The 144,179-nt window shown below is 53.6% G+C and overlaps 1 protein-coding gene across 1 annotated transcript; it reads left to right on the forward strand.

Annotated features, from left to right (window-relative positions):
- The first annotated feature begins 46,193 nt into the window (after positions 1 to 46,193).
- On the forward strand, positions 46,194 to 109,062 carry FLRT2 (fibronectin leucine rich transmembrane protein 2). The gene is made up of 2 exons (XM_075331023.1): positions 46,194 to 47,118; positions 106,446 to 109,062. The coding sequence occupies exon 2, from the start codon at positions 106,771 to 106,773 to the stop codon at positions 108,769 to 108,771; it is 2,001 nt and encodes a 666-aa protein (XP_075187138.1). The 5' UTR covers positions 46,194 to 47,118; positions 106,446 to 106,770; the 3' UTR covers positions 108,772 to 109,062.
- The last annotated feature ends 35,117 nt before the right edge of the window (positions 109,063 to 144,179 follow it).

Genomic DNA, 144,179 nt, shown 5'->3' on the forward strand with positions numbered 1-144,179 from the left:
GCAGCACAGAGAGCACTAGGTGGCAGCACAAAGAGCACTAGGTGGCAGCACAAAGAACACTAGGTGGCAGCACAAAGAGCACTGACAGTGACAGCACTAAAAGGCAGCATGGAGAGCATTAGGTGACAGCACTAGGATGCAGCAGGGAGAGCACGATGTGGCAGCACTGACAGCACTAGGAGGCTGCACAGATTACACAGCACTGAGGGGTTACACACAGTACTGGGGGGTACACAGCACTTGGGGCTACACACAGTACTAGGGGGTACACAGCACTGGATGGGGGGGCAGCGATGGGTTGCATACTCACAGTACAAGGGGAGGAGGAGGAGTCACACAGCACAGGTCCGGGAGGCATGTACAGCAGGGAGGCATCAGCTGCACCTCTTCTGCTGTGACTGGAGCACAGCGTGCTGTTTACCCCGCCCTCAAGGTAAACCCTCAGCACTCGAGTACAGTCCCGGGTTCAGTCTAGAATGTATGGGCTGTAGTCGGGTCCCGAAAAGAGCCCGTACATTCTAGTACGGGCTGCAATCAGGATCTGTAAATAGCCCGTACATTCTAGCATCTACCCATAACGCACTGGGATTTTAAAGGGCCGGCGGCTGGCAAAAGCGCAAGTGCCGCTCGAGCACTGGGGTAGCCTGGAATGTGCCCGGGGGCCGCATTAAATGTCATCGCGGGCCGCATACGGCCCGCGGGCCGGAGGTTCCCCACCCCTGACGTAGCGGGTGCTGCCGACACTACGTAGCGGGTGCTGCTGACATTACGCGGTTGTGTGATGACTCGCACTTTATTACCAGATAATTTCGGTTATTACTCAGCAGTCGTGACTCCGGCCCTGATCCGCTCCGGACCCGGACAGAAAGACAAGTTCCTCCTGTTTGAGGATTAATCCACATGAAGAATTTGTCACAATGAAGAGGAAACATGATCACGCTCTGTTTACAGGGCTTGACGATGGTGACTTGTCCTGGAGGGAGGAGGACATAACTTACAAAGATTCTGCAAAGCAACATCAGATCAAACCTATCAATGGTTAATGTAGGATTAGGGTGAAGCTGGGATTGGGGCACAACAATGGTGGGACCTGCACTGCCAAACATTAATCAATAGTGCAAGCAAATATAAGAAGCTCTGTAAAATACTATCACAGAAATCTGCTCCTTTCTCCTCTTATGAGCCTCTTCTTCTGCCCACCCTGAACTCATCATCTACTCTGAATAAATGGCTCAACTCCATCGTGCCGAAGATGGACAGCCGGCTCACTGAGGAGTCAGATTACACCTCCTATTACACTCTATGGAGAGTGAAGGGGCAGGAGGAGCCACAAAACAGTTAGAGGACACAGAGAGACCCTGCTAAACTCTAGATATCTGCTACCTCATCCCAGAGCTGGATTCACAGCTACTCTGCTCAGTACTGCTCTATAATGTCCTCCATTTTGCTGCTGTATAATGTCCTCCATGCTGCTGCTGTATAATGTCCTCCATACTGGTGCTGTATGATGTCCTCCATGCTGCTTCTGTATAATGTCCTCCATACTGCTGCTGTATAATGTCCTCCATGCTGCTGCTGTATAATGTCCTCCATGCTGCTGCTGTATAATGTCCTCCATGCTGCTGCTGTATAATGTCCTCTATGCTGCTCCTGTATAATATCCTCCATGCTGCTGCTGTATAATGTCCTCCATGCTGCTGCTGTATAATGTCCTCCATGCTGCTGCTGTATAATGTCATCCATGCTGCTGCTGTATAATGTCCTCCATGCTGCTCCTGTATAATGTCCTCCATGCTGCTGCTTTATAATGTCCTCCATGCTGCTCCTGTATAATGTCCTCTATACTGCTTCTGTATAATGTCCTCCATGCTGCTGCTGTATAATGTCCTCCATGCTGCTGTATAATGTCCTCCATGCTGCTGCTGTATAATGTCCTTCATGCTGCTGCTGTATAATGTCCTCCATGCTGCTGCTGTATAATGTCCTCCATGCTGCTGCTATATAATGTCCTCCATGCTGCTGCTGTATAATGTCCTCCATGCTGCTGCTGTATAATGTCCTCCTTGCTGCTGTATAATGTCCTCCATGCTGCTCCTGTATAATGTGCTCCATACTGCTGCTGTATAATGTCCTCCATGCTGCTGCTGTATAATGTCCTCCATGCTGCTGCTGTATAATGTCCTCCATGCTGCTGCTGTATAATGTCCTCCATGCTGCTGCTATATAATGTCCTCCATGCTGCTGCTGTATAATGTCCTCCATGCTGCTGCTGTATAATGTCCTCTATGCTGCTCCTGTATAATGTCCTCCATGCTGCTGCTGTATAATGTCCTCCATGCTGCTGCTGTATAATGTCCTCCATGCTGCTGCTGTATAATGACCTCCATGCTGCTGCTGTATAATGTTCTCCATGCTGCTGCTGTATAATGTCCTCCATGCTGCTCCTGTATAATGTCCTCCATGCTGCTGCTGTATAATGTCCTCCATGCTGCTCCTGTATAATGTCCTCCATGCTGCTGCTGTATAATGTCCTCCATGCTGCTCCTGTATAATGTCCTCCATGCTGCTCCTGTATAATGTCCTCCATGCTGCTGCTGTATAATGTCCTCCATGCTGCTCCTGTATAATGTCCTCCATGCTGCTGCTGTATAATGTCCTCCATGCTGCTGCTGTATAATGTCCTCCATGCTGCTGCTGTATAATGTTCTCCATGCTGCTGCTGTATAATGTACTCCATACTGCTGCTGTATAATGTCCTCCATGCTGCTGCTGTATAATGTCCTCCATGCTGCTCCTGTATAATGTCCTCCATGCTGCTGCTGTATAATGTCCTCCATGCTGCTGCTGTATAATGTCCTCCATGCTGCTGCTGTATAATGTCCTCCATGCTGCTGTATAATGTCCTCCATGCTGCTGCTGTATAATGTCCTTCATGCTGCTCCTGTATAATGTCCTCCATGCTGCTGCTGTATAATGTCCTCCATGCTGCTGCTATATAATGTCCTCCATGCTGCTGCTGTATAATGTCCTCCATGCTGCTGCTGTATAATGTCCTCCATGCTGCTCCTGTATAATGTCCTCCATGCTGCTGCTTTATAATGTCCTCCATGCTGCTCCTGTATAATGTCCTCCATACTGCTGCTGTATAATGTCCTCCATGCTGCTGCTGTATAATGTCCTCCATGCTGCTGCTGTATAATGTCCTCCATGCTGCTGCTGTATAATGTCCTCCATGCTGCTGCTATATAATGTCCTCCATGCTGCTGCTGTATAATGTCCTCCATGCTGCTGCTGTATAATGTCCTCTATGCTGCTCCTGTATAATGTCCTCCATGCTGCTGCTGTATAATGTCCTCCATGCTGCTGCTGTATAATGTACTCCATGCTGCTGCTGTATAATGTCCTCCATGCTGCTGCTGTATAATGTCCTCCATGCTGCTGGTGTATAATGACCTCCATGCTGCTGGTGTATAATGACCTCCATGCTGCTGCTGTATAATGTCCTCCATGCTGCTGCTGTATAATGTCCTCCATGCTGCTGCTGTATAATGTCCTCCATGCTGCTGCTGTATAATGTCCTCCATGCTGCTGCTGTATAATGTCCTCCATGCTGCTGCTGTATAATGACCTCCATGCTGCTGCTGTATAATGTTCTCCATGCTGCTGCTGTATAATGTCCTCCATGCTGCTGCTGTATAATGTCCTCCATGCTGCTGCTGTATAACGTCCTCCATGCTGCTCCTGTATAACGTCCTCCATGCTGCTGCTGTATAATGTCCTCCATGCTGCTCCTGTATAATGTCCTCCATGCTGCTCCTGTATAATGTCCTCCATGCTGCTGCTGTATAATGTCCTCCATGCTGCTCCTGTATAATGTCCTCCATGCTGCTGCTGTATAATGTCCTCCATGCTGCTGCTGTATAATGTCCTCCATGCTGCTGCTGTATAATGTCCTCCATGCTGCTGCTGTATAATGTACTCCATGCTGCTGCTGTATAATGTCCTCCATGCTGCTGCTGTATAATGTCCTCCATGCTGCTGCTGTATAATGTCCTCCATGCTGCTGCTGTATAATGTACTCCATGCTGCTGCTGTATAATGTCCTCCATGCTGCTGCTGTATAATGTCCTCCATGCTGCTCCTGTATAATGTCCTCCATGCTGCTGCTGTATAATGTCCTCCATGCTGCTGCTGTATAATGTCCTCCATGCTGCTGCTGTATAATGTCCTCCATGCTGCTGCTGTATAATGTCCTCCATGCTGCTGCTGTATAATGTCCTCCATGCTGCTGCTGTATAATGACCTCCATGCTGCTGCTGTATAATGTTCTCCATGCTGCTGCTGTATAATGTCCTCCATGCTGCTGCTGTATAATGTCCTCCATGCTGCTGCTGTATAACGTCCTCCATGCTGCTCCTGTATAACGTCCTCCATGCTGCTGCTGTATAATGTCCTCCATGCTGCTCCTGCATAATGTCCTCCATGCTGCTCCTGTATAATGTCCTCCATGCTGCTGCTGTATAATGTCCTCCATGCTGCTCCTGTATAATGTCCTCCATGCTGCTGCTGTATAATGTCCTCCATGCTGCTGCTGTATAATGTCCTCCATGCTGCTGCTGTATAATGTCCTCCATGCTGCTGCTGTATAATGTACTCCATGCTGCTGCTGTATAATGTCCTCCATGCTGCTGCTGTATAATGTCCTCCATGCTGCTGCTGTATAATGTCCTCCATGCTGCTGCTGTATAATGTACTCCATGCTGCTGCTGTATAATGTCCTCCATGCTGCTCCTGTATAATGTCCTCCATGCTGCTGCTGTATAATGTCCTCCATGCTGCTGCTGTATAATGTCCTCCATGCTGCTGCTGTATAATGTCCTCCATGCTGCTGCTGTATAATGTCCTCCATGCTGCTCCTGTATAATGTCCTCCATGCTGCTGCTGTATAATGTCCTCCATGCTGCTGGTGTATAATGTCCTCCATGCTGCTGCTGTATAATGACCTCCATGCTGCTGCTGTATAATGTCCTCCATGCTGCTGCTGTATAATGTTCTCCATGCTGCTGCTGTATAATGTCCTCCATGCTGCTGCTGTATAATGTCCTCCATGCTGCTGCTGTATAATGTCCTCCATGCTGCTGCTGTATAATGTCCTCCATGCTGCTGCTGTATAATGTCCTCCATGCTGCTGCTGTATAATGTCCTCCATGCTGCTCCTGTATAATGTCCTCCATGCTGCTGCTGTATAATGTCCTCCATGCTGCTGCTGTATAATGTCCTCCATGCTGCTGGTGTATAATGTCCTCCATGCTGCTGCTGTATAATGTCCTCCATGCTGCTGCTGTATAATGTCCTCCATGCTGCTGCTGTATAATGTCCTCCATGCTGCTGCTGTATAATGTCCTCCATGCTGCTCCTGTATAATGTCCTCCATGCTGCTGCTGTATAATGTCCTCCATGCTGCTGCTGTATAATGTCCTCCATGCTGCTCCTGTATAATGTCCTCCATGCTGCTGCTGTATAATGTCCTCCATGCTGCTGGTGTATAATGTCCTCCATGCTGCTGCTGTATAATGACCTCCATGCTGCTGCTGTATAATGTCCTCCATGCTGCTGCTGTATAATGTTCTCCATGCTGCTGCTGTATAATGTCCTCCATGCTGCTGCTGTATAATGTCCTCCATGCTGCTGCTGTATAATGTCCTCCATGCTGCTGGTGTATAATGTCCTCCATACTGCTGCTGTATAATGTCCTCCATGCTGCTGCTGTATAATGTCCTCCATGCTGCTGCTGTATAATGTCCTCCATGCTGCTGCTGTATAATGTCCTCCATGCTGCTGCTGTATAATGTCCTCCATGCTGCTGCTGTATAATGTCCTCCATGCTGCTGCTGTATAATGTCCTCCATGCTGCTGCTGTATAATGTCCTCCATGTTGCTCCTGTATAATGTCCTCCATGCTGCTGCTGTATAATGTCCTCCATGCTGCTGCTGTATAATGTCCTCCATGCTGCTGGCCAGATGTATTCCTCATGTACACACACATATCACAGCTGGTTTAGATACATTGTACAGCAAAGTATATTTGATATTGTGAATCTCATTTCTGTAGAAAAAAATGTAAAGGGTCATTGCCCCTCCCCCACACCCCTCGAGAACCCAAAAATAATTAGCGAAGAAACAATACAAAAAAAAAAACAAGTTCTCCCCTGTAGATGATTTCTGTGGCTCGGCTCCCTGCACGACTATTTCCCGTAGACAGTGAATGCTGTGGATGTGGAGCGCCCCCTCCACTCAGGACTGGGATCACTGGCGGCCTGACCCCTGGGATCGGTGATCTCCTATGCAGTGGATGTGGAGCGCCCCCTCCACTCAGGACAGCGCTAGTGATCACTGGTGGCCTGACCCCTGGGACCGATGTTCTCCTACGCAGTGGATGTGGAGCACCCCCTCTGCTCAGGACCGGGATCACTGGCGGCCTGACCCCTGGGACTGATGATCTCAGGTGCTGTGGATGTGGAGCACCCCCTCTGCTCAGGACCGAGATCACTGGCGGCCTGACCCCTGGGCCCAATGATCTCCTATGCAGTGGATGTGGAGCGCCCCCTCTGCTCAGGATCGGGATCACTGGCGGCCTGACCCCTGGGCCCAATGATCTCCTATGCAGTGCATGTGGAGCGCCCCCTCTGCTCAGGACCAGGATCACTGGCGGCCTGACCCCTGGGACCGGTGATCTCCTATGTAGTGGATGTGGAGCGCCCCCTCTGCTCAGGACCGGGATCACTGGCGGCCTGACCCCTGGGACCGGTGATCTCCTATGTAGTGGATGTGGAGCGCCCCCTCCGCTCAGGACCAGGATCACTGGCGGCCTGACCCCTGGGACTGATGATCTCCTATGTAGTGGATGTGGAGCGCCCCCTCTGCTCAGGACCGGGATCACTGGCGGCCTGACCCCTGGGACTGATGATCTCAGGTGCTGTGGATGTGGAGCGCCCCCTCTGCTCAGGATCGGGATCACTGGCAGCCTGACCCCTGGGACCGGTGATCTCCTATGTAGTGGATGTGGAGCGCCCCCTCCGCTCAGGACCAGGATCACTGGCGGCCTGACCCCTGGGACTGATGATCTCCTATGTAGTGGATGTGGAGCGCCCCCTCTGCTCAGGACCGGGATCACTGGCGGCCTGACCCCTGGGACTGATGATCTCAGGTGCTGTGGATGTGGAGCGCCCCCTCTGCTCAGGATCGGGATCACTGGCAGCCTGACCCCTGGGCCCAATGATCTCCTATGTAGTGGATGTGGAGCGCCCCCTCCGCTCAGGACCAGGATCACTGGCGGCCTGACCCCTGGGACTGATGATCTCCTATGTAGTGGATGTGGAGCGCCCCCTCTGCTCAGGACCGGGATCACTGGCGGCCTGACCCCTGGGACTGATGATCTCAGGTGCTGTGGATGTGGAGCGCCCCCTCTGCTCAGGATCGGGATCACTGGCAGCCTGACCCCTGGGACCGGTGATCTCCTATGTAGTGGATGTGGAGCGCCCCCTCCGCTCAGGACCAGGATCACTGGCGGCCTGACCCCTGGGACCGGTGATCTCCTATGTAGTGGATGTGGAGCGCCCCCTCTGCTCAGGACCGGGATCACTGGCGGCCTGACCCCTGGGACCGGTGATCTCCTATGTAGTGGATGTGGAGCGCCCCCTCTGCTCAGGACCGGGATCACTGGCGGCCTGACCCCTGGGACCGGTGATCTCCTATGTAGTGGATGTGGAGCGCCCCCTCCGCTCAGGACCAGGATCACTGGCGGCCTGACCCCTGGGACCGGTGATCTCCTATGTAGTGGATGTGGAGCGCCCCCTCCACTCAGGACCGGGATCACTGGCGGCCTGACCCCTGGGCCCAATGATCTCCTATGTAGTGGATGTGAAGCGCCCCCTCTGCTCAGGACCGGGATCACTGGCAGCCTGACCCCTGGGACCGGTGATCTCCTATGTAGTGGATGTGGAGCGCCCCCTCTGCTCAGGATCGGGATCACTGGCGGCCTGACCCCTGGGACTGATGATCTCCTATGTAGTGGATGTGGAGCGCCCCCTCCGCTCAGGACCGGGATTACTGGCGGCCTGACCCCTGGGACTGATGATCTGAGGTGCTGTGGATGTGGAGCGCCGCCTCCGCTCAGGACCGGGATCACTGGCGGCCTGACCCCTGGGACCGGTGATCTCCTATGCAGTGGATGTGGAGCGCCCCCTCCGCTCAGGACCGGGATCACTGGCGGCCTGACCCCTGGGACCGGTGATCTCCTATGCTGTGGATGTGGAGCGCCCCCTCCGCTCAGGACCGGGATCACTGGTGGCCTGACCCCTGGGACTGATGATCTCAGGTGCTGTGGATGTGGAGCGCCCCCTCTGCTCAGGACCGGGATCACTGGCAGCCTGACCCCTGGGACCGGTGATCTCCTATGTAGTGGATGTGGAGCGCCCCCTCCGCTCAGGACCAGGATCACTGGCGGCCTGACCCCTGGGCCCAATGATCTCCTATGTAGTGGATGTGAAGCGCCCCCTCTGCTCAGGACCGGGATCACTGGCGGCCTGACCCCTGGGACTGATGATCTCCTATGTAGTGGATGTGGAGCGCCCCCTCCGCTCAAGACCGGGATCACTGGCGGCCTGACCCCTGGGACTGATGATCTCAGGTGCTGTGGATGTGGAGCGCCCCCTCCGCTCAGGACCGGGATCACTGGCGGCCTGACCCCTGGGACTGATGATCTCAGGTGCTGTGGATGTGGAGCGCCCCCTCCGCTCAGGACCGGGATCACTGGCGGCCTGACCCCTGGGACCGGTGATCTCCTATGTAGTGGATGTGGAGCGCCCCCTCTGCTCAGTACTAGGGTCACTGGCGGCCTGACCCCTGGGCCCAATGATCTCCTATGTAGTGGATGTGGAGCGCCCCCTCTGCTCAGGACCGGGATCACTGGCGGCCTGACCCCTGGGCCCAATGATCTCCTATGTAGTGGATGTGGAGCGCCCCCTCCGCTCAGGACCGGGATCACTGGCGGCCTGACCCCTGGGACCGGTGATCTCCTATGCAGTGGATGTGGAGCGCCCCCTCCGCTCAGGACCGGGATCACTGGCGGCCTGACCCCTGGGACCGGTGATCTCCTATGCAGTGGATGTGGAGCGCCCCCTCCGCTCAGGACCAGGATCACTGGCGGCCTGACCCCTGGGACCGGTGATCTCCTATGTAGTGGATGTGGAACGCCCCTTCCGCTCAGGACCGGGATCACTGGCGGCCTGACCCCTGGGCCCAATGATCTCCTATGTAGTGGATGTGGAGCGCCCCCTCTGCTCAGGACCGGGATCACTGGCGGCCTGACCCCTGGGACCGGTGATCTCCTATGCAGTGGATGTGGAGCGCCCCCTCTGCTCAGGATCGGGATCACTGGCGGCCTGACCCATGGGACCGGTGATCTCCTATGCAGTGGATGTGGAGCACCCCCTCCGCTCAGGACCGGGATCACTGGCGGCCTGACCCCTGGGACCGGTGATCTCCTATGCAGTGGATGTGGAGCGCCCCCTCCGCTCAGGACCAGGATCACTGGCGGCCTGACCCCTGGGACCGGTGATCTCCTATGTAGTGGATGTGGAGCGCCCCCTCCGCTCAGGACCGGGATCACTGGCGGCCTGACCCCTGGGATCTTTGGTGCTGTGGATGGGGAGTAATTTGGCGCTTTTTGGAGGACTAATCCTTTAATCTTGTTACATTGTATAATGATTTGTTCTGAAACTTTTTCATAGATTTAATGTTTCAATTTTGCACTATCTCTAGTTTTCAAAAGTGTAAAATGCACAAATGTGGTATGCACAGGGGGCGTAACGAAATATGGTGTGCACAGGGGGGTGAGGCCATTCATAGACACCGCCCCAAGCCCCCCCCATCCCATCCTACCCCATCCCATCCCATCCCATGTCTGAAGAAAGCTGCAGAGAGCTCTCACGTAGGATGCATCACCTAAGACTGGAATCCTCTTAAGTATGTGCACCCTCACTGACGCAGGTGACTGGACTTTTTACATCTTCAGGTGGTCACGTGGGATATAGCAGGCATGGGTGGATCACTATCACCCCACATACAAGCCCGCACACACATGCCGGGGAGGGGACATGACCGGCCCCCACCCCAATATCCAGTATCTCACATAAGACAGATGATTCTGAAGTTTTCCAGATCACCTGCAAGCTCCCGATATCTAGAGCTGGACATGGACTGTGTTCCCTGACGCCCCCTGCGGGGAGTCATTATTCATTAGGGAGTCTGAACCTGGCAGAGCCCCCTGTGCTGCCTCTAAAGTATGTACTCCCCACTCATCATACAAAGGGCTGGAGCATGGCTGGTCTGAACGACATTGATTGATTGATTGATTGATTGGGGATCAGCCTGGAGGGGGCGCAGCTGGGGGGCTGTTGTCTCTCCTCTTCTCTAATTATTAGGGCTGCTCTGCCCGGTCATTGTCTTCCTCTCTCCATCTTCATCCATCTTTGTAAACATGAATCCTCCAATCACCTCGTCAATCAAGTTGTCGGACATTCTCCTCTGACATTAGCGTTATCTGATTCTGGAAAAGCTGGGTGACCGCCATATTTGTGATTGTGGAGCTTTTCCTGACTTTCAAAGAGTAATTCTACTGAGATATCTAATAATGACGGCAGGAAAGCAACTCATGGGGAAGATATAATCCTAACCACTAAGGGGGTCAAGTCACCCAGCTTTCCTAAATATCAGAAGGGTATGTGTGTACCAACAATGAAGGAGGACTTCAGGACCATGGTGTATATCTCCAGGACTATGTCTGTCTCCAGGACCATGGTGTATATCTCCAGGACTATGAGGACTATGTCTGTCTCCAGGGCTATGCTCTGTATCTCCAGGACTATTCTCTATATCTCCAGGACTATTCTCTGTATCTCAAGGACTATTCTTTGTATCTCCAGGTCTATGCTCTGTATCTCCAGGGCTATGCTGTGTATCTCCAGGGCTATGCTCTGTATCTCCAGGGCTATGTTCTGTATCTCCAGGGCTATGCTGTGTATCTCCAGGGCTATGCTCTGTATCTCCAGGGCTATGTTCTGTATCTCCAGGGCTATGCTCTGTATCTCCAGGACTATGCTCTGCATCACCAGGGCTATGCTCTGTATCTCCAGGGCTATGCTCTGTTACAGCAGGGCTATGCTCTGTATCTCCAGGGCTATGCTCTGTATCTCAGGGGCTATGCTCTGTATCTCCGGGGCTCTGCTCTGTATCTTAAGGACTATGTCTATCTCCGGGGCTATGCTCTGTATCTTCAGGACTATGTCTATCACCAGGGTATGCTCTGTATCTCCAGGGCTGTGCTCCATATCTCCAGGGCTATGCTCTGTATCACTAGGGTATGCTCTGTATCACTAGGGCTATGCTCTGTATCACTAGGTCTATGCTCTGTATCTCCAGGGCTGTGCTCTGTATAACCAGGGCTATGCTCTATATCACCAGGGCTATGCTCTGTATTTACAGGGCTGTGCTCTGTATCGCCAGGGCTATGCTCTGTATCTCCAGGGCTATGCTCTGTATCTCCAGGGCTATGCTCTGTATCACCAGGGCTCTGCTATGTATCACCAGGGCTATGCTCTGTATCTCCAGGGCTATGCTCTGTATCTCCAGGGCTGTGCTCCGTATCTCCAGGGCTATGCTCTGTATCTCCAGGGCTATGCTCTGTATCTCCAGGGCTGTGCTCCGTATCTCCAGGGCTATGCTCTGTATCTCCAGGGCTATGCTCTGTATCACCAGGGCTATGCTCTGTATCTCCAGGGCTATGCTCTGTATCACCAGGGCTATGCTCTGTATCTCCAGGGCTATGCTCTATATCACCAGGGCTATGCTCTGTATCAACAGGGCTGTGCTCTGTATCTCCAGGGCTATGCTCTGTATCTCCAGGGCTATGCTCTGTATCTCCAGGGCTATGCTGTATATCTCCAGAGTTATGCTGTATATCTCCAGGGCTATGCTCTGTATCTCTAGGACTATTCTCTGTATCACCAGGACTATGCTCTGTATCTCCAGGGCTATGCTCTGTATCTTCAGGACTATGTCTATCACCAGGGTATGCTCTATATCTCCAGGGCTATGCTCTGTATCTCCAGGGCTGTGCTCCGTATCTCCAGGGCTATGCTCTGTATCTCCAGGGCTATGCTCTGTATCTCCAGGGCTATGCTCTGTATCTCCAGGGCTATGCTCTGTATCTCCAGGGCTGTGCTCTGTATCTCCAGGGCTATTCTCTGTATTACCAGGGCTATGCTCTGTATCTCCAGGGCTATGCTCTGTATCACCAGGGCTATGCTCTGTATCTCCAGGGCTATGCTCTATATCACCAGGGCTATGCTCTATATCACCAGGGCTATGCTCTGTATCAACAGGGCTGTGCTCTGTATCTCCAGGGCTATGCTCTGTATCTCCAGGGCTATGCTGTATATCTCCAGAGTTATGCTGTATATCTCCAGGGCTATGCTCTGTATCTCTAGGACTATTATCTGTATCACCAGGACTATGCTCTGTATCTCCAGGGCTATGCTCTGTATCTCCAGGGCTGTGCTCAGTATCTCCTCAGCTGTGCTCTGTATCTCCAGGGCTTTGCTCTGTATCACCAGGGCTGTGCTCTGTATCTCCAGGGCTATGCTCTGTATTTCCAGGGCTATGCTGTATATCTCCAGGGTTATGCTGTATATCTCCAGGGCTATGCTCTGTATCTCCAGGGCTATGCTCTGCATCTCCAGGGCTATGCTCTGCATCTCCAGGGCTATGCTCTGCATCTCCAGGGCTATGCTCTGTATCTCCAGGGCTATGCTCTGTATCTCCAGGGCTATGCTGTATATCTCCAGGGCTATGCTGTATATCTCCAGGGCTATGCTGTATATGTCCAGGGCTATGCTCTGTATCTCCAGGGCTATGCTCTGTATCTCCAGGGCTATGCTCTGTATCTCCAGGGTTATAGTCCGTATCTCCAGGGCTATGCTCTCTATCTTTTGGGCTATGGTGTATATCTCCAGGACTATGAGGACTATGTCTGTCTCCAGGACTATGGTATATATCTCCAGGACTATGTGTGTATACAGGACTATGGTGTATATCTCAAGGACTATGAGGACTATATCTGTCTCCAGGGCTATGCTCTGTATCTTCAGGGTTGTGCTCTGTATCTCCAGGGCTATGAAAAGGAGAGGAGGAAAAGAGTGCACCACCGCGGCATACATATATATATTTTATCTTAAAGGGGTGCTGGAATTGCAATGGAACTAAAATTCAATTGCGAAGGGGAAAGACATTGCATATGACCGCACAACCCAATAATAATGTAGAAAACCTTTATTCATTGCACATATACATGTTAAAACCATTTAAAATAACTCCACAACCTGGCACCCACAATTATTGCACTACAATCAATGGATATCCATACAATAAGATATATATAATGCCCAATTACGGGAGGCATGTGTCCCCTAGCCGAACAATACCAGCCACAGTCCCCAATAATTCATGTCATGACCTTATCTAGGTCCTCAAGGGACCAAGAATACATGTGCAAGGTACAATTTGGAATAACAATGCCCAAAATATCCAAGGATTATACAATCAATTAGAACTTTTTCAAGATGGAAAAATATACCTAGAAATCAACCTAAAAAGAAGGTGGGGGGAGGGGGGAGGGACAAGGTTTATCCCCAGGAGAGGGGAAAACAACCAGTACAGCCAATTGGCCACCCCTGCAGAATTGCGAAATAACCGCTCACCCCCACCAACGTAGGCAATAGTGCTGTCTCACCAATAACTCCAATTGAGCTGGCAACAGGACCCATGAATCATGGGGTGAAATAGTAGGACACGAGCCTTAGGAGCAATTGTGGGTGCCCAGGGACCCATTTTGGGGTGAAATAGTAGGACACGAGCCTTAGGAGCAATTGTGGGTGCCCAGGTATATATCTCCAGGACTATGTGTGTATACAGGACTATGGTGTATATCTCAAGGACTATGAGGACTATATCTGTCTCCAGGGCTATGCTCTGTATCTTCAGGGTTGTGCTCTGTATCTCCAGGGCTATGCTCTCTATCTTCTGGGCTATGCTGTATATCTCCAGGGCTATGCTCTGTATCTCCAGGGCTATGTTCTCTATCTTCTGGGCTATGCTGTATATCTCCAGGGCTATGCTTTGTATCTCCAGGGCTATGCTCTGTATCTCCTGGGCTATGCTCTGTATCTCCTGGGCTATGCTCTGTATCTCCAGGGCTATGCTCTGTATCTCCAGGGCTATGCTCTGTATCTCCAGGGCTATGCTCTGTATCTCCAGGGCTATTCTCTGTATCTCCAGGGCTATTCTCTCTATCTCCAGGGCTATGCTCTGTATCTCCAGGGCTATGCTCTGTATCTCCAGGGCTATGCTCTGTATCTCCAGGGCTATGCTCTGTATCTCCAGGGCTATGTTCTGTATCTCCAGGGCTATGCTCTGTATCTCCAGGGCTATTCTCTCTATCTTCTGGGCTATGCTGTGTATCTCCAGGGCTATGCTGTATATCTCCAGGGCTATGCTCTGTATCTCCAGGGCTATGCTCTGTATCTCCAGGGCTATGCTCTCTATCTTCTGGGCTATGCTGTGTATCTCCAGGGCTATGCTGTATATCTCCAGGGCTATGCTCTATCTCCAGGGCTATGCTCTGTATCTCCAGGGCTATTCTCTCTATCTTCTGGGATATGCTGTGTATCTCCAGGGCTATGCTGTGTATCTCCAGGGCTATGCTGTATATCTCCTGGGCTATGCTGTATATCTCCTGGGCTATGCTCTATCTCCAGGGCTATGCTCTCAGTGTTGTGTAATTCTCAGTTGTAGCATTTCCTCCTGATAAATCTTTATACATTGTATCACTTTGCTGTCTCCAGCTCTCCTCCTCCGCAGTCAGTGCTCCCCTTTTCTTCACCAGGGGGGGTCTGTACTTTGCAGCTTCATCATCAGCCCCTGTAGATGTGGATTTGGGGTCAGTGACTGCCCCTCTCCTCCCTGCAGTTTATGAGTCAACAAGAAACTTCCTGAAGATCCAAAGACAAATGATTTTTTTCTGTGCCTCTGACCCCAGATCATCGGCCGAGGCTTTCATGTCTGTGATTTACACAGATGTGCTGGAAAAACTTGGCTATAAATAAGGGTTTGGCAACAAGACCCAAAACACCGAGGTCCCGAACATCTTCAGAAGGGTGAAGGCCGATCTGATAGCAAACAAGTAGATGAAACAGTCCTGACCCCCCCTGCTTCATCCAATGGGGGAGGGGGAGTCAGACTGCTGGGGGCACTGGGACAGGGTGTATCTCATGGGGATATACGGGCTCTCTGCATGGAGTCATACAGGCAAAGCATGCTGGGAGAAAAACATGCAAATCAGCTGCAAATGCAGTCACAGCTGAACTATAGTCATCAACCAGAACCTGACAAACCCCCGAGCTGTTACCCAGGGCACGCACTCGGGTGGCAGATGTGCCATTCAGGGCTCTGGGAAAGTTGAGTGAGTTGCTTACAACAGGTCATCAGCAAAGCGAATCCGAGATATAAAACTAATTGGAGGATTGAAGCCAGGCGCGGACACAGGAGAGCGGGAGAATCCTCCGGGGGGCCCCTCTGCGGGAGAATCCTCCGGGGGGCCCCTCTGCTGGAGAATCCTCTGGGGGGCCCCTCTGCGGGAGAATCCTCTGGGGGGGCCCCTCTGCGGGAGAATCCTCCGGGGGGCCCCTCTGCGGGAGAATCCTCCGGGGGGCTCCTCTGCGGGAGAATCCTCCGGGGGGCCCCTCTGCGGGAGAATCCTCCGGGGGGCCCCTCTGCGGGAGAATCCTCCGGGGGGCCCCTCTGCGGGAGAATCCTCCGGGGGGCCCCTCTGCGGGAGAATCCTCCGGGGGGCCCCTCTGCAGGAGTCACTTACCCCCCAATATATTCTGCAGCTGCACTATACCCTTGCATCACTATACAGAGGTAAAGGAAGCGTCTCATCAGTCATTTTACTACTATCCCGCATATTATTATACAGAGGCGGAGGCGGATCTGTGGATGGAGTATCTGCTTGTAGTGGATCCGTGGCCCCCAGAGTCAGTGTTACTGTGGCCCGTGGCAGCATTCCTCGCTATGACCCAGCTTTCCCAGCACCAGACACTGCGTGTATACCTGTGTCAGGGAGGCGTCAATCATTATCCATTATTGCACTGGATCTCGCGCATTGACTTGTTGCGGCGACCGCAGGATCCGGCCTTCAGTTCTGGAGACGTAATCCTGTAATTCACACTTTCCCAGGTTAAGCCCGCGGCGGAAAGGGAATTGATGAATTAATTTGTAAAACAAGCTCTTAGGCCCGGGCAAGTAAGAACCAGTCCAGCAAATCCTGGGAGGCCCCCCCCCCACACCTTCCCCGGGAGCCCCCCTGTGCGTATGAGCCGGCGCCAGGTTGTGTGTGCAGGTCACAGCAGATACCCCCCATACTAATACAATCTGCACATAATCTGCAGGAGGGCGGCACAATATCTACACAACCGGGCGGTATTCACACTGCACAATAATGGGCAATTGTGTGCAGCAATCATTACACTGCACCATTAAAATGGCAACTTCAGCAAGTAAATTGCAAAACTGACCAACAGCTTTCTGCCCCGAGCGCACCCAGTATGGCCAAACCTGCATGTACAGTGCCGGCCAAAAGTATAATTCTGTCAGAGAATACTCAGTTTCTTCCTGAAAATGATTACAATCACAAATTCTTTGGTATTATTATCTTCATTTAATTTGTCGTCAATTAAAAAAAAAAAAAAATTGTCATAAAGCCAAATTGGATATAATTCCACACCAAACATAAAAAAGGGGGTGGACAAAAGTATTGGCGCTGTGTGAGAAATCCTGTGCTGCTTCTGTAATTTGTGTAATAACAGCGCCTGTAACTTACCTGTGGCACCTAACAGGGGCTGGCAATAATAAATCACACTTGCAGCCGGTGACATGGATTAAAGTTGCCTCCGCCTCTGTCCTGTGTCCTTGTGTGCACCACATTGAGCATGGAGAAAAGAAAGAAGACCAAAGAACTGTCTGAGGACTTGAGAATCCAAATTGTGAGGAAGCATGAGCAATGTCAAGGCTACAAGTCCATCTCCAAAGACCTGAAAGTTCCTGTGTCTACGGTGCGCAGTGTCACCAAGAAGTGTAAGGCCCATGGCACTGTGGTAACCTCCCTAGATGTGGAAGGAAAAGAAAAACTGACGAGAGATTTCAACGCAAGATTGTGCGGATGGTGGATAAAGAACCTCGACTAACATCCAAACAAGTTCAAGCTGCCCTGCTGTCCCAGGGTACAACAGTGTCAACCCGTACTATCCGTCAGCGTCTGAATGAAAAGGGACTGTATGGTAGGATACCCAGGAGGACCCCACTTCTTACCCCGAGACATAAAAAAGCCAGGCTGGAGTTTGCCAAAACTTACCTGAGAAAGCCTAAAACGTTTTGGAAGAATGTTCTGTGGTCAGATGAGACAAAAGTAGAGGTTTTTGGGAAAAGCCATCAACATAGAGTTTACAGGAAAAAAAAAAGGCATTCAAAGAAAAGAACACGGTCCCTACAGTCAAACATGGCGGAGGTTCCCTGATGTTTTGGGGTTGCTTTGCTGCCTCTGGCACTGGAACTGCTTGACCGTGTGCATGGCATTATGAAGTCTGAAGACTACCAACACATTTTGCAGCATAATGTAGGGCCCAGTGTGAGAAAGATGGGTCTCCCTCAGAGGTCATGGGTCCTCCAGCAGGACAATGACCCAAAACACACTTCAAAAAGCACTAGAAAATGGTTTGAGAGAAAGCACTGGAGACTTCTAAAGTGGCCAGCAATGAGTCCAGACCTGAACCCCATAGAAGACCTGTGGAGAGATCTCACAATGGCAGTTTGGAGAAGGCACCTTCAAATCTCAGGGACCTGGAGCAGTTTGCCAAAGAATGGTCTAAAATTCCAGCAGAGCATTGTAAGAAACTCATTGATGGTCACCGGAAGCGGTTGTGCGCAGTTATTTTGGCTAAAGGTTGTGCAACCAAGTATTAGGCTAAGGGTGCCAATGCTTTTGCCTGGCCCATTTTTGGAGTTTTGTGTGAAATGATCAATGATTTGATTTTTGTTTCATTCTCTTTTGTGTTTTTTCATTGCAAACAAAATAAATGAAGATAATACCAAAGAATTTGTGATTGCAATCATTTTCAGGAAGAAACTGAGTATTATCTGACAGAATTTCAGGGGTGCCAATACTTTTGGCCAGCACTGTGTGCGCAATGTGGAGAGAGGGCAGTCACGTCACACTCCTCTGTCCTCATCCAGACTCCTCTGTCCTCATCCAGAGTCATCAATCCTCATCCAGACGCCTCTGTCCTCATCCAGACTCCTCTGTCCTCATCCAGACACCTCTGTCCTCATCCAGACGCCTCTGTCCTCATCCAGACTCCTCTGTCCTCATCCAGACGCCTCTGTCCTCATCCAGACGCCTCTGTCCTCATCCAGACACCTCTGTCCTCATTCAGATGCCTCTGTCCTCATCCAGATGCCTCTGTCCTCAGCCAGAGTCCTCTGTCCTCATTCAGATGCCTCTGTCCTCATCCAGAATTCTCTTTCCTCATCCAGAGTCCTCTGTCCTCATTCAGATGCCTCTGTCCTCATCCAGACTCCTCTGTCCGCATCCAGACACCTCTGTCCTCATCCAGAGACCTCTGTCCTCATCCAGACTCCTCTGTCCTCATCCAGACACCTCTGTCCTCATCCAGACACCTCTGTCCTCATCCAGACTCCTCTGTCCTCATCCAGACACCTCTGTCCTCATCCAGACACCTCTGTCCTCATCCAGACTCCTCTGTCCTCATCCAGACTCCTCTGTCCTCATCCAGACACCTCTGTCCTCATCCAGACTCCTCTGTCCTCATGCAGACTCCTCTGTCCTCATCCAGACTCCTCTGTCCTCATCCAGAGTCCTCTGTCCTCATTCAGATGCCTCTGTCCTCATCAAGACGCCTCTGTCCTCATCAAGACTTCTCTGTCCTCATCCAGACCTCTCTGTCCTTATTCACTGTTCTCTGTCCTCATCCAGACGTCTCCGTCCTCATCAAGACGCCTCTGTCCTCATCAAGACTTCTCTGTCCTCATCAAGACCTCTCTGTTCTGATTCACTGTTCTCTGTCCTCATCCAGACGTCTCTGTCCTCATCTAAAGTCCTCTGTCTTCATCCAGACACTTTTGAAAACAGGGAGAAGTCTGTGTCTATCTCCAGACTCCTTTGTTTTCCCCTTCAAGCTCTGTTCTATCCAGTACCCTTTGTCCTCTTTCAGAATCCTCTGTCCTCTCCAAACTCCTCTCTCTCCTCTATATTCTTAGTTTTCCCCTCCAGACTCCTTTGTCCAATCCTGATATCTGTCTTTCTATGGAACCCTGTGTCCCCTCTAAACTCCCCTTTGCCCCTCTATATCCCTATGTCACCTCCAGACTTCTCTGCCCCCTCTAGAATTGTTTCTCTCCAGACCCATTGGCTTCCTCTGTACCCCTCTGTTCCATCAACAATCGTCTGCCCTCTACACCTCTTTCTTTCTTTCAGTCCCCCTGTCACCATCCAGATTCCTGTGTCCCCTCCAGATCTGGATTCATCAATCCCTGCCAGACCCCTGTGTCCTCCTCCAGACTACTCTCTCCTCTCCAGACACCTCTCTAGCCACTATACCTCTCAGTTTTCCTTTCCTCCAGAACCCTTTGTGCCCTCTACACTCCCCTTTGCCCCTCCAGACCCATCTGTCCCTTACAGACCCGTCTGTCCTCTCTAGACGGTATCTCTCCAGACCCATCTGTCCCTTACAGACCCATCTGTCCTCTCTAGACTGGTATCTCTCCAGACCCATCTGTCCCTTACAGACCTGTCTGTCCTCTCTAGACTGGTATCTCTCCAGACCCATCTGTCCCTTACAGACCTGTCTGTCCCCTCTAGACTGGTATCTCCAGACCCATCTGTCATCCTCTGTACCCTCTATTCCATCCATATTCATCAGTTTCCTCTAGACGCCTCTGTCTCCTCCAGACCCGTCTGTCCTCTCTAGACTGGTATCTCTCCAGATCCATCTGTCCCTTACAGACCTGTCTGTCCTCTCTAGACTGGTATCTCTCCAGACCCATCTGTCCCTTACAGACCTGTCTGTCCTCTCTAGACTGGTATCTCTCCAGACCCATCTGTCCCTTACAGACCTGTCTGTCCCCTCTAGACTGGTATCTCCAGACCCATCTGTCATCCTCTGTACCCTCTATTCCATCCATATTCATCAGTTTCCTCTAGACGCCTCTGTCTCCTCCAGACCCGTCTGTCCTCTCTAGACTGGTATCTCTCCAGATCCATCTGTCCCTTACAGACCTGTCTGTCCTCTCTAGACTGGTATCTCTCCAGACCCATCTGTCCCTTACAGACCTGTCTGTCCTCTCTAGACTGGTATCTCTCCAGATCCATCTGTCCCTTACAGACCTGTCTGTCCTCTCTAGACTGGTATCTCTCCAGATCCATCTGTCCCTTACAGACCTGTCTGTCCTCTCTAGACTGGTATCTCTCCAGATCCATCTGTCCCTTACAGACCTGTCTGTCCTCTCTAGACTGGTATCTCTCCAGACCCATCTGTCGTCCTCTGTACCCTCTGTTCCATCTATATTCATCAGTTTCCTCTAGATGCCTCTGTCTCCTCCAGATCTGTCTGTCCTCTCTAGACCCGTGTCTCTCCAGACCCATCTTTCGTCCTCTGTACCCTTTTTTCCATCCATGTTTATTAGTCCCCTCTAGACCCCTTTGTCCCTTCCAGACCCAGATTATCTCCCTTGAGACCAGAGTGTTAACATCCAACCTCCCCTCCTAATTTCCCCCGGATGAGAGTTGCACCTTCCAGGAATTTCCAGAACTCCTTACTGTAAAGGAAAGATCTCGGCTCAGTCGGCCTAGAAGAGCGAGCGGCCTCCATAGCAGGAATGGGATAGATATAGGTGGTTCAGGATGATCAGTCTCACCCAGGCACTGCTACCTGAGAGGGTCCACTGGGAGAGACCACCATGGCAGCTGTGTGCACCAGGGGAATGGGGAGTGTTGGTACTAATTTTGCATTGTTATGGAGGAGTCCGGGGCTCCCGTCCGCAGTGGATGGTGACACTTTGCTGATATATTCCCTGTTGGTGGTATAGTTTGGCGCCTTGCTCTGACTCTGTTGCTGTCAGTCACTTTCCGTGGCTGCCTCGCTCTGACTCCGTTGCTCAGTCACTTTCCGTGGCTGCCTCGCTCTGACTCCGTTGCTGTCAGTCACTTTTCGTGGCTGCCTTGCTCTGACTCTGTGGCTGTCAGTCACTTTCTGTGGCTGCCTCGCTCTGACTCCATTGCTGTCAGTCACTTTCCATGGCTGCCTCGCTCTGACTCTGTGGCTGTCAGTCACTTTCCGTGGCTGCGTTGTCGGCTCCGGGGGACTCTTTTATCTGTGTGACAGATTGTGTGATTTCCGTGTCGTCTGCAGACATCGTCGCCCCTCCGCTCGCGCTCATGTTTCTGCCGTCTCATGAAGGAGCAATCTTTGGGGGTGCGATGAAGATCGGGCGACGTGTGGGGTCACCCCGGGCAGGCCACCAGATGCCAGCCCTAACCGGGGATCAGCACACTGATGGTGAAGTGCTGCCATCTCTCTGCCCATCGGTCTCTGAGCCGCTCACAAATAGGAAAATGTGTGCAAAATAATGTACAGGGAATAGTTACTAGGCGTAAATGAGGGATTGACGGCTGGGGATAAAGCACGGCTCACCTGTAAGAATAGGGAGCGGGGACATGGAATCCCTATGGTTGCTCTTCCTGGCACCACCTGAAGATGAACCAAGCAGCAAAGATGGCAGTGGCACATGATCCGCCGCTGTCAGTCGGCGTCTGCCTCCATGTTGTCATTTCACTGGAGACGTCTGCTGTGCTGCAACTTCCATCCAACACCTCCGACAAACGCCCCAACAGCCCTGCCCGCGCTCTGCCTGCACCCTGCCTGCTCTCTGCCCGCACCCTGCCTGCTCTCTGCCTGCACCCTGCCCGCACCCTGCCTGCACTCTGCCTGCTCTCTGCCCGCACCCTGCCTGCTCTCTGCCTGCACTCTGCCTGCACCCTGCCTGCACTCTGCCTGCTCTCTGCCCGCACCCTGCCTGCTCTCTGCCCGCACCCTGCCTGCACTCTCCCTGCACCCTGCCCGCACCCTGCCTGCACTCTGCCTGCTCTCTGCCTGTACTCTGCACGCACCCTGCCTACACTCTGCCTGCACTCTGCCTGCAACCTGTCTGTACCCTGCCTGCACCCTGCCTGCACTCTGCCCGCTCTCTGCCTGCTCTCTGCCCGCACCCTGCCTGCACTCTGCCTGCTCTCTGCCCGCACCCTGCCTGCTCTCTGCCCGCACCCTGCCTGCACTCTCCCTGCACCCTGCCCGCACCCTGCCTGCACTCTGCCTGCTCTCTGCCTGTACTCTGCACGCACCCTGCCTACACTCTGCCTGCACTCTGCCTGCAACCTGTCTGCACCCTGCCTGCACCCTGCCTGCACTCTGTCTGCACTCTGCCCGCTCTCTGCCTGCTCTCTGCCCGCACCCTGCCTGCTCTCTGCCTGCACCCTGCCTGCACCCTGCCCGCACCCTGCCTGCACCCTGCCCGCACCCTGCCTGCACACTGGCCGCACCCTACCTGCACTCTGCCCGCAACCTGCCTGCTCTCTGCCCGCACCCTGCCTGCATTCTGCCCGCACCCTGCCTGCTCTCTGCCAATGCTCTGCCCGTACCCTGCCTGCTCTCTGCCTGCTCTCTACCCGCACCCTGCCTGCACTCTGCCCGCACCCTGCCTGCTCTCTGCCTGCACCCTGCCTGCACCCTGCCTGCTCTCTACCCGCACCCTGCCTGCTCTCTGCCTGCTCTCTGCCCGCTCTCTGCCTGCTCTCTGCCAATGCTCTGCCAGCACCCTGTCTGCTCTCTGCCTGCGCTCTGCCTGCTCTCTGCCCGCGCCCTGCCTGCTGTCTGCCCGCACCCTGCCTGCTCTCTGCCCGCACCCTGCCTGCTCTCTGCCCATTCTCTGCCCGCACCCTGCCCGCGCTCTGCCCACTCTATTCCCACTCTCTGCCCGCACCCTGCCCGCTCTCTGCCCACTCTGTGCCCACTCTCTGCCTGCGCTCAGCCCACTCTCTGCCCACACCCTGCCCGCTCTCTGTCCATGCTCTGCCCACTCTATTCCCACTCTCTGCCTGCACCCTGCCTGCTCTCTGTCGTCGCTCTGTCCACTCTATTCCCACTCTCTGCCCGCACCCTCCCCGCTCTCTGTCCGCGCTCTGCCCACTCTATTCCCACTCTCTGCCTGCGCTCAGCCCGCTCTCTGCTCACACTCTGCCCGCACCCTGCACACTCTCTGCCAATGCTCTGCCCACACTCGCCCACTCTCTGCCAATGCTCTGCCCGCTGTCTTCCCACACTCTGCCTCTGCTCTGCCTGCTCTCTCCCCACACTCTGCCCGAATTCTGCATGCTTTCTACCCACTTTCTCCCCGCACTCTGCCCGTGCTTTGCCCATGCTCTTCCCACTCTCTGCCCGCTCTGTGCCCACGCTCTGCCTGCTTTTTGCCTGTGCTCTGCCTGCTCTCTGCCCACTCTCTACCCACTGTCTCCCTGTACTATGCCCGTGCTCTGCCCGCTCTTTGCCTGTGGTCTTCCCACTCTCTGCCTGCGCTCTGCCCGCTCTTTGCCTGTGGTCTTCCCACTCTCTGCCTGCGCTCTGCCTGCTCTTTGCCTGTGGTCTTCCCACTCTCTGCCTGCGCTCTGCCCGCTCTTTACCTGTGGTCTTCCCACTCTCTGCCTGCGCTCTGCCCGCTCTTTGCCTGTGGTCTTCCCACTCTCTGCCTGCGCTCTGCCCGCTCTTTGCCTGTGGTCTTCCCACTCTCTGCCTGCGCTCTGCCCGCTCTTTGCCTGTGGTCTTCCCACTCTCTGCCTGCGCTCTGCCCGCTCTTTGCCTGTGGTCTTCCCACTCTCTGCCTGCGCTCTGCCCGCTCTTTGCCTGTGGTCTTCCCACTCTCTGCCTGCGCTCTGCCCGCTCTTTGCCTGTGGTCTTCCCACTCTCTGCCTGCGCTCTGCCTGCTCTTTGCCTGTGGTCTTCCCACTCTCTGCCTGCGCTCTGCCCGCTCTTTGCCTGTGGTCTTCCCACTCTCTGCCTGCGCTCTGCCCGCTCTTTGCCTGTGGTCTTCCCACTCTCTGCCTGCGCTCTGCCTGCTCTTTGCCTGTGGTCTTCCCACTCTCTGCCTGCGCTCTGCCCGCTCTTTGCCTGTGGTCTTCCCACTCTCTGCCTGCGCTCTGCCCGCTCTTTGCCTGTGGTCTTTCCACTCTCTGCCTGCGCTCTGCCCGCTCTTTGCCTGTGGTCTTCCCACTCTCTGCCCACGCTCTGAGCGGTATTGTTGTAAATATGTCACGACTTTCCATCAGATTTCTGCGGATTTCCCTCTCAAGAACCTGGCAAAGCTGAGTAGCAATCCTCCATAAGACGTAATGGCGCCATATTGGTTGTCACCACCAGAGACCAATGACAAGAAATATCCTCCAGGAGGAAAGCCCACCAGTGGAATATGGCCGCTGAGTGTGAGGCTGAGAAGGGGTTAAAGGCCTGGGGGATTCCACGTCCCAACTTGTAATGAAAATGTCTCACTTTTCTGGAGGAAACGTTCTGACACAAAGTGTAACAAGGAACATTATTGTCAGTGTGTACAATGTGGCGGTATATACAGCAGGTCAGTGTATACAATGTGGCGGTGCATATTATGTCCTACGATATGCAATGTGGAGATGTCTAGGATGTGGAGCAGAAGACGTGACCTGGTCCTATCAGAGCTGAGGTCCCATAGTCCCTGTATGGAACCCGATCAGGAGATGTGTTGGACGAGCCGGTGTGTAGGATGGGCCAGTGTGTAGGTTGTGCCAGTGTGTAGGATGGGCCGTTGTGTAGGTTGTGCCGGTGTGTAGCATGGGCCGGTGTGTAGGATTGGCCGGTGTGTAGGTTGTGCCGGTGTGTAGCATGGGCCGGTGTATAGCATGGGCCGGTGTGTAGGATGGGCCGGTGTGTAGGTTGTGCCGGTGTGTAGGTTGTGCCGGTGTGTCAGACATGCCAGTGTGTAGGTTTTGCCGGTGTGTAGGACATGTCGGTGTGTAGGTTGTGCCGGTGTGTAGGATGCGCCAGTGTGTAGGACGGGCCAGTGTGTAGGATGCGCCAGTGTGTAGGACGGGCCGGTGTGTAGGATGCGCCAGTGTGTAGGACGGGCCGGTGTGTAGGATGCGCCGGTGTGTAGGACGGGCCGGTGTGTAGGATTGGCTGGTGTGTAGGATGCGCCGGTGTGTAGGACAGGCCGGTGTGTAGGTTGTGCCGATGTGTAGGACGGGCCGGTGTGTAGGTTGTGCCGATGTGTAGGATGCGCCGGTGTGTAGGACGGGCCGGTGTGTAGGATGCGCCAGTGTGTAGGACGGGCTGGTGTGTAGGATGCGCCGGTGTGTAGGACAGGCCGGTGTGTAGGTTGTGCCGATGTGTAGGATGCGCCGGTGTGTAGCACGGGCTGGTGTTTAGGACAGGCCGGTGTGTAAGATGTGCCGGTGTGTAGGATGGGCTGGTGTGTAGGACGGGCCGGTGTGTAGGATGCTCCGGTGTGTAGGACGCGCCGGTGTGTAGGACGTGCCGGTGTGTAGGATGTGCCGGTGTGTAGGATGGGCCGGTGTGTAGGATGTGCCGGTGTGTAGGATGGGCCGGTGTGTAGGATTGGCTGGTGTTCAGGATGCGCCGGTGTGTAGGATGCGCCGATGTGTAGGATGAGCCGGTGTGTAGGATGTGCCGGTGTGTAGGATGTGCCGGTGTGTAGAACAGGCCGGTGTGTAGCATGCGCTGGTGTGTAGGACGGGCCAGTGTGTAGGTTGCGCCGGTGTTTAGGATGCGCCGGTGTGTAGGACAGGCCGGTGTGTAGGACAGGCCGGTGTGTAGGATGCGCCAGTGTGTAGGACGGGCCGGTGTGTAGGTTGTGCCGATGTGTAGGTTGTGCCGATGTGTAGGATGCGCCGGTGTGTAGGATGCGCCGGTGTGTAGGATGCGCCGGTGTGTAGGATGCGCCGGTGTGTAGGATGTGCCGGTGTGTAGGACGGGCCGGTGTGTAGGTTGTGCCGATGTGTAGGATGCGCCGGTGTGTAGGACAGGCCGGTGTGTAGGATGCGCCGGTGTGTAGGACGTGCCGGCGTGTAGGATGTGCCGATGTGTAGGATGCGCCGGTGTGTAGCACGGGCCGGTGTGTAGGACAGGCCGGTGTGTAGGATGTGCCGGTGTGTAGGACGAGCTGGTGTGTAGGACGGGCCGGTGTGTAGGATGCGCCGGTGTGTAGGACGCGCCGGTGTGTAGGACGCGCCGGTGTGTAGGACGTGCCGGTGTGTAGGACGTGCCGGTGTGTAGGATGGGCCGGTGTGTAGGATGGGCCGGTGTGTAGGATGGGCCGGTGTGTAGGATGTGCCCGTGTGTAGGACGTGCCGGTGTGTAGGACGTGCCGGTGTGTAGGACGTGCCGGTGTGTAGGACGGGCCAGTGTGTAGGATGCGCCAGTGTGTAGGACGCGCCAGTGTGTAGGACGCACCGGTGTGTAGGACGGGCCGGTGTGTAGGATGAGCCGGTGTGTAGGATACGCCGGTGTGTAGCACGGGCCGGTGTGGAGGACAGGCCGGTGTGTAGGATGTGCCGGTGTGTAGGATGTGCCGGTGTGTAGGACGAGCCGGTGTGTAGGACGGGCCGGTGTGTAGGACGAGCCGGTGTGTAGGATGCGCCGGTGTGTAGGATGAGCCGGTGTGTAGGATGAGCCGGTGTGTAGGACGCGCCGGTGTGTAGGACGCGCCGGTGTGTAGGATGCGCCGATGTGTAGGATGCGCCGGTGTGTAGCACGGGCCGGTGTGGAGGACAGGCCGGTGTGTAGGACGCGCCGGTGTGTAGGATGAGCCGGTGTGTAGGATGCGCCGGTGTGTAGCACGGGCCGGTGTGGAGGACAGGCCGGTGTGTAGGACGCGCCGGTGTGTAGGATGAGCCGGTGTGTAGGACGCGCCGGTGTGTAGGACGTGCCGGTGTGTAGGACGTGCCGGTGTGTAGGACGTGCCGGTGTGTAGGACAGGCCGGTGTGTAGGATGTGCCGGTGTGTAGGATGTGCCGGTGTGTAGGACGAGCCGGTGTGTAGGACGGGCCGGTGTGTAGGACGAGCCGGTGTGTAGGATGCGCTGGTGTGTAGGATGAGCCGGTGTGTAGGACGCGCCGGTGTGTAGGACGCGCCGGTGTGTAGGATGAGCCGGTGTGTAGCACGGGCCGGTGTGGAGGACAGGCCGGTGTGTAGGACGCGCCGGTGTGTAGGATGAGCCGGTGTGTAGGATGCGCCGGTGTGTAGCACGGGCCGGTGTGGAGGACAGGCCGGTGTGTAGGATGCGCCGGTGTGTAGGATGCGCCGGTGTGGTCACTGTTCTAGAACCGAAGCCTTCAGAACTTAAAAGCCATAATATTAAGCAGGATTAATTCTATGAAGGTTTCATGTGAGATGAGAACGAATCCTAACATGAAATGTGATCCCGGCCCGGACATCTGGCGTCTATTAGCGGCTGCTAGTCCTCGGTTATCTTAGAGCTGCAATCACTATTCATGAGAGATATGCCAAAAACTGGAGGTTCCTGGGATCCGAGTCCACCCGGAGCACTGACATGAATCAACACCACAAAGCCTGGTGAGGGGTCCTCATATTGTCTTCTGCCTGGTCCTGAGACCCTATAGTCCCTGTATTGACCCCGGTCAGGAGAAGATCTGACCTGTTCCTATTAGAGCTGGGGTCCCATAGTCCCTGTATGGACCCCGGTCAGGAGAAGGTGTGACCTGGTCCCATCAGAGCTAAGGTCCCATAGTTCCTGTATGGACCCCGGTCAGGAGAAGGTGTGACCTGGTCCTATCAGAGCTGAGGTCCCATAGTACCTCTATGGACCCCGGTCAGGAGAAACCTGGTCCTTACAGAGCTGAGGTCCCATAGTCCCTGTATGGATCCCGGTCAGGAGAGGTGTGACCTCGTCCTATCAGTGCTGAGGTCCCATAGTTCCTGTATGGACCCCGGTCAGGAGAAGGTCTGACCTTGTCCTATCAGAGCTAAGGTCCCATAGTTCCTGCATGGACCCTGGTCAGGAGAAGGTGTGACCTGGTCCTATCAGTGCTGAGGTCCCATAGTCCCTGTATGGATCCCGGTCAGGAGAGGTGTGACCTCGTCCTATCAGTGCTGAGGTCCCATAGTTCCTGTATGGACCCCGGTCAGGAGAAGGTCTGACCTTGTCCTATCAGAGCTAAGGTCCCATAGTTCCTGCATGGACCCCGGTCAGGAGAAGGTGTGACCTGGTCCTATCAGTGCTGAGGTCCCATAGTCCCTGTATGGACCCCGGTCAGGAGAGGTGTGACCTCGTCCTATCAGTGCTGAGGTCCCATAGTTCCTGTATGGACCCTGGTCAGGAGAAGGTGTGACCTGGTCCTATCAGTGCTGAGGTCCCATAGTTCCTGTATGGACCCCGGTCAGGAGAAGGTGTGACCTCGTCCTATCAGTGCTGAGATCCCATAGTTCCTGTATGGACCCCGGTCAGGAGAGGTGTGACCTGGTCCTATCAGTGCTGAGATCCCATAGTTCCTGTATGGACCCCGGTCAGGAGAAGGTGTGACCTCGTCCTATCAGTGCTGAGATCCCATAGTTCCTGTATGGACCCCGGTCAGGAGAGGTGTGACCTGGTCCTATCAGAGCTGAGGTCCCATAGTTCCTGTATGGACCCCGGTCAGGAGAAGGTGGGGTCCGGCTCTGGATAGTGTCTCCTGCTCATCTGACGGCTCCATCGTCCTCCCCGCGGCCTCATCATATGAACCTCATTAAAATTACTCTTCACTTACAGCACAAATCAGGTTCACATGAAGGCGATTATCGGGGTGAAGCGCTGGTGGTCAATGGGTCAATTTCTAGAAGATGGCGCGCTGACAACATCTGTGGCATCTTGTGAGTTGGATGAGCGCGATGGAGACCCAACATGAGCGCCCTGGGGTTCTGATATAATGGCCTAAACCAGCCTAAAATGCAGAGGACATGAGCTGCCCCCACTATGGATGGTTCCCATTCACTGACAGCAAGCAGAAAACTAGAAAATTATTCAATTCATTACGCAACTGACCCAAGTTTTCTGATGTACAAAGTTAACGTGCCGTTTTTGTGCTGTTTTTGTGCCTTTTGTTACCGTTTTTGATCCATTTTTGTGCCCTTTTTGAGCCGTTTTTTGGCCTCTTCATCTCACGCCGAGCTTTCATTTTACTTTTTACGGATGAGTAAAAATGCTCCAAATATTAAAAAGAAAATGTTGCATTTTACAAAGCGCGGCCGAGTGTCAGAACCGCCAGTCTTAATAAATTCCCCCCAAGTCTATTACAAGCCGCAGCAGGTTTCATTATACAGTGATTAAGTTTTATTACCGGAAGATTGGACGCCGGCCCTTTAAGTCCCTGGTGTGCGCGGTGAGATGAGCCTCATTTACATAAATATATAGAATCCCGGGGGCGAGCGAGTCATTGTAACACATTGTCCTATAATTTACACCACAAACACTCGCCAGGAGCGCGGAGCCGGGAAACGACATTGTCAATTTGTGTCCAGGCGAGGTCACGACCTTCGGGGAGCGCTGCCGACATCGGAATGTGCAGAGCCAATATTCAGGGGTCAGTACTGCTCCGTCTTATGGCATCATCCGGGGCCGGAACTGCGCAGTGTCAGGACGGGAATGATGGGGTCCATTCCTCCGACACCGCCGTCTTCTGACTACAAGAGAAGTCAATGTCGCACTCCGCGGCTTTCGATGTCGGACTCCGCGGCTTTCGATGTCGGACTCCGCGGCTTTCGATGTCGTACTCCGCGGCTTTCAATGTCGGACTCCGCGGCTTTCTATGTCACACTCCGCGGCTTTCGATGTCGCACTCCGTGGCTTTCGATGTCGTACTCCGCGGCTTTCGATGTCGCACTCCGCGGCTTTCTATGTCACACTTCGTAGTTTTCGATGTCGCACTCCGCTGATACTCCAGCCTGCAGTCTGGGGGTCCTCACTATGAGCTGATACCCTTGTCTGCAGTCTGGGGGTCTCCTAATGACCTCAAACTCCAGCCTGCAGTCTGGGGGTCCTCCCCATGACCTGATAGTCTAGCCTGCAGCCTGGGGGTCTTCCCCATGACCTGATAGTCTAGCCTGCAGCCTGGGGGTCCTCCCCATGACCTGATAGTCCAGCCTGCAGTCTGGGGGTCCTCCCCATGACCTGATAGTCCAGCCTGCAGTCTGGGGGTCCTCCCCATGACCTGATAGTCCAGCCTGCAGCCTGGGGGTCCTCCCCATGACCTGATAGTCCAGCCTGCAGTCTGGGGGTCCTCCCCATGACCTGATAGTCCAGCCTGCAGTCTGGGGGTCCTCCCCATGACCTGATACCCCAGTCTGCAGTCTTAGGGTCCTCCCTATCACCTGATACCCCAGCCTGCAGTCTGGGGGTCTCTCCATGACTTGATACCCCAGCCTGCAGTCTGGGGGTCCTCCCCATGACCTGATAGTCTAGCCTGCAGCCTGGGGGTCTTCCCCATGACCTGATAGTCTAGCCTGCAGCCTGGGGGTCCTCCCCATGACCTGATAGTCCAGCCTGCAGTCTGGGGGTCCTCCCCATGACCTGATAGTCCAGCCTGCAGTCTGGGGGTCCTCCCCATGACCTGATAGTCCAGCCTGCAGCCTGGGGGTCCTCCCCATGACCTGATAGTCCAGCCTGCAGTCTGGGGGTCCTCCCCATGACCTGATAGTCCAGCCTGCAGCCTGGGGGTCCTCCCCATGACCTGATAGTCCAGTTTGCAGTCTGGGGGTCCTCCCCATGACCTGATAGTCCAGCCTGCAGTCTGGGGGTCCTCCCCATGACCTGATACCCCAGTCTGCAGTCTTAGGGTCCTCCCTATCACCTGATACCCCAGCCTGCAGTCTGGGGGTCTCTCCATGACTTGATACCCCAGCCTGCAGTCTGGGGGTCCTCCCCATGACCTGATAGTCTAGCCTGCAGCCTGGGGGTCTTCCCCATGACCTGATAGTCTAGCCTGCAGCCTGGGGGTCCTCCCCATGACCTGATAGTCCAGCCTGCAGTCTGGGGGTCCTCCCCATGACCTGATAGTCCAGCCTGCAGTCTGGGGGTCCTCCCCATGACCTGATAGTCCAGCCTGCAGCCTGGGGGTCCTCCCCATGACCTGATAGTCCAGCCTGCAGTCTGGGGGTCCTCCCCATGACCTGATAGTCCAGCCTGCAGCCTGGGGGTCCTCCCCATGACCTGATAGTCCAGCCTGCAGTCTGGGGGTCCTCCCCATGACCTGATAGTCCAGCCTGCAGTCTGGGGGTCCTCCCCATGACCTGATACCCCAGTCTGCAGTCTTAGGGTCCTCCCTATCACCTGATACCCCAGCCTGCAGTCTGGGGGTCTCTCCATGACTTGATACCCCAGCCTGCAGTCTGGGGGTCCTCCCCATGACCTGATAGTCTAGCCTGCAGCCTGGGGGTCTTCCCCATGACCTGATAGTCTAGCCTGCAGCCTGGGGGTCCTCCCCATGACCTGATAGTCCAGCCTGCAGTCTGGGGGTCCTCCCCATGACCTGATAGTCCAGCCTGCAGTCTGGGGGTCCTCCCCATGACCTGATAGTCCAGCCTGCAGCCTGGGGGTCCTCCCCATGACCTGATAGTCCAGCCTGCAGTCTGGGGGTCCTCCCCATGACCTGATAGTCCAGCCTGCAGCCTGGGGGTCCTCCCCATGACCTGATAGTCCAGCCTGCAGTCTGGGGGTCCTCCCCATGACCTGATAGTCCAGCCTGCAGTCTGGGGGTCCTCCCCATGACCTGATACCCCAGTCTGCAGTCTTAGGGTCCTCCCTATCACCTGATACCCCAGCCTGCAGTCTGGGGGTCTCTCCATGACTTGATACCCCAGCCTGCAGTCTGGGGGTCTCTCCGTGACTTGATACCCCAGCCTGCAGTCTGAGGGTCTCTCCATGACTTGATACTCCAGCCTGCAGTCTGGGGGTCTCTCCATGACTTGATACCCCAGCCTGCAGTCTGGGGGTCTCTCCATGACTTGATACTCCAGCCTGCAGTCTGGGGGTCTCTCCATGACTTGATACCCCAGCCTGCAGTCTGGGGGTCTCTCCATGACTTGATACCCCAGCCTGCAGTCTGGGGGTTCTCCCCAAGGACCACTACATAGAAGACGCTGCGGCCGTCTGAAGGAATACTATTCCTCAGTGTTTATACAGCAGACGTTCTTCGCAGGGAGACAATAGTAGAATTCACCGAAGACGTAATTGTAGGAATTTTGGTTTATTTTTATTTTTGATGCCTCAGGAAATCAGAGGGGTTTTTATTTTTGGCTTTTTGAGTAAAGTAAAAATAGAGCGAAAGAAGAATGGTGGTCACTAAGAATAGAACGCACGTGACGGCAGGAAAGCGTCCACCCCGCCGCACAAGGGGAGAGCGAGTCACTGAGCGAGCGGCGGATAACGCCTTCCAGGTGACGAGTCCAGCGGAAAAGCCCTCAAATCTGATCAGGAAAAGTCACTGACAACTGAGTGACGGGAACAAAAATGCCAAATCTCCATCCAAAATGAACAGTCTTACAAATATAGAGTCTACTATTACATAGTTTCAGTTTTTCTCCTTTCTTAGGATTTGTGCTTGCTACTAGTAAAAACCTAAGAGAAGACCGACCCCATAATCAAGCACAGATCTTAAGAGAAGACCGACCCCATAATCAAGCACAGATCTTAAGAGAAGACCGACACCCGTAATCAAGCACAGAGGCTGGGGGCTGTTACAATGTATCCAGTGGGGCAATCCTCTGTGAGCTCAGCTGATCGTGGAGCCCAGGCTCACAGAGCGTTGTCCACACTGGATGTGACTCATTGCTCTCACAGCAGAGCAGCTTCTTCCCTTTTGCGCCTCTTGATCTCGGGTGATCACATGAGATGATGACGAGGAATATGCAGAGAATGTATCATCTACGTGATATCTGGGATTCGCCGCTGATAATCCTCCGCTGATTCATTCCTGCAGCTGATTCTCCAGTTTCACAACTTGAAGCAGAGATATGAGGAAGTGACTCAGCGGGGGCAGAGACCGTAAATGAGGCGGCGGGCCGTATACTCTGTCACTTCTGTTTATTACTAGCATTGCTCACATACATTGTGCCTGGTGCATATTTTACCATAGAATTACAATGTATCAAATTTTGAAAAGAGAATATAATGCCAGAAATCCAGTGAAGACTGACACAGAAGCAGAGTCGTGACAACCTGTGCGGGCACTATAATGGCAGGCGGTTACATTGAGACCATGAGAAGAAATGGCGCAGTAGACTCCACATATGAGGGTGACCTCCTAATTTAGGATCATTTTAGGGGATAATCTCCTATAAACCCCCCCCCCCGCAGTGACCGCCATTGCCCCTGTTGATTGGCGATCAATAGACGGACTCTACACGAGCTTATGATGAGACGATTGTGACACAGGAGTTACATTGTGATTTTTGTTATTACTTCCATAAATGTTGTTATTGTGTCCCGTATTCGTGTCCTTCACCGCACAATCCGCACCGCGGGGATCCCGGCCGCAGAATATTTCACCAGTGAAGATAATCTGTTCTTTCTGTTGTGGTGTGAATCTGAGGCCGGCGCTTCCCTCCCAGGGAAGAATCACGCTCAGAAGACGTAGATATCAAACCCACAGACCACTTGTAAGATCGATGCCGAGGCAATGACAACATCTGAACAGATTAACTCCTGAGAGTCTGGAGAGGAAGGAGGCACTTGCATTATTTTGGGAGACGTCAGACATGTTGTTGGAAACTCTTGATCTCTGGTGTAAATGCTGCACCTGGACATAAACCGATGACATCGCTTGGGATATAGGTGATGACATCCGCTGTCCATACACATCATAACAGCCTTGTACAATCAGACAGATCCTCTGCTGTCATGACATCAGTGCACAGCTATGATCATATGTCACGTATAATGTGTCCTCTAGTGCTGTAGTGGGGTCTGCATGAGCCCCAGGTGGCAGGGCTTAGTGCAAACCCCATTGCTGTACCTTGTATAGGTATTATTCAGGATCAGAAAAGATTCAAAGCTACAAAATCCTAGTAAATCAATAATAATATTGTTATTATATTATTATAACATTCTAGTAAATCAATTATCTGGACAAATTATTGCGAGAAAAAGCAGAGCTGCAGCATTTCCATTCCCTTACATTACCTCCAGCTCTTCTGCATCAGTTGGGTGTCAGGTCTTTGGGGACAGGACATCGGCAATGCTTCTTGTACTGTGTTCCTCGCTGTCCAGCTAGGGGCCCCACAGCTATCACTGACCTCATGAGGCAGGGGTCTGTGCTCGTTCCTTTACCAGGACCCCTAATCGTCACATTCCTACCTGGACAGTCATTTGTCTCCTTCAGCCTGCAATGCACTGGCCAACACGAATATTGCTAATATCAGGACATTTAAGTCCCAGCCCCTGGAACACTCTGAAAAGGGACAGAAATGCCAATTTTTGAGATGAGTTTATGTAGCCCATGCCTCTTTTAGGTCGGGGCATGCCAGAATCTGCAGAATTTGGGGCAGTAGCAGTATATTCTGGACAGGTATTCCCACCCAAGGTATATACGTCATAGCCACAACACCCACCTTTCAGCTCTTAAGGGGTCCTGTAACCTTACTTGTCTTTTCCGCACCTCAATGGACACATCTACATTGAAGTTTATGGGAATTGTGAAAGATGTCTCAAATTATAAAAGCTGTTTAACGGTTTCTTGGGGTTTAATGTTCCCAACTATTACATTCCTGCCCACCATACCTGTAATATAATAGCGGGGTCCCACAGGCGGTGGGGGATGCGGGCACCTTACTCTGAAGCCTCAGACAACATCTGTTGATAAACACTCCATGTTATTTGTTCTACAATGTATCCACAATCAGAGCCATTACACCTGATGGCAGTGCGAGGAGTTGTGTCTTCACACAGTAGACTGTTGTCTTTGCAGAGTGGATATGTTCTTAAGATAATAAGCTCCTTTTGTGGCCACATCATTGACACAAGTGTTTTCGCCCTCTGTTCCCCAGCTGTGAGCTCCTGGAGGCTGAACAAGAGCCATTGTGTATGGAGGACCCGAACCCTCAGAGCTGAGATCACTGCGAAAAGGGAGAAAATAAAGATTGTTCACGATGGAAAGTGATGGTGGAGGGCGATGATGATGAGGAGGCAGCATTACTGCCCTCAGAGCTGCACTCCCGACCATATAACGCTGCATCATTGCAGCAGGTGATGATGAGGAGGCAGCATTACTGCCCTCAGAGCTGCACTCCCGACCCACCTGCTGCATATAACACTGCATCATTGCAGTATGAAGAATTCTGCTACTTTCTCTTAGACACCTATAAAATGTCTGCTTGTCGTCAATGAATGGATATAGGGATTTAGCCATAGGCATGGACAGGTAGCTGTTGTAAAGGAGCCCTGTGTGAAGTATACTGCACTGAGGGTAGAAGTAGCAGATGTACCGGGGGTATTACCTAAAAGAAGACCCCATGATTATACATTGTGATGGTAGGTGAGGAGCTGGAATAGATATTTTGAATCCGGCCCAGGAATATTTATTGTTTCTGTCCAAAGAAAGAAAGTCTGCAGGGAGCGAAGAGTTAATTCAGGCAAGCAAATATTCACCCACAGACCACGCACAGACGGCCACAGACCCACTATAGCCGGCGACAAATGTATGGAGCGGACCCCCTATAGCCGGCAACAAATGTATGGAGTGGACCCCCTATAGCCAGCGACAAATGTATGGAGCGGACCCCCTATAGCCAGCGACAAATGTATGGAGCGGACCCCCTATAGCCAGCGACAAATGTATGGAGTGGACCCCCTATAGCCAGCGACAAATGTATGGAGCAGACCCCCTATAGCCAGCGACAAATGTATGGAGAGGACCCCCTATAGCCAGCGACAAATGTATGGAGCGGACCCCCTATAGCCAGCGACAAATGTATGGAGCGGACCCCCTATAGCCAGCGACAAATGTATGGAGCAGACCCCCTATAGCCAGCGACAAATGTATGGAGCGGACCCCCTATAGCCAGCGACAAATGTATGGAGCGGACCCCCTATAGCCAGCGACAAATGTATGGAGCGGACCCCCTATAGAGAGCGACAAATGTATGGAGTGGACCCCCTATAGCCAGCGACAAATGTATGGATCGGACCCCCTATAGCCAGCGACAAATGTATGAAGTGTACCCCCTATAGCCAGCGACAAATGTATGGAGCGGAACAATGGTTCATATGGAAAAATTACTGCATGCACATTTCAGGGTAAGATTATGGCCCTAAATAATGCATGCAATGTAGGACGAGCCCACCCACGCCCTGCGGACCCCATACAGCCTAATACTGGGGCAGCACAGAGCTCTCCTGATAGTTCGCTATAATGTATCATCTGGACTCATTCCACTGGATACATTTGTACCAAACCCTCAGCTGTGAGGCGTCGCGGCCTGTCTGGGTTTTCTTCTTCAGGATGTAAACACGAATGCTTTATTTGCAGATTCATTGTTACATTTGCACTTTGCGTCTTTTTCTTCTCATTTCCATCTTTTCTATCTTTTCGCCTGCTTTTTGTTAATGGTCATTATCGTGCGCTGCGTTTGGGGTTTTCAGATGTGTTCGGCTGATTCATCTATTGCAACTTTTTATAAAGTCAGAGAGATTTTACACAAATGTGTTCCAGCCCCCGACGTGATTTTATATACGCCGATAATTGCTTTCGGCAAATGTTGCAACATCTGAGCAGAACAAGTGACCTTTTTACTCTAAAAGGCACAAATAAAGGAAAAAGACAAAAATGAACTGCCTTTTTGATTTTGTGCAAAATTCATGAACTACGAGCTCCAAGTAGAAGAGAGTGGTGTAAAAACAGTCAACAAACAACACAGCATAAAAAGGGACTAAATAACCCGCTAAGGACAAATTGGTCTATTAAAAAGTTGTAGAACTTTTCATTCTGTAATATTGGACCTTCATATAAAGGAGAGAAACGATCTTCAGCTGTAACCATTCCTGCACAGGTGTAGCAGAGCCTCCCAGTACAGGTACAGGTGTAGCAGAGCCTCTTAATACAGGTACAGGTGTAGCAGAGCCTCCCAGTACAGGTACAGGTGTAACAGAGCCTCCCAGTACAGGTACAGGTGTAACAGAGGCTCTCAGAACAGGTACAGGTGTAGCACAGCCTCCCAGTACAGGTACAGGTGTAGCAGAGCCTCTTAATACAGGTACAGGTGTAGCAGAGCCTCCCAGTACAGGTACAGGTGTAACAGAGCCTCCCAGTACAGGTACAGGTGTAACAGAGGCTCTCAGAACAGGTACAGGTGTAGCACAGCCTCCCAGTACAGGTACAGGTGTAACAGAGGCTCTCAGAACAGGTACAGGTGTAGCAGAGCCTCCCAGTACAGGTACAGGTGTAGCAGAGCCTCTTAATACAGGTACAGGTGTAGCAGAGCCTCCCAGTACAGGTACAGGTGTAACAGAGCCTCCCAGTACAGGTACAGGTGTAACAGAGGCTCTCAGAACAGGTACAGGTGTAGCACAGCCTCCCAGTACAGGTACAGGTGTAACAGAGGCTCTCAGAACAGGTACAGGTGTAGCAGAGCCTCCCAGTACAGGTACAGGTGTAGCAGAGCCTCCCAGTACAGGTACAGGTGTAGCAGAGCCTTCCAGTACAGGTACAGGTGTAACAGGGCCTCCCAGTACAGGTACAGGTGTAACAGAGCCTCTCAGAACAGGTACAGGTGTAGCACAGCCTCCCAGTACAGGTACAGGTGTAGCAGAGCCTCTCAGAACAGGTACAGGTGTAGCAGAGCCTCCCAGTACAGGTACAGGTGTAGCAGAGCCTCCCAGTACAGGTACAGGTGTAGCAGAGAAGGAAAAAGAGAGGTATTCAGCTCACCCAAATAGTGTCCTCCAGTCTGCGGTGAATGCACGTAGTCCCTCGGACAGGCAGGTCCGTGTTCCAGGAAGGTAGCAAAGAAAAGTAAGTGGGACTCAGCACCAATGCGAATAGATAAAAATCTTCATGCTTTATTTGAAAAAAGTTAAAATTAATGAAGGGTCACAGATCTTTCCAAAAACGCCATGCGGCTTGACGCATTTCGGACACAAAAAGGGGAATTTAAAAGCAGTCCTTAATCATAAACTTATGATTAAGGACTGCTTTTAAATTCCCCTTTTTGTGTCTGAAACGCGTCAAGCCGCATGGCGTTTTTGGAAAGATCTGTGACCCTTCATTAATTTTAACTTTTTTCAAATAAAGCATGAAGATTTTTATCTATTCGCATTGGTGCTGAGTCCCACTTACTTTTCTTTGCTACCTTACAGGTGTAGCAGAGCCTCCCAGTACAGGTGCAGGTGTAGCGGAGCCTCCCAGTACAGGTACAGGTGTAGCAGAGCCTCCCAGAACAGGTACAGGTGTAGCAGAGCCTCCCAGTTCAGGTACAGGTGTAGCGGAGCCTCCCAGTACAGGTACAGGTGTAGCAGAGCCTCTTAATACATGTACAGGTGTAGCAGGGCCTTCCAGTACAGGTACAGGTGTAACAGGGCCTCCCAGTACAGGTACAGGTGTAGCAGAGCCTCCCAGAACAGGTACAGGTGTAGCGGGGCTTCCCAGTACAGGTACAGGTGTAGCACAACCTTCAAGGTGTAGCCTAACCTTACGGTACAGGTACTGGTGTAGCGTTGCCTCACAGTACAGGTACAGGTGTAGCAGAGCCTCACAGGACAGGTAGAGGTGTAGCGGGGCCTCACAATACAGGCACAAATGCAGCAAGGCCTCCCCATACAGATACATGTGTAGTGGAGCCTCCTATTACAGGTACAGGTGTAGCAGGGACTCACAGTACAGGTACAGGTGTAGCGGGGCCTCACAGTACAGGTACAGGTGTAGCGGGGCCTCACAGTACACTGACAGGTGTAGCAGAGCCTCACAGTACAGGTAAAGGTGTAGCGGAACCTCCCATTACAGGTGTAGTGGGGCCTCATAGTACAAGTACAGGTGTAGCAGAGCCTCACACTACAGGTACAGGTGTAGCAGAGCCTCCCAGTACAGGTGTAGCAGAGCCTCCCAGTACAAGTGTAGCAGGGCCTCCCAGTACAGGTGTTGCGGGGCCTCTCAGTACAGGTGTAGCAGAGCTTCCCAGTACAGGTGTAGTGGGGCCTCCCAGTACAGGTGCTGCGGGGCCTCTCAGTACAGGTGTTGCGGGGCCTCAGTACAGGTGGTGCGGGGCCTCCCAGTACAGGTGTAGCAGAGGCTCCCAGTACAGGTGTTGTGAGGCCTGCCAGTACAGGTGTTGCGGGGCCTCCCAGTACAGTTGTTGCAGAACCTCTCAGTACAGGTGTTGCGGGGCCTCTCAGTACAGGTATTGCGGGGTCTCCCAGTACAGGTGTTGCGGAGCCTCCCAGTACAGGTGTTGCGGGGTCTACCAGTACAGGTGTTGCGGAGCCTCCCAGTACAGGTGTTGCGGGGTCTCCCAGTACAGGTGTTTTGAGGCCTGCCAGTACAGGTGTTGCGGGGCCTCCCAGTACAGGTGTTGCAGAACCTACCAGTACAGGTGTTGCGGGGTCTCCCAGTACAGGTGTTGCGGGACCTCCCAGTACAGGTGTAGTGGGGCCTCCCAGTACAGGTGTTGCGGGGTCTCCCAGTACAGGTGTTGCGGGACCTCCCAGTACAGGTGTAGTGGGGCCTCCCAGTACAGGTGTAGTGGGGCCTCCCAGTATAGGTGTTGCGGGGCCTCCCAGTACAGGTGTTGCGGGGTCTCCCAGTACAGGTGTTGCGGAGCCTCCCAGTACAGGTGTTGCGGGGTCTCCCAGTACAGGTGTTGCGGGGCTTCCCAGTACAGGTGTTGCGGGGCCTCCCAGTACAGGTGTTGCGGGGTCTCCCAGTACAGGTGTTGCGGGGCCTCCCAGTACAGGTGTTGCGGGGTCTCCCAGTACACGTGTTGCGGGGCCTCCTAGTACAGGTGTTGCGGGGCCTCCCAGTACAGGTGTTGCGGGGCCTCCCAGTACAGGTGTTGCGGGGTCTCCCAGTACAGGTGTTGCGGGGTCTCCCAGTACAGGTGTTGCGGGGTCTCCCAGTACAGGTGTTGCGGGGTCTCCCAGTACAGGTGTTGCGGGGCCTCCCAGTACAGGTGTTGCGGGGCCTCCCAGTACAGGTGTTGCGGGGTCTCCCAGTACAGGTGTTGCGGGGCCTCCCAGTACAGGTGTTGCGGGGCCTCCCAGTACAGGTGTTGCGGGGCCTCCCAGTACAGGTGTTGCGGGGCCTCCCAGTACAGGTGTTGCGGGGCCTCCCATTACTGGTATAGCCCCCTGGGGTCCATACGGCTGTCTCTACCCCTGTGGCTCTGGAGTGTGTAGGGACTGGTGTGATCTGCATCCTACATACACTGGGGTAAACGCTTCGCTCCAGCCGAGGCCGCCTGACAGGGAGGAATAACTGAAGATGAAATCCATGTAATGTTCCTCCACTTCCCATTGATTTATTGTTTGTACAGATTGTGTCTGTGTTTTACAGCCCGGAGAGGGGACTGTCTGCAAGCAATCACTGCTTAATTCATCCATGAGATCCTACTGTATATACAGCCCCAGACGCTCCCTACAGCTGCGACCCTCCCTGCATGACCAGCAGATTGTTAGCTCTTTGGGTCATTAACTGGATTCCAAATATTCTGCACTCTAATAATCTGGTACAAAGCCCCCAGACAAGTATACTGGCCACTGGGGGCCACATGTGTTTTCTAGGGACACCAAGCGGTTAACACATAGAAATATTAGAACCAGACAGACCTGAAATCAATTATCTGAACACTGAGGAGGGAAGTAGCTACAAAGAGCTGAAGAATTCCCATCCTACACAGAACTCTCCCTGTACTAGAGCGCCACCTGTGCTAAGGCAGAGGAACTGCACCCTGCCGGCCCGGTACATGCACCCATCATTACTGAGGAGCATGTGGAGAATATTGTGTGCAATGCAGTGATTGGACTGATGCAGTCTGCAGGAAAGCAGCATTTAGTGCAGCATCTGCAGGTAGAAAGGGAAGCAGGGATTGTAGGTAAATGAGAAGCTCCAGGAGACAGAAGAGGGATCAGTAACAGACCCCTGTGTATGGGACATGGCATTTCCAAATATCACCTGCAGCACGTGATGTGGAAGCCGCTGCTCATGGGATGTATGCAGATTATTATTATTATTATTATTATTATTATTATCATTATTCAGGAGATGTGTATTATTATTATTCAGATTTATATTATATTATTATTCAGGAGATGTGTATGATTATTATTATTACTATTATTATTATTATTAGCATTATTATTGATAAATAATTCACCAAAAGCAGATCTAGAAGCTTCACATTCCAAATAATAATAATAATAATAATAATAATAATAATAGTCTCTATACATTGACTCCTGCCTTGTCTGCTGACATTTGCTCTTCTGCAGGGTCCTGTCCCTGATGTGACCAGTTGGTAATTGACCCGACATTACACTTTGAGATTTTTTTCTGGGGGCTGTGGTCTGTACTCAAGACCCCCAGGTGAGGGAACTGCCCCTGATGTGGAGGTGTCCAGTTGGTAATTGAGCTGACATTGCATTTCTCTTCCCCCCATTGTCCCTGGGGCTGTGGTCTGTATTCAGGATCCCCAGGTGAGGCTGCTGCCCCTGATGTGGAGGTGACCAGTACATTGTCCCTGGGGGCTGTGGTCTGCAGTCAGGACCCCCAGGTGAGGCTGCTGCCCCTGATGTGGAGGTGACCAGTACATTGTCCCTGGGGGCTGTGGTCTGTACTCAGGACCCCCAGGTGAGGCTGCTGCCCCTGATGTGGAGGTGACCAGTACATTGTCCCTGGGGGCTGTGGTCTGCAGTCAGGACCCCCAGGTGAGGCTGCTGCCCCTGATGTGGAGGTGACCAGTACATTGTCCCTGGGGGCTGTGGTCTGCAGTCAGGACCCCCAGGTGAGGCTGCTGCCCCTGATGTGGAGGTGACCAGTAGATTGTCCCTGGGGGCTGTGGTCTGCAGTCAGGACCCCCAGGTGAGGCTGCTGCCCCTGATGTGGAGGTGACCAGTACTTGTCCCTGGGGGCTGTGGTCTGCAGTCAGGACCCCCAGGTGAGGCTGCTGCCCCTGATTCCTGCTCGGTGCCTTACCTGCATGGAGCTGAGCTCTAATACAGCGTAGTGCTCGGCTTTCTGGGCTTCCCATCTATTAGGGCAGACATTCTTGGCTCCGCAGATATTTGTGTCCTCCCCTGTCAGGGGCTTGTGGGCTCCGGCTGCAGGCTGTCACCCCTGAGTGATTCATTACAGCTGATAAGATCATTCACTTTCCTGTAATCTGGAGAAAGGGCTTTTAAAGACACATTCTCTGCCTGTCCAGGACATCAATCCTCTGCCACTGAGAGGAGATGTGAGGCCCATTCACACTGGACATCACCTGCCGCCTGCCCAGGGCCCAGAGGAGGAGGCAGTCAGGGTGATTGATGGCCTGCAGCGGGGTCCTGAGGCTGAGGGGAGGTGGGGGGGCTGTGAGCAGGACGTGGCTGTATCAGAATGGTCTCTATTGTGGGGTCGTGAGGAGATGTGGGGGGCTGGTCAGATGTGGGGGGCTGTGAGCAGGGCGTGATTGTATTAAAATGGTCCCTATTTTAGGGTCCTGGGGAGATGTGGGGGGTTGTGAGCAGGACGCAGTTGTATCCGAATACCCCTTATTGTGGGGTCCTGGGGAGACGAGGGATCCTGGGGAGAATTGGTGATCTGGACAGTTCTGGGGTCTTGGGGAGATGTGGGGTCCAGGGTTGACGTGGGATTATGGAGAGTTATGGGGTCCTAAAGAGATGTGGGGTACTGGGGAGATGTGGGGACCTGGACAGTTCTGCGGTCCTGGAGAGATGTGGAGTCTGGCAGAGATGTGGGGTGATGGAGAGTTGTGGGTACTTGAGAGATGTGGGGTGATGGAGAGTTGTGGGGTCCTGGGCAGATTAGGCAGATATAGGATCCTGGAGAGATTTGGGGGGCTGGGGAGTTGTAGGGTCCTGCGGAGATGTAGGGTCCTGGAGAGATGTGAGTGGCTGAGATGTGGGGTCCTGGGGAGATGTGTCCTATGCAGATGTGGGGTCCTGGAGAGATGTGGTGTCCTGAGGAGATGTGGAGTCCTGAGGAGATGTAGGGTCCTGAAGAGTTATGGGGGCTGTGATATGGGGTCCTGGAGAGATGTGGGGTCCTAGAAAGATGTAGGGTCCTGGAGAAATATGGGGGGCTGAGTTGTTGGGTCCTGGGAAGATGTGGGATCTGGGAGAGATGTGGGGGTCTGGGGAGCTGGGGAGATGTGGGGTCCTGGACAGTTCTGGGGTCCTGGAGAGATGTGGGATTCTGGAGAGTTGTGGGGTCCTAGAGAAATGTGGGGTGATGGAGAGTTGTGGGATCCTGGGGAAATGTGGGGTCCTGAGGAGATATAGGATCCTGGAGAGATATGGGGCGGCTGGGGAGTTGTAGGGTCCTGAGGAGATGTGGAGTCCTGGAGACATGTAGGGTACTGGACAGATGTGTGGGCTGGGGAGATGGGGGGTCCTGCAGAGATGTGGAGTCCTGGCGCAATGTGGGGTTGTGAGGAGATGTGGGGGGCTGTGATATGTGGTCCTAGGGAGTTGTGGGGTCCTGTGGAGAAGAAGGGGGCTGTGATGTGGGCTCCTGGACAGATTTAGGGTCCTGGAGCGATGTGGGGTCCTGGAGAGATGTAGGGTCCTGGGGAGAAGGGGGCTGAGATGTGGGGTCCAGGACAGATGTGGGGTCCTGGGGAGATGTACGGGGCTTCCAGCAGGACGCGATTGTATCGGAATCTTTTCTGTTTTGAGTCTTTTTATGAAACAAAGACTTTTATAAATAAACAACTTTGTATCGTTCTGAGCCCGGGACAGATCTGCTACAAAGTAACCGGAGGCAGTGACGAGGGACCTGATGCGGATCCTCTCCAAAACCCCTAATTACCAAATTACTGCTCCCTCATTAGAAGCTCATTAAAAGTCTCCCTGCCCCGAGCAGCCAGTACAGTATGGGGGGATCCTGTGCAGCCCACTCCTGACCTGCCCCTTATTTGCCCCGAGCAGTCAGTACAGTATGGGGGTCCTGAGCAGCCCACCCCTGACCTGCCCCTTATCTGCCCCGAGCAGCCAGTACAGTATGGGGGGATCCTGTGCAGCCCACTCCTGACCTGCCCCTTATTTGCCCCGAGCAGTCAGTACAGTATGGGGGTCCTGAGCAGCCCACCCCTGACCTGCCCCTTATCTGCCCCGAGCAGTCAGTACAGTATGGGGGGATCCTGTGCAGCCCACTCCTGACCTGCCCCTTATTTGCCCCGAGCAGTCAGTACAGTATGGGGGTCCTGAGCAGCCCACCCCTGACCTGCCCCTTATCTGCCCCGAGCAGTCAGTACAGTATGGGGGTCCTGAGCAGCCCACCCCTGACCTGCCCCTTATCTGCCCCGAGCAGTCAGTACAGTATGGGGGTCCTGAGCAGCCCACCCCTGACCTGCCCCTTATCTGCCCCGAGCAGTCAGTACAGTATGGGGGTCCTGAGCAGCCCACCCCTGACCTGCCCCTTATCTGCCCCGAGCAGTCAGTACAGTATGGGGGTCCTGAGCAGCCCACCTCTCACCTGCCCCTTATCTGCCCCGAGCAGCCAGTACAGTATGGGGGTCCTGAGCAGCCCACCCCTGACCTGCCCCTTATTTGCCCCGAGCAGTCAGTACAGTATGGGGGTCCTGAGCAGCCCACCCCTGATCTGCCCCTTATCTGCCCCGAGCAGTCAGTACAGTATGGGGGTCCTGAGCAGCCCACCTCTCACCTGCCCCTTATCTGCCCCGAGCAGTCAGTACAGTATGGGGGTCCTGAGCAGCCCACCTCTCACCTGCCCCTTATCTGCCCCGAGCAGTCAGTACAGTATGGGGGTCCTGAGCAGCTCACCTCTCACCTGCCCCTTATCTGCCCCGAGCAGTTAGTACAGTATGGGGGTCCTGAGCAGCCCACCCCTGACCTGCCCCTTATCTGCCCCGAGCAGTCAGTACAGTATGGGGGTCCTGAGCACCCCACCTCTCACCTGCCCCGAGCAGTTAGTACAGTATGGGGGTCCTGTGCAGCCCACCTCTCACCTGCCCCTGCTCCGCTGACATATTCTGTCCTATGCATTTCTCCTACACCTGGAGTATTAGTCGCCCCTCATCTGTTCCCCTCCATTACCCTCCTGATACCCGCTGCCTCCCCCTACATGATGCTACTTACCCAGTCCAGATCCCAGCAGGGCAGTCAGTACCACAGGTCCCCCCGGTCCCAATATATGCGCCGCTATTTAATTTGGGGCTAATATTTGGCATTTGATCCCTCTGGGAATAATGTAGGGACAGCAGAGGAAGGGTTAAGTGACTGACAGCTCCATGGACGGAGGGGCAGCAGCTGCTCGGACCTGGGCAGACCCCACCACGGTTTCTGTCTGGAGAGAATCTGGAGGTCCAGTGATCGGGATCAGATGTCACCAGCACATACCCAGCGCTGTACAGATCCCTCCTCCAGGTCACAGCCGGGGCCACTGCTCCCCAATCCCAGGGAGTCTGATCCCGGGGTCCTGGTGCTGCGCCCCCTTCCCTCCTGGAATCTGCTTAATCCCTGTTCTGCTGGTTGGATTGTTATCTTTAAGATTCAGCGATAATCTTCATGCAGATGTGAAGGGGTTAAGGTTCCTCATACCCCGCTGCTGCAGAGTCGGGTGCTGCATTCAGGCCGGCATGCCATGGGTTAATCGGCGGTGGTGGAAGCTGCACTTGTAGCTCAGTCTGCTGCCGAAAAATGGGGGTGGTGACTGGAGGAGGAGAGAGAAGAAGAACACCGGGACCGGGGACAGCTGCCGGCCATGTGCAGCGCCGATCACACTGCTGCCGCCGATCACACTGCTGCCGCCGATCACACTGCCTGCACAGGGGACCAGACCCCAACCAAACCGGGCCTGGGCTCATTAGCATGGCTCCTCCCAGGATCTTTTAATGTCTGCAGTGCTGGGAGCAGGAGGCAGGATCAGGAGCTGGAGGCAGGATCAGGAGCTGGAGGCAGAGCTGAGCTGCGATCACACTGAGGACAGGCGGCTGCTGCGCTCACATCCCCTGTGCGGAGCTCTGCACAGCGGCGGCCGGCGCAGAGGAGTCCTGCCGGCACAGAGGAGTCCTGCCGGCACAGAGGAGTCCTGCCGGCACAGAGGAGTCCTGCCGGCACAGAGGAGTCCTACCGGCACAGAGGAGTCCTACCGGCACAGAGGAGTCCTGCCGGCACAGAGGAGTCCTGCCGGCACAGAGGAGTCGCATTTGGGTGCAGAGGAGTCGCATCTGGCCGGCGCAGAGGAGTCCTCCAGGAGCGGAGGAGTTCTTCAGAGGCAGAGGAGTCGCATCTGGGCGCACAGGACGCCGGGGAGCAGCAACATTTGGGATTACTGTGATATTGGGGAGCAGGATCCCTCCGAGGAGCAGGACCCCGGGATGTGCTGTTCAGGCACCAGGCGCAGGGTGGAAGATGCTTCACTCTCCTGAGGGGGATCGGATAGCGCTGGAGACCCCCCGGGGGCGGCTGCAGGAGTCTGCCGGGCACCGGGCACTCACCCCCCGCTGCTGGCCCGGCACTGAACCCCGATATATTGGATTGAGCCCGTGAGCGGCTGCAGGAGCCGGAACCAAACCCAAAGTTTCCTTGGATTTCTAGATTATTTTGGATGCAGAAAGCAAAGATCCAAAGAGGCTTCATGATGAGAAGTCGGAGAAGAGAACGAGACCCCGCCAGGTAAGAGGCTCGGGGGCTACTGTCATCTATAGGGGCCACTGAGTGTATATAGGGGCCACTCTGTGTATATAGGGGCCACTCTGTGTATATAGGGGCCACTCTGTGTATATAGGGGCCACTCTGTGTATATAGGGGCCGCTGTGTGTATATAGGGGCCACTCTGTGTATATAGGGGCCGCTGTGTGTATATAGGGGCCACTCTGTCATCTATAGGGGCCACTCTGTGTATATAGGGGCCGCTGTGTGTATATAGGGGCCGCTGTGTGTATATAGGGGCCACTCTGTGTATATAGGGGCCGCTGTGTGTATATAGGGGCCGCTGTGTGTATATAGGGGCCGCTGTGTGTATATAGGGGCCACTCTGTGTATATAGGGGCCACTATGTGTATATAGGGGCCTCTGTGTGTATATAGTGGCTGCTGTGTATCTAGGAGCCACTGTGTGTATAGGGGCCACTGAGTATATATAGGGACCGCTGAGTGTATATAGGGGCCACTGAGTGTATATAGTGGCTGCTATGTATGGGTGCCACTGTGTATATAGGGGCCACTGAGTGTATATAGGGGCCGCTGTGTGTATATAGTGGCTGCTGTGTATCTAGGAGCCACTGTGTGTATAGGGGCCACTGAGTGTATATAGGGGCCATGGAGTGTATATAGGGGCCATGGAGTGTATATAGGGGCCACTGAGTGTATATAGGGTCCACTGAGTGTATATAGGGGCCGCTATGTATGGGTGCCACTGTGTAGATAGGGGCCACTGAGTGTATATAGGGGCCGCTGTGTCTATATAGTGGCTGCTGTGTATCTAGGAGCCACTGAGTGTATATAGGGGCCATGGAGTGTATATAGGGGCCACTGAGTGTATATAGGGTCCACTGAGTGTATATAGGGGCCACTATGTATGGGTGCCACTGTGTATATAGGGGCCACTGAGTGTATATAGTGGCCGCTATGTATGGGTGCCACTGTCTGGCTGTCACTAGCTGTCATTATCTGTGCCTGTCAGTCAGCCTGTCTATAGGCAGCTCTTGTCCCCGGCTGACAGCAGCTATAGGTGACAGGATCAGATCTATCTCAGGTGTCAGTGGCTCCACAGCTGCTGATCTGGGGTCGTCCCATGGAGGTCTGGGTCTTTCTGTTGGATGTCGGAGAATGAATTGTCGGCGATCAGATCTGTGAACATGGAGCAGTTTGGGGAAAGCTGCGGAGCTCGTATTTAGGTTGAAAAAAATCCAGAGAATCAGAAATCTGTGGCCAAATCCATGTAATCATGTGATCGGGGATCCGCTGTATACGGGGACATATATGGGAATGCTTCTATGTGATCGATCTTGGCTCAGTGATCTATAGATTACAGCGATTGGGGAGAAAATACACAGGATCTGGTGGTCGGGGCTCCAGGGAAAGGATAATAAACATATATAGCGCCAACATATTCCGCAGCGCTTTACAATTGAGAGGATAGGAAAGGACACGGCTTTATGGATGGACTCGGGATCGGGCGGAGGGGTCGTCACCGGGGCGTGTGGGGTCCGCATGTGTCGTCCTCATTCCTGCGCTGGGTAACCCTCAATCTCGGTGGGAAATCGATTATTATCACAGGAAGGATTTAGTTATTATTGGTCTGAGAGACCCCGGCTGTCACCTCCGGCCTCTATGGGGGTCTCTAATAGTCTATCCCCTAAAAAGAGGCCACCAGATTCTACAGGACGGACGGTAAGAAATGCACCCTGGGGTTACACAGAACCAGTATAACTAGTATGATGAAAGGAGTGGGCACAGGGACCCCCAAACCCACACCTCACCGGCATCACAGGTACAGGGTAAAGTTGGATGTCTGCCCCTCCAGATTATCCCCCTGATAGCTGCCCCCCCAGATTATCCCTCTGCTGGATGCCCCCCCCACCCCCATTATCTTTAGCTGCCCCCCCCCCAGATTATCCCTCTGATCACTGCCCCACAAATGATCCCCCTGATGGCTGCCTCCTCAGATTATCCCCTGATAGTTGCCCCCCAGATTATCCCTCTGGTGGCAGCCCCCCAGATTATTCCTCTGATGGCTGCCCCCCAGATTATCCCTCCTCTGATGGCTGCCCACCCCCCAGATTATCCCTCTGATGGCTGTCCCCCCCCAGATTATCCCCATGATGACTGCCCCCAAATGATCCCTCTGATGGCTACCCCCGAGATTAACCCTCTGATGGCTGCCCCCCCCAGATGACTGCCCCACAAATGATCCCCCTGATGGCTGCCTCCTCAGATTATCCCCTGATAGTTGCCCCCCAGATTATCCCTCTGATGGCTGCCCCCCCCCCAGATTATCCATCTGATGGCAGCCCCTCAGATTATCCCCCTGATGACTCCCCCCCCAAATGATCCCTCTGATGGCTGCCCCCAAATTAACCCTCTGTTGACTGCCCCAGATTATCCTCCTGATGGCTGCCCCCAGATTATCCCTCTGATGGCTGCCCCCCAGATTATTCCTCTGACGCCTGCCCTCCTAGATTATCCCTCTGACGGATGTCTCCCCAGGTTATCCCTCTAATGGATTTACCCCCAGATTATCCCTCTGACGGCTGCCCCTCCAAATTATCCGTGTAATGGCTGCCCCCCCCCCCAGATTATCTCTCTGGCGGCGGTTGCCCCCTCAATTATCCCTCTGATGGCAATTGTCCCCCCAATTATCCCTCTGATAGTGGCTGCCCTTAGATTGTCCCTCCGATGGCAGCTGCCCCCCCCCCCCCAGATTATCCCCCTGATGACTGTCTCCCACATTATGCTCCTGATGGCTACCCCGCACCCCGGATTAAGTCTCTGGTGGCTTCCCCCCAGATTATTCCCCTGGTGGCTGCCGCCCCTGTTGGTGTCTTTCTCTGGTGACATGTCCGGGTTATGGGGTGAGTGGTCAGCCAGATCCAATATAACATGGCGACCCCCTGCCCATGTGGTGCAGGGAGCAGTCCTCAGCTGCCGGTTATTGCCGTGATGCCACCCTGCCTGTCTGGGCTCACATGCTGCCAACATGGCCGTGTGGTGCCGGGTCCCTCCGATCCGTGCTTTGTTACTGTGGCAGGATTGGGGCATCACAGTCCGTGCCAAAGCATTTCCAGAATGGAGCAGCATATGGGTCTTTATACTCGGTGACAGCAGGCTCATTAACTGATGGGGTTGAAGGCAATTCTTCCATTATGGTTAAGTGGTACAAATTGACTAGATGAGGCTATTATGGGTTATGAGGCTCAGGGCAGAGCAGCCTCCATCTCCAGGCAAACGTGTAATCCATATTAGCTAGTATAAGCCTGGATTCCTGGAGCTGATCCCTGAGCTCACAGGTGAGGGGGCACCAAGGGGTTAACAGGTCACCCTAACCGAGGCAAGAGAACATGGCTGAGGTGTAGATTGGGGGGGTCCATGGTCAATAAATCCTGCAGGAGGGGCCGCAGGTGAACGAGAGCAAATCTGAGCAGGAATGACCTGCTCCTGACTTCTGATAACTACTCAGCACAAATCCTGCTGGGAGTTGTATTCCATGAATAACTGTGAATGCAGCAATATAGTGATGAAGTGTAACCGTGAAATCCAGCGCTGATCCCGACAGAGGATGCGTCTGACAAGCGGCAGAGATGGTGGCTGATGTCTGCACGGATCATCCTCTATCAAGGGCAGCTTAGTTACTGAGACTCGGGGTAACTGATGTCTGGGGTCGTGTCAGGAGGACTTCATCTAGCAGTGACCACCCCCTGTGCAGAGAAGGATGGTGATGGCCTCTGCTCCTCCACCTGATGGCACCCTACATGGCACCACTGTGTGCCCCCCAGCCCGGCACACTACATGGCACCGCTGTGTGCCCCCCCAGCCCGACACCCTACATGGCACCGCTGTGTGCCCCCCAGCCCGGCACACTACATGGCACCGCTGTGTGCCCCCCAGCCCGACACCCTACATGGCACCGCTGTGTGCCCCCCAGCCCGACACCCTACATGGCACCGCTGTGTGCCCCCCAGCCCGGCACACTACATGGCACCGCTGTGTGCCCCCCAGCCCGACACCCTACATGGCACCGCTGTGTGCCCCCCAGCCCGGCACACTACATGGCACCGCTGTGTGCCCCCCAGCCCGACACCCTACATGGCACCGCTGTGTGCCCCCCAGCCCGGCACCCTACATGGCACCGCTGTGTGCCCCCTCAGCCCGACACCCTACATGGCACCGCTGTGTGCCCCCCAGCCCGGCACCCTACATGGCACCGCTGTGTGCCCCCCAGCCCGGCACCCTACATGGCACCGCTGTGTGCCCCCTCAGCCCGACACCCTACATGGCACCGCTGTGTGCCCCCCAGCCCGACACCCTACATGGCACCGCTGTGTGCCCCCCAGCCCGACACCCTACATGGCACCGCTGTGTGCCCCCTCAGCCCGACACCCTACATGGCACCGCTGTGTGCCCCCCAGCCCGGCACACTACATGGCACCGCTGTGTGCCCCCCAGCCCAGCACCTTACATGGCACCGCTGTGTGCCCCCTCAGCCCGACACCCTACATGGCACCGCTGTGTGCCCCCCAGCCCGACACCCTACATGGCACCGCTGTGTGCCCCCCAGCCCGACACCCTACATGGCACCGCTGTGTGCCCCCCAGCCCGACACCCTACATGGCACCGCTGTGTGCCCCCCAGCCCGACACCCTACATGGCACCGCTGTGTGCCCCCCAGCCCGACACCCTACATGGCACCGCTGTGTGCCCCCCAGCCCGACACCCTACATGGCACCGCTGTGTGCCCCCCAGCCCGACACCCTACATGGCACCGCTGTGTGCCCCCTCAGCCCGACACCCTACATGGCACCACTGTGTGCACCCCAGCCCGACACCCTACATGGCACCACTGTGTGCCCCCCAGCCCGGCACCCTACATGGCACCCTTGGGTGCCCCCCCAGCCCGGCACCTTCCATCCTGGCCCCCAGTGACTGAGCAGTTTGTGCTGAGTTGATTCACATTCAGTTCATTGCTGACCTCTATCTGTAAGAACTGTGCAGCCATTGTTTGTGTGGAGCGCGGCTCCGCTCCCAGCTCAGGGGGAAGCAGGATTTATTTCCTCTATAAACCTGGACAAATTGCACATTATAAATGGAGAATATAATGGCAGGCACCGGCTTCATATAATCTGCCGCTTCTGTGGAGGCAGGAAGGGAGAAAACGGCGAATTTATTCTACAAAATGTAAGAATTTAAAACTTGCATTATTGTATCGCTGCAAGAAAATGTGGAGGGTGATGGGATTGTGTCCGCAGACGGAGACGGAGATTAACATGTCATGTGCCGCAGGAAGAGAAAATACCAGATTAATCCTAATCTGCTTCATCACCACTCTCACCACCTCCTGCTGGGTCTTGTAGTCTCCTGGAGCTATTATGGGCTGTCATATCCAGACTGCGGTGTCACATTGTGTCGCACGGAGCCGGTGCAGCTGCCGGGATCCGGGGCTCCTCCACCCGCGAATCGCTGCACTCTGCTCACCATCAATTATAGGGTTAATACCGAGGAAAATAACAGAATTGTCACAAAGTAAAAGTCACAATTACAACTTTAAAAATTGAAAAAATAAATGTCTAAAAATCCTATAAAAGCTATTAAACGTTCAATGATATAATTTTACATTTGTATCAGCCCGTGCAGATTGTTCCCTCTGTAACGACGGCCGGATATTTCCTCCGTGGCTTTAGTCGTGGATTTTCCAGACAGTGAATCCGCCGCGTATAATTACGGGACAGAACTGTCAATGAAAAGGGGGAAACGTGCGCAAATCCGCAGACTTTCCGCAATGGAATCCGCAGGAGAATGTACGGGGGATTCTCTGCTGCGGAGATTTCACAATGTATCCGAAGCCCATCAGTAACAGATGTCCGCGATATAACCTGTCATGGCTGCAACGTGAGGCCGGAGCGGTGTACAAGAAAGGGGCAGAGTGGGGGCAAAAGCCATGAAGAGGGGGGCAGCCGGCGCCACTGGGGCCGCAGCTTCACAGGGGAGATATAAGGGTGAGGATGAATTACACAACTGATATATTGGGGGTTTCGGGGGACACATATTATAGTGATCGGGGGCTCTGCTGTCAGTGCAGCCACAAAATACAGCATGTAAATGTAGTGATATCTAATGAAATCTTATTAGAATGTCTGATGTCCCGTGATACAATAATATATAGTAGAAAATATCAATTATATGGTGTGTGATACAGTAACATAAACATCCCCTGATATAATGTAGGACATGGCGGTATAAATATTACAAATATAATGTAACATTGCTGTGCGGGGTGTGACTGTGGCGTCTGGCGTTGCCTCGTCCTCTGCCGCCAGCTCCTCGTCCTCTGCCGCCAGCTCCTCGTCCTCTGCCGCCAGCTTCTCGTCCTCTGCCGCCAGCTCCTCGTCCTCTGCCGCCAGCTCCTCGTCCTCTGCCGCCAGCTTCTCGTCCTCTGCCGCCAGCTCCTCGTCCTCTGCCGCCAGCTCCTCGTCCTCTGCCGCCAGCTCCTCGTCCTCTGCCGCCAGCTCCTCGTCCTCTGCCGCCAGCTTCTCGTCTTCTGCCGCCAGCTCCTCGTCCTCTGCCGCCAGCTCCTCGTCCTCTGCCGCCAGCTCCTCGTCCTCTGCCGCCAGCTCCTCGTCCTCTGCCGCCAGCTCCTCGTCCTCTGCCGCCGACTCCTCTGCCGCCTCGTACTCCTCTCTTCACCGCATACATTTGTTTTACAGGAATTTGTAAAATGTAGGCGTTTTTTTCTGGTAAAGAGTAGGGGGGTAACTCTAATTATTCTAAATTTCTGCAGTTTACAAGTTTTCTATTTGCCGTCAACTTAAAAAATCATAAAGTTTATTCTTCACCTAATTTATAAATCTACAAGCAAAAGTTATTATTTGTTATTATTATTATTATTATTATTAATAATAATAATAAAAAAGTCTTACATTATATAGTTACCCTGTGCCTCGATGATGTCGCCCTGTGCCTCAGTGATGTCGCACTGTGCCGCGGAGACATTGCCCTGTGCCTCGTGCCACGATGACGTCACCTTGTGTCTCAGATGTCGCTTCATGCCTCAGTGATATCGCCCTGTGCCTCGGTGATGTCAGCTTGTGCCTCATGCCTTGGTGATGTCGCCCTGTGCCTTGAGCTTCAGAGACGTTGCCCTTGCCCTCGCCCTGTGCCTCTGTGATGTCACCCTGTGCCTCAGAGACCTCGCCTTGTGCTTTATGCGTTGGTGATCTTGCCCTGTGCCTCAATTATGTCACCCAGTGCCTCGGAGACGTCGCCCTGTGCTTTATGCCTTGGTGATGTTGCCCTGTGCCTCAGAGACGTTACCCTTGGCCTCGTGCCTCGGTGATGTTGCCCTGTGCCTCAGAGATGTTGCCCTGTGCCTCAGAGATGTTGCCCTGTGCCTCGGAGACTTTGCCCTGTGCCTCAGAGACATCGCCCTGTGCCTCGGAGACGTTGCCCTGTGCCTCATACCTCGGTGATGTTGCCCTGTGCCTCATACCTCGGTGACGTTGCCCTGTGCCTCGGAGACATCGCCCTGTGTCTCATACCTCGGTGACGTTGCCCTGTGCCTCATACCTCAGTGATGCTGCCCTGTGCCTCGGTGACGTTGCCCTGTGCCTCATACCTCGGTGACGTTGCCCTGTGCCTCATACCTCGGTGACATTGCCCTGTGCCTCATACCTCGGTGACATTGCCCTGTGCCTCATACCTCGGTGACGTTGCCCTGTGCCTCATACCTCGGTGACGTTGCCCTGTGCCTCATACCTCGGTGACGTTGCCCTGTTCCTCATACCTCGGTGACGTTGCCCTGTGCCTCATACCTCGGTGACGTTGCCCTGTTCCTCATACCTCGGTGACGTTGCCCTGTGCCTCATACCTCGGTGACGTTGCCCTGTGCCTCATACCTCGGTGACGTTGCCCTGTGCCTCATACCTCGGTGACGTTGCCCTGTGCCTCATACCTCGGTGACGTTGCCCTGTGCCTCATACCTCGGTGACGTTGCCCTGTGCCTCATACCTCGGTGACGTTGCCCTGTGCCTCATACCTCGGTGACGTTGCCCTGTGCCTCATACCTCGGTGACGTTGCCCTGTGCCTCATACCTCGGTGACGTCGCCCTGTGCCTCATACCTCGGTGACGTCGCCCTGTGCCTCATACCTCGGTGACGTCGCCCTGTGCGTCATACCTCGGTGACGTCGCCCTGTGCCTCATACCTCGGAGACGTCGCCCTGTGCCTCATACCTCGGAGACGTCGCCCTGTGCCTCATACCTCGGAGACGTCGCCCTGTGCCTCATACCTCGGAGACGTCGCCCTGTGCCTCATACCTCGGTGACGTCGCCCTGTGCCTCATACCTCGGAGACGTCGCCCTGTGCCTCATACCTCGGAGACGTCGCCCTGTGCCTCATACCTCGGAGACGTCGCCCTGTGCCTCATACCTCGGAGACGTCGCCCTGTGCCTCATACCTCGGAGACGTCGCCCTGTGCCTCATACCTCGGAGACGTCGCCCTGTGCCTCGGAGACATCGCCCTGTGCCTCATACCTCAGTGACGTTGCCCTGTGCCTCGGAGACATCGCCCTGTGCCTCATACCTCAGTGACGTTGCCCTGTGCCTCGGAGACATCGCCCTGTGCCTCATACCTCAGTGACGTTGCCCTGTGCCTCGGAGACATCGCCCTGTGCCTCATACCTCAGTGACGTTGCCCTGTGCCTCGGAGACATCGCCCTGTGCCTCATACCTCAGTGACGTTGCCCTGTGCCTCGGAGACATCGCCCTGTGCCTCATACCTCAGTGACGTTGCCCTGTGCCTCAGAGACATCACCCTGTGCCTCGGTGACGTTGCCCTGTGCCTCATACCTCGGTGACGTTGCCCTGTGCCTCTGGGTGTCGTGCTTCTCCAGTGCAGGCCGCATTGTCGTGGCCATCATTTCCCCCCATATCTGCCCCTCCGCTCGCTCTGCCGCTGACTCCTCCACTTTATTAAAGTCATAACTCTGCGGCTCGGTGGTTTCTCCTCTGTGACGTGTCGCCGCTTTGATACAGTCGCACGCGGCCTCATTACCTCCATAAACGTAACATTAGATATTATATCCACCGGAGATCCAGAGCCAAGACTCCGGGCCGAGCCGCCATAAATAATCTATGAGGCCTGGTGAATGGATGTGAGGTCTCTGATCAATCGTCCGTCTACGTTCTATCCATTATATAAACAGTCGGGCCGCGCCGCCCTCACACACACACCCTCCATTATTAATAACCCTGGATAGAAAACATGGCCCTGTGCACCCACCCGGCGAGACGCCCCCCGAGGACCACAACCCCTGCCCATCAGCTGCAGCGCCTCCACAGGAGAGACGCAGAATTACGCACATCCCACTATAGCCAATGGGCTGCCGGTGTAAAGGATGGACGTGCCGGCTCCTCCAGGGAGGAAGACCCCCCCCCCCCCTTTAGCTGCTCTAATAGATAAGGGGCTACAGTTACTAACGATTTCTAGTAGAGTCTTGGAAAATGTCACGAGCTCCCAGCACAAAGCGAATGTAGAAATGTTACAAAATAACATGCCGACGAGGCGAGCGACCCGAGCACAAGAGCTGACGATCTGCCAATGTAACGGGACCGTAAATAAAGGACGATTATATCCCGTGTTTCCGGATTATTTCTTTTATCCTCAAAATTGTTAAAACTAAAGAAAAGGAAAAGAAAGTGAAAGTTTTGTGGATAAATCGATACATTGTTTACACAAAGCAGAAACGGCAACGGTAACCGTCAGAGTACGAAAAGCCACACGTGACGTTGCATCAGAGTTGATCCCTTCCCTGGTGAAGCCCGGTTGATCCCTTGTGATGTGATCGGTGATTACTGACGGCTCGGGGCGGCCTCAGGAGCTGACGCAGGGCTTTACCCCGGATCTGGCTATTTTTTAGTGACTTTTCTGACTGTGGACGGGTGGTCCCGGCCCCGGCCTCCGGTCGTTACACGGCACTGACCCATGGTCTCATTGTCGGCCTATAGCAGCTCCGCTCACCGGCTCCCCCTCTTGGTCACATTGATCTGTTCCGTGGCAGACGCCGTCTGTACGGTGCAGTCAGTTCTTCTATACGATATTTATTTTCCTCACTTCAGGGCCGGCTCCAGGGTTTTGTAGGCTCCGGGTGAAAGAGTCTCATGGGGCCTCATCCACGCATAGACATGCACAGATACATACACATACAGCCATATGTACACATATATATTTAAAGGGAAATTCACAAAAACCCATATAAACATACATAAATCTAGACAGTCATATACACTGACACACATAGATACACATCATACATGCATATACACACACATTAGAGAGATTTCTAATATTGGGAAGCCGGCAACAGCCTCATTCACCCCCCCGCTTGTCTCCATCCAGCTCCTCCTGGGCATGTGGCTGTGCCACGCTGATTAGTGGCCGTCACTGACAGACATGGCCGCACATAGAGCACACTGACACTGCTGTATATACATCACAAGAGAGGCTGGGGATATACACATTACTGGGGAGCATACATATTACTGAGGAAAGGGGTATACAGCAATGGGGGGCGTACAGCTCTAGAGGGGGGCAGTGGCTCTGAGGTGGTGGGACAAACAGCTCTGAGGTGGGGGAGTTACATGCAGCTCTGGGGGTATACAGCTCTGGGATGGGGGGGACATACAATTCTGGGGGTATACAGCACCGGGGGGGCGGGGACATACAATTCTGGGGGTACAGTAATATGCAGCCCCCATATTCCTCCATATAGTGATGTGAAGCCCCCATAGTCCTCCATATAGTATTATTTAGCAGCCATGTAGCATTATGCACCCCCATATTGCACTATGTAGCCCCCATATGGCATTATGCAGCCCCCATATGGCATTATGCAGCCCCCATATGGCATTATGCAGCCCCCATATGGCACTCTGCAGCCCCCATATGGCACTCTGCAGCCCCCATATGGCACTCTGCAACCCCCATATGGCACTCTGCAACCCCCATATAACATTAAGCAGTCCCCATATCGCACAATGCAAACCCATATAGCATTAGGCACCCTCATGTAGTATACAGCCCCCATATAGCACAATGCAGACCCATATAATATTAGGCACCCTCATGGAGTATACAGCCCCATATAGCACAATGCAGACTAATATACGGTAGCATTAGGCACCCTCATGTAGTATACAACCCGAATATAGCACAGTGCAGACCCAGATAGCATTAGGCACCTTCATGTAGTACACAGCCCCTATATAGCACAGTGCAGACCCAGATAGCATTAGGCACCCTCATGTAGTATACAGCACGTATATAGCATAGTGCAGAGCCATATAGCATTAAACACCCTCATGTAGTATACAGCCCCATATAGCACAGTGCAGAGCCAGATAGCATTAGGCACCTTCATGTAGTATACAGCCCCATATAGCACAGTGCAGACCCAGATAGCATTAGGCACCTTCATGTAGTATACAGCCCCATATAGCACAGTACAGACCCAGATAGCATTAGGCACCTTCATGTAGTATACAGCCCCTATATAGCACAATGCAGCCCCATGGTCGTCTGGCCACAGTGATGAAATACATACTTGTCCTCGTTCTCCTGCTGCTCCGGTCTCCTTGGCGCGTCCACTGCTGTCGATCTGACCTCACTGCAGGCGCGCAGTGATGACGTCACCACGCTCCGCTGCAGAGCTGTCAGCGCCAACAGTTACAACGGGGGGAATGATGAGAGGCTGCGCGCCGCTCCCTCTCTCATCATTGCTTTCAATTGTATCAGCAACTGCAATGCCGATACAATTGAAAGCGCGATCCTCGGCGGGGGAGAGGCCGGTAACAGCGTGGCACCGGGCCCCCCCTGAGTAGCGGTACGCCACTTCTGCCACCGCGAGTGGGCCCCCCCGGCAGCCCAGGGCCCCGGCATTTGATTGGGTTTGCCGGATGCTGACCCCGGCCCTGCCTCACTTATATAGCGCGGTTATTTCTTCAGACATGATCATCACTGTCCCCATCGGGGCTCACAATCCACATTCCCTGTCAGTCTTTGGAATCCAATAATCCAGAATAATTGCTGAATGGGTGATTCTCACATCCCAGTAGGTGAATTCTAGTTATTAGAGCAATCCCCCACACTCCTCATGGACGGGGGGGGGTCCGGTAGTGTCCTGGGGCAGACATCATATGTGTAACCTACGCAGCTCCCCAGGAGCCCAAAGGGCACGAAGCACCATTGTCACCTACTAGCAGCTGCGACTGGTGATGCTGGGCCGGCGTCATCTGTACTGGGATATCCGGCCGAGTCGCTGTAATGAGCTGCAGATTTCCGATGTCATCTCTGGGTGACATGGAAAGACACGGATAATATTGTCGGTTTAGCGCGCTCCTTCAGGCTCCTGAATTATTTACCAATAATTTATCTTCAGCCGCCGCAGTAAGAAGAACAAACCGTTAATGCAGACCAAACAAAGAGACTCCCCGCAGAAACGCCGGAGGCGCGAGGCGATGAAACGCACAGAAAGGAGCCGAAAACAGCAAGGAAGGGAAAGCAGCCGCACACAAGACAACCCCAAGATCTCCACCCCCAAAACTGCAACCCCATCATCTCCCCAAACATCTATATACCAACCAACACCATCTCTGCCCTCCATACCACACCTCACAGCCACATAGCAATCACAGGGAGCTCCCCCTAGTGGTGGCTGTAGACAGGGTCTTATCATGTATCTCTGTATACAGGGAGCTCCCCCTAGTGGTGGCTGCAGACAGGGTCTTATCATGTATGTCTGTATACAGGGGGCTCCCCCTAGTGGTGGCTGCAGACAGGATCTTATCATGTATCTCTGTATACAGGGAGCTCCCCTAGTGGAGGCTGCAGACAGGATCTTATCATGTATCTCTGTATACAGGAGCTCCCCCCTAGTGGTGGCTGCAGACAGGATCTTATCATGTATCTCTGTATACAGGGAGCTCCCCCTAGTGGTGGCTGCAGACAGGATCTTATCATGTATCTCTGTATACAGGGAGCTTCCCCCTAGTGGTGGCTGCAGACAGGATCTTATCATGTATCTCTGTATACAGGGAGCTTCCCCTAGTGGAGGCTGCAGACAGGATCTTATCATGTATCTCTGTATACAGGGAGCTCCCCCTAGTGGTGACTGCAGACAGGATCTTATCATGTGTCTCTGTATACAGGGAGCTCCCCCTAGTGGTGGCTGCAGACAGGATCTTATCATGTATCTCTGTATACAGGGAGCTCCCCCTAGTGGTGGCTGCAGACAGGATCTTATCATGTATCTCTGTATACAGGGAGCTCCCCCCTAGTGGTGGCTGCAGACAGGATCTTATCATGTATCTCTGTATACAGGGAGCTTCCCCTAGTGGAGGCTGCAGACAGGATCTTATCATGTATCTCTGTATACAGGGAGCTCCCCCTAGTGGTGACTGCAGACAGGATCTTATCATGTATCTCTGTATACAGGGAGCTTCCCCTAGTGGAGGCTGCAGACAGGATCTTATCATGTGTCTCTGTATACAGGGAGCTCCCCCTAGTGGTGGCTGCAGACAGGATCTTATCATGTATCTCTGTATACAGGACGCTCCCCCTAGTGGTGGCTGCAGACAAGATCTTATTATGTATCTCTGTATACAGGGAGCTCCCCCTAGTGGTGGCTGCAGACAGGATCTTATCATGTATCTCTGTATACAGGGAGCTTCCCCTAGTGGAGGCTGCAGACAGGATCTTATCATGTATCTCTGTATACAGGGAGCTTCCCTAGTGGAGGCTGCAGACAGGATCTTATCATGTATCTCTGTATACAGGGAGCTCCCCCTAGTGGTGGGCTGCAGACAGGATCTTATCATGTATCTCTGTATACAGGGAGCTCCCCCTAGTGGTGGCTGCAGACAGGATCTTATCATGTATGTCTGTATACAGGGAGCTCCCCCTAGTGGTGGCTGCAGACAGGATCTTATCATGTATGTCTGTATACAGGGAGCTCCCCCTAGTGGTGACTGCAGGCAGGAGCTTATCATGTATCTCTGTATACAGGGAGCTCCCCCTAGTGGTGTCTGCAGACAGGATCTTATCCATTTATCTGTGTATACAGGAAGCTCCCCCTAGTGGTGACTGCAGACAGGATGTTATCATGCGTCTCTGTATACAGGGAGCTCCCCCTAGTGGTGGCTGCAGACAGGATGTTATCATGTATCTCTGTATACAGGGAGCTCCCCCTAGTGGTGGCTGCAGACAGGATCTTATCATGTATCTCTGTATATAGGGAGCTCCCCCTAGTGGTGGCTGCAGACAGGATCTTATCATGTATCTCTGTATACAGGGAGCTCCCCCTAGTGGTGGCTGCAGACAGGATCTTATCATGTATCTCTGTATACAGGAGCTCCCCCTAGTGGTGGCTGCAGACAGGATCTTATCATGTATCTCTGTATACAGGGAGCTCCTCCTAGTGGTGGCTGCAGACAGGATCTTATCATGTATCTCTGTATACAGGGAGCTCCCCCTAGTGGTGGCTGCAGACAGGATCTTATCATGTATCTCTGTATATCCCTAATTTTACCCCCAATACCCCCAATTTTCCCACAATTGTCATCTATAGAAGCCTGTGCACTTTAAGCTGCTCACTGGAGTCATGTTATGAGCTGTGGTTGAGTTTTGATGCTATTGTGGGGGTAAGAGGGGCAGAAATTGGTTTTGTGACCACTGGGAGCTCTGCAGCTATTGCTGTCTGTTGCTATCTCTGTGACTGGCTGTTACTGGTTGTACTGGTTACAATGTTGCATTAAAGGAAGATTTTATAAGCAAGAAAACAATACAGTATTTACATTCATCGGGAAAGCTTGTGATTGGCTGCTGAGGATCATCTACTGTTCCGTGACCCCTGTGATTTATAGCACAAGGGGGTGAGTTGTCCTATTATATACAGAGTATGGGGGGATCGTCCTATTATATACAGAGTATGGGGGGGGTCATCCTATTATATACAGAGTATGGGGGGGGTCATCCTATTATATACAGAGTATGGGGGGGGGTCATCCTATTATATACAGAGCATGGGGGGGGTCATCCTATTATATACAGAGCATGGGGGGATCATCCTATTATATACAGAGTATGGGGGGATCATCCTATTATATACACAGTATGGGGGGAACGTCCTATTATATACAGAGTATGGGGGGGGGTCATCCTATTATATACAGAGTATGGGGGGGGGGGTCATCCTATTATATACAGAGTATGGGGGGGTCATCCTATTATATACAGAGTATGGGGGGGTCATCCTATTATATACAGAGTATGGGGGGATCATCCTATTATATACAGAGTATGGGGGGATCATCCTATTATATACACAGTATGGGAGGAACGTCCTATTATATACAGAGTATGGGGGGGTCATCCTATTATATACAGAGTATGGGGGGGGGTCATCCTATTATATACAGAGTATGGGGGGATCATCCTATTATATACAGAGTATGGGGGGATCATCCTATTATATACACAGTATGGGAGGAACGTCCTATTATATACAGAGTATGGGGGGGTCATCCTATTATATACACAGTATGGGGGGAACGTCCTATTATATACAGAGTATGGGGGGGTCATCCTATTATATACAGAGTATGGGGGGAACGTCCTATTATATACAGAGTATGGGGGGGGTCATCCTATTATATACAGAGTATGGGGGGGTCATCCTATTATATACAGAGTATGGGGGGGGTCATCCTATTATATACAGAGTATGGGGGGGTCATCCTATTATATACAGAGTATGGGGGGAACGTCCTATTATATACAGAGTATGGGGGGGTCATCCTATTATATACACAGTATGGGGGGTCATCCTATTATATACAGAGTATGGGGGGGTCATCCTATTATATACACAGTATGGGGGGAACGTCCTATTATATACAGAGTATGGGGTGGGGTCATCCTATTATATACAGAGTATGGGGGGGTCATCCTATTATATACACAGTATGGGGGGAACGTCCTATTATATACAGAGTATGGGGTGGGGTCATCCTATTATATACAGAGTATGGGGGGATCATCCTATTATATACAGAGTATGGGGGGTCATCCTATTATATACACAGTATGGGGGGTCATCCTATTATATACACAGTATGGGGGGGACGTCCTATTATATACAGAGTATGGGGGGGTCATCCTATTATATACACAGTATGGGGGGAACGTCCTATTATATACAGAGTATGGGGGGGAACGTCCTATTATATACAGAGTATGGGGGGGTCATCCTATTATATACAGAGTATGGGGGGGATCATCCTATTATATACAGAGTATGGGGGGGAACGTCCTATTATATACAGAGTATGGGGGGGAACGTCCTATTATATACAGAGTATGGGGGGGAACGTCCTATTATATACAGAGTATGGGGGGGTCATCCTATTATATACAGAGTATGGGGGGGATCATCCTATTATATACAGAGTATGGGGGTCATCCTATTATATACACAGTATGGGGGGGGTCATCCTATTATATACAGAGTATGGGGGGGTCATCCTATTATATACAGAGTATGGGGGGGTCATCCTATTATATACAGAGTATGGGGGGATCATCCTATTATATACAGAGTATGGGGGGGGGTCATCCTATTATATACAGAGTATGGGGGGTCATCCTATTATATACAGAGTATGGGGGGACGTCCTTTTTTGGGGGAGACTTGTCCTGTGATGGCCCCTGGCATTGACCCCTGACTCCCCCAGTAACAGATCGGCAGCGGTGCAGATTATTCGGGAGACACACAGTGACATTGTGGCGTCCTGTGAATGGGTGAGGAGAGCGCCACTTACTGCCGGCGCCTCCATCATCACCCGCTCATTTCTCCGCTGACAGACGGCCATTACCCGCAGCAGATACAGAACATCTCTGTGTCCGGCTGTCACCGGCACATCACGGCTCCTCTGATAAAGGCGTCACCGTCTGAGAATTCAGCAGCTTCACCTTCACTGAGAAAAGCTGCAGGTACCATACCCCCGATGGTGAGCGGAATCGGGGTCCAAAATGTCTTGTAGCATTCTTTGGATGCAGAGAAACCAGCAAGTCCCGTGTCTCTCATACACCTCCCCAGTCCGGTCCGTGTCACTCATCCCCCCCCCCCCAAGTCCGGTCCGTGTCGCTCATACCGCCATTCTTCCCCGGTCCGGCTCGTGCCACTCATCCCTCAGGTCTGGCTCATGTCGTTCATCCCTCCAGTTCTGCTTGTGTAACTCTTCCCTCCGGTCCGGCCTGTGTCACTCGTCCCTCCGGTCCGGCCTGTGTCACTTGTCCCGCCGGTCCGGCCTATTTCGCTTGTCCCTCCGGTCCGGCCTGTGTCGCTCATCCCTCGGATCTGGCCCTTGTCACTCATCCTCCCCGGTCCGGCCAATGTCACTCATCCTCCCCTGTCCAGCCTGTGTCACTCGTCCCTCCGGTCCGGCCTCTTTCACTCGTCCCTCCGGTCCGGCCTGTTTCGCTTGTCCCTCCGGTCCGGCCTGTTTCGCTTGTCCCTCCAGTCTTTCCTGTTTCGCTTGTCCCTCCAGTCTTTCCTGTTTCGCTTGTCCCTCCGGTCTGGCCTGTTTCGCTTGTCCCTCCGGTCCGGCCTGTTTCACTCGTCCCTCCGGTCCGGCCTGTTTCACTCGTCCCTCCGGTCCGGCCTGTTTCGCTTGTCCCTCCGGTCTGGCCTGTTTCGCTTGTCCCTCCGGTCTGGCCTGTTTCGCTTGTCCCTCCGGTCTGGCCTGTTTCGCTTGTCCCTCCGGTCTGGCCTGTTTCGCTTGTCCCTCCGGTCTGGCCTGTTTCGCTTGTCCCTCCGGTCTGGCCTGTTTCGCTTGTCCCTCCGGTCTGGCCTGTTTCGCTTGTCCCTCCGGTCTGGCCTGTTTCGCTTGTCCCTCCGGTCTGGCCTGTTTCGCTTGTCCCTCCGGTCTGGCCTGTTTCGCTTGTCCCTCCGGTCTGGCCTGTTTCACTCGTCCCTCCGGTCCGGTCTGTTTCACTCGTCCCTCCGGTCCGGTCTGTTTCACTCGTCCCTCCGGTCCGGTCTGTTTCACTCGTCCCTCCGGTCCGGTCTGTTTCACTCGTCCCTCCGGTCCGGCCTGTTTCACTCGTCCCTCCGGTCCGGCCTGTTTCACTCGTCCCTCCGGTCCGGTCTGTTTCACTCGTCCCTCCGGTCCGGCCTGTGTCACTTGTCCCGCCGGTCCGGCCTGTGTCACTTGTCCCGCCGGTCCGGCCTGTGTCACTTGTCCCGCCGGTCCGGCCTGTGTCACTTGTCCCTCCGGTCCGGCCTGTGTCACTTGTCCCTCGGATCTGGCCCTTGTCACTCATCCTCCCCGGTCCGGCCTGTGTCGTGCTCATCCTTCTGGTCTGGCACGTGTCGCTCATCCCTCGCCCCCGATCTTGCCCATGTCTCTCATCCCTCCGGTCCGGCCCGTGTCGCTCATCCCTTCAGCCCGGCCCGTATCCCTGTAACTCAGGTCCAGCCCGTATCCCCGTACCTCAGGTCCAGCCCGTATCCCCGTACCTCAGGTCCAGCCCGTATCCCCGTACGTCAGGTCTGGCCCATGTCCCCGTCCCTCTCAGCACATGGTGTGATGGTTTTGTGGAGTTTGGTATTTTTGTGCCGGGGCCGTGTCGCCGATGTCTCGGGAAGTTTCAGCGTTACATATCATTTCATGCTTTATGTGGATTTGCGGTGAATCCTCGCGGTCTCTGCTGTATGAGATCAGTTTCACGTTAGGACTTGTCACATTACCCTCTGCACAGTCCGTGTTTTGTTGTTTGTTTTTTTGCATTTTTAGTGCAGATTTGTCACAAAACTGGAAGCAAATCCTCGTACAAAAAAGTGAATGTGAATCCTGACGGTTTGTGCGCGTTGATTATTTTTCCTTGCAGATTTACTGCAGAAAATAATCTGCAGCGTCAGGTGTTCCAGCATTTTCTACTGAAAGCAATGAAAAAAGCATAAATAACGCCGGTTGCTGTTGCTGCGTTTTTCCTGCCAAGAGACGCAGAAATAGCGCAGAAATTGCTGCAACCAAATACTCAACATGTGCACATGTATAGCCAAAAACGTCCTGAAATGCAGAAGTTCTGCCTCCGACTGATCCTGTGAACTCTGCGCCAAAGGGCACCAGGCTTCTCCGACTAGAAGCCCCCAGTGCCCCCTCCCCATAGAGGCAGACAGACTGTCCTCCAGCCCTCAGTGCTCCTCCCCATAGAGGCAGACGGACTGTCCTCCAGCCCTCAGTCCCCCCTCCCCATAGAGGCAGACGGACTGTCCTCCAGCCCTCAGTGCTCCTCCCCATAGAGGCAGACGGACTGTCCTCCAGCCCTCAGTCCCCCCTCCCCATAGAGGCAGACGGACTGTCCTCCAGCCCTCAGTGCCCCCTCCCCATAGAGGCAGACGGACTGTCCTCCAGCCCTCAGTGCCCCCTCCCCATAGAGGCAGACGGACTGTCCTCCAGCCCTCAGTGCCCCCTCCCCATAGAGGCAGACGGACTGTCCTCCAGCCCTCAGTGCCCCCCACCCCCCCCCATAGAGGCAGACGGACTGTCCTCCAGCCCTCAGTGCCCCCTCCCCATAGAGGCAGACTGACTGTCCTCCAGTCCCCAGTGCCCCCTCCCCATTGAGGCAGACGGACTGTCCTCCAGCCCTCAGTGCCCCCTCCCCATAGAGGCAGACTGACTCTCCTCCAGCCCTCAGTGCCCCTCCCCATAGAGGCAGACTAACTGTCCTCCAGCCCTCAGTGCCCTCTCCCCATAGAGGCAGACGGACTGTCCTCCAGCCCTCAGTGCCCCCCCCCATAGATGGCAGACTGACTGTCCTCCAGCCCTCAGTGCCCCCTCCCCATAGATGCAGACTGACTGTCCTCCAGCCCCCAGTGACCCCTCGCCATAGAGGCAGACTGACTGTCCTCTAGCGCCCAGTACCCCCTCCCCGTAGAGGCAGACTGACTGTCCTCCAGCGCCCAGTACCCCCTCCCCATAGAGGCAGACTGACTGTCCTCCAGCGCCCAGTACCCCCTCCCCATAGAGGCAGACTGACTGTCCTTCAGCGCCCAGTACCCCCTCCCCATAGAAGCAGACTGACTGTCCTCCAGCGCCCAGTACCCCCTCCCCATAGAAGCAGACTGACTGTCCTCCAGCGCCCAGTACCCCCTCCCCATAGAGGCAGACTGACTGTCCTCCAGCCCCCGGTGCACCCTCCCCATAGAGGCAGACTGACTGTCCTCCAGTCCCAGTGCCCCCATTGGACACCAGCCCCCTCCGGTCACATGATGATATAGGACACCAGCCCCCTCTGGTCACATGATGATATAGGACACCAGCCCCTCCGGTCACATGATGATATAGGACACCAGCCCCCCTCTGGTCCTATCATGATATAGGACACCAGCCCCCTCTGGTCCTATGATGATATAGGACACCAGCCCCTCCGGTCACATGATGATATAGGACACCAGCCCCTCCGGTCACATGATGATATAGGACACCAGCCCCCTCCGGTCACATGATGCTATAGGACACCAGCCCCCTCCGGTCACATGATGCTATAGGACACCAGCCCCCTCCGGTCCTATGATGATATAGGACACCAGCCCCCTCCGGTCCTATGATGATATAGGACACCAGCCCCCTCCGGTCCTATGATGATATAGGACACCAGCCCCCTCCGGTCCTATGATAATATAGGACACCAGCCCCCTCCGGTCACATGATGATATAGGACACCAGCCCCCTCTGGTCACATGATGATATAGGACACCAGCCCCCTCCGGTCACATGATGATATAGGACACCAGCCCCCTCCGGTCACATGATGATATAGGACACTAGCCCTCTTTGGTCATATAATGATATAGGACACCAGCCCCCTCTGGTCCTATGATGATATAGGACACCAGCCCCCTCTGGTCCTATCATGATATAGGACACCAGCCCCCTCTGGTCCTATCATGATATAGGACACCAGCCCCCTCTGGTCCTATGATGATATAGGACACCAGCCCCCTCCGTTCACATGATGATATAGGACACCAGCCCCCTCTGGTCCTTGAATGATATAGGACACCAGCCCCCTCTGGTCCTATGATGATATAGGACACCAGCCCCTCCGGTCACATGATGATATAGGACACCAGCCCCCTCCGGTCACATGATGATATAGGACACCAGCCCCCTCTGGTCACATGATGATTTAGGACACCAGCCCCCTCCGGTCACATGATGCTATAGGACACCAGCCCCCTCCGGTCACATGATGCTATAGGACACCAGCCCCCTCCGGTCCTATGATGATATAGGACACCAGCCCCCTCCGGTCCTATGATGATATAGGACACCAGCCCCCTCCGGTCCTATGATGATATAGGACACCAGCCCCCTCCGGTCCTATGATGATATAGGACACCAGCCCCCTCTGGTCCTATGATGATATAGGACACCAGCCCCCTCCGGTCCTATGATGATATAGGACACCAGCCCCCTCCGGTCCTATGATGATATAGGACACCAGCCCCCTCCGGTCCTATGATGATATAGGACACCAGCCCCCTCTGGTCCTATGATGATATAGGACACCAGCCCCCCTCCGGTCCTATGGTAACATAGCACATTGACTCCTATGTTGTCGGGCACCAGCTGTATGTTGGTCTCCCGGGTGCGAGGCCGCTATCTGGAGATTGGGGAATATCTGGACTTTGTCTATCAGTACGTTTTCTATACTTGGTTTCTGTAACCCAGAGATCCCCTTTAAGTCATCGATCATGTAAATGTGAGATTACCGGCTGTAATTCGCAGTAAACGTGTCTGTGATATGGATTGCAGCTCTGAGGCCGTGCACTTTCCACCTACATCTGCTCTCTCCAATTACCGGCTCCTCTGGGGCCGGCGCCGCTCGCTCCACTCTCACATGGAGATTAGGAGAATAATTTCACTGCTGCTAAAATTAAAGAACAATCAGAAGTTCCCAGCGCTCGGCTGTAATGGGGAGATAAATAATTCAGCGCCGCTCGCTATTGGCGGGTGATGTCACTGTGTGTCCTCCATTAACCCTTTACTATCCGCTACAGGGAGCCCCCCATATCTCCACCCTAATGGCTGACATGGGCGGTGGATCTCCAGGTGCCTTCCCTGGTGGACCGCACACCTGGTGGGACGTGGAGTCAGCGGTCCTGTGTGCTCTGCGGCCCCCTAGCTTCAGGCTACCCCCTCTCCTGATTCTGTGTAGCCCCCACATCCTCTGGCTGCCCCTACCCGAGTCCTGTGCACCCCCAACCTCAGGCTACATCCCCACCCGAGTCCTGTGCGCCCACCAGCCTCAGGCTAAATCCCCCTCCAGGTCCTGTGTAACCCTCCCCAGCTTTAGGCTACTCTACCTCCTGGTCCTGTGTAACCCTCCCCAGCTTTAGGCTTCTCCACCTCCTGGTCCTGTGTAACCCTCCCCAGCTTTAGGCTACTCCACCTCCTGGTCCTGTGTAACCCTCCCTTGCTTTAGGCCACTCCACCTCCTGGTCCTGTGTAACCCTCCCCAGCTTTAGGCTACTCCACCTCCTGGTCCTGTGTAACCCTCCCCTGCTTTAGGCTACTCCACCTCCTGGTCCTGTGCAACCCTCCCCAGCTTTAGGCTACTCCACCTCCTGGTCCTGTGTAACCCTCCCAAGCTTTAGGCTACTCCACCTCCTGGTCCTGTGTAACCATCCCCAGCTTTAGGCTACTCCACCTCCTGGTCCTGTGCAACCCTCCCCAGCTTTAGGCTACTCCACCTCCTGGTCCTGTGTAACCCTCCCCAGCTTTAGGCTACTCCACCTCCTGGTCCTGTGTAACCCTCCCCAGCTTTAGGCTACTCCACCTCCTGGTCCTGTGTAACCCTCCCCAGCTTTAGGCTACTCCACCTCCTGGTCCTGTGTAGCCCTCCCCAGCTTTAAGCTACTCCACCTCCTGATCCTGTGTAACCCTCCCCAGCTTTAGGCTACTCCACCTCCTGGTCCTGTGTAGCCCCTACATCCTCTGGCTACCCCTTACCCGAGTCTTGGGTGCCCTCCCAGCCTCAGGCTACCGCCCCCTCTTGGTACTGTGTGGCCCCCCAGCCTAGGGCTATTCTCCCCTCGGGTCCTGTGCAGACCCCCAGCCTTGTCCTAACTCCCGCCTCCGGGTCCAGTGCAGGCTGCCTCGGTCTAACCCCCTGATCCTGAGGCCACTATCACAAGTGAGACAATTAGGGGCAGAGTGTACGGCAGCTCCAGGCGCCTCTGTCCTCCTCCATCCTCCTCCTCCCTCTTCTCTGCTTTCTGCTTCTTCTTATATTTTATCCTCATCGTCTTTTTCTTTCTCCATTGTAATCACCCTTTTGCTTTCTTCTTTATCATCCTTCTCTTTCCTCTTCTTCTTTTTCTCCGTTTTCTCCTCTTCTCCGTCACGCTCCTGATTCTTCGCTGACGGCCATTTTATCATCTTTTTTTTTTTTTTTTATCTTCATCTTCTTTTTGCGTTTTTCACCTCTTCTTCTTCTCCTTTGATTTCTTTCCTTATTCCTCTTTGTTCTTTCATTTCTAATATTGATCTTCTTTTTATTCCTTTGTTCGTTTTGTATTTTTTCTTCTGTCCCTTGTTTCTTTCCTCCCTTGTTTCTTTCCTCCCTTGTTTCTTTCCTCCCTTGTTTCTTTCCTCCCTTGTTTCTTTCCTCCCTTGTTTCTTTCCGCCCTTGTTTCTTTCCGCCCTTGTTTTCTTCTTTTTCTCTTTTTCTTTTATGTTCTTTCTCGCATTCATTTCTTAGTCTCACTTTCCTCATGCGTTTTTTTCCTTTGCTTTTCTATCTTTCCTTTCTCCTTCCTTCTCTGCTTTCCTGTTGTCGTTCCTCTATTTATTTTTCCATCTTTCTTTTGTTCCTTTCTTTTTTCTCTTTTCTTATTGTTTCCATTCTATCTCCGTTTTTCTTCTTTATTTTGCTTGTCCTTCCACCTTTTCTTCTTTGTCACTTATTTTATTTCTTCAGTTTTCTTATTCCTTCTTCCAGCTTTCATTTTCTTCCTTCTTCTTTTATCCCTTCTTCTTTTCTTCTTCTATCTTTGCCTTCCTCTCTTCCTTCTTCTCTTTGCTCCTTCTGTCCCTCTCTCGCTGCTGATCGCACTCACTGTAATTCCTCACAGATGTGGAGCGATAATTCTTAGTTTTCTTCATCTCGTGGAGCAGATAATGTCTTCCTTTCTTTCTGCCCCCGAATTCCAGACTTTTGTTTTCTTTCTAAATTCTTTATAAATGATGGCGGAGTTTGTTTAGCAAATCTCTTGCAACATAATAAAAGTTTATGAGGACGGCGCCTCCAAAGGGCACTCATCACTAGTTACCAGTACTGAGCACCCGAGCATGGCAGTGCCCGCTCATCACTAGTTACCAGTACTGAGCACCCGAGCATGGTAGTGCCCACTCATCACTAGTTACCAGTACTGAGCACCCGAGCATGGTAGTGCCCGCTCATCACTAGTTACCAGTACTGAGCACCCGAGCATGGCAGTGCCCGCTCATCACTAGTTACCAGTACTGAGCACCCGAGCATGGTAGTGCCCACTCATCACTAGTTACCAGTACTGAGCACCCGAGCATGGTAGTGCCCGCTCATCACTAGTTACCAGTACTGAGCACCCGAGCATGGTAGTGCCCTCTCATCACTAGTTACCAGTACTGAGCACCCGAGCATGGTAGTGTCCGCTCATCACTAGTTACCAGTACTGAGCACCCGAGCATGGTAGTGCCCGCTCATCACTAGTTACCAGTACTGAGCACCCGAGCATGGTAGTGCCCGCTCATCACTAGTTACCAGTACTGAGCACCCGAGCATGGTAGTGCCCGCTCATCACTAGTTACCAGTACTGAGCACCCGAGCATGGTAGTGCCCCGCTCATCACTAGTTACCAGTACTGAGCCCCCGAGCGTGGTAGTGTCCACTCATCACTAGTTACCAGTACTGAACACCCGAGCATGGTAGTGCCCGCTCATCACTAGTTACCAGTACTGAGCCCCCAAGCGTGGTAGTGTCCACTCATCACTAGTTACCAGTACTGAGCACCCGAGCATGCTAGTGCCCACTCATCACTAGTTACCAGTACTGAGCACCCGAGCATGGTAGTGCCCGCTCATCACTAGTTACCAGTACTGAGCACCCGAGCATGGTAGTGTCCGCTCATCACTAGTTACCAGTACTGAGCACCCGAGCATGGTAGTGCCCGCTCATCACTAGTTACCAGTACTGAGCACCCGAGCATGGTAGTGTCCGCTCATCACTAGTTACCAGTACTGAGCACCCGAGCATGGTAGTGCCCGCTCATCACTAGTTACCAGTACTGAGCACCCGAGCATGGTAGTGCCCGCTCATCACTAGTTACCAGTACTGAGCACCCGAGCATGGTAGTGTCCGCTCATCACTAGTTACCAGTACTGAGCACCCGAGCATGGTAGCGTCCGCTCATCACTAGTTACCAGTACTGAGCACCCGAGCATGGCAGTGTCCGCTCATCACTAGTTACCAGTACTGAGCACCCGAGCATGGTAGCGTCCGCTCATCACTAGTTACCAGTACTGAGCACCCGAGCATGGCAGTGTCCGCTCATCACTAGTTACCAGTACTGAGCACCCGAGCATGGTAGTGCCCGCTCATCACTAGTTACCAGTACTGAGCACCCGAGCATGGTAGTGCCCCGCTCATCACTAGTTACCAGTACTGAGCACCCGAGCATGGTAGTGCCCGCTCATCACTAGTTACCAGTACTGAGCACCCGAGCATGGTAGTGCCCGCTCATCACTAGTTACCAGTACTGAGCACCCGAGCATGGTAGTGTCCGCTCATCACTAGTTACCAGTACTGAGCACCCGAGCATGGTAGTGCCCGCTCATCACTAGTTACCAGTACTGAGCACCCGAGCATGGTAGTGCCCGCTCATCACTAGTTACCAGTACTGAGCACCCGAGCATGGTAGTGCCCGCTCATCACTAGTTACCAGTACTGAGCACCTGAGCATGGTAGTGCCCGCTCATCACTAGTTACCAGTACAGAGCGCCTGAGCATGGTAGTGCCCGCTCATCACTAGTTACCAGTACCCAGCACCCGAGCATGGTAGTGCCCGCTCATCACTAGTTACCAGTACTGAGCACCTGAGCATGGTAGTGCCCGCTCATCACTAGTTACCAGTACAGAGCGCCCGAGCATGGTAGTGCCCGCTCATCACTAGTTACCAGTACTGAGCACCCGAGCATGGTAGTGCCCGCTCATCACTAGTTACCAGTACTGAGCACCCGAGCATGGTAGTGCCCGCTCATCACTAGTTACCAGTACTGAGGACCCGAGCATTGTAGTGCCCGCTCATTACTAGTTACCAGTACTGAGCATGGTAGTGCCCACTCATCACTAGTTACCAGTACTGAGCACCCGAGCATGGTAGTGCCCGCTCATCACGTTACCAGTACTGAGCACCCGAGCATGGTAGTGCCCGCTCATCACTAGTTACCAGTACTGAGCACCTGAGCATGGTAGTGCCCGCTCATCACTAGTTACCAGTACTGAGCACCCGAGCATGGTAGTGCCCGCTCATCACTAGTTACCAGTACTGAGCACCCGAGCATGGTAGTGCCCGCTCATCACGAGTTACCAGTACTGAGCACGCGAGCATGGTAGTGCCCGCTCATCACTAGTTACCAGTACTGAGCACCCGAGCATGGTAGTGCCCGCTCATCACTAGTTACCAGTACTGAGGACCCGAGCATTGTAGTGCCCGCTCATTACTAGTTACCAGTACTGAGCATGGTAGTGCCCACTCATCACTAGTTACCAGTACTGAGCACCCGAGCATGGTAGTGCCCGCTCATCACTAGTTACCAGTACTGAGCACCCGAGCATGGTAGTGCCCGCTCATCACTAGTTACCAGTACTGAGCACCTGAGCATGGTAGTGCCCGCTCATCACTAGTTACCAGTACTGAGCACCCGAGCATGGTAGTGCCCGCTCATCACTAGTTACCAGTACTGAGCACCCGAGCATGGTAGTGCCCGCTCATCACGAGTTACCAGTACTGAGCACCCGAGCATGGTAGTGCCCGCTCATCACTAGTTACCAGTACTGAGCACCCGAGCATGGTAGCGTCCACTCATCACTAGTTACCAGTACTGAGCACCCAAGCATGGTAGTGCCCACTCATCACTAGTTACCAGTACTGAGCACCCGAGCATGGTAGTGCTCGCTCATCACTAGTTACCAGTACTGAGCACCCGAGCATGGTAGTGCCCACTCATCACTAGTTACCAGTACTGAGCACCCGAGCATGGTAGTGCTCGCTCATCACTAGTTACCAGTACTGAGCACCCGAGCATGGTAGTGCCCGCTCATCACTAGTTACCAGTACCGAGCACGTGAGCATGGTAGTGCCCGCTCATCACTAGTTACCAGTACTGAGCACCCGAGCATGGTAGTGCCCGCTCATCACTAGTTACCAGTACTGAGCACCAAAGCATGGTAGTGCCCGCTCATCACTAGTTACCAGTACTGAGCACCCGAGCATGGTAGTGCCCGCTCATCACTAGTTACCAGTACTGAGCACCCGAGCATGGTAGTGCCCGCTCATCACTAGTTACCAGTACCGAGCACGTGAGCATGGTAGTGCCCGCTCATCACTAGTTACCAGTACTGAGCACCCGAGCATGGTAGTGCCCGCTCATCACTAGTTACCAGTACTGAGCACCAAAGCATGGTAGTGCCCGCTCATCACTAGTTACCAGTACTGAGCACCCGAGCATGGTAGTGCCCGCTCATCACTAGTTACCAGTACTGAGCACCCGAGCATGGTAGTGCCCGCTCATCACGAGTTACCAGTACTGAGCACCCGAGCATGGTAGTGCCCGCTCATCACTAGTTACCAGTACTGAGCACCCGAGCATGGTAGCGTCCACTCATCACTAGTTACCAGTACTGAGCACCCGAGCATGGTAGTGCCCACTCATCACTAGTTACCAGTACTGAGCACCCGAGCATGGTAGTGCTCGCTCATCACTAGTTACCAGTACTGAGCACCCGAGCATGGTAGTGCCCGCTCATCACTAGTTACCAGTACCGAGCACGTGAGCATGGTAGTGCCCGCTCATCACTAGTTACCAGTACTGAGCACCCGAGCATGGTAGTGCCCGCTCATCACTAGTTACCAGTACTGAGCACCAAAGCATGGTAGTGCCCGCTCATCACTAGTTACCAGTACTGAGCACCCGAGCATGGTAGTGCCCGCTCATCACTAGTTACCAGTACTGAGCACCCGAGCATGGTAGTGCCCGCTCATCACGAGTTACCAGTACTGAGCACCCGAGCATGGTAGTGCCCGCTCATCACTAGTTACCAGTACTGAGCACCTGAGCATGGTAGTGCCCGCTCATCACTAGTTACCAGTACTGAGCACCCGAGCATGGTAGTGCTCGCTCATCACTAGTTACCAGTACTGAGCACCCGAGCATGGTAGTGCCCGCTCATCACTAGTTACCAGTACCGAGCACGTGAGCATGGTAGTGCCCGCTCATCACTAGTTACCAGTACTGAGCACCAAAGCATGGTAGTGCCCGCTCATCACTAGTTACCAGTACTGAGCACCCGAGCATGGTAGTGCCCGCTCATCACTAGTTACCAGTACTGAGCACCCGAGCATGGTAGTGTCCGCTCATCACTAGTTACCAGTACTGAGCACCCGAGCATGGTAGTGCCCGCTCATCACTAGTTACCAGTACTGAGCACCCGAGCATGGTAGTGCCCGCTCATCACTAGTCTTGTGTCCTCCGACCTGCGAGGACCGTATCATCTTCTGTATGGAGGGATAATGTTTCCGCCGCCTCCCAGTGATACATGGGGCTGAGCTCTTCTCCAGATCCCCCTCCAGCTGTGTGAAAAGCGCTTTTCTAATTCTCCATCTCTCCTCATAAAAGATGCCGTCTTCTCATTGTGCAAATAATTCATAGCAAAAGAGCAATTTGGTAACTGCAGATCCTCATCGTCAGCTCCATTGAGAGACTGAATATAAGACACAATACAAGCGGCAGCAGAAGCGACTATTGTACGGAAGATTACTGCAAACCCCTCCGCGCTGTCGCCAGCCACCGCCTCCTGCTTCAGCCTTCTCCTCCTGGCTCCTCATCCAGCTTCACTTCCTTCTGCTTCTTTCTCATTCAGCCTCTTACTCCTCACACCTCCTCCTCTAGATGCTTTCTTCAGCCTCTTCCTTTTTCTGCTTCCTCCTCCTCCTCCCTCTTCCTCCTCGTTTGGCTTTCGGTGCCTACCTCTTCCTCCTCTCCCTGCTTCCTCCACTTCCGCTTCCACCTCCTTTTGCTTCCTCTACCTCCCACTTGTTATTCCTCCCTCTTCCTCCTCTTTCTACTTCCTCCTCCCTCAACCTCATGCATCCACCTCCGATTGCTTCTTCTTCCTCCCGATTTCTCTTTCTACTTCCTTCTTCAGATTCCTCCGCCTCCCTCTACCACCTCCTTTTTGCTTCCTCTACCTCCCACTTGTTCCTTATCACTCTTCGTCCTCCTCCCACTTTCTCCTTCCACTTCCTCATCCTCCTGCTTCCTCTGCCACCTCCGCTTCCTCCTTCTTCCTCTTCCTCCCGCCTCCACCTTCTTTTGCTTCTTCTATCTCCAGCTTCCTACTCCTTCCTCTGCCTCCTACTTCCTCCTCCTACTTCCTCTGCCTCCTCCCACTTCTTCTTTTGCTTTCTGACCCCCCTGATCTTCTCTGACTTACTGCAGAGCTTCTGTATCTACACAGTAGCCAATCTGAAGAAGCAGAGTTGCAGTGTAAAGCATGGGAGCCACAGTAGTCATATGACCCTGTAATGAGTCTGAGGATGAATCTCAGAGTTTAATAGTCAGTGCAGTTAAGTAGGAGTAACTAATCACAACAAAGTCCTAATGGAGCAGAGCTGCAGTGTAAAGCATGGGAGACAGAGCTACATTCTAAGTGTCTGATGGAACAAAAAGTGACTTTGTATAAATGTCCATTTTATAAACTGTTTTGCTGACTTTTTGAACAGGTATTAAAAGTTGGATTTCTACAGGTCACTTGTACCCTCGTCAGTGATGTCACCGACCTGTGTGATGACGTCATTAGATGGGGGGACCTGATGAGCGTCTTACGGTGTTAGTGGTGGATACTTGGGTTTAGGCAGAGGTCTCCTCCTCGTGCTGTGTAACGTGCACAGATGACCGTGTTGGGTGCACGCACTTAATGTTTGGTTGGGGGTCATAATGGCAGCAGCGATGGCCGTGGTCCGATGAGAGATATTGGGGTCTGTGCCTCGGTCACCGTAACTAAAGAAAGAAAGTGATTTCCCCCCTCCTCCTCCGAAGGATAAATACAAGGGTTCAGCTGTTGTGGAGGGACAGCTGGGGCGGCTCCTATGTCCCAGCACTGACGTGTGAGCGAGAAGATATATATATACCGTGTGTGAGGAGAGATATATAAAGGCATGCAAAAGTTTGGGCACCCCTGGTCAAAGTTACTGTTATTGGGAACATTTAAGCAAGTTGAAGATGAACTGATCTCTACAAGGCAGAAAGTTACAGGTGACGCATTTCCTGTGTATTTTAGGCAAAGAAAAAAAAATCTTTTACATTTTAAAAATTACAAAAAGGAAAATGGGCCGATGCAAAAGTTTGTGCACCCTTAGAGATTTGTGTGCTCTGATAACTGTGACCAAGTTGTCATACCTCCATTAGCCTGTTGGGGTTATGTCTTATTCTCTATTATCAGGGGATGCAAATGTCACAGCTTTATAAACACCCGGCCTCCTCTAACCTTGTGCCAAATACCAGCAGCCATGGCTTCTTCTAAGCTGCTGCCTAGCACTCTGAAAATGGAAGTGGTGGAGGCCACAAAGCAGGAGAAGGCTATAAGAAGATAGCAAAGTATTTTCAAATTGCCATTTCCTCAGTTGAAAATGTAATTAAGAAATGTCCATTACCAGGAACAGTGAAGGTCAAGATAAGGTCTTGAAGACCAAGCAAGATTTCTGTGAGAGCTGCTGGTAGGATTGCTAGAAGCAAAACAGAGCCCCTGCGTGACTGCAAAGACCTCCAGGAAGATTCAGCAGACTCTGGAGTTGTGGTACATTGTTTTACTGTTGAGCGACACCAGCACAAGTATGGCCTTCATGGAAATCTGTTAGTGATCCGTTTTCCTTTGCCAGGATAATCCATTCACCTTACAGTTGCGGCTGATTAGACAGCATGATTATTGAACAGGTGCGCCTTAGGCTGGTCACAGTAAAAGGCCACTCTAGATTTTTGTTCAGTGTATATATATATATATATATATATATATATATATATATATATATATATATATATATATATATATATATATATATATATATATATATATACACATATATATATATATATTGTGTATAGACTTTATTTGTGGGAAGGAAGGAGAGGGCGTTATGGAATATGTGGCACGTTGCTCGTCTCATTCACAGCAGGATGATGTTACCTCTGACAGCGACACCGTCAGTTTAATTTATCGCTCTGGACATGCTGCCTGATCACAAGTGACTGAGATAATTTTTGCCTTTTCTTTTTGTTGGTTACTGCTGGTTTCCTTCCATTCTCATGTTGAGGTCACGTGGATATTACTAAGGTTGTGTTTTATGTGAAAAAACTTGAAAGGGGAAGGATTCGGTCCCGGAGGCCTGAGAGTGTCACACGTCTTTTTAGTTTTTCAAAATTGTGACTAGCAGGGAATCAGTTCTCTGTAAATCAAATGTTTGGTAAAAATTCCCAGAACCTGGTGAATTAAAATTTAAAAATATTCAGTCACCTTCAGTCATTACTGATGTGTGCCGCTGTCGGTTGTGGTCGGTTTCTGATGGTTGTGGTCAGATGTCGTCAATTGTGGTCAGATGTTGGTTGTGTTTAGTTGCCATCAATTGCGGTTGGTTGTGGTTCATTGCAGTTTGGTTGCGGTCAGTTTTGGTTTGTTGCAGTTGGTTGTGGCCGGTTGCAGTCAGTTGCTATTGGTTGCTGTCAGTTGTAGTTAGTTGTGGTCAGATGTTGTCGGTTGCAGTTGGTTGTGGTCGGTTGGAGTTGGTTATGGTCGGTTTCTGTAGGTTGTGGTCAGATGTCGTAGATTGTGGTCAGATATCGTCGGTTGTGTTTAGTTGCCGTCAATTGCGGTCAGTTGTGGTTCATTGCAGTTTGGTTGCGGTCGGTTGTGGTTTTTTACAGTTGGTTGTGGCCGGTTGCAGTCAGTTGCGATTGCCTGCTGTCAATTGTGGGTGGTTGTGATCGGTTGTAGTTGGTTGTAGTCAGATGTCGTCGCTTGCAGTTGGTTGTGGTCAGTTATGGTCGGTTGTAGTTGGTTGTGGTTGGTTGCGGTCAGATGTCGTCGGTTGCAGTCAGTTATGGTAGTTTGCGGTCAGTTTTAGTTGGTTGTGGGGGGTTGCAGTTTGTTGTGGTTTGTTGTGGTTGTGGTTTGTTGTTGGTTGTGGTGGGTTGTGGTTTGTTGTGGTTGGTTGTGGTGGGTTGTGGTTTGTTGTGGTTGGTTGTGTTGGGTTGTGGTTGGTTGTGGTGGGTTGGGGTTGTTGCGGTTCGTTGTGGTTTGTTGTTGTGGTGGGTTGCGGTTCGTTGTGGTTGGTTGTGGTTTGTTCTATTTGGTTGTGGTTGGTTGCTGTCAGTTATGGTGGGTTGTGGTTTTTTGTGGTTGGTTGCGGTCAGTTTTAGTTGGTTGTGGTGGGTTGCGGTCCATTGTGGTTGGTTGTGGTTTGTTGTGGTTGGTTGCGGTCAGATGTCGTCGGTCGCAGTCGGTTGCGGTTCGTTGTGGTCGCTTGCGGTCAGTTATAGTGGGTTGTGGTTTGTTGTGGTTGGTTGTGGTTCGTTGTGGTGGGTTGCGTTTCGTTGTGGTGGGTTGCGTTTTGTTGTGGTGGGTTGCGGTTCATTCTGGTTGGTTATGGTCGGTTGCTGTTTGTTGTGGTCAGATGTCGTCAGTTGCAGTTGGTTGTGGTCGGTTGCAGTCAGTTATGGTAGTTTGCGGTCAGTTTTAGTTGGTTGTGGTGGGTTGTGGTTTGTTGTGGTTGGTTGTGGTGGGTTGTGGTTTGTTGTGGTTGGTTGTGTTGGGTTGTGGTTGGTTGTGGTGGGTTGGGGTTGTTGCGGTTCGTTGTGGTTTGTTGTTGTGGTGGGTTGCGGTTCGTTGTGGTTGGTTGTGGTTTGTTCTATTTGGTTGTGGTTGGTTGCTGTCAGTTATGGTGGGTTGTGGTTTTTTGTGGTTGGTTGCGGTCAGTTTTAGTTGGTTGTGGTGGGTTGCGGTCCATTGTGGTTGGTTGTGGTTTGTTGTGGTTGGTTGCGGTCAGATGTCGTCGGTCGCAGTCGGTTGCGGTTCGTTGTGGTCGCTTGCGGTCAGTTATAGTGGGTTGTGGTTTGTTGTGGTTGGTTGTGGTTCGTTGTGGTGGGTTGCGTTTCGTTGTGGTGGGTTGCGTTTTGTTGTGGTGGGTTGCGGTTCATTCTGGTTGGTTATGGTCGGTTGCTGTTTGTTGTGGTCAGATGTCGTCAGTTGCAGTTGGTTGTGGTCGGTTGCTGTCAGTTATGGTGGGTTGCGGTTTGTTGCGGTTGGTTAAGGTCGATTGTGGTCAGTTATGGTGGGTTGTGGTTTGTTGTGGTGGGTCGCGGTTGGTTGTAGTTGGTTGTGGTTTGTTGTGGTTGGTTGTGGTCGGTTACTGTCAGTTATGGTTGGTTGTGGTGGGTTGCGGTTGGTTGTGGTTGGTTACTGTCAGTTATGGTGGGTTGCGGTTGGTTGCGGTTGGTCGTGGTGGGTCGCAGTCCCGGGGTCTCTGCTCGGATTTCTAGACGTTCTATAAGCAGTCGTATTGTCCTTGGTGCTGTAATGAGGCGGAGGATATGAATGCTGCTGAGAGATCGCCGGTGAGGACAGGCGAGCGCCGAGTGGTTACGTGCCTATCACTTATATCTGATGTGCAGATACTGACAGTGGCGGCCCTGTGAGTCCTGAGAACCTCCAGCTCCGATTGTCCCTGTAATCCTGCTAAGTCCTCCTCAGACAGACGCTGTCAGCTCCCATTGTCAGCCGCTGCGGGTCATAGCCGGCGGCCATATCTGCTAATTAATGAAGGTGTGGCCGGTGCTGCCGCCTCACATTCCAGCCATAGACGCAGCACATGCGCTGCCCATGGACAGCGCTCACTATAGGCGCGCTGTCACTTTAAATACCCCAGGCTCATCTATCTGTCCGCGTGATGACATTTGTAACTGATGAGAATATTTTGGATAATTCTATCGAATCACAGACAATATCATGGCCGCCATAATGCGGTGGTGTCCGGGGTCCGCTCGCCCGGGGTCCGCTCGCCCGGGGTCCGCTCGCCCGGGGTCCGCTCGCCCGGGGTCCGCTCGCCCCCGGGGTCCGCTCGCCCCCGGGGTCCGCTCGCCCGGGGTCCGCTCGCCCGGGGTCCCCTCGCCCGGGGTCCCCTCGCCCGGGGTCCGCTCGCCCGGGGTCCGCTCGTCCGGGGTCCGCTCGTCCGGGGTCCGCTGTCCTTGGTACGCCGTCCGGTGCAGCCGGTGAAGCATCTGCGCTTGTTCTATAGGAATGTGCAGAGATTCTGCCGGTGACAGAAGATTCCGGGGACAAGATGCAGAACAGGTTTAAGAACAGGTTCATCTGTCCCAGGACCAAACCCCAGCGAGTGCTGGAAGCGCTACTGACACCAGCTGGTCACAGGGGGAAGTACAGCTGCCAAGTGCCAGCTCCTAGGATTTACAATGCGGCAGCGAGAGCGCCCTCTACTGTGCCCACATGTCTACATTATAGGGGAGCCCCGCAGAGACATCGGTGACACCCGGCCGCTCTGTGCCCACATGTCTACATTATAGGGGAGCCCCGCAGGGACATTGGTGACACCCGGCCGCTCTGTGCCCACATGTCTACATTATAGGGGAGCCCCGCAGGGACATCGGTGACACCCGGCCGCTCTGTTATCACATGTCTACATTATAGGGGAGCCCCGCAGGGACATCGGTGACACCCGGCCGCTCTGTGCCCACATGTCTACATTATAGGGGAGCCCCGCAGGGACATCGGTGACACCCGGCCACTCTGTTATCACATGTCTACATTATAGGGGAGCCCCGCAGGGACATCGGTGACACCCGGCCGCTCTGTGCCCACATGTCTACATTATAGGGGAGCCCCGCAGGGACATCGGTGACACCCGGCCACTCTGTTATCACATGTATACATTATAGAGGAGCCCCGCAGGGACATCGGTGACACCCGGCCACTCTGTTATCACATGTATACATTATAGGGGAGCCCCGCAGGGACATCGGTGACACCCGGCCACTCTGTGCTCACATGTCTACATTATAGGGGAGCCCCGCAGGGACATCGGTGACACCCGGCCGCTCTGTGCTCACATGTATACATTATAGGGGAGCCCCGCAGGGACATCGGTGACACCCGGCCACTCTGCTCACATGTCTACATTATAGGGGAGCCCCGCAGGGACATCGGTGACACCCGGCCGCTCTGTGCTCACATGTCTACATTATAGGGGAGCCCCGCAGGGACATCGGTGACACCCGGCCGCTCTGTGCTCACATGTCTACATTATAGGGGAGCCCCGCAGGGACATCGGTGACACCCGGCCGCTCTGTGATCACATGTATACATTATAGGGGAGCCCCGCAGGGACATCGGTGACACCCGGCCGCTCTGTGCCCACATGTCTACATTATAGGGGAGCCCCGCAGGGACATCGGTGACACCCGGCCGCTCTGTGCCCACATGTCTACATTATAGGGGAGCCCCGCAGGGACATCGGTGACACCCGGCCGCTCTGTTATCACATGTATACATTATAGGGGAGCCCCGCAGGGACGATCCATGAGACCCGGCCGCTCTGTGCTCACATGTATACATTATAGGGGAGCCCCGCAGGGACATCGGTGACACCCGGCCGCTCTGTGCTCACATGTATACATTATAGGGGAGCCCCGCAGGGACATCGGTGACACCCGGCCGCTCTGTGCCCACATGTCTACATTATAGGGGAGCCCCGCAGGGACATCGGTGACACCCGGCCGCTCTGTGCCCACATGTCTACATTATAGGGGGGCCCCGCAGGGACATCGGTGACACCCGGCCGCTCTGTTATCACATGTCTACATTATAGGGGAGCCCCGCAGGGACATCGGTGACGCCCATCGGTGACGCCCCGCAGGGACATCGGTGACACCCGGCCGCTCTGTGCCCACATGTCTACATTATAGGGGAGCCCCGCAGGGACATCGGTGACACCCGGCCGCTCTGTTATCACATGTCTACATTATAGGGGAGCCCCGCAGGGACATCGGTGACACCCATCGGTGACGCCCCGCAGGGACATCGGTGACACCCGGCCGCTCTGTGCCCACATGTCTACATTATAGGGGAGCCCCGCAGGGACATTGGTGACACCCGGCCGCTCTGTTATCACATGTCTACATTATAGGGGAGCCCCGCAGGGACATCGGTGACACCCGGCCGCTCTGTTATCACATGTCTACATTATAGGGGAGCCCCGCAGGGACATCGGTGACACCCGGCCGCTCTGTGCTCACATGTCTACATTATAGGGGAGCCCCGCAGGGACATCGGTGACACCCGGCCACTCTGTGCTCACATGTCTACATTATAGGGGACCCCGCAGGGACATCGGTGACACCCGGCCGCTCTGTGCTCACATGTCTACATTATAGGGGAGCCCCGCAGGGACGATCCATGAGACCCGGCCACTCTGTGCTCACATGTCTACATTATAGGGGAGCCCCGCAGGGACATCGGTGACACCCGGCTGCTCTGTGCTCACATGTCTACATTATAGGGGAGCCCCGCAGGGACATCGGTGACACCCGGCCACTCTGTGCTCACATGTCTACATTATAGGGGAGCCCCGCAGGGACATCGGTGACACCCGGCCGCTCTGTGCCCACATGTCTACATTATAGGGGGGCCCCGCAGGGACATCGGTGACACCCGGCCGCTCTGTTATCACATGTCTACATTATAGGGGAGCCCCGCAGGGACATCGGTGACACCCGGCCGCTCTGTTATCACATGTATACATTATAGGGGAGCCCCGCAGGGACGATCCATGAGACCCGGCCGCTCTGTGCTCACATGTCTACATTATAGGGGAGCCCCGCAGGGACATCGGTGACACCCGGCCACTCTGTGCTCACATGTCTACATTATAGGGGACCCCGCAGGGACATCGGTGACACCCGGCCGCTCTGTGCTCACATGTCTACATTATAGGGGAGCCCCGCAGGGACGATCCATGAGACCCGGCCACTCTGTGCTCACATGTCTACATTATAGGGGAGCCCCGCAGGGACATCGGTGACACCCGGCTGCTCTGTGCTCACATGTCTACATTATAGGGGAGCCCCGCAGGGACATCGGTGACACCCGGCTGCTCTGTGCTCACATGTCTACATTATAGGGGAGCCCCGCAGGGACGATCCATGAGACCCGGCCACTCTGTGCTCACATGTCTACATTATAGGGGAGCCCCGCAGGGACATCGGTGACACCCGGCCACTCTGTGCTCACATGTATACATTATAGGGGAGCCCCGCAGGGACATCGGTGACACCCGGCCACTCTGTGCTCACATGTATACATTATAGGGGAGCCCCGCAGGGACATCGGTGACACCCGGCCACTCTGTGCTCACATGTCTACATTATAGGGGAGCCCCGCAGGGACATCGGTGACACCCGGCCACTCTGTGCTCACATGTCTACATTATAGGGGAGCCCCGCAGGGACATCGGTGACACCCGGCCACTCTGTGCTCACATGTCTACATTATAGGGGAGCCCCGCAGGGACGATCCATGAGACCCGGCCGCTCTGTGCTGGCTCCTCCACATTCTTACAATACTTTCCTCTACCAACCCCGAACACTATCATAGCAAGTACACCAGTCACATCCAGAGCAGCAATCACAATTCTGCTGGTTTCCTGTTATCGTAGAGCAGGGCATTGTGGGAGATCAGAGGACAGTTACAGGCTACACTGTGGAGCGTAGACTCCAGCAGGGATAGGGTTAACCCCGTGTGTAACTGTCGCTGCGGCCAGAGATTCCACAGGGATACAGTTTCATCCTAAATATTCCACCTTGGTCAGATATGAGTGTATATATCACCCCGAGGAGAAGCCGAGCCATGGATACACGTGTATCCGATCCTGCTGTATCTATAGACACCCGTATACAATATACTGTATAGAATCCTACACGAGCACCCCCGGCTGCGCTCAGGTTCCTTAAAGGGACAGAACGAAACCTTCAGTGCGGCTGCAAAACTGAGCAGGTGACACCTCGGAGTGCAGGGATCTACATATATAGGATATATCCAGGACGGTGTGAAAGATACAGGGTACAGGCAGGTGTGGACACAAGACTGCAAGATATGCACAGGTGTGACAACAAGACTGCAAGATATACACAGGTGTGACAACAAGACTGCAAGATATGCACAGGTGTGACAACAAGACTGCAAGATATACACAGGTGTGACAACAAGACTGCAAGATATGCACAGGTGTGACAACAAGACTGCAAGATATGCACAGGTGTGACAACAAGACTGCAAGATATGCACAGGTGTGACAACAAGACTGCAAGATATGCACAGGTGTGACAACAAGACTGCAAGATATACACAGGTGTGACAACAAGACTGCAAGATATGCACAGGTGTGACAACAAGACTGCAAGATATACACAGGTGTGACAACAAGACTGCAAGATATGCACAGGTGTGACAACAAGACTGCAAGATATGCACAGGTGTGACAACAAGACTGCAAGATATGCACAGGTGTGACAACAAGACTGCAAGATATACACAGGTGTGACAACAAGACTGCAAGATATGCACAGGTGTGACAACAAGACTGCAAGATATACACAGGTGTGACAACAAGACTGCAAGATATGCACAGGTGTGACAACAAGACTGCAAGATATGCACAGGTGTGACAACAAGACTGCAAGATATGCACAGGTGTGACAACAAGACTGCAAGATATGCACAGGTGTGACAACAAGACTGCAAGATATGCACAGGTGTGACAACAAGACTGCAAGATATACACAGGTGTGACAACAAGACTGCAAGATATGCACAGGTGTGACAACAAGACTGCAAGATATACACAGGTGTGACAACAAGACTGCAAGATATGCACAGGTGTGACAACAAGACTGCAAGATATGCACAGGTGTGACAACAAGACTGCAAGATATGCACAGGTGTGACAACAAGACTGCAAGATATGCACAGGTGTGGAAACAAGACTGCAAGATATGCACAGGTGTGGACACAAGACTGCAAGATATGCACAGGTGTGGACACAAGACTGCAAGATATGCACAGGTGTGGACACAAGACTGCAAGATATGCACAGGTGTGACAACAAGACTGCAAGATATACACAGGTGTGACAACAAGACTGCAAGATATGCACAGGTGTGGACACAAGACTGCAAGATATGCTCAGGTGTGGACACAAGACTGCAAGATATGCTCAGGTGTGGACACAAGACTGCAAGATATGCACAGGTGTGGAAACAAGACTGCAAGATATGCACAGGTGTGACAACAAGACTGCAAGATATGCACAGGTGTGACAACAAGACTGCAAGATATGCACAGGTGTGACAACAAGACTGCAAGATATGCACAGGTGTGACAACAAGACTGCAAGATATGCACAGGTGTGGACACAAGACTGCAAGATATGCACAGGTGTGGACACAAGACTGCAAGATATGCACAGGTGTGGACACAAGACTGCAAGATATGCACAGGTGTGGAAACAAGACTGCAAGATATGCACAGGTGTGGAAACAAGACTGCAAGATATGCACAGCTGTGGACACAAGACTGCAAGATATGCGCAGGTGTGGACACAAGACTGCAAGATATGCACAGGTGTGGACACAAGACTGCAAGATATGCACAGGTGTGACAACAAGACTGCAAGATATGCACAGGTGTGGACACAAGACTGCAAGATATGCACAGGTGTGGACACAAGACTGCAAGATATGCACAGGTGTGGAAACAAGACTGCAAGATATGCACAGGTGTGGAAACAAGACTGCAAGATATACACAGGTGTGACAACAAGACTGCAGAGTCAGGAGCTTCATACGTGAAAGGGTTAAACGTTTATTATCAATTAAAATGCAAAGTGAAGAAAAGAGAGATGGAAATCCCCTCAGTATTCAGTGACCGCCCGTCTCCTCCGTCCTAAGTATTCAGTGACCGCTCGTCTCCTCCGTCCTCAGTATTCAGTGACCGCCCGTCTCCTCCGTCCTCAGTATTCAGTGACCGCCCGTCTCCTCCGTCCTCAGTATTCAGTGACCGCCCGTCTCCTCCGTCCTAAGTACTCAGTGACCGCTCGTCTCCTCCGTCCTCAGTATTCAGTGACCGCCCGTCTCCTCCGTCCTCAGTATTCAGTGACCGCCCGTCTCCTCCGTCCTAAGTATTCAGTGACCGCTCGTCTCCTCCGTCCTCAGTATTCAGTGACCGCTCGTCTCCTCCGTCCTCAGTATTCAGTGACCGCCCGTCTCCTCCGTCCTCAGTATTCAGTGACCGCCCGTCTCCTCCGTCCTAAGTATTCAGTGACCGCTCGTCTCCTCCGTCCTCAGTATTCAGTGACCGCCTGTCTCCTCCGTCCTCAGTATTCAGTGACAGCCCGTCTCCTCCGTCCTAAGTATTCAGTGACCGCTCGTCTCCTCCGTCCTCAGTATTCAGTGACCGCTTGTCTCCTCCGTCCTCAGTATTCAGTGACCGCTCGTCTCCTCCGTCCTCAGTATTCAGTGACCGCCCGTCTCCTCCGTCCTCAGTATTCAGTGACTGCCCGTCTCCTCCGTCCTCAGTATTCAGTGACCACCAGTCTCCTCCGTCCTCAGTATTCAGTGACCGCCCGTCTCCTCCGTCCTCAGTATTCAGTGACCGCCCGTCTCCTCCGTCCTCAGTATTCAGTGACCGCCAGTCTCCTCCGTCCTCAGTATTCAGTGACCGCCCGTCTCCTCCGTCCTCAGTATTCAGTGACCGCTCGTCTCCTCCGTCCTCAGTATTCAGTGATCGCCCGTCTCCTCGTCCTCAGTATTCAGTGATCGCTCATCTCCTCCGTCCTCAGTATTCGGTGACCGCCTGTCTCCTCCGTCCTCAGTATTCGGTGACCGCCTGTCTCCTCCGTCCTCAGTATTCAGTGACCGCCCGTCTCCTCCGTCCTCAGTATTCAGTGACCGCCCGTCTCCTCCGTCCTCAGTATTCAGTGACCGCCCGTCTCCTCCGTCCTAAGTATTCAGTGACCGCTCGTCTCCTCCGTCCTCAGTATTCAGTGACCGCTCGTCTCCTCCGTCCTCAGTATTCAGTGACCGCTCGTCTCCTCCGTCCTCAGTATTCAGTGACCGCCCGTCTCCTCCGTCCTCAGTATTCAGTGACTGCCCGTCTCCTCCGTCCTCAGTATTCAGTGACCGCCCGTCTCCTCCATCCTCAGTATTCAGTGACCGCCCGTCTCCTTTGTCCTCAGTATTCAGTGACCGCCAGTCTCCTCCGTCCTCAGTATTCAGTGACCGCCCGTCTCCTCCGTCCTCAGTATTCAGTGACCGCTCGTCTCCTCCGTCCTCAGTATTCAGTGACCGCTCGTCTCCTCCGTCCTCAGTATTCAGTGATCGCCCGTCTCCTCGTCCTCAGTATTCAGTGATCGCTCGTCTCCTCCGTCCTCAGTATTCGGTGACCGCCTGTCTCCTCCGTCCTCAGTATTCGGTGACCGCCCGTCTCCTCCGTCCTCAGTATTCAGTGACCGCCCGTCTCCTCCGTTCTCAGTATTCAGTGACCGCCCGTCTCCTCCGTCCTCAGTATTCGGTGACCGCCCGTCTCCTCCGTCCTCAGTATTCAGTGACCGCCCGTCTCCTCCGTCCTCAGTATTCGGTGACCGCCTGTCTCCTCCGTCCTCAGTATTCAGTGACCGCCCGTCTCCTCCGTCCTCAGTATTCGGTGACCGCCCGTCTTCTCCGTCCTCAGTATTCAGTGACCGCCCGTCTCCTCCGTCCTAAGTATTCAGTGACCGCTCGTCTCCTCCGTCCTCAGTATTCAGTGACCGCCCGTCTCCTCCGTCCTCAGTATTCGGTGACCGCCCGTCTCCTCCGTCCTCAGTATTCAGTGACCGCCCGTCTCCTCCGTCCTCAGTATTCGGTGACCGCCCGTCTCCTCCGTCCTCAGTATTCGGTGACCGCCCGTCTCCTCCGTCCTCAGTATTCAGTGACCGCTCGTCTCCTCCGTCCTCAGTATTCAGTGACCGCCCGTCTCCTCCGTCCTCAGTATTCGGTGACCGCCCGTCTCCTCCGTCCTCAGTATTCAGTGACCGCCCGTCTCCTCCGTCCTCAGTATTCGGTGACCGCCCGTCTCCTCCGTCCTCAGTATTCGGTGACCGTGTTATCTTTTATTTCTTTTAATACTGGAGGGTTTTTATTCTGCAGCTTTTGTTTCCTGCCTAACGTTTTGCACAGTTCTGTATATCCGGACAGATATGAGGCACAGATATTATGGGATACATATATCAGGGCACAGATATTATGGGATAGATGTATGAGGCACAGATATTATGGGATAGATGTATGAGGCACAGATATTATGGTATACATATATGAGGCACAGATATTATGGGATAGATGTATGAGGCACAGATATTATGGGATAGATGTATGAGGCACAGATATTATGGGATAGATGTATGAGGCACAGATATTATGGGATGGATGTATGAGGCACAGATATTATGGGATGGATGTATGAGGCACAGATATTATGGGATGGATGTATGAGGCACAGATATTATGGGATAGATGTATGAGGCACAGATATTATGGGATGGATGTATGAGGCACAGATATTATGGGATAGATGTATGAGGCACAGATATTATGGTATACATATATGAGGCACAGATATTATGGGATGGATGTATGAGGCACAGATATTATGGGATAGATGTATGAGGCACAGATATTATGGTATACATATATGAGGCACAGATATTATGGGATAGATGTATGAGGCACAGATATTATGGGATAGATGTATGAGGCACAGATATTATGGGATGGATGTATGAGGCACAGATATTATGGGATGGATGTATGAGGCACAGATATGGGATAGATGTATGAGGCACAGATATTATGGGATGGATGTATGAGGCACAGATATTATGGGATAGATGTATGAGGCACAGATATTATGGGATGGATGTATGAGGCACAGATATTATGGGATAGATGTATGAGGCACAGATATTATGGGATGGATGTATGAGGCACAGATATTATGGGATGGATGTATGAGGCACAGATATTATGGGATGGATGTATGAGGCACAGATATTATGGGATAGATGTATGAGGCACAGATATTATGGGATGGATGTATGAGGCACAGATATTATGGGATAGATGTATGAGGCACAGATATTATGGGATGGATGTATGAGGCACAGATATTATGGGATAGATGTATGAGGCACAGATATTATGGGATGGATGTATGAGGCACAGATATTATGGGATAGATGTATGAGGCACAGATATTATGGTATACATATATGAGGCACAGATATTATGGGATAGATGTATGAGGCACAGATATTATGGGATGGATGTATGAGGCACAGATATTATGGGATGGATGTATGAGGCACAGATATTATGGGATAGATGTATGAGGCACAGATATTATGGGATAGATGTATGAGGCACAGATATTATGGGATAGATGTATGAGGCACAGATATTATGGGATGGATGTATGAGGCACAGATATTATGGGATAGATGTATGAGGCACAGATATTATGGGATAGATGTATGAGGCACAGATATTATGGGATGGATGTATGAGGCACAGATATTATGGGATAGATGTATGAGGCACAGATATTATGGGATAGATGTATGAGGCACAGATATTATGGGATAGATGTATGAGGCACAGATATTATGGGATAGATGTATGAGGCACAGATATTATGGGATGGATGTATGAGGCACAGATATTATGGGATGGATGTATGAGGCACAGATATTATGGGATGGATGTATGAGGCACAGATATTATGGGATGGATATATGAGGCACAGATATTATGGGATGGATGTATGAGGCACAGATATTATGGGATAGATGTATGAGGCACAGATATTATGGGATGGATGTATGAGGCACAGATATTATGGGATGGATGTATGAGGCACAGATATTATGGGATACATATATGAGGCACAGATATTATGGGATGGATGTATGAGGCACAGATATTATGGGATAGATGTATGAGGCACAGATATTATGGGATAGATGTATGAGGCACAGATATTATGGGATAGATGTATGAGGCACAGATATTATGGGATGGATGTATGAGGCACAGATATTATGGGATAGATGTATGAGGCACAGATATTATGGGATAGATGTATGAGGCACAGATATTATGGTATACATACATGAGGCACAGATATTATGGGATGGATGTATGAGGCACAGATATTATGGGATGGATGTATCAGGGCACAGATATTATGGGATGGATGTATGAGGCACAGATATTATGGGATGGATGTATGAGGCACAGATATTATGGGATGGATGTATGAGGCACAGATATTATGGGATGGATGTATGAGGCACAGATATTATGGGATGGATGTATGAGGCACAGATATTATGGGATAGATGTATGAGGCACAGATGTTATGGGATAGATGTATGAGGCACAGATGTTATGGGATGGATGTATGAGGCACAGATATTATGGGATGGATGTATGAGGCACAGATATTATGGGATGGATGTATCGGGGCAGGTTTCGCCCCCTCCGCCGGTGCAATGTCAGGCAGCCCTTGTGATGTGGGAATTGGCATTCCGCGTTCCGCTCCGGAGCCAGCTTCTTGCATTATCGGTGCAGTTGTCGGCGGTGCTTACAGACAATTCTGATTTTCTAAGCTCCGCTCTTAATGACCTCTGTTTATTAAGCGGGGATGGAATTTGCTTCCAAATGTAGATTGGGAGGAGACGAGCGGCTTTATGAGCGTGTAAGCAAAACCGCAAGCGCTCGCCTATAGGCCTCCGCCATTCACCTTCCCGGGTGGAAGCGCTACGGTTACCCGCGGTGTGGGCACCGAACCTGACACCGGCTGTACGGAAGCCGCTCGTCAGCACATTCCCAACGTATGGAGGGTGTTAAAGGGACCGCACAGGCCGGAGACACCGCCACATTGTATATTCCATTCCTGTGGATCTGTCCCTGCAGGATCCGGGGTCACACGTAGAAGACGCAGCCGCTGTAAACACCGCACAAGGGGAAAATAGGAAAAACCGCTACATATGTGTTACAATGTGTGGACTTCACATCGCCCAGCAACGCGTATCTGCACTGGTGTGCGGATATCATGGGGTCAGTGCTACAATCACTGGGGAGCAGAGGTGGCACCTGGACTGGGGGTCTCTAATCACACAAGGACCATACAGGGGCCCTCTAATCACACAAGGACCATACAGGGGCCCTCTAATCCCAGCAGAACCATACAGGGGCCCTCTAATCACAGCAGGACCATACAGGGGCCCCTTAGTCACAGCAGGACCATACAGGGGCCCTCTAGTCACAGCAGGACCATACAGGGGCCCCTTAGTCACAGCAGGACCATACAGGGGCCCTCTAGTCACAGCAGGACCATACCGGGGCCCTCTAATCACAGCAGAACCATACAGGAGCCCTCTAATCACACAAGGACCATACAGGGGCCCTCTAGTCACAGCAGGACCATACAGGGGCCCTCTAGTCACAGCAGGACCATACAGGGGCCCTCTAGTCACAGCAGGACCATACAGGGGCCCTCTAGTCACAGCAGGACCATACAGGGGCCCTCTAATCACAGCAGGACCATACAGGGGCCCTCTAATCACACAAGGACCATACAGGGGCCCTCTAGTCACAGCAGGACCATACAGGGGCCCTCTAATCACAGCAGAACCATACAGGGGCCCTCTAGTCACAGCAGGACCATACAGGGGCCCTCTAGTCACAGCAGGACCATACCGGGGCCCTCTAATCACAGCAGAACCATACAGGAGCCCTCTAATCACACAAGGACCATACAGGGGCCCTCTAGTCACAGCAGGACCATACAGGGGCCCTCTAATCACAGCAGAACCATACAGGAGCCCTCTAATCACACAAGGACCATACAGGGGCCCTCTAGTCACAGCAGGACCATACAGGGGCCCTCTAGTCACAGCAGGACCATACAGGGGCCCTCTAATCCCAGCAGAACCATACAGGGGCCCTCTAGTCACAGCAGGACCATACAGGGGCCCTCTAATCACAGCAGGACCATACAGGGGCCCTCTAATCCCAGCAGAACCATACAGGGGCCCTCTAGTCACAGCAGGACCATACAGGGGCCCTCTAGTCACAGCAGGACCATACAGGGGCCCTCTAGTCACAGCAGGACCATACAGGGGCCCTCTAGTCAGAGCAGGACCATACAGGGGCCCTCTAATCACACAAGGACCATACAGGGGCCCTCTAATCACAGCAGGACCATACAGGGGCCCTCTAGTCACAGCAGGACCATACAGGGGCCCTCTAATCACAGCAGAACCATACAGGGGCCCTTAAGTCACAGCAGGACCATACAGGGGCCCTCTAATCACAGCAGGACCATACAGGGGCCCTCTAGTCACAGCAGGACCATACAGGGGCCCTCTAATCACAGCAGGACCATACAGGGGGTCTCTAATCACAGCAGGTCCATACAGGGGCCCTCTAATCACAGCAGGACCATACAGGGGCCCTCTAATCACAGCAGGACCATACAGGGGGTCTCTAATCACAGCAGGTCCATACAGGGGCCCTCTAATCACAGCAGGACCATACAGGGGGTCTCTAATCACAGCAGGTCCATACAGGGGCCCTCTAATCACAGCAGGACCATACAGGGGCCCTCTAATCACAGCAGGACCATACAGGGGCCCTCTAATCACAGCAGGACCATACAGGGGCCCTCTAGTCACAGCAGGACCATACAGGGGCCCTCTAATCACAGCAGGACCATACAGGGGCCCTCTAGTCACAGCAGGACCATACAGGGGCCCTCTAGTCACAGCAGGACCATACAGGGGCCCTCTAGTCACAGCAGGACCATACCGGGGCCCTCTAATCACAGCAGGACCATACCGGGGCCCTCTAGTCACAGCAGGACCATACAGGGGCCCTCTAGTCACAGCAGGACCATACAGGGGCCCTCTAGTCACAGCAGGACCATACAGGGGCCCTCTAGTCACAGCAGGACCATACAGGGGCCCTCTAGTCACAGCAGGACCATACAGGGGCCCTCTAGTCACAGCAGGACCATACAGGGGCCCTCTAGTCACAGCAGGACCATACAGGGGCCCTCTAGTCACAGCAGGACCATACAGGGGCCCTCTAGTCACAGCAGGACCATACAGGGGCCCTCTAATCACAGCAGGACCATACAGGGGCCCTCTAGTCACAGCAGGACCATACAGGGGCCCTCTAATCACAGCAGGACCATACAGGGGCCCTCTAGTCACAGCAGGACCATACAGGGGCCCTCTAGTCACAGCAGGACCATACAGGGGCCCTCTAGTCACAGCAGGACCATACAGGGGCCCTCTAGTCACAGCAGGACCATACAGGGGCCCTCTAGTCACAGCAGGACCATACAGGGGCCCTCTAGTCACAGCAGGACCATACAGGGGCCCTCTAGTCACAGCAGGACCATACAGGGGCCCTCTAGTCACAGCAGGACCATACAGGGGCCCTCTAGTCACAGCAGGACCATACAGGGGCCCGATCCTGGTTTTCTATTTGCCCTCGTGTATGGGATTCCTCAGCCGCCCGAGGATCAGCCTGGATCTTGCTGTGCTGGTCCCGAGGTGTCGGTAAATCTGGATTTGCCGCCTGAGCTCCCTGCCCCCACCCCGGCTATTATGGGCTTTGGTGGGGTGTAGTCCGCCTCGCACGCTTTATCTGCCTCTGGATTATGTGTTCTTCAGACTGATGATGGAGGTGTCGTCTGTGTCGTCGCACTGTATCCAGGCGCTAGTGGGGCGCGTTCAATATCCAATGCCCCGAATTGAGACATTCTCATTAAATCCTTTAGTTCTTTTCTTCTGCTTAAAAATTGTGGCATCCAATAAAACCGCCATATTGTGTAGAGTCACCGAGGCCAATATTCACTCCGACCACTCACCTCCAACAGATTAATAAAATGACTTGTAGCCGGACGTTCAATGATTCCGTCCTAATGGCCGAATCTTCTCCGAATTCTTGATGCATTCGTTTTATGTGGACACTAGGAAATCACACTGGAAATATTGAGGGGGTGCAATAAGTGACCGCAGGAGCCCAGCCCGGCCCACCCGAGCGATACCACCCGAGCGATACCACCCGAGCGATACACCTCTGGTCACACTCGGCGTCGTTCCATGTCTTCAATATCTTTTACTCTGAAAATTGCTAAAATCCATCTTGATCAAAAGAAGAGAGAATACCAGCTTCCTGAGGGGTCAGATTACAGCAGCCATAGCTTCCTGAGGGGTCAGATTACAGCTGCCATAGCTTCCTGAGGGGTCAGATTACAGCAGCCATAGCTTCCTGAGGGGTCAGATTACAGCTGCCATAGCTTCCTGAGGGGTCAGAGGGTCAGATTACAGTTGCCATAGCTTCCTGAGGGGTTAGATGACAGCTGCCATAGCTTCCTGAGGGGTCAGATTACAGCTGCCATAGCTTCCTGAGGGGTCAGATTACAGCAGATATAGCTTCCTGAGGGGTCAGATTACAGCAGCCATAGCTTCCTGAGGGGTCAGATTACAGCTGCCATAGCTTCCTGAGGGGTCAGATTACAGCTGCCATAGCTTGCTGAGGGGTCAGATTACAGCTGCCACAGTTTCCTGAGGGGTCAGATTACAGCAGCCATAGCTTCCTGAGGGGTCAGATTACAGCTGCCATAGCTTCCTGAGGGGTCAGATTACAGCTGCCATAGCTTCCTGAGGGGTCAGATTACAGCTGCCACAGCTTCCTGAGATGTCAGATTACAGCTGCCACAGCTTCCTGAGGGGTCAGATTACAGCTGCCATAGCTTCTTGAGGGGTCAGATTACAGCAGCCATAGCTTCCTGAGGGGTCAGGTTACAGCAGACATAGCTTCCTGAGGGGTCAGATTACAGCTGCCACAGTTTCCTGAGGGGTCAGATTACAGCAGCCATAGCTTCCTGAGGGGTCAGATTACAGCAGCCATAGCTTCCTGAGGGGTCAGATTACAGCTGCCACAGCTTCCTGAGGGGTCAGATTACAGCTGCCACAGTTTCCTGAGGGGTCAGATTACAGCAGCCATAGCTTCCTGAGGGGTCAGATTACAGCTGCCATAGCTTCCTGAGGGGTCAGATTACAGCTGCCATAGCTTCCTGAGGGGTCAGATTACAGCTGCCATAGCTTCCTGAGGGGTCAGATTACAGCTGCCATAGCTTCCTGAGGGGTCAGATTACAGCTGCCACAGCTTTCTGAGGGGTCAGATTACAGCTGCCACAGCTTCCTGAGGGGTCAGATTACAGCTGCCATAGTGTCTTGAGGGGTTAGATTACAGCAGCCATATCTTCCTGAGGGGTCAGGTTACAGCAGCCATAGCTTCCTGAGGGGTCAGATTACAGCTGCCACAGTTTCCTGAGGGGTCAGATTACAGCAGCCATAGCTTCCTGAGGGGTCAGATTACAGCAGCCATAGCTTCCTGAGGGGTCAGATTACAGCTGCCACAGCTTCCTGAGGGGTCAGATTACAGCTGCCACAGCTTCCTGAGGGGTCAGATTACAGCTGCCACAGCTTCCTGAGGGGTCAGATTACAGCTGCCACAGCTTCCTGAGGGGTCAGATTACAGCTGCCACAGCTTCCTGAGGGGTCAGATTACAGCTGCCACAGCTTCTTGAGGGGTCAGATTACAGCTGCTATAGCTTCCTGAGGGGTCAGATTACAGCAGCCATAGCTTCCTGAGGGGTCAGATTACAGCAGCCATAGCTTCCTGAGGGGTCAGATTACAGCAGCCATAGCTTCCTGAGGGGTCAGATTACAGCTGCCTTAGCTTCCTGAGTGGTCAGATTACAGCTGCCTTAGCTTCCTGAGTGGTCAGATTACAACTGCCACATTTTACTGTCAGTCTCTCTCTGTCGGTCTCAGTCTCTCTTTGTCGGTCTCAGTCTCTGTCGGTTTTGGTCTCTCTCTGTCGGTTTTGGTCTCTCTCTGTCGGTCTTGGTCTCTGTCAGTGTCTCTCTCTGTCGGTCTCTCTCTGTCAGTGTCTCTCTGTCGGTCTCTCTCTCTGTCGGTCTCTCTCTCTGTCGGTCTCTCTCTGTTACGGTCTCGGTCTTTCTCTCTATCGGTCTCGGTCTCTCTCTTTCTTTCTCTCTGACGGTCTCGGTCTCTCTCTGTCGGTCTCTCTCTGTCGGTCTCTCTCTGTCGGTCTCTCTCTGTCAGTGTCTCTCTCTGTCGGTCTCTCTCTGTCAGTGTCTCTCTCTGTCGGTCTCTCTCTGTCGGTGTCTCTCTCTGTCGGTCTCTCTCTGTTACTGTCTCGGTCTTTCTTTCTATCGGTCTCGGTCTCTCTCTGTCGGTCTCTCTGTCGGTCTCTCTCTGTCGGTCTCTCTCTGTCGGTCTCTCTCTGTCGGTCTCTCTCTGTCGGTCTCTCTCTTTCTTTCTCTCTGACGGTCTCGGTCTCTCTCTGTCGGTCTCTCTCTGTCGGTCTCTCTCTGTCGGTCTCTCTCTGTCGGTGTCTCTCTCTGTCGGTCTCTCTCTGTCGGTGTCTCTCTCTGTCGGTCTCTCTCTGTCGGTCTCTCTCTGTCGGTCTCTCTCTGTTACGGTCTCGGTCTTTCTCTCTATCGGTCTCGGTCTCTCTCTGTCGGTCTCGGTCTCTCTCTGTCAGTGTCTCTCTCTGTCGGTCTCTCTCTGTCGGTCTCTCTCTGTCGGTCTCTCTCTGTCGGTCTCTCTCTGTCGGTGTCTCTCTCTGTCGGTCTCTCTCTGTCGGTGTCTCTCTCTGTCGGTCTCTCTCTGTCGGTCTCTCTCTGTTACGGTCTCGGTCTTTCTCTCTATCAGTCTCGGTCTCTCTCTGTCGGTCTCGGTCTCTCTCTCTGTCGGTCTCTCTCTGTCGGTCTCTCTCTGTCGGTCTCTCTCTGTCGGTCTCTCTCTCTGTCGGTCTCTCTCTCTGTCGGTCTCTCTCTCTGTCGGTCTCTCTCTCTGTCGGTCTCTCGCTCTGTCGGTCTCTCGCTCTGTCGGTCTCTCGCTCTGTCGGTCTCTCTCTGTTACGGTCTCGGTCTTTCTCTCTATCAGTCTCGGTCTCTCTCTGTCGGTCTCGGTCTCTCTCTGTCAGTGTCTCTCTCTATCGGTCTCGGTCTCTCTCTCTGTCGGTCTCTCTCTGTCGGTCTCTCTCTGTTACGGTCTCGGTCTTTCTCTCTATCGGTCTCGGTCTCTCTCTGTCGGTCTCGGTCTCTCTCTGTCGGTCTCTCTGTCTGTCTCTCCTTCTCTCCCTCCTTCATACTCACCGATCACCAGCGCGGCTGTCACACTTCTCCTTCAGCTTCTCCTGCTTCTGAAAAATGCCGTCCGCTGATTAGGCTCATCTCATATTCACTGCTTCCCCCGCCCACCGGTGACTGATTGGTTGCAGTCAGACTCACCCCCACGCTGAGTTACAGCTGTCTCACTGCAACCAATCACAGCCGCCGGTGGGCGGGTCTATATCATGCAGTACAATAAATAAATAAATAATTTAAAAAACCGGCATGCGGTCCCCACCAGATTTTGATACCTGCCAAGATAAAGCCACACAGCTGAAGGCTGGTATTCCCAGACTGGGGAGACCCACGTTATTGGGATCCCCCAGCCTCAAAATATCAGCCAGCAGCCTCCTGGAATTGCTACATCCATTAGATGCGACGGTCATGGGACTTTACCCGGCTCATCCTGAATGTCCTGGTGCGGTGACAATCGGGATAATAAGGAGTTAATGGCAGCCCATAGCTGCCACTAAGTCCTAGGTCAATCCTGGCAGGCGTCTATGAGACATCCCCCCATGATAAATTTGTAAGTGAAAGTAAATAAACACACACACACAAAAAATCTTTTATTTGGAATAAAAGACAAAAAAACACCCTCTTTCACCACTTTATTAACCACAAACCCCCCACCAGGTCCGACGTAATCCACACAAGGTCCAAGAACGCTTCCAGCTCTGCTACATAAAGCTGACAGGAGCGGCCACAGACCACGACCGCTAGCTGTGAGCTCCATGCAGCAACTGTAGTGAGTCGCGCAGTCAGCGGTGACGTCACTCAGGTTACCCGCGGCCACCGCTGGAGCCTCCACCTGTGACAGCAAATCACGCGAGTGACCGAAGTGAGCCACGTGATCAGCGGTGCCGTCACTCAGGTGATTTGTGGTCACAGGTGAGTCCTTCACTCGTGACCGCAAATCAGGCTGCGACACAGAGACAGAGCCGCGCTCACAGGGGCCGTTTTCTCTGGGATTTTGGATATTTTTGTTTCTTTTTTATTCTTTTTGTAGATAAAGTGGAGCGGGGACATTTGTGTGCGGTCACCGCCGCGCTCCGCCGCATGATTGGCTGCTGTAAGATGTATTAACATGTTGCTGCAGACAATCGTTATTAACTTGTCAAGCGCTGCAACAATCCAGCGTCTTTACTAAATGATGACAATGGAGGCAGCTGCGCCATTCTCTCTCCGTCCACCGCCCCCCATCCTGCGCCCAGTGCTGAAATGGTTAAGCCACAGCCCCCCGGACCCCATTGAGATTCAATTCACATGACAAGGAGAAGATTCGAAAACAAGACGGTGCGATCAGACACGAAGCGCAGCGCGATCAGACACGAAGCGCGGCGCGTGAAGAGGGATAAACGGCCGCTGTCACAATTGAGTTAGGACCATAATCCAGTTACAGGATCTTTTTATGCAGACGCACGTCATCCGCAGTAATTGGAGCCAAGCTGTCCTCTCACAGCCAGCGCCACGTGACGCGCACAGCAGAGCCGAGCGCGTCACATGCAGCAGAGCCGAGCGCGTCACATGCAGCAGAGCCGAGCGCGTCACATGCAGCAGAGCCGAGCGCGTCACATGCAGCAGAGCCGAGCTCGTCACATGCAGCAGAGCCGAGCGCGTCACATGCAGCAGAGCCGAGCGCGCCACCTGCAGCAGAGCCGAGCGCGCCACCTGCAGCAGAGCCGAGCGCGCCACCTGCAGCAGAGCCGAGCGCGTCACATGCAGCAGAGCCGAGCGCGTCACATGCAGCAGAGCCGAGCGCGTCACATGCAGCAGAGCCGAGCGCGTCACATGCAGCAGAGCTGAGCGCGCCACATGCAGCAGAGCCGAGCACGTCACCTGCAGCAGAGCCGAGCGCGTCACCAGCAGCAGAACCGAGCGCGTCACCTGCAGCAGAGCCGCGCATACTATATGTAGCAGAGCCGAGCGCGTCACATGCAGCAGAGCTGAGCGCGTCACATGCAGCAGAGCCGAGCGCGCCACCTGCAGCAGAGCCGAGCGCGCCACCTGCAGCAGAGCCGAGCACGTCACCTGCAGCAGAGCCGAGCGCGTCACCTGCAGCAGAGCCGAGCGCGTCACATGCAGCAGAGCTGGCCAGACATGCAGTCATTTTATCAGATGCAGCAGAGCTGAGCATACTATATATAGTAGAGCTGAATATGTCAGATGCAGCAGAGCTGAGTATCTTATATATAGCAGAGCTGAATATGTCGTGCAGCAGAGGTTCATTACCAGACAGAGCTGTGATTGTCGCTGTTTCTGAGTTTCTCATTGGCTGATCTCACTCCTTTCCTGCGTTCCTTGTGGTTTTGCACAGGACTGCGCGCTCGGACAGCCTTTCAGCTCTGCTACATGAGTGCTGTGCCAGGCCGCCGCCGTGTGATTGGGTGATAATGGCAGTGAAAATGAATGGCTCTGGGATTGATCCGCTCCCGGTGTAATGCAGCAATTTGCAGATTAGAGATTGAAGACGTGGAATGTGGCGGATGTTGGGGGATGATCCTACGACCAGACACACAGTATAGAGGGGCTCGTTATCACGTATAGTGGCGGCGTGGTCCCGGGGTCTCGCTCCAGCCGCGACATCCACCAGCTCCGGGAGGTCGTCATGGAGGATGAAGAGGATCCAGCAGCTCCTGTGAAGATCTAGTGACCTCCAGACACAAGAGAGGGAAGGCCGTGCTGGGAAATAATGGTGACCACATCAAATATACACACCAAGGGCACAATGTGGCCATTCTCACTTAGGGGTGAACTCACTTTTGTTGCCAGCGGTTTAGACATTAATGGCTGTGTGATGAGTTATTTACACTGTTATACAAGCTGCGCACTGACACTGCACATTGTATACCAGCTGTGCACTGACACTGCACATTGTATCCAAGCTGCGCACTGACACTGCACATTGTATCCAAGCTGCGCACTGACACTGCACATTGTATACAAGCTGCGCACTGACGCTGCACATTGTATACAAGCTGCGCACTGACACTGCACATTGTATACAAGTTGCACACTGACACTGCACATTGTATACAAGTTGCACACTGACACTGCACATTGTATACAAGTTGCACACTGACACTGCACATTGTATACAAGCTGTACACTGACACTGCACATTGTATGACAGGGTCAGATATGCTACGCTGTCCCAGGAGAAGATGTAGTAAAATATTTACACAAATAAGAGGGGTGTACTCACTTTTGTGATATACTGTATATGTGGGGTATGCTATACATCCAGGCCCTGCAATGTGAAGCAGAGAGCTGGTAGAGTCCAGAGAGGAAAAGGAAATGGCGCCATCTACTGACATCAATGGTAGTAAAAATGTCAGGTTCCTATTTCTGGCTCTTGATATTTTTGATGCCCCCTATCTGCAGGATTGGTAATTGATATAAGGCCTCAGCTCTCCGCGCCTCACTGACAACTGATATTTGATTTTGCAACATTTTTCTTTTGATTTGTGCAGTACCCAGTGACCTATGGATGACCCTCCTCTCTGGGACTCTGTATCCCCTTCTCCTCCTCCTCTCTGGGACTCTGTATCCCCTTCTCCTCCTCCTCTCTGGGACTTTATACTCTTCTCCTCCTCCTCTTCTCTGGGACTCTGTATCCCCTTCTCCTCCTCCTCTCTGGGACCCTGTATCCCCTTCTCCTCCTCCTCCTCTCTGGGACCCTGTATCCCCTTCTCCTCCTCCTCTCTGGGACTCTGTATCCCCTTCTCCTCCTCCTCTCTGGGACTCTGTATTCCCTTCTCCTCCTCCTCTCTGGGACTCTGTATCCCCTTCTCCTCCTCCTCCTCTCTGGGACTCTGTATCCCCTTCTCCTCCTCCTCTCTGGGACTCTGTATCCCCTTCTCCTCCTCCTCTCTGGGACTCTGTATTCCCTTCTCCTCCTCCTCTCTGGGACTCTGTATCCCCTTCTCCTCCTCCTCTCTGACTCTGTATCCCCTTCTCCTCCTCCTCTCTGGGACTCTGTATTCCCTTCTCCTCCTCCTCTCTGGGACCCTGTATCCCCTTCTCCTCCTCCTCCTCTCTGGGACTCTGTATCCCCTTCTCCTCCTCCTCTCTGGGACTCTGTATCCCCTTCTTCTCCTCCTCTCTGGGACTCTGTATCCCCTTCTCCTCCTCCTCTCTGGCTCTTTATCCCCTTCTTCTCCTCCTCTCTGGGACTCTTCACCCTTTGTTGTCAGCTGTTTCGTCTTCACATGAGTAATAATCTGGCTGTGTGGATCGGTGTGCCGCGCGCCGCTCATCTTTTCGGTGGAAATGTGGGTTACTCGTGTCCCCCGCCGGCATTCTCTGAAATCTGGGAAATGTGGCTGAATTATTTATTAGTGCAGATTTTGTGTGAGTGCGGATCTGTCACAGCTGCGCTGGATGCCCGGAGCGCCCCGTGCTGCAGACTCCGCGCTCTCTGGGCTAGGAGGACGTCGTTTACACGGGAACATAAATCACATAGAAAAAGGGCAGGACCACGAGCAAATGCAGGGCGGCGTTCTAAGAGGGGGCGCAGCATTATAAAAAGGGCCGCAGCGTTACAAGAGGGGGTGCAGCATTGTAAAGGGGGTGTAGCATTATAAGAGGGGTGCAGCATTCTAAGAGGGTGGCGCAGCATTCTAAGAGGGGGTGCAGCATTCTAAGAGGGTGGCGCAGCATTCTAAGAGGGGGTGCAGCATTCTAAGAGGGGGTGCAGCATTCTAAGAGGGGGTGCAGCATTCTAAGAGGGGGTGCAGCATTCTAAGAGGGTGGTGCAGCATTCTAAGAGGGAGCGCAGCCTTCTAAGAGAGGGCGCAGCATTCTAAGAGGGGGGTGCAGCATTCTAAGAGGGGGGTGCAGCATTCTAAGAGGGGGGTGCAGCATTCTAAGAGGGGGTGCAGCATTCTAAGAGGGGGTGCAGCATTCTAAGAGGGTGGTGCAGCATTCTAAGAGGGAGCGCAGCCTTCTAAGAGAGGGCGCAGCATTCTAAGAGGGGGGTGCAGCATTCTAAGAGGGGGGTGCAGCATTCTAAGAGGGGGGTGCAGCATTCTAAGAGGGGGGTGCAGCATTCTAAGAGGGGGGTGCAGCATTCTAAGAGGGGGGTGCAGCATTCTAAGAGGGGGGTGCAGTATTCTAAGAAGGGGCGTGCAGCATTCTAAGAGGGGGGTGCAGCATTCTAAGAGGGAGCGCAGCCTTCTAAGAGGGAGCGCAGCCTTCTAAGAGAGGGTGCAGCATTCTAAGAAGGGGCGCAGCATTCTAAGAGGGGGGCGCAGCATTCTAAGAGGGGGGTGCAGCATTCTAAGAGGGGGGTGCAGCATTCTAAGAGGGGGGTGCAGCATTCTAAGAGGGGGGTGCAGCATTCTAAGAGGGGGTGCAGCATTCTAAGAGGGGGGTGCAGCATTCTAAGAGGGGGGTGCAGCATTCTAAGAGGGGGGTGCAGCATTCTAAGAGGGGGTGCAGCATTCTAAGAAGGGGCGTGCAGCATTCTAAGAGGGGGGTGCAGCATTCTAAGAGGGAGCGCAGCCTTCTAAGAGGGAGCGCAGCCTTCTAAGAGAGGGTGCAGCATTCTAAGAAGGGGCGCAGCATTCTAAGAGGGGGGCGCAGCATTCTAAGAGGGGGGTGCAGCATTCTAAGAGGGGGGTGCAGCATTCTAAGAGGGGGGTGCAGCATTCTAAGAGGGGGGTGCAGCATTCTAAGAGGGGGGTGCAGCATTCTAAGAGGGGGGTGCAGCATTCTAAGAGGGGGGTGCAGCATTCTAAGAGGGGGCGCAGCATTCTAAGAGGGGGGTGCAGCCTTCTAAGAGGGAGCGCAGCCTTCTAAGAGGGAGCGCAGCCTTCTAAGAGGGAGCGCAGCCTTCTAAGAGAGGGCGCAGCATTGTAAGAGGGGGCGCAGCATTCTAAGAGGGGGGTGCAGCATTCTAAGAGGGGGCGCAGTGTTCTAAGAGGAGGGGGTGCAGCGTTCTAAGAGGAGGGGATGCAGTGTTCTAAAAGGAGGGGTCGCAGCGTTCTAAGAGAGGGTGCAGCGTGGTAAGAGGAGGCTCAACCATGGGGCTGATATCAGTCACATATGTAATGTCTGGGGTTATATCAGTACTGGAGCATTATAATAGGGGCTGATATCAGTCACATATGTAATGTCTGGAGGTTATATCAGCACTGGAGCATTATAAGAGGGCCTGATATGAGTCACATATGTAATGTCTGGGGTTATATCATTACTAGAGCATTATAAGAGGGGATGATATCAGTCACATATGTAATGTCTGGGGTTATATCATTACTAGAGCATTATAAGAGGGGCTGATATCAGTCACATATGTAATGTCTGAGGTTATATCAGTACTGGAGCATTATAAGAGGAGCTGATATCAGTCACATATGTAATGTCTGGAGGTTATATCAGCACTGGAGGGTTATAAGAGGGGCTGATATCAGTCACATATGTAATGTCTGGGGTTATATCAGCACTGGAGTGTTATAAGAGGGGCTGATATCAGTCACATATGTAATGTCTGGGGTTATATCAGCACTGGAGCATTATAAGAGGAGCTGATATCAGTCACATATGTAATGTCTGGGGTTATATCAACACTGGAGCATTATAAGAGGGGCTGATATCCGTCACATATGTAATGTCTGGGGTTATATCAGCACTGGAGGGTTATAAGAGGGGCTGATATCAGTCACATATGTAATGTCTGGGGTTATATCAGCACTGGAGCATTATAAGAGGAGCTGATATCAGTCACATATGTAATGTCTGGGGTTATATCAGCACTGGAGCGTTATAAGAGGAGCTGATATCAGTCACATATGTAATGTCTGGAGGTTATATCAGTATTGGAGCGTTATAAGAGGGGCTGATATCAGTCACATATGTAATGTCTGGGGTTATATCAGCACTGGAGGGTTATAAGAGGGGCTGATATCAGTCACATATGTAATGTCTGGAGGTTATATCAGCACTGGAGCGTTATAAGAGGGGCTGATATCAGTCACATATGTAATGTCTGGGGTTATATCAGCACTGGAGCGTTATAAGAGGGGCTGATATCAGTCACATATGTAATGTCTGGGGTTATATCAGCACTGGAGCGTTATAAGAGGGGCTGATATTAGTCACATATGTAATATCATGGGTTATACCAGTACTGGAGCGTTATTAGCCCCTCTTATATCAGTCACATGTGTAATATCATGGGTTATATCAGCACTGGAGCATTATAAGAGGGGCTGATATCAGTCACATGTGTAATATCATGGGTTATACCAGTGCTGGAGCGTTATCAGCCCCTCTTATAACCCTCCAGTGCTGATATAACCCCAGACATTACATATGTGACGGATATCAGCCCCTCTTATAATGCTCCAGTGTTGATATAACCCCAGACATTACATATGTGACGGATATCAGCCCCTCTTATATCAGTCACATGTGTAATATCATGGGTTATACCAGTGCTGGAGGTCCCAGTTGCGGGTTCTCTGCACAGTGATGAGTGTATGATGCGGGTCTGATGCTTTCTGGTCACTGACGTTTGTCTCTTTCCGCAGGTCCGGCTGTTGGAGATTGGAGCAGATCTTCCATAGAGCGAGGAGTCTCCACTGAGAAGAGGCCGAGGTCGCCCTTCAGGACAAGCACTGTGCCACAATCCTGCCCAGAGTCACCAGCGTCCTCCTCGGAAGGAAAGGCCGTTCCCCGGTGGTCCCTGCGTGCAGTCTCGATGGCCGGGGGCTGTGGAGGACGGCTGCACCTCTAGCCGCGTGGCACGCTCTTCTTGCCCGGCGGCTGGACACAAGCACATTAAATGCTGAGATTTGCACTCCTTTTTTGCTTTTGCACCTCTAGTTTTAGCCTTTTCTTTTCTCGGAACCAGAGATGGGCCTGCGGACAGTACTCTGGCCCGTGGACTGGGTGCCGTTTTTGAAGTCGTGGATTGTGTTTGCACTTGGGCTTTCCATGCAGATCGCCGTGTCCAGGTCCTGCCCCACTGTGTGCCGCTGCGACCGCAACTTTGTGTACTGCAACGAGCGGAGTTTGACCTCAGTGCCTCTAGGGATTCCGGAGGGCGTCACAGTTCTCTACCTCCACAATAACCAAATTAATAATGCTGGATTCCCTGCAGAACTGCACAATGTCCAGTCCGTGCACACAGTGTATCTGTACGGCAACCAACTGGACGAGTTCCCCATGAACCTTCCCAAGAATGTCAAAGTGCTCCACCTCCAGGAGAACAACATCCAGACCATCTCCAGGGTGGCGCTCGCCCAACTGCTAAAACTGGAAGAGCTGCATCTAGATGATAACTCCATCTCCACAGTTGGGGTGGAGGATGGAGCCTTCCGGGAAGCAATCAGCCTAAAACTGCTCTTCCTCTCCAAGAACCACCTGAGCAGCGTGCCCGTTGGACTTCCATTCGATCTCCAAGAGTTAAGGTTGGACGAGAACCGCATTGCCCGCATCTCTGAACAAGCCTTCCAGAACCTTACCAGCTTGGAACGACTGATACTAGATGGCAATCTCCTCACCAACAAGGGCATTGCCGATGGCACCTTCAGCTATTTACCCAAGCTGAAAGAGTTCTCCATGGTACGTAATTCCCTCACCAGTCCACCCACCGATCTCCAGGGCACCTACTTGGTAAAGTTGAACCTGCAGGACAACCAAATCAACCACATCCCCGTGTCAGCATTTGCCAAACTGCACAAGCTCGAGAGATTGGATATATCCAACAACCGGCTCCAATTATTGGTCAGGGGCGTCTTCGATAACTTGACAAATTTGAAACAGTTGACTGCGAGGAACAATCCCTGGTATTGTGATTGCAGTATCCGATGGGTGACCGAGTGGCTCAAGTCTCTTCCAGCTGCTATTAATGTTCGAGCGTTCATGTGCCAGGGGCCGGAGCATTTCCGGGGGATGGCGGTGAGGGAGCTCAATGTCAATCTGCTCTCTTGCCCGACCACCACTCCCGGATTACTTCCGGTTACCCAACCTCCTCCAACTGTGGCTCTGACCACCGTTCCCACAACTGTCTTCTTCATCCCTATGCCCACCACAACACCTACAGTCCCCACACCAACCCCTACGCCAGAAGCCACGACTGTGCCTGAGCCGGAGATAGTGGTGATCGAGAAGGTGACACCGCCCCTCCGAGAACGTCTCCTGCTCTCTATCCGTTTTATAAATGACACGAGCGTGCAGGTCAGCTGGTTGTCCTTCGTCAGCGTGGTGTCCTACAAGCTGACGTGGGTCAAAATGGGGCACAGCCTAGTGGAGGGGGTTGTGCATGAGCGCATAGTCAGCGGGGAGAAGCAACACTTGAGTTTATTGAACCTAGAGCCCAAGTCCACTTACCGGATTTGCCTGGTTCCCCTGGACGCCTTTAATAACTACCGTGCAAGTGACGAGACCGTCTGCACCGAGGCCACCACCAAAGCTTCCCTGCTGAAAAACGGCAGCAACAGCCCCTCCAGCCACGAGCAGACGACTACCCAGAGCATAGGCTCCCCGTTTCTGCTGGCCGGGCTCATTGGGGGGGCGGTTATTATTGTACTTGTAGTTCTCCTCAGCATCTTCTGCTGGCATATGCACAAAAAGGGTCGCTACACATCTCAGAAATGGAAATACAACCGTGGGCGCCGGAAAGACGACTACTGCGAGGCGGGAACCAAGAAGGACAACTCAATCCTGGAGATGACGGAAACCAGCTTCCAGATCGTCTCCTTAAACAATGACCAGCTCCTTAAAGGAGGTTTCAGACTGCAGCCCATTTACGCCCCAAATGGGGGCATCACCTATACAGACTGCCACATCCCCAACAACCTGCGGTACTGCAACAACAGCAGCGTTCCAGATCTGGAGCATTGCCACACGTGATGGCGTGACGGCCCCGGGGCTCCGCACGCAGCGGACTGAGCGGACTCGCAGCGCGGAGCCGAGCGCCGGCCCCAAGTCCCATTTACATTTGATAAATGTTAGCGAGATGCGTTTGTGCATCGCGGCTCTGTAATTTATACGGTGTACTATATAATGGAATCTAAAACAAAGAAGTGCTACTTTTCTATTTCCAGGTCCTGCAAACAGTTTTGTAACTCTTTGCTTTTTAAATCTTTAAAATTGCTGAAGTACTGTACAGGGTTGTACAATAAGAACCCGTTTGCCATGATACCGCCGCCTGAGTCTGCTTCTGTTACCGCGGCCGCAGCGCAGCACGTCTGAGCTCAGATAGTGTGCTCCAGTCACATCCAGAGCTGCACTCACAATTCATCCAGGATCTTGTATCTCCCTGTCCTGCTGTGATGTATTCTGAGATTTGTAGTTCTGCAATTCCCACAATACACCAACACAGCGATCATTTACTACGGTAGCACAATACGGACAGGTCCAACTGCTACTACACAGCATAATGTAAGAGCAGAATTAAGACTGCAGCTCTGGATATGACAGAAGAATAAAATATAGCAGAATTTAGTTTCTGATGGAATAAAGGAATAGTGAGTGCAGCTCTGGAGGATAATACAGGAGGTAACTCAGGATCAGTAATGTAATGTATGTACACAGTGACTGCACCAGCAGAATAGTGAGTGCAGCTCTGGAGTATAATACAGGGTGTAACTCAGGATCAGTAATGTAATGTATGTACACAGTGACTGCACCAGCAGAATAGTGAGTGCAGCTCTGGAGTATAATAAACGAAAATCACATTACCTCACACAGAAGCTTCTTATAGTAAGAATGTCCTTTGTTGCCTATAGCAACCACTCACAGCTCCTATTAATAATAGAAGCAGAGCTGTGATTGGTTGCTATAGGCCACCTGATAAATATCCAGGGTAACTGTCAAAACAGACAATATATTACCTCACATGTCCAAACAGTAAGTGCGCTTTTTTTTTTTTCTGGAGAGTAACTGTAAAACGCGGGGTTAAAATTTCCCCTGAAACATGGTCTATGATGTTCCCTGAGTCACATGGGGCAGCTGTGCAAAATGTTGTGATTGTAAATGTATACACACACACATACATAAATACATCCAGCCAGCCCTGAGAGAGGGTCACGAGCCACATTCAGCCCTGAGAGAGGGTCACGAGCCACATTCAGTCCTGAGAGAGGGTCACGACGAGCCACATCCAGCCCTGAGAGAGGGTCACGACGAGCCACATCCAGCCCTGAGAGAGGATCACGACGAGCCACATACAGCCCTGAGAGAGGGTCACGAGCCACATCCAGCCCTGACAGAGGGTCACGAGCCACATCCAGCCCTGACAGAGGGTCACGAGCCACATCCAGCCCTGACAGAGGGTCACGAGCCACATCCAGCCCTGACAGAGGGTCACGAGCCACATCCAGCCCTGACAGAGGGTCACGAGCCACATCCAGCTCTGAGAGAGGGTCACGAGCCACATCCAGCTCTGAGAGAGGGTCACGAGCCACATCCAGCCCTGAGAGAGGGTCACGAGCTACATCCAGCCCTGAGAGAGTGTCACGAGCCACATCCAGCCCTGAGAGAGGGTCACGAGCCACATCCAGCCCTGACAGAGGGTCACGAGCCACATCCAGCCCTGACAGAGGGTCACGAGCCACATCCAGCTCTGAGAGAGGGTCACGAGCCACATCCAGCTCTGAGAGAGGGTCACGAGCCACATCCAGCTCTGAGAGAGGGTCACGAGCTACATCCAGCCCTGAGAGAGTGTCACGAGCCACATCCAGCCCTGAGAGAGGGTCACGAGCGACATCCAGACCTGAGAGAGGGTCACAACAAGCCACATCCAGCCCTGAGAGATAGTCACGAGCCACATTCAGCCCTGAGAGAGGGTCACGACGAGCCACATCCAGCCCCGAGAGAGGGTCACGACGAGCCACATCCAGCCCTGAGAGAGGGTCACGACGAGCCACATCCAGCCCGGAGAGAGGGTCACGAGCCACATCCAGCCCCGAGAGAGGGTCACGAGCCACATCCAGCCCCGAGAGAGGGTCACGAGCCACATCCAGCCCCGAGAGAGGGTCACGAGCCACATCCAGCCCCGAGAGAGGGTCACGAGCCACATCCAGCCCCGAGAGAGGGTCAGGAGCCACATCCAGCCCCGAGAGAGGGTCACGAGCCACATCCAGCCCCGAGAGAGGATCACGAGCCACATCCATCCCCGAGAGAGGGTCACGAGCCACATCCAGCTCCGAAAGAGGGTCACGAGCCACATCCAGCCCCGAGAGAGGGTCACGAGCCACATCCAGCCCCGAGAGAGGGTCACGAGCCACATCCAGCCCCGAGAGAGGGTCACGAGCCACATCCAGCCCTGACAGAGGGTCACGAGCCACATCCAGCTCTGACAGAGGGTCACGAGCCACATCCAGCTCTGAGAGAGGGTCACGAGCCACATCCAGCTCTGAGAGAGGGTCACGAGCCACATCCAGCCCTCAGAGAGGGTCAGGAGCCACATCCAGCCCCGAGAGAGGGTCACGAGCCACATCCAGCCCCGAGAGAGGGTCACGAGCCACATCCAGCCCCGAGAGAGGGTCACGAGCCACATCCAGCCCCGAGAGAGGGTCACGAGCCACATCCAGCCCCGAGAGAGGGTCACGAGCCACATCCAGCCCTGACAGAGGGTCACGAGCCACATCCAGCCCTGACAGAGGGTCACGAGCCACATCCAGCCCTGACAGAGGGTCACGAGCCACATCCAGCCCTGACAGAGGGTCACGAGCCACATCCAGCTCTGAGAGAGGGTCACAAGCCACATCCAGCTCTGATATAGGGTCACGAGCCACATCCAGCCCTCACAGAGGGTCAGGAGCCACATTCAGCTCTGACAGAGGGTCAAGAGCCACATCCAGCCCTGAGAGAGGGTCACGAGCCACATCCAGCCCTGTGAGAGGGTCACGAGCCACATCCAGCCCTGTGAGAGGGTCAGGAGCCACAACAAGCCCTGAAAGAGGGTCAAGAGCCACATCCAGCCCTGAGAGAGGGTCAGGAGCCACATCCAGCCCCGAGAGAGAGTCACGAGCCACATCAAGCCCCGAGAGAGGGTCACGAGCCACATCCAGCCCCGAGAGAGGGTCACGAGCCACATCAAGCCCCGAGAGAGGGTCACGAGCCACATCCAGCCCCGAGAGAGGGTCAGGAGCCACAACAAGCCCTGAAAGAGGGTCAGGAGCCACATCCAGCCCTGAGAGAGGGTCAGGAGCCACATCCAGCCCCGAGAGAGGGTCAGGAGCCACAACAAGCCCCGAAAGAGGGTCAGGAGCCACATCCAGCCCTGAGAGAGGGTCAGGAGCCACATCCAGCCCCGAGAGAGAGTCACGAGCCACATCAAGCCCCGAGAGAGGGTCACGAGCCACATCCAGCCCCGAGAGAGGGTCACGAGCCACATCAAGCCCCGAGAGAGGGTCACGAGCCACATCCAGCCCCGAGAGAGGGTCAGGAGCCACAACAAGCCCTGAAAGAGGGTCAGGAGCCACATCCAGCCCTGAGAGAGGGTCAGGAGCCACATCCAGCCCCGAGAGAGGGTCAGGAGCCACAACAAGCCCCGAAAGAGGGTCAGGAGCCACATCCAGCCCTGAGAGAGGGTCAGGAGCCACAACAAGCCCCGAAAGAGGGTCAGGAGCCACATCCAGCCCTGAGAGAGGGTCAGGAGCCACATCCAGCCCTGAGAGAGGGTCAGGAGCCACATCCAGCCCCGAGAGAGGGTCAGGAGCCACATCCAGCCCCGAGAGAGAGTCACGAGCCACATCAAGCCCCGAGAGAGGGTCACGAGCCACATCCAGCCCCGAGAGAGGGTCACGAGCCACTTCCAGCCTTGAGAGAGGGTCACGAGCCATATCCAGCCCCGAGAGAGGGTCACGAGCCACATCCAGCCCCGAGAGAGGGTCACGAGCCACATCCAGCCCCGAGAGAGGGTCACGAGCCACATCCAGCCCTGAGAAAGGATCAGGAGCCACATTGAGCTCTGACAGAGGGTCACGAGCCACATCCAGCTCTGATAGAGGGTCACAAGCCACATCCAGCCCTCAGAGAGGGTCAGGAGCCACATCCAGCTCCGAGAGAGGGTCACGAACCACATCCAGCCCCGAGAGAGGGTCACGAGCCACATCCAGCCCCGAGAGAGGGTCACGAGCCACATCCAGCCCTGACAGAGGGTCACGAGCCACATCCAGCTCTGACAGAGGGTCACGAGTCACATCCAGCTCTGAGAGAGGGTCACGAGCCACATCCAGCTCTGATATAGGGTCACGAGCCACATCCAGCCCTCAGAGAGGGTCACGAGCCACATCCAGCTCTGACAGAGGGTCACGAGCCACATCCAGCTCTGAGAGAGGGTCACGAGCCACATCCAGCTCTGAGAGAGGGTCACGAGCCACATCCAGCCCTGAGAGAGGGTCACGAGCCACATCCAGCCCGGAGAGAGGGTCAGGAGCCACAACAAGCCCTGAAAGAGGGTCAGAAGCCACATCCAGCCCTGAGAGAGAGTCACGAGCCACATCAAGCCCTGAGAGAGGGTCACGAGCCACATCCAGCCCTGAGAGAGGGTCACGAGCCACATCAAGCCCCGAGAGAGGGTCACGAGCCACATCCAGCCCTGAGAGAGGGTCAGGAGCCACAACAAGCCCTGAAAGAGGGTCAGGAGCCACATCCAGCCCCGAAAGATGGTCACGAGCCACATCAAGCCCCGAGAGAGGGTCAGGAGCCACAACAAGCCCCGAAAGAGGGTCAGGAGCCACATCCAGCCCTGAGAGAGGGTCAGGAGCCACATCCAGCCCCGAGAGAGAGTCACGAGCCACATCAAGCCCTGAGAGAGGGTCACGAGCCACATCCAGCCCCGAGAGAGGGTCTCGAGCCACTTCCAGCCCCGAGAGAGGGTCATGAGCCATATCCAGCCCCGAGAGAGGGTCACGAGCCACATCCAGCCCCGAGAGAGGGTCACGAGCCACATCCAGCCCCGAGAGAGGGTCACGAGCCACATCCAGCCCCGAGAGAGGGTCACGAGCCACATCCAGCCCTGAGAAAGGATCAGGAGCCACATCGAGCTCTGACAGAGGGTCACGAGCCACATCCAGCTCTGATAGAGGGTCACAAGCCACATCCAGCTCTGAGAGGGTCACAAGCCACATCCAGCTCTGAGAGAGGGTCAGGAGCCACATCCAGCCCTCAGAGAGGGTCACGAGCCATATCCAGCCCTGAGAGAGAGTCACGAGCCACATCCAGCCCTGAGAGAGAGTCACGAGCCACATCCAGCCCTGAGAGAGAGTCACGAGCCACATCCAGCCCTGAGAGAGGGTCACGAGCCACATTCAGCCCTGAGAGAGGATCACACGAGCCACATGCAGCCCTGAGAGAGGGTCACGAGCCACATCCAGCCCTGACAGTGGGTCACGAGCCACATCCAGCCCTGACAGAGGGTCACGAGCTACATCCAGCTCTGAGAGAGGGTCACGAGCCACATCCAGCCCCGAGAGAGTGTCACGAGCCACATCCAGCCCTGAGAGAGGGTCACGAGCCACATCCAGCCCTGAGAGAGGGTCACGAGCCACATCCAGCCCTGAGAGAGGGTCACGAGCCACATCCAGCCCTGAGAGAAGGTCACGAGCCACATCCAGCCCTGAGAGAGGGTCAGGAGCCACAACAAGCCCTGAAAGAGGGTCAGGAGCCACATCCAGCCCCGAGAGATGGTCACGAGCCACATCAAGCCCCGAGAGAGGGTCAGGAGCCACAACAAGCCCTGAAAGAGGGTCAGGAGCCACATCCAGCCCTGAGAGAGGGTCAGGAGCCACATCCAGCACCGAGAGAGAGTCACGAGCCACATCAAGCCCTGAGAGAGGGTCACGAGCCACATCCAGCCCCGAGAGAGGGTCTCGAGCCACTTCCAGCCCCGAGAGAGGGTCACGAGCCATATCCAGCCCCGAGAGAGGGTCACGAGCCACATCCAGCCCCGAGAGAGGGTCACGAGCCACATCCAGCCCCGAGAGAGGGTCACGAGCCACATCCAGCCCTGAGAAAGGATCAGGAGCCACATCGAGCTCTGACAGAGGGTCACGAGCCACATCCAGCTCTGATAGAGGGTCACAAGCCACATCCAGCTCTGAGAGGGTCACAAGCCACATCCAGCTCTGAGAGAGGGTCAGGAGCCACATCCAGCCCTCAGAGAGGGTCACGAGCCATATCCAGCCCTGAGAGAGAGTCACGAGCCACATCCAGCCCTGAGAGAGAGTCACGAGCCACATCCAGCCCTGAGAGAGGGTCACGAGCCACATTCAGCCCTGAGAGAGGATCACACGAGCCACATCCAGCCCTGAGAGAGGGTCACGAGCCACATCCAGCCCTGACAGTGGGTCACGAGCCACATCAAGCCCTGACAGAGGGTCACGAGCTACATCCAGCTCTGAGAGAGGGTCACGAGCCACATCCAGCCCCGAGAGAGTGTCACGAGCCACATCCAGCCCTGAGAGAGGGTCACGAGCCACATCCAGCCCTGAGAGAGGGTCACGAGCCACATCCAGCCCTGAGAGAGGGTCACGAGCCACATCCAGCCCTGAGAGAAGGTCACGAGCCACATCCAGCCCTGAGAGAGGGTCAGGAGCCACACCCAGCCCCGAGAGAGGGTAACGAGCCACACCCAGCCCCGAGAGAGGGTCACAAGCCACATCCAGCACTGAGAGAGGGTCACAACGAGCCACATCCAGCCCTGAGAGAGAGTCACGAGCCACATCCAGCCCTGAGAGAGGGTCACGAGCCACATTCAGCCCTGAGAGAGGATCACACGAGCCACATCCAGCCCTGAGAGAGGGTCACGAGCCACATCCAGCCCTGACAGTGGGTCACGAGCCACATCCAGCCCTGACAGAGGGTCACGAGCTACATCCAGCTCTGAGAGAGGGTCACGAGCCACATCCAGCCCCGAGAGAGTGTCACGAGCCACATCCAGCCCTGAGAGAGGGTCACGAGCCACATCCAGCCCTGAGAGAGGGTCACGAGCCACATCCAGCCCTGAGAGAGGGTCAGGAGCCACACCCAGCCCCGAGAAAGGGTAACGAGCCACACCCAGCCCCGAGAGAGGGTCACAAGCCACATCCAGCCCTGAGAGAGGGTCACGAGCCACATCCAGCCCTGAGAAAGGATCAGGAGCCACATCCAGCCCTGAGAGAGGGTCACGAGCCACATCCAGCCCAGAGAGAGGGTCACGACGAGCCACATCCAGCCCTGAAAGAGGGTCACATTTAATATCCATCCATTCTGTAAATTTTTCGTTTTGGATCATTTTTTTTTTCTAGAATGCTCTCCGGTCTCCGCCGTGGTCTCGCTCTCCATTGTGGTCTCACTCTCCGGTCTCTGCCGTGGTCTCGCTCTCTGGTCTCCACAGTGGTTTTGCTCTCTGGTTTCTGCCGTAGTCTCGCTCTCTCTGGTTTCCGCCGTGGTCTCGCTCTCCAGTCTCTGCCATGGTCTAGCTCTCTGGTTTCCGCCGTGGTCTCGCTCTCTGTTCTCCACCGTGGTCTCGCTCTCTGGTTTCCGCTGTGGTCTTGCTCTCTGGTCTCTGTTGTGGTCTCGCTCTCTGGTCTCTGTTGTGGTCTCGCTCTCTGGTCTCCATTGTGGTCTCGCTCTCTGATCTCCACCGCGGTCTTGCTCTCTGGTTTTCGTTGTGGTCTCGCTCTCCGGTCTCTGCCGTGGTCTTGCTCTCTGGTTTCCGCTGTGGTCTCACTCTCCGGTCTCTGCCGTGGTCTTGCTCTCTGGTTTCCGCCGTGGTCTCACTCTCCGGTCTCTGTTGTGGTCTCGCTCTCTGGTTTCCGCCGTGGTCTCACTCTCCGGTCTCTGCCATGGTCTTGCTCTCTGGTTTCCGCTGTGGTCTCACTCTCCAGTCTCTGCTGTGGTCTTGCTCTCTGGTTTCCGCCGTGGTCTCACTCTCCGGTCTCTGTTGTGGTCTTGCTCTCTGGTCTCCGCCGTGGTCTTGCTCTCTGGTTTCCGCCATGGTCTCACTCTCCGGTCTCTGTTGTGGACTCGCTCTCTGGTCTCTGTTGTGGTCTCACTCTCCGGTCTCTGTTGTGGTCTTGCTCTCTGGTGTCCGCCGTAGTCTCACTCTCCGTTCTCTGTCGTGGTCTCCCTCTCTGGTCTCCGCCGAGGTCTCGCTCTCTGGTTTCTGCCGTGGTTTCACTCTCCGGTCTCTGTTGTGGTCTTGCTCTCTGGTCTCCGCCGTGGTCTTGCTCTTTGGTTTCCGCCGTGGTCTCACTCTCCGGTCTCTGTTGTGGTCTCGCTCTCTGGTCTCTGTTGTGGTCTCACTCTCCGGTCTCTGTTGTGGTCTTGCTCTCCGGTCTCTGCCGTGGTCTTGCTCTCTGGTTTCCGCCGTGGTCTCACTCTCTGGTCTCTGTTGTGGTCTTGCTCTCTGGTTTCCGCCGTGGTCTCACTCTCCAGTCTCTGCCGTGGTCTCGCTCTCCGGTCTCTGCCGTGGTCTCACTCTCTGGTCTCTGTTGTGGTCTTGCTCTCTGGTTTCCGCCGTGGTCTCACTCTCCAGTCTCTGCCGTGGTCTCACTCTCCGGTCTCTGTCGTGGTCTCGCTCTCTGGTCTCCGCCGAGGTCTCGCTCTCTGGTTTCCGCCGTGGTTTCACTCTCCGGTCTCTGTTGTGGTCTTGCTCTCTGGTCTCCGCTGTGGTCTTGCTCTCTGGTTTCCGCCGTGGTCTCACTCTCCGGTCTCTGTTGTGGTCTCGCTCTCTGGTCTCTGTTGTGGTCTCACTCTCCGGTTTCTGTTGTGGTCTTGCTCTCCGGTCTCTGCCGAGGTCTCGCTCTCTGGTTTCCGCCGTGGTTTCACTCTCCGGTCTCTGTCGTGGTCTCACTCTCTGGTCTCTGTTGTGGTCTTGCTCTCTGGTTTCCGCCGTGGTTTCACTCTCCGGTCTCTGTCGTGGTCTCACTCTCTGGTCTCTGTTGTGGTCTTGCTCTCTGGTTTCCGCCGTGGTCTCACTCTCCAGCCTCTGCCGTGGTCTCGCTCTCCGGTCTCTGCCGTGGTCTTGCTCTCTGTTTTCCGCCGTGGTCTCGCTCTCTGGTCTCCGCCGTGGTCTCGCTCTCTGGTTTCTGCCGTGGTCTCGCTCTCTGGTTTCCACTGTGGTCTTGCTTTCCGGTCTATGCCATGGTCTTGTCGTCTGGTTTCCACCGTGGTCTCACTCTCCGGTCTCTGCCGTGGTCTTGCTCTCTGGTTTCCGCCGTGGTCTTGCTCTCTGGTTTCCGCCGTGATCTCGCTCTCTGGTTTCCGCCATGTTCTTGCTCTCCGGTCTCTGTTGTGTTCTCGCTCTCTGGTTTCCGCTGTGGTCTCGCTTTCCAGTCTCTGCCATGGTCTTGTCCTCTGGTTTCCGCTGTGGTCTCACTCTCCGGTCTCTGCCGTGGTCTTGCTCTCTGGTTTCCGCTGTGGTCTCACTCTCCGGTCTCTGCCGTGGTCTTGCTCTCTAGTTTCCGCCGTGGTCTCACTCTCCGCTCTCTGTTGTGGTCTCACTCTCTGGTTTCCGCCGTGGTCTCACTCTCCGGTCTCTGCCATGGTCTTGTCCTCTGGTTTCCGCTGTGTTCTCACTCTCCGTTCTCTGTTGTGGTCTTGCTCTCTGGTTTCCGCTGTGGTCTCACTCTCCGGTCTCTGCCGTGGTCTTGCTCTCTGGTTTCCGCCGTGGTCTCACTCTCCGGTCTCTGTTTTGGTCTTGCTCTCTGGTCTCCGCCGTGGTCTTGCTCTCTGGTTTCTGCCATGGTCTCACTCTCCGGTCTCTGTTGTGGTCTCGCTCTCTGGTCTCTGTTGTGGTCTTGCTCTCTGGTCTCCGCCGTGGTCTTGCTCTCTGGTTTCTGCCATGGTCTCACTCTCCGGTCTCTGTTGTGGTCTCGCTCTCTGGTCTCTGTTGTGGTCTCACTCTCCGGTCTCTGTTGTGGTCTTGCTCTCTGGTTTCCGCCGTGGTCTCACTCTCCGGTCTCTGTCGTGGTCTCGCTCTCTGGTCTCCGCCGTGGTCTCGCTCTCTGGTTTCCGCCGTGGTTTCACTCTCCGGTCTCTGTTGTGGTCTTGCTCTCTGGTCTCCGCCGTGGTCTTGCTCTCTGGTTTCCGCCGTGGTCTCACTCTCCGGTCTCTGTTGTGGTCTTGCTCTCCGGTCTCTGCCGTGGTCTTGCTCTCTGGTTTCCGCCGTGGTCTCACTCTCTGGTCTCTGTTGTGGTCTTGCTCTCTGGTTTCCGCCGTGGTCTCACTCTCCAGTCTCTGCCGTGGTCTCGCTCTCCGGTCTCTGCCGTGGTCTTGCTCTCTGGTTTCCGCCGTGGTCTCGCTCTCTGGTCTCCGCCGTGGTCTCGCTCTCTGGTTTCTGCCGTTGTCTCGCTCTCTGGTCTCTGTTGTGGTCTCACTCTCCGGTCTCTATTGTGGTCTCGCTCTCTGGTCTCTGCCATGGTCTCGCTCTCTGGTGTCGCTCTCCGGTCTCTGCCGTGGTATCGCTCTCCGGTCTCTGCCGAGGTCTCGCTCTCTGGGCTCCGCCGTGGTCTCGCTCTCTGGTTTCCGCCGTGGTCTCACACTCCGGTCTCTGTTGTGGTCTCGCTCTCTGGTCTCTGTTGTGGTCTCACTCTCTGGTCTCTGTTGTGGTCTCGCTCTCTGGTCTCTGTTGTGGTCTCGCTCTCTGGTCTCTGTTGTGGTCTCGCTCTCTGGTCTCTGTTGTGGTCTCACTCTCCGGTCTCTGTTGTGGTCTCGCTCTCTGGTCTCTGTTGTGGTCTCACTCTCCAGTCTCTGTTGTGGTCTCGCTCTCTGGTCTCTGCCGTGGTCTCGCTCTCTGGTCTCGCTCTCCGGTCTCTGCCGTGGTCTCGCTCTCCGGTCTCTGCCGTGGTCTAGCTCTCTGGTCTCCGCCGTGGTCTAGCTCTCTGGTTTCCGCCGTGGTCTCGCTCTCCGGTCTCTGTTGTGGTCTCACTCTCCGGTCTCTGCCGTGGTCTTGCTCTCTGGTTTCCGCTGTGGTCTCACTCTCCGGTCTCTGCCGTGGTCTTGCTCTCTGGTTTCCGCCGTGGTCTCACTCTCCGCTCTCTGTTGTGGTCTCACTCTCTGGTTTCCGCCGTGGTCTCACTCTCCGGTCTCTGCCATGGTCTTGTCCTCTGGTTTCCGCTGTGTTCTCACTCTCCGGTCTCTGTTGTGGTCTTGCTCTCTGGTTTCCGCTGTGGTCTCACTCTCCGGTCTCTGCCGTGGTCTTGCTCTCTGGTTTCCGCCGTGGTCTCACTCTCCGGTCTCTGTTGTGGTCTTGCTCTCTGGTCTCCGCCGTGGTCTTGCTCTCTGGTTTCTGCCATGGTCTCACTCTCCGGTCTCTGTTGTGGTCTCGCTCTCTGGTCTCTGTTGTGGTCTTGCTCTCTGGTCTCCGCCGTGGTCTTGCTCTCTGGTTTCTGCCATGGTCTCACTCTCCAATCTCTGTTGTGGTCTCGCTCTCTGGTCTCTGTTGTGGTCTCACTCTCCGGTCTCTGTTGTGGTCTTGCTCTCTGGTTTCCGCCGTGGTCTCACTCTCTGGTCTCTGTTGTGGTCTCCCTCTCTGGTCTCTGTTGTGGTCTCGCTCTCTGGTCTCCGCCGTGGTCTCGCTCTCTGGTTTCCGCCATGGTCTCACTCTCCGGTCTCTGTTGTGGTCTCGCTCTCCGGTTTCCGCCGTGGTCTTGCTCTCTGGTTTCCGCCGTGGTCTCACTCTCCGGTCTCTGTTGTGGTCTTGCTCTCTGGTTTCCGCCGTGTTCTTGCTCTCTGGTTTCCGCCGTGGTCTCGCTCTCCGGTCTCTGCCGTGGTCTTGCGCTCTGGTTTCCGCCATGGTCTCACTCTCCGCTCTCTGTTGTGGTCTCACTCTCTGGTTTCCGCCGTGGTCTCACTCTCCGGTGTCTGCCATGGTCTTGTCCTCTGGTTTCCGCTGTGTTCTCACTCTCCGGTCTCTGTTGTGGTCTTGCTCTCTGGTTTCCGCTGTGGTCTCACTCTCCGGTCTCTGCCGTGGTCTTGCTCTCTGGTTTCCGCCGTAGTCTCACTCTCCGGTCTCTGTTGTGGTCTTGCTCTCTGGTCTCCGCCGTGGTCTTGCTCTCTGGTTTCTGCCATGGTCTCACTCTCCGGTCTCTGTTGTGGTCTCGCTCTCTGGTCTCTGTTGTGGTCTTGCTCTCTGGTCTCCGCCGTGGTCTTGCTCTCTGGTTTCTGCCATGGTCTCACTCTCCGATCTCTGTTGTGGTCTCGCTCTCTGGTCTCTGTTGTGGTCTCACTCTCCGGTCTCTGTTGTGGTCTTGCTCTCTGGTTTCCGCCGTGGTCTCACTCTCCGGTCTCTGTTGTGGTCTCCCTCTCTGGTCTCTGTTGTGGTCTCGCTCTCTGGTCTCCGCCGTGGTCTCGCTCTCTGGTTTCCGCCATGGTCTCACTCTCCGGTCTCTGTTGTGGTCTCGCTCTCCTGTTTCCGCCGTGTTCTTGCTCTCTGGTTTCCGCCGTGGTCTCGCTCTCCGGTCTCTGCCGTGGTCTTGCGCTCTGGTTTCCGCCGTGGTCTCGCTCTCTGGTTTCCGCCATGTTCTTGCTCTCCGGTCTCTGTTGTGGTCTCGCATTCTGGTTTCCGCCGTGGTCTCGCTTTCCAGTCTCTGCCATGGTCTTGTCCTCTGGTTTCCGCTGTGGTCTCATTCTCCGGTCTCTGCCGTGGTCTTGCTCTCTGGTTTCCGCTGTGGTCTTGCTCTCCGGTCTCTGCTGTGGTCTTGCTCTCTGGTTTCCGCCGTGGTCTCACTCTCCGGTCTCTGTTGTGGTCTTGCTCTGTGGTCTCCGTCGTGGTCTTGCTCTCTGGTTTCCGCCATGGTCTCACTCTCCGGTCTCTGTTGTGGTCTCGCTCTCTGGTCTCTGTTGTGGTCTCACTCTCCGGTCTCTGTTGTGGTCTTGCTCTCTGGTTTCCGCCGTGGTCTCACTCTCCGGTCTCTGTTGTGGTCTCGCTCTCTGGCCTCCGCCGTGGTCTCGCTCTCTGGCCTCCGCCGTGGTCTCGCTCTCTGGCCTCCGCCGTGGTCTCGCTCTCTGGTATCCGCCGTGGTCTCGCTCTCTGGTTTACGCCGTGGTCTCACTCTCCGGTCTCTGTTGTGGTCTCGCTCTCTGGTTTCCGCTGTGGTCTCGCTCTCTGGTTTCCGCCATGTTCTTGATCTCCGGTTTCTGTTGTGGTCTCGCTCTTTGGTTTCCGTCATGGTCTCTCTTTCCGGTCTCTGCCATGGTCTTGTCCTCTGGTTTCCGCTGTGGTCTCACTCTCCGGTCTCTGCCGTGGTCTTGCTCTCTAGTTTCCGCTGTGGTCTCACTCTCCGGTCTCTGCCGTGGTCTTGCTCTCTAGTTTCCGCTGTGGTCTCACTCTCCGGTCTCTGCTGTGATCTTGCTCTCTGGTTTCCGCCGTGGTCTCACTCTCCGGTCTCTGTTGTGGTCTCGCTCTCTGGTTTCCGCCGTGGTCTCACTCTCCGGTCTCTGCCATGGTCTTGTCCTCTGGTTTCCGCTGTGGTCTCACTCTCCGGTCTCTGCCGTGGTCTTGCTCTCTGGTTTCTGCTGTGGTCTCACTCTCCGGTCTCTGCCGTGGTCTCGCTCTCTGGTCTCTGTTGTGGTCTCACTCTCTGGTCTCCGCCGTGGTCTTACTCTCTGGTTTCCGCCGTGGTCTCACTCTCCGGTCTCTGTTGTGGTCTCGCTTTCTGGTCTCTGTTGTGGTCTCACTCTCTGGTCTCTGTTGTGGTCTCGCTCTCTGGTCTCCGCCATGGTCTCGCTCTCTGGTCTCCGCCGTGGTCTCGCTCTCTGGTCTCCGCCGTGGTCTCGCTCTCTGGTCTCCGCCGTAGTCTTGCTCTCTGGTTTCCGCCGTGGTCTCACTCTCCGGTCTCTGTTGTGGTCTCGCTCTCTGGTCTCTGTTGTGGTCTCACTCTCTGGTCTCTGTTGTGGTCTCGCTCTCTGGTCTCTGTTGTGGTCTCACTCTCCGGTCTCTGTTGTGGTCTCGCTCTCTGGTCTCTGCCATGGTCTCGCTCTCTGGTGTCGCTCTCTGGGCTCCGCCGTGGTCTCGCTCTCTGGTTTCCGCCGTGGTCTCGCTCTCTGGGCTCCGCCGTGGTCTCGCTCTCTGGTTTCCGCCGTGGTCTCACTCTCCGGTCTCTGTTGTGGTCTCGCTCTCTGGTCTCTGTTGTGGTCTCACTCTCTGGTCTCTGTTGTGGTCTCGCTCTCTGGTCTCTGTTGTGGTCTCACTCTCCGGTCTCTGTTGTGGTCTCGCTCTCTGGTCTCCGCTGTGGTCTCACTCTCCGGTTTCCGCCGTGGTTTTGCTCTCTGGTCTCCGCCGTGGTCTCGCTCTCTGGTTTCCGCTGTGGTTTCGCTCTCTGGTTTCCGCTGTGGTCTTGCTCTCTGGTTTCCGCTGTGGTTTTGCTCTCTGGTTTCCGCTGTGGTCTTGCTCTCTGGTTTCCGCTGTGGTTTCGCTCTCTGGTTTCCGCCATGGTCTTGCTCTCTGGTTTCCGCTGTGGTTTCGCTCTCTGGTCTCCGCCGTGGTCTTGCTCTCTGGTTTCCGCCGTGGTCTCGCTCTCTGGTCTCCGCCGTGGTCTCACTCTCCGGTCTCTGTTGTGGTCTCGCACTCTGGTCTCCGCCGTGGTCTCGCTCTCTGGTCTCCGACGTGGTCTCGCTCTCTGGTCTCCGCTGTGGTCTCGCTCTCTGGTCTCCGCCGTGGTCTCACTCTCCGGTCTCTGTTGTGGTCTCGCTCTCTGGTCTCCGCCGTGGTCTCGCTCTCTGGTCTCCGCCGTGGTCTCGCTCTCTGGTCTCTGTTGTGGTCTCGCTCTCCGGTTTCCACCGTGGTCTCGCTCTCTGGTCTCCGCCGTGGTCTCGCTCTCTGGTCTCCGCCGTGGTCTTGCTCTCTGGTCTCCGCCGTGGTCTCGCTCTCTGGTCTCCGCCGTGGTCTCGCTCTCCGGTCTCTGTTTTGGTCTCGCTCTCTAGTCTCCGCCGTGGTCTCGCTCTCCGGTCTCCGCCGTGGTCTCGCTCTCCGGTCTCTGTTTTGGTCTCGCTCTCTGGTCTCCGCCGTGGTCTCGCTCTCCGGTCTCCGCCGTGGTCTCGCTCTCCGGTCTCTGTTTTGGTCTCGATCACTGGTCATCTCGGTTTTGGTACATTTACTTTGTGAGGTTCAGAAATGCTGAGGCCTTGGTGCGGCGCCCGGTCACGGGACGGATCCAGTGGCTGACTCTCGAGTCCTCCAGTCTCTGCTCGCACAGACCTTCCTGGTGCAAAGTTTTGCATCTTTTAAATAAACCTTGGACCAATTTTTTATTGTATTTGCGCCTTTTTAAGTGTTTGGTGTTTTCAGCCTGTTTGTAATTTGCACCATTTTCCAGTTTATTGGCTTTTCTATATATATTTTTAATTTTTACTTTTTTATGTTTTCCAATTTGCACAGGTTTTTTTTTTTCAGATATTTGCAGCCGTTTCACCAATTGTAACTGTTTAAAAAGTCGTCAGTGGAACTTTTCTCCCTTCTTAGGCCGGCTTTTCACTTGCGATTATCTCGCACGAGTGTAGTGTGAGAAATCCTCGCATTGCACTCGGACCCATGTTAATCAATGAGGCTGCTCCCATCTGCGATTTATTTCTCAGTCCAAATCGGCTGAGAAACATATCCCAGCATGCCGCGTGTGGGTGAGTTTCTCGCACGAGTCTCTTCAATGCAAGTCTATGGGTGCGTGAAAAAAAACGGATGTCACACGGACGGCGCACACCATCCTAGTGACATCCGTTTTTCTCAATACATTTCACGCATGTAGCAGAGAACACTGTAAATGCTCCTGTACATAAGAGTACATGAGTAGCAGCTGTTGAGGGTAAAATTGCACACTGACTGCACACTGACTGCACACTGACTGCACACGGACTGCACACTGACTGCACACTGACTGCACACTGACTGCACACTGAGGCCTGCGACACACATCTGTGCCGCCGGTACGTGTTTGTCATTTTTTGCACGTACCAGCGGCATGGAGACACGTTAAGCAATGCTACCCTATTGTAGCAGGCACACACACGTAAAACCACACGGAACGTGTGTCCGTGTGCGTTTGTATGTGTGTGCGTTTTTCTAAACGCTGACATGTCAGTGTTTTCTCCGGCAGCACGGGTGTCACACGGGTGTAGTGTGGATGCGGTCCCGTGTGACACGCGCCGAAGAAAACACATGTGCCACAGAAAAAAAAAAACCCTTAACTCACCTTCTCCAGCGCTGCTGTCTCTGCCGCTGCTGCCTCTTGCTGCTGACCGCCGCTCATTATTCTCATTGAATATTCACTTCACTGCCTGGCAGCAGCAGCAGCGGGGAGACGGGAGGGCTGGAGACCGAGGATCAGCACCACGGACAGCAGCGCGGACATCAGGAAGGACCAGGTGAGTATAATAATTACCGGTTCTACGTGTGTTATCGCGGATAGCACACGTAGAACACACGTGGCCCGCACGTACCAGAGACACGTACTTACCTGCACGCAACACGCAGGGGAAATACGTGTCTCTCGGCACGTGCGTGATTTTCACGTGAGTGTGGCAGAGGCCTGATGAAAAGTGAACAGAAATCGTCCGACTTTCTAGCATGGGAATCGGAGCGATTTTACACTCGCGAGTGTGACTCCTTATCCTGGAACAGTTTTCTGTCTTCCTGAGACTTTTGTTACAAGTAAAATATATCTTTGTACCGTGTTAGCCAGTAGAGATAAAAAAAATTGTTTAAAAGAACAGAGAGTCCTCAGTGGTTGATACCTTTTAATGGCTAACTGAAAAGATGGTAATAATTGCAAGCTTTCGAGACTACTCAGGTCTCTTCATCAGGCATGGTACCATGCCTGATGAAGAGACCTGAGTAGTCTCGAAAGCTTGCAATTATTACCATCTTTTCAGTTAGCCATTAAAAGGTATCAACCACTGAGGACTCTCTGTTCTTTTAAACAATTTTTTTGAGACTTTTGTGTCATTTCAGCAGAACGTGGGACTATTCGCCCTAAAAGCCAGGACCCCAGAATATAGAGGCTTTATTTGTAATATTTTGCACAAAATTCATGGACCAAGTGACAAAGTAAGGGCTCTTCTCCACTGGCGATTACAAATTCACAGCGACACTCGGCTACAAATGTGAGTGGGGTGTCCTGTGTATGTCCTGCGTGTGATCTGCGTGTGATCTGCGTGTGGTCTGTGTGTGGTCTGCGTGTGGTCTGCGTGTGGTCTGCGTGTGATGTGCGTATGATCTGTGTATGTCCTGTGTATGTCCTGTGTATGTCCTGTGTGTGGTCTGCGTGTGATCTGCGTGTGATCTGTGTATGTCTTGCGTGTGATCTGCGTGTGGTCTGCGTGTGATCTGTGTATGTCCTGCGTATGGTCTGCGTGTGATCTGCGTGTGGTCTGCGTGTGGTCTGCGTGTGATCTGTGTGTCTGTGTGATCTGTGTATGTCTTGTGTATGTCCTGCGTGTGGTCTGCGTGTGATCTGCGTGTGGTCTGCGTGTGATCTGTGTGTGATCAGTGTATGTCTTGTGTATGTCCTGCGTGTGGTCTGCGTGTGATCTGCGTGTGGTCTGCGTGTGATCTGTGTGTGATCTGTGTATGTCCTGTGTGTGGTCTGCGTGTGATCTGCGTGTGATCTGTGTATGTCCTGCGTGTGATCTGCGTGTGATCTGTGTATGTCCTGCGTGTGATCTGTGTGTGATCTGTGTGTGATCTGTGTATGTCCTGTGTGTGGTCTGCGTGTGGTCTGTGTGTGGTCTGCGTGTGGTCTGTATGTGGTCTACGTGTGGTCTGCGTGTGATCTGCATGTGATCTGTGTATGTCCTGTGTATGTCTTGCGTGTGGTCTGCGTGTGATCTGCATGTGATCTGCGTGTGATCTGTGTATGTCCTGCGTGTGATCTGCGTGTGATCTGTGTATGTCCTGTGTGTGGTCTGCGTGTGATCTGCGTGTGATCTGTGTATGTCCTGCGTGTGATCTGCGTGTGATCTGTGTATGTCCTGCGTGTGATCTGTGTGTGATCTGTGTATGTCCTGTGTGTGGTCTGTGTGTGGTCTGCGTGTGGTCTGTGTGTGGTCTACGTGTGATCTGCGTGTGGTCTACGTGTGATCTGTGTGTGGTCTACGTGTGGTCTGCGTGTGATCTGCGTGTGATCTGTGTATGTCTTGCGTGTGGTCTGCGTGTGATCTGCGTGTGATCTGTGTATGTCCTGCGTGTGGTCTGCATGTGATCTGCGTGTGATCTGTGTATGTCCTGCGTGTGATCTGTGTATGTCCTGCGTGTGATCTGTGTATGTCCTGTGTGTGGTCTGTGTGTGGTCTGCGTGTGGTCTGTGTGTGGTCTGCGTGTGATCTGTGTATGTCCTGTGTATGTCTTGCATGTGATCTGCGTGTGATCTGCGTACGGTGTGTGTTTTTTTCCTCACGTAGCATCCGTGTGACATGCGAGCGTCATGCGGGTGCTATGTGAGTGTTTATGCATACCGCGTCAGACTGGCTCCCGGAGGAATCTCCAGTAAGTCCAGGCCTGGCCGCGGTTACATGCACTGAACTCCGGAGCTGTCACCTGAGCTCCAGAGATCAGCCCGGCCTGGCTGCAGCTGTGCTGACCTGAACGGCAATCGCCGGGGAATCTGTGGCGCCCCTGAGGCTTCCGTCACCACAGAGATATTGCACCTCAGCCAGAGGTGTGATGTGCCATCCTGGGTAAGGACAAGGGTACATGCCGGTTCACAGGCAAATTCACACTACACCCATAGTTAGGCATATTTTGGGACTGGGGATAGTGGCAGCTACCCCCGTGCTGCATGCTGGGGGGCCGTAAGACCCATCTCTTCTCCCATAGGGTGGGGCCTAGCAACAGGGAAAGTGGGAGGAGCCAACAGAAAGTGAGAGTAGGAACAGGAAGTACAAGGTCAGTAGTGAGTTGAGGAGGAGAGGGCGGTGGTCACCTCAGCAGAGTGGAGCGAACGTGACAGAGAGAAGGTTCCTGGTGAGATCCTGGGGTCTAGTTAGGCCCAGGTGACACCACAGACCGAGAAGGAAGGGCCACGGAAGGGCATATTGGCTCGTGGCCTGTTCCACAGGAAGATCGGGTGGAGGGATCTGGCTGCATTCGGGGACGGTCCCCAGACAAAGGGAAGAAAGACAATTCCTCAGAAAGTGACACCGAGGCCCAGGGTGGCTGCAAGCGCCCAGGGCCACCACCTGCCGTAGATCCCCTGGGGAGAGGGCAAGAAACTAGCCAGGCGAGCCCCTGTGTGTGATCTACGTGTGATCTGCACGTGATCTGCGTGTGGTCTGCGTGTGATCTGCGTGTGGTCTGCGTGTGGTCTGCGTGTGGTCTGCATGTGATATGCGTGTGGTCTGCGTGTGATCTGTGTTTGTCCTGCGTGTGGTCTTCGTGTGATGTGCGTATGATCTGTGTATGTCCTGTGTATGTCCTGTGTATGTCCTGTGTGTGGTCTGCGTGTGGTCTGCGTGTGGTCTGCGTGTGATCTGTGTATGTCTTGTGTGTGATCTGCGTGTGATCTGCGTATGGTCTGCGTGTGATCTGCGTGTGGTCTGCGTGTGATCTGTGTGTGATCTGTGTATGTCTTGTGTATGTCCTGCGTGTGGTCTGCGTGTGGTCTGCGTGTGATCTGTGTTTGTCCTGCGTGTGGTCTGCGTGTGATGTGCGTATGATCTGTGTATGTCCTGTGTATGTCCTGTGTGTGGTCTGCGTGTGGTCTGCGTGTGATCTGCGTGTGATCTGTGTATGTCTTGCGTGTGATCTGCGTGTGGTCTGCGTGTGATCTGTGTATGTCCTGCGTATGGTCTGCGTGTGATCTGCGTGTGGTCTGCGTGTGGTATGCGTGTGATCTGTGTGTCTGTGTGTGATCTGTGTATGTCTTGTGTATGTCCTGCGTGTGGTCTGCGTGTGATCTGCGTGTGGTCTGCGTGTGATCTGTGTGTGATCTGTGTATGTCTTGTGTATGTCCTGCGTGTAGTCTGCGTGTGATCTGCGTGTGGTCTGCGTGTGATCTGTGTTTGTCCTGCGTGTGGTCTGCGTGTGATGTGCGTATGATCTGTGTATGTCCTGTGTATGTCCTGTGTGTGGTCTGCGTGTGATCTGCGTGTGATCTGTGTATGTCTTGCGTGTGATCTGCGTGTGGTCTGCGTGTGATCTGTGTATGTCCTGCGTATGGTCTGCGTGTGATCTGCGTGTGGTCTGCGTGTGGTCTGCGTGTGATCTGTGTGTCTGTGTGTGATCTGTGTATGTCTTGTGTATGTCCTGCGTGTGGTCTGCGTGTGATCTGCGTGTGGTCTGCGTGTGATCTGTGTGTGATCTGTGTATGTCCTGCGTGTGGTCTGCGTGTGATCTGCGTGTGGTCTGTGTGTGATCTGTGTGTGATCTGTGTATGTCTTGTGTATGTCCTGCGTGTGGTCTGCGTGTGATCTGCGTGTGATCTGTGTATGTCCTGCGTGTGATCTGTGTATGTCCTGCGTGTGGTCTGCGTGTGATCTGTGTATGTCCTGTGTGTGGTCTGCGTGTGATCTGTGTATGTCCTGTGTGTGGTCTGCGTGTGATCTGTGTATGTCCTGCGTGTGATCTGCGTGTGATCTGTGTATGTCCTGCGTGTGGTCTGCGTGTGATCTGTGTATGTCCTGCGTGTGATCTGTGTGTGATCTGTGTATGTCCTGTGTATGTCTTGCGTGTGGTCTGCGAGTGATCTGCGAGTGATCTGCGTGTGGTCTGCGTGTGGTCTGCGTGTGATCTGCGTGTGATCTGTGTGTGATCTGTGTATGTCTTGCGTGTGGTCTGCGAGTGATCTGCATGTGATCTGTGTATGTCCTGTGTATGTCTTGCGTGTGGTCTGCGTGTGATCTGCATGTGATCTGTGTATGTCCTGTGTATGTCTTGCGTGTGGTCTGCATGTGATCTGTGTATGTCCTGCGTGTGATCTGTGTATGTCCTGCGTGTGATCTGCGTGTGATCTGTGTATGTCCTGTGTGTGGTCTGCGTGTGATCTGTGTATGTCCTGCGTGTGATCTGTGTCTGATCTGTGTATGTCCTGTGTGTGGTCTGCGTGTGGTCTGCGTGTGGTCTACGTGTGATCTGCGTGTGGTCTACGTGTGATCTGCGTGTGGTCTACGTGTGATCTGTGTGTGATCTGTGTATGTCCTGTGTGGTCTGTGTGTGATCTGTGTGTGATCTGTGTGTGATCTGCGTGTGAGCTGCGTGTGATCTGCGTGTGATCTGTGTATGTCCTGTGTATGTCTTGCGTGTGGTCTGCGTGTGATCTGCGTGTGGTCTGCGTGTGATCTGTGTGTGATCTGTGTGTGATCTGTGTGTGATCTGTGTATGTCTTGCGTGTGGTCTGCGTATGATCTGCATGTGATCTGTGTATGTCCTGTGTATGTCTTGCGTGTGGTCTGCGTGTGATCTGCATGTGATCTGCGTGTGATCTGTGTATGTCCTGCGTGTGATCTGTGTATGTCCTGCGTGTGATCTGCGTGTGATCTGTGTATGTCCTGTGTGTGGTCTGCGTGTGATCTGCGTGTGATCTGTGTATGTCCTGCGTGTGATCTGCGTGTGATCTGTGTATGTCCTGCGTGTGATCTGTGTGTGATCTGTGTGTGATCTGTGTATGTCCTGTGTGTGGTCTGCGTGTGGTCTGTGTGTGGTCTGCGTGTGGTCTGTATGTGGTCTACGTGTGGTCTGCGTGTGATCTGCATGTGATCTGTGTATGTCCTGTGTATGTCTTGCGTGTGGTCTGCGTGTGATCTGCATGTGATCTGCGTGTGATCTGTGTATGTCCTGCGTGTGATCTGCGTGTGATCTGTGTATGTCCTGTGTGTGGTCTGCGTGTGATCTGCGTGTGATCTGTGTATGTCCTGCGTGTGATCTGCGTGTGATCTGTGTATGTCCTGCGTGTGATCTGTGTGTGATCTGTGTATGTCCTGTGTGTGGTCTGTGTGTGGTCTGCGTGTGGTCTGTGTGTGGTCTACGTGTGATCTGCGTGTGGTCTACGTGTGATCTGTGTGTGGTCTACGTGTGGTCTGCGTGTGATCTGCGTGTGATCTGTGTATGTCTTGCGTGTGGTCTGCGTGTGATCTGCGTGTGATCTGTGTATGTCCTGCGTGTGGTCTGCATGTGATCTGCGTGTGATCTGTGTATGTCCTGCGTGTGATCTGTGTATGTCCTGCGTGTGATCTGTGTATGTCCTGTGTGTGGTCTGTGTGTGGTCTGCGTGTGGTCTGTGTGTGGTCTGCGTGTGATCTGTGTATGTCCTGTGTATGTCTTGCATGTGATCTGCGTGTGATCTGCGTACGGTGTGTGTTTTTTTCCTCACGTAGCATCCGTGTGACATGCGAGCGTCATGCGGGTGCTATGTGAGTGTTTATGCATACCGCGTCAGACTGGCTCCCGGAGGAATCTCCAGTAAGTCCAGGCCTGGCCGCGGTTACATGCACTGAACTCCGGAGCTGTCACCTGAGCTCCAGAGATCAGCCCGGCCTGGCTGCAGCTGTGCTGACCTGAACGGCAATCGCCGGGGAATCTGTGGCGCCCCTGAGGCTTCCGTCACCACAGAGATATTGCACCTCAGCCAGAGGTGTGATGTGCCATCCTGGGTAAGGACAAGGGTACATGCCGGTTCACAGGCAAATTCAAACTACACCCATAGTTAGGCATATTTTGGGACTGGGGATAGTGGCAGCTACCCCCGTGCTGCATGCTGGGGGGCCGTAAGACCCATCTCTTCTCCCATAGGGTGGGGCCTAGCAACAGGGAAAGTGGGAGGAGCCAACAGAAAGTGAGAGTAGGAACAGGAAGTACAAGGTCAGTAGTGAGTTGAGAGGAGGAGAGGGCGGTGGTCACCTCAGCAGAGTGGAGCGAACGTGACAGAGAGAAGGTTCCTGGTGAGATCCTGGGGTCTAGTTAGGCCCAGGTGACACCACAGACCGAGAAGGAAGGGCCACGGAAGGGCATATTGGCTCGTGGCCTGTTCCACTGGACGTTCGGGTGGAGGGATCTGGCTGCATTCGGGGACGGTCCCCAGACAAAGGGAAGAAAGACAATTCCTCAGAAAGTGACACCGAGGTCCAGGGTGGCTGCAAGCGCCCGGGGCCACCACCTGCCGTAGATCCCCTGGGGAGAGGGCAAGAAACTAGCCAGGCGAGCCCCTTCACCAGAGTCTATGGGAGAGGCCGAGACAAGTTCATCTATAAAGGGCAAGGCTCTGAAGTCAGGAAGGAGACACAACCAAGGGTGCACCGGTATTAACCCCAAGAATTACCCGGGACCGGCGGAGGTCCCTGACAGCGAATTTCAGTAACCCAAAGACACCAGTCTGCTGCAGCCCTGGCCACAGTGAGTAAAGACCCTGAAACTGCACCCCCTGGTGTTGCCTCCTTTATTTCGCCCTGCACCGCACCATTTCCAAGGCACCATAGACTTTAATAAGCACCAACGGTTGCCCCGGGGCACCGCTCCACCTGTGGGGAGCAGAACCATCCCAGCTGCTAATGCATCAGCCCCGGAGGTCCCATACAGCAGCGGCGGCTCCATAGCCGCAATCCACAGGTGGCGTCACGAATACTTCCACAAACTTTAATCAAAGCTACCACCCCCACCACTGCCATATTAGTTGACCCCGCCAGGGTCACGGAGTCGGGCCCCGCCACCACTGACTACCCTGGACTAGTCCGGCCCAAGGGGTTCATCAAGCCCTGGGGGAAGGATTTTGTACTCTGCTGTGGTATGTGGTGGTGCCCTCTGCTTTGTGCTGCGGGGTGAGGGACGGGTTATTCACCATTACTTGCTGATTTCCTGTATTTAGGCTTCTTTTTAAGGCTATGTGCGCACGCTGCATCTTTTTGTGTTCACAAACTGCAGCCAAAACTGCACCTTGTCAGAGAGTCTGGAAATGTAAAAAAACCGTGTGTAATGTTGGTGCGTTTTTGGTGCACTTTTCACCACATACGTTTTTGCTGTGTTTTTGTGACAAATGTTGACAAAACCGCAGGAGGAATGAACACGCGGCATCTCTGTGACAAAAAACCGCTGAGAAATAAACTGCAACAAGCACAAATCTGACTCCTCATAGACTTTGCTGGGAAGTCAGAAAGTTCTAACAACAAAACTGCGGCAAAAACTCAGCGTGCGCATGTAGCCTTATGCAACCAAAACTGCAAGGAAAAAAGAAGCAGCGTGTGCACAGCGCTCCAGAAATCGCAGACTTTGCTGAGGAAGGATAGACCTGCAGATCTGGGCAACAAACTGCACCCAAAAAAGCGGCAAAACCGCATAGAAACAGCAGCGTGCGCACGGGAGCTTATTGTTACCATTGGCGATGATTTTCTAGTGTAAATTAAGAAAAAAGTGAACAGTTCTAAGGTTTATTTATTGCTGATCTCGGTTAATTATGCCATAAAAAAAAAAAAGTGTAGTGGGCGCGAGGTTCAGAGAATCCGATCCACGCGGCGGGAACTGTCACACACTGCAGATAATGCACCAGCTTTTTTTGCTGGTTTTTCAACTGCAGCGTTTAATGCAAAAATGGATGTGTTCTGCTTTTCAAGCAAAGTCTATGGGAATTTGGGTTTCTTGTCCGCACTATGCAGTTCAAACTGCAGCCTTTTTGTGGCAGAAATTTGGGCAAAAACTCTGCTTTGCAGTTAAAAACCCAAATGGCAAAAACAATTGACATGTTGCTTCTTTGAAAAGCAGAACACATCCATTTTGGCATTAAACGCTGCAGTTGAAAAAGCAGGTAAAAAGCAAAGTGTGGACACAGCCTAATTATAACCAGGCATTACAAGAGGAGGCAAAAAATGGGATTTATTTAGATCCCGGAATATTCTAGAGCTGCTGCTGTCCTAGATAAATCCCATGTTCTTGCCTCTTCTTGTGGTGCCGGGTTGTAATTCTGGTTTCTTCTCACTGTGACTCTGACTCGTCACCTGCTGCAGATAATCAGCAACGGGAGTGAAGATTAAAGCCAAATCCGCACTCCTGCCTATTGCTTTTCCTTTTGGATTACCCCCTTTGCAAAGAATGGGTTAATGCAGGTCTTTTCTGTCCTATGTGGAGTTATCCTAGGGCGCTGTGCAGACTAAGGCGGGCTTTGCACGCTGCGACATCGGTAACAATGTGTTACCGATGCTGCAGCGATAGTCCCGCCCCCGTCGCACGTGCGATATCTAGTGAAAGCTGCCGTAGCGATTATTATCGCTACGGCAGCTTCACACGCACATACCTGCCCTGCGACGTCGCTCTGGCCGGCGACCCGCCTCCTTCCTAAAGGGGCGGGTCGTGCGGCGTCACAGCGACGTCACACGGCAGGCGGCCAATAGAAGTGGAGGGGCGGAGATGAGCAGGATGTAAACATCCCTCCCACCTCCGTCCTCATTGCAGCCGGCGGCAGGTAAGGTGAAGTTCCTCGCTCCTGCGGCTTCATACACAGCGATGTGCGCTGCCGCAGGAGCGAGGAACAACATCGCACCTGTCGCAGCACCGGCATTATGGAAATGTCGGAGGCTGCAGCGATGATACGATAACGACGCTTTTGCGCTCGTTCATCGTATCAAAAAGGATTTGCACGTTGCGATATCGACTGCGACGCCGGATGTGCGTCACTTTCGATTTGACCCCATCGACATCGCACGTGCAATGTCGCAACGTGCAAAGCCGCCCTAAGTCTTTTTGCAGAATTCTCCAAGCAGAAACATCACGTTTTTTTAAGAGTATTAGGAGAGTTCCAGACCTCAGTGTGCACAGAGCCCTGTTAGAGATGGGTCACAAATCCAAGCTACAAATGGCCTCAACTAAACAAAGACCCTGCAGAGACACATCTATGGCTGGAAACACTTCATGCGTGTAAAATCAATCCTAGTCTCCTGCCAGAAAGTAGGACGATTTTAGTTATTTAGTTTAGTTACTTATCATCAGTGTATATAATATCTGGGGGTTATATCAGCACCAGAGCATTATAAGAGGGGCTGATATCAGTCACATATGTAATGTCTGGAGGTTATATCAGCACTGGAGCATTATAAGAGGGGCTGATATCAGTCACATATGTAATGTCTGGGGTTATATCAGCACTGGAGCATTATAAGAGGGGCTGATATCAGTCACATATGTAATGTCTGGAGGTTATATCAGCACTGGAGCGTTATAAGAGGGGCTGATATCAGTCACCTATGTAATGTCTGGAGGTTATATCAGCACTGGAGCGTTATAAGAGGGGCTGATATCAGTCACATATGTAATGTCTGGGGTTATATCAGCACTGGAGCGTTATAAGAGGGGCTGATATCAGTCACATATGTAATGTCTGGAGGTTATATCAGCACTGGAGCATTATAAGAGGGGCTGATATCAGTCACATATGTAATGTCTGGAGGTTATATCAGCACTGGAGCATTATAAGAGGGGCTGATATCAGTCACATATGTAATGTCTGGAGGTTATATCAGCACTGGAGCATTATAAGAGGGGCTGATATCAGTCACATATGTAATGTCTGGGGTTATATCAGCACTGGAGCATTATAAGAGGGGCTGATATCAGTCACATATGTAATGTCTGGAGGTTATATCAGCACTGGAGCATTATAAGAGGGGCTGATATCAGTCACATATGTAATGTCTGGAGGTTATATCAGCACTGGAGCATTATAAGAGGGGCTGATATCAGTCACATATGTAATGTCTGGAGGTTATATCAGCACTGGAGCATTATAAGAGGGGCTGATATCAGTCACATATGTAATGTCTGGGGTTATATCAGCACTGGAGCATTATAAGAGGGGCTGATATCAGTCACATATGTAATGTCTGGAGTTATATCAGCACTGGAGCGTTATAAGAGGGGCTGATATCAGTCACATGCGCTAGCAATGAAACCACCTATAGCGCCACCTGGTGGAAAACAACGGAGTTAGCATTTTTATCTCGAAAACGGAACGAGATAAAGAAAAAAGTGAATTACAAAGTTTTGGGCATCATCAATTCAATACGAATCCACACCTTGCACAGAAATGCTATGATATGAAACCCATGACCCCCCTAAACATTGAATGCTGGTCACGCATATGGCGCTCATTAGTGTCCCCCGTCAGCCTCAATGCACATCTGGCCTCTGCACAGCATACTGTATCTGGCTGCAATGCACATCTGGCCTCTGCACAGCATACTGTATCTGGCTGCAATGCACATCTGGCCTCTGCACAGCATACTGTATCTTGCTGCAATGCACATCTGGCCTCTGCACAGCATACTGTATCTGGCTGCAATGCACATCTGGACTCTGCACAGCATACTGTATCTTGCTGCAATGCACATCTGGCCTCTGCACAGCATACTGTATCTGGCTGCAATGCACATCTGGTCTCTGCACAGCATACTGTATCTGGCTGCAATGCACATCTGGGCTCTGCACAGCATACTGTATCTGGCTGCAATGCACATCTGGCCTCTGCACAGCATACTGTATCTGGCTGCAATGCACATCTGGCCTCTGCACAGCATACTGTATCTGGCTGCAATGCACATCTGGCCTCTGCACAGCATACTGTATCTTGCTGCAATGCACATCTGGCCTCTGCACAGCATACTGTATCTTGCTGCAATGCACATCTGCACTCTGCACAGCATACTGTATCTTGCTGTAATGCACATCTGGCCTCTGCACAGCATACTGTATCTGGCTGCAATGCACATCTGGACTCTGCACAGCATACTGTATCTGGCTGCAATGCACATCTGGCCTCTGCACAGCATACTGTATCTTGCTGCAATGCACATCTGGCCTCTGCACAGCATACTGTATCTTGCTGCAATGCACATCTGGCCTCTGCACAGCATACTGTATCTTGCTGCAATGCACATCTGGGCTCTGCACAGCATACTGTATCTGGCTGCAATGCACATCTGGCCTCTGCACAGCATTCTGTATCTGGCTGCAATGCACATCTGGCCTCTGCACAGCATACTGTATCTGGCTGCAATGCACATCTGGCCTCTGCACAGCATACTGTATCTGGCTGCAATGCACATCTGGCCTCTGCACAGCATACTGTATCTTGCTGCAATGCACATCTGGCCTCTGCACAGCATACTGTATCTGGCTGCAATGCACATCTGGCCTCTGCACAGCATACTGTATCTGGCTGCATGCTGTGCAATATGGTAGGTGACACGTTTGCACACATCTGTGATACGTGGTGGTAGGTCCTGCAATGTTGGGGGAGGGGGTCGCTGCTGTGTGATGTGACCTCACAGAAAGAAGTCCAATGGGGTCAGGTCAGGTGAGCGGAGGCCACACAGCTCCATACCCAATGACTTGTAGGAGGTCTCCATGAGGTGTCGCTTCACCTCCGCAGCCTTGTGAGGTTTACACCTTCTAATCACAGCATTTCTGTGCAAGGTGTGGACTCGTATTGAATTGATGAGGCCCAAAACTTTGTAATTCACTTTTTTTCTCTATCTCGTTCCGTTTACGAGATAAAAATGCTAACTCCGTTGTTTTCCACCAGGTGGCGCTATAGGTGGCTTCATTGCGTAGCGCATGGCTACTTTACTATACCTAGACACCACTTCTATGCCTATAGCTGCCGCCGTTCTCAAGTTAATGGCGGTGGACAGCATATGGGTGGACACACTGTATATAGGTGCGGTGTATACAGGATATGGGTGGACACACTGTATATAGGTGCGGTGTATACAGGATATGGGTGGACACACTGTATATAGGTGCGGTGTATACAGGATATGAGTGGACACACTGTATATAGGTGCGGTGTATACAGGATATGGGTGGACACACTGTATATAGGTGCGGTGTATACAGGATATGGGTGGACACACTGTATATAGGTGCGGTGTATACAGGATATGGGTGGACACACTGTATATAGGTGCGGTGTATACAGGATACGGGTGGACACACTGTATATAGGTGCGGTGTATACAGGATATTGGTGGACACACTGTATATAGGTGCGGTGTATACAGGATATGGGTGGACACACTGTATATAGGTGCGGTGTATACAGGATATGGGTGGACACACTGTATATAGGTGCGGTGTATACAGGATACGGGTGGACACACTGTATATAGGTGCGGTGTATACAGGATATGGGTGGACGCACTGTATATAGGTGCGGTGTATACAGGATATGGGTGGACGCACTGTATATAGGTGCGGTGTATACAGGATATGGGTGGACGCACTGTATATAGGTGCGGTGTATACAGGATATGGGTGGACGCACTGTATATAGGTGCGGTGTATACAGGATATGGGTGGACGCACTGTATATAGGTGCGGTGTATACAGGATATGGGTGGACGCACTGTATATAGGTGCGGTGTATACAGGATATGGGTGGACACACTGTATATAGGTGCGGTGTATACAGGATATGGGTGGACACACTGTATATAGGTGCGGTGTATACAGGATACGGGTGGACACACTGTATATAGGTGCGGTGTATACAGGATATGGGTGGACGCACTGTATATAGGTGCGGTGTATACAGGATATGGGTGGACGCACTGTATATAGGTGCGGTGTATACAGGATATGGGTGGACACACTGTGTATATAGCAGGATAGGCCCAGGATGAGGACATAATCACCAGGATGGGGGACATTAGTACATAATGGAAGGAGGCCCATACATGTGCGGGGGAGGGATTATATGGAATGAGGGGCCCAGATCCTAATCTTTCCCCGGGGCTCATCGGACTTTAGTTATGCCGCTGAAAATCTCCCAACTTTTAAGACACTGAGAAGGATATGTACTGCAGCACTTCGTTATTTCACCCCTCCTGAAGCCCCTCAGTGTTCTCACCAGGTATGATACCCTATGGGGACCATGGAAGTGTATGATGCCTCTATAAATTCTCCCACACATTATAACAACCCCACACAGTAAGATGGCCACCCCGGGTCCCCACACAATATGGTCTCCACAGCCCCCACATGGTATTATGGTTCCCCCACAGTATGATGTTCCCCAAACATAGTATGATGGTCCTTACAGCTCCTATTCAGTGTGATGGTCCCCTCTCAGCCCCCCATACAGTGTGATGGTCCCCTCTCAGCCCCCCATACAGTGTGATGATCTCCTCTCAGCCCCCCATACAGTGTGATGATCTCCTCTCAGCCCCCCATACAGTGTGATGATCCCCTCTCAGCCCCCCATACAGTGTGATGATCCCCCTCCCCCACACACAGTACTATCGGCACCATAGCTTATAAATACCCCTCGTACTCCTGTAACCCGGCCTCCACAGCCGCTGTCTCCTCTTCTATCCTGTGCTGCGGAGGATGGTGCGATGCAGTCACATTAATGTGCTGCACAATGCGGCAGCGGCCTCCGGCAGACCCCTGTGTCCCTCCATAGGTGGCTCTATTCTTCACCACAGCTGATAATACCAGAGTCCTGACACTGCCCATACTGGTGACAGAGTGGTGCGGGCCACGGCCGGGGCGGCCCATCGGGCATTTACCAGAATTAGAAGTTCTATTGTAGAAAGATGGATTACAATATCAAAATTATTGGGCAACTCGACATCGCACAAAACTGCTGTTGCTTTAGCGCTGCCCAGTCCCAGCAAGGTCCATCAATAATTAGAAAGGGGCCAGAGGTCTGGAAGAACGAGGCACGGCCCAACGGACCCCACAAATTCACCAGAATGTATTCAACAAAAGTGAAATGTCCTGCAGCCCCTGAGTGATGGATCCGAGCAGCTGAAAGTGCGCCAAATTCATAGAAGGCAACATGCACCAACTGCACTAAGTGCATCGCACCGCAGCGCTCCTGTCGCCTCGCTCCCACTAGCGTATGGCATCTGACGGAATCTGCTAATGACCCACAGCTCCTGCTCTGCTGCCGCTAGCGCGAGCCGGGCGTCGTCTGATGCGAGCCGGGCGTTGTCTGGTGCGAGCGCGAGCCAGGCATCATCTGCTGCGAGCCGGGCGTCGTCTGCTGCGAGCCAGGCATCGTGTGCTGCGAGCCGGGCGTCGTCTGCTGCTAGCGTGAGCCAGGCATCATCTGCTGCGAGCCAGGCATCATCTGCTGTGAGCCGGGCGTCGTCTGCTGCGAGCCGGGCGTCGTCTGCTGCTAGCGTGAGCCAGGCATCGCCTGCTGCGAGCCGGGCGTCGTCTGCTGCGAGCCGGCCGTCGTCTGCTGCTAGCGCGAGCCAGGCATCATCTGCTGCGAGCCGGGTGTTGTCTGCTGCTAGCGTGAGCCAGGCATCATCTGCTGCGAGCCGGGCGTCGTCTGCTGCGAGCCAGGCGTCGTCTGCTGCGAGCCAGGCGTCGTCTGCTGCTAGCGTGAGCCAGGCATCATCTGCTGCGAGCCGGGCGTCGTCTGCTGCGAGCCAGGCATCATCTGCTGTGAGCCGGGCGTCGTCTGCTGCGAGCCAGGCGTCGTCTGCTGCTAGCGTGAGCCAGGCATCGCCTGCTGCGAGCCGGGCGTCTTCTGCTGCGAGCCGGCCGTCGTCTGCTGCTAGCGCGAGCCAGGCATCATCTGCTGCGAGCCGGGTGTTGTCTGCTGCTAGCGTGAGCCAGGCATCATCTGCTGCGAGCCGGCCGTCGTCTGCTGCGAGCCAGGCGTCGTCTGCTGCGAGCCAGGCGTCGTCTGCTGCTAGCGTGAGCCAGGCATCATCTGCTGCGAGCCGGGCGTCGTCTGCTGCGAGCCAGCCGTCGTCTGCTGCTAGCGCGAGCCGGGTGTTGTCTGGTGCGAGCCGGGCGTCGTCTGCTGCTAGCGTGAGCCGGGCGTCGTCTGGTGCGAGCCGGGCGTCGTCTGCTGCTAGCGTGAGCCGGGCGTCGTCTGGTGCGAGCCGGGCGTCGTCTGCTGCGAGCCAGCCGTCGTCTGCTGCTAGCGCGAGCCGGGTGTTGTCTGGTGCGAGCCGGGCGTCGTCTGCTGCTAGCGTGAGCCGGGCGTCGTCTGGTGCGAGCCGGGCGTCGTCTGCTGCTAGCGTGAGCCGGGCGTCGTCTGGTGCGAGCCGGGCGTCGTCTGCTGCTAGCGCGAGCCGGGCGTCGTCTGGTGCGAGCCGGGCGACGTCTGCTGCAAACGCAAGCTGAAGAAGCATCTGCTGTAAGTGCGAGGGTCGTTTGCTGTGATCTGATGTTATGATTGGATGACGTGTGTGGAGCGGAGGGGGGCAGCGGTCTCTCCATCTTCTCCACTGTCTGTCTCTGCGTGTGTCGGACTGATGTCATCCGAGTGCAGTGCGATGTTTCTCACACTATAGGCTTGTATTGGAGCGTGTGATGTGAGACTCTCTGCCATACACAGCGAGCAGAGATTTATTTTTCTTTTCTGCACTCCTCCGTGTGAATCGCAGCTTGCAGCGAGGCTTTGGCAGAGATCACACCTCCCGGGATCATCCCTTACATCGGATCCTCCAGAGATCCATTAGGAAAAAACTTCTGGACACAACTTTTTGTCCGTTGATAAATAAGTGATTTCTGCCGGATTTGTTACAAATGCGAGAGAAGCGGAGGCTGAATAAAGGGCCGGGAGCACGTGTGGCCTCAGAGCCGCGAGCAGCGCCAAACTTGGGAAAAGCGCTCAGAACAATAGACGCAGCGGGGGGCAGACGACCCCCTCCTCCAGAATCACAGCCCCCCACCCCCACATCTTCACTCTTCAGAATTTATTGTTTTCTTTTATTTCTGATCCAGAAGATTTTTCCATAAAAAGAACCAAATCCAGGAAGAAGAGGCCGGTGTCCCCGAAATAATCCACGAGGAGCTCTGCATCAGACTTACAGGAGCTCTGCTGTCTGTCAGTGAACGGCACAATCTGCCGACAGCCGGGGGGTGCCCTAATGTCACACAGGTCAGGTCTCCCCCCGACTGCACAAACACAGCGGGCCCCGGGCTGATACCACATATCTGCTCTGATGGATGGAGCAAGGTTCAGGTCTGGAGGCGTCTGGGTCAGTATGGAGTCGTTTAGGCCCCGGGGGAGGGGGGGCAATTAATTCTTCCGAGGGGCCACATGAGAGACTGTGACTGTTGTGGAGGCCGGACCAATAGCCTGAAATTAATCCTGCTCAACAGTAATATATTAATAATAATAATAATAATTGTATCACTTAATATTGAGCAGAATTAAGTATACCAACATCCCCCTATATACAGTATGAGCCATCACATAGCCCCCTATATAAAATGAGCCCTCACATAGCCCCCTATATAAAATATGAGCCCTCACATAGCCCCCTATATACAGTATGAGCCCCACATAGCCTCCTATATACAGTATGAGCCTCCACATAGCCTCCTATATACAGTATGAGCCCCACATAGCCCCCTATATACAGTATGAGCCACACATAGCCTCCTATATACAGTATGAGCCCCCACATAGCCTCCTATATACAGTATGAGCCCCCACATAGCCTCCTATATACAGTATGAGCCCCCACATAGCCTCCTATATACAGTATGAGCCCCACATAGCCTCCTATATACAGTATGAGCCCCACATAGCCCCTCTATATACAGTATGAGCCCCACATAGCCCCCTATATACAGTATGAGCCCCCACATAGCCCCCTATATACAGTATGAGCCCCCACATAGCCTCCTATATACAGTATGAGCCCCCACATAGCCTCCTATATACAGTATGAGCCCCCACATAGCCTCCTATATACAGTATGAGCCCCCACATAGCCCCCTATATACAGTATGAGCCCCCACATAGCCTCCTATATACAGTATGAGCCCCCACATAGCCTCCTATATACAGTATGAGCCCCCACATAGCCTCCTATATACAGTATGAGCCCCCACATAGCCCCCTATATACAGTATGAGCCCCCACATAGCCCCCTATATACAGTATGAGCCCCCACATAGCCTCCTATATACAGTATGAGCCCCCACATAGCCTCCTGTATACAGCTTGAGGTCCCACATAGTCACTCTATATACAGTATGAGCCCCAAAATAGCCTCCTATATACAGTATGAGCCCCAAAATAGCCTCTAAAATACAGTATGAGCCCCAAAATAGCCTCCTATATACAATATGAGCTTTCATATAGCCCCTATATACAGCTTGAGGTCCCACATAGCCTCCTATATACAGTATGAGCCCCCACATAGCCTCCTGTATACAGCTTGAGGTCCCACATAGTCACTCTATATACAGTATGAGCCCCAAAATAGCCTCCTATATACAGTATGAGCTTTCATATAGCCCCTATATACAGCTTGAGGTCCCACATAGCTTCCTATATACAGTATGAGCCCCCACATAGCCTCCTGTATACAGCTTGAGGTCCCACATAGTCACTCTATATACAGTATGAGCCCCAAAATAGCCTCCTATATACAGTATGAGCTTTCATATAGCCCCTATATACAGCTTGCGGTCCCACAGTCCCTCTATATACAGTATGAGCCCCCACATAGCTCTCTATATACATCTTAGTGTTTTAGAAATGTTCACAATTAATCCATATACAGATTCGGTGCACCGTTACACCCTCCAATTTTGATAACTCGGACATTGCCTGAATTTGATTGACAGCTCTTGCTTTTGTACAACCAAAACTTCCCTTCTCCTACGCCTGTGTGCTTTGACACTGGAGGAGACCAGCAAAGTGCTCAGTGTAGTCCTTTGGGGCGGGCGCTTGGTGTGGTCCTTTGGGGCGGGCGCTTGGTGTGGTCCTTTGGGGCGGGCGCTTGGTGTGGTCCTTTGGGGCGGGCGTTTGGTGTGGTCCTCTGGGGCGGGTGCTCGGTGTGGTCCTTTGTGGCAGGTGCTCGGTGTGGTCCTTTTGTGGCAGGTGCTTGGTGTGGTCCTCTGGGGCGGGCGCTCGGTGTGGTCCTTTGGGGCGGGCGCTCGGTGTGGTCCTTTGGGGCGGGCGCTCGGTGTAGTCCTTTGAGGAAGGCGCCCAGTCTGGCCCTTTGGGGCGGGCGCTCGGTGTGGTCCTTTGGGGCGGGCGCTCGGTGTGGCCCTTTGGGGTGAATACTTCCATTTGCTGACATGAAGCAGAGATCTTGAGTACAAATTAACCCACATTCTATAAGGCTGTGTTCACACTGAGGGTTTTTCTAGGTTATCTCAAATGGAAACGTTACAAAATCCAACCCAACAAAAGCTTCAAAAACTCGTCCCATTGATTTCTGATGTAAATCCACTCTGCTGCTCAGATGAGGAATTGTTTCAGCTTTTTTTTGTTTGAAATAATGTTGTAAAACTTCAGGGGAGAGAAGGGGAAGAAAGTGCGGATCCCCCCCGGGCAGCGGATCCCCCCCGGGCAGCGGATTACCTCCCGGGCAGCAGGATCCCCCCCGGGCAGCGGATTACCCCCCGGGCAGCGGATCCCCTCCCGGGCAGC

Source organism: Anomaloglossus baeobatrachus, chromosome 12 (genome assembly GCF_048569485.1).
Source record: "Anomaloglossus baeobatrachus isolate aAnoBae1 chromosome 12, aAnoBae1.hap1, whole genome shotgun sequence".
NCBI classification, from domain to species: Eukaryota; Metazoa; Chordata; class Amphibia; order Anura; family Aromobatidae; genus Anomaloglossus; species Anomaloglossus baeobatrachus.

Excerpts from the sequence above, each read along its gene's own strand:
- FLRT2 (XM_075331023.1), top strand. The coding sequence starts at position 106,771 with ATGGGCCTGCGGACAGTACTCTGGCCCGTGGACTGGGTGCCGTTTTTG.